This window comes from Malania oleifera, chromosome 5, assembly GCF_029873635.1.
Source record: "Malania oleifera isolate guangnan ecotype guangnan chromosome 5, ASM2987363v1, whole genome shotgun sequence".
Taxonomy (NCBI): domain Eukaryota; kingdom Viridiplantae; phylum Streptophyta; class Magnoliopsida; order Santalales; family Ximeniaceae; genus Malania; species Malania oleifera.
Window position 1 is genome coordinate 70,103,134 of NC_080421.1, and position 144,179 is coordinate 70,247,312.

The following is a 144,179-nucleotide window of genomic DNA, read 5'->3' on the forward strand; positions in this document are numbered from 1 at the left end:
CCTTAGTTGCTACATGATCCTAATTGTCATATTTTGATGATAACAACACCACTAGTGGTTCTAAGTAAACTAATCTTTGCATATCAAACTATGACAGGTACAAATTCAAATGCAAAGATCAAGAATAGGTTTAACATCATCAAAAAGGGGGAGATTGTTAGCCTTAGTGGCTACATAATCATATTTGATGTATTTTGATGATATCAACCTATTTTGTAGTTCCAAGTTAACCTATCTTTGCAGATAATTTGAGTACAGGTACAAGTGACAAAGACATGAAGATACTGAATCAAATGCAAAGATGGAGTAAACATTCAAGTAGGAAAGATCTTAGTGGATAATCACTTGGAAGAACTAAAAGCACATCCAACAAAATCATAATGTAATAGGAAGTGTTTGAGGTAGGAACTACTGTAACTTTTGCAGTATCGTTTCACGTAAGATCATTGAGCAAAAGTTGAGTAAATGCATTTCATATTAGGGTATGAAGTATTTAGGATATCACCAAAACATAAGTTCTACACTTACGAGTTTTCAAAGAACAAAACAAAGAGTTTTACGTAAATATCCTATACTTACTACGTTTTTATAAGGGACAAGTTTTAAACAATCTCAGTATTATTAACTTTCAATAGACTTGGTCCCGGTTGGGTAAAACCTCATTCATGCACCTTAAAATCAAGTTAATGAAGAAACAAGGCAAACCGTCAACGGTTTGGCCCAAGTGTATCGACGATTTCAGGTAGAGAGTTAATTGGCTTTTGGCCTAGACGATTTGAGCAAACTGTCAACTGTTTGGGGGAATACGTCGACGATTTGCGTTGGGATTCTACACCCAACGACTATAAACGACTAGTTTTCAAAATATTAAATCATTTTATTAAGCCAACGACCATAAAATAGTTAGTAGCTCAATTTGCCTATAAATACAAGTCCAAAGACTTGTTTAACAATTGATCTTAGTGATTAACATATTTTGAATATCATTCACAAACACTTTGCATATAGTTCATCATCTCAAGTGCTAAAAATCTCTTTTGCTCTCTAATCTTGTGGTGATTCATTACTTGAGAGATTTGTGTGAGGTTTTTGTTGTATCAAATGTCCACTCATTTAAGAAACTTTGTTTGTAAATCATTTTCATTTTGTAAGAGTTCTTTGTGAACCAAGTATTAAAAGGATTGGTTCTCTTGTTTGGGCTCTTTGAGAGCAATAGGGATTGGTTCTTGTGTGAAGGTTCTTGGTGAACCAAATTGCAAGGGTTATTGGAGAACCTTGTTGAAAGGCTCTGGGTGAGTGAGAGGGATTTGTTCCTGTTGAAAAGTAAGGTGAACTTCCTAAGGGGGGGGGGGGGGGGGGTGAATTGGGCGTTTAAAATTTCTTTACTTACTTTGTGTTTTAAAAACAATTGCTTAGTTGAATTTTAATCTCAGCAATATATTCTTTCAGTAATTTACCAATAATTACAATACTATTGATAATTAATTAAGTTTAACCAATATTCAATCTCAAGTTCAAATCTTTAATATTGATACTCAGCTGATTAAATTCCAAAAATCAGATTAGGATAGTTTAAAAAATAAAACTTAGATTTCAAATTTAAAAACTAAAATTTTAATCATTCAATATAATTGTAGAGACGGGAAAAAAAAAAGGAAAATTAAAAAAGAATAAAAGAAGGGTTCATCGACAAACCCCCTAGTTTCGTCGACGAACTCTCATATACGGTTCGTGGACGAGCTTTAGTGCCTCGTCAACGAAGAGATATCGAAAGGGGGACATGCAAACCCTTTGGTTCGTCGACAAACTCATTATCCTTGTCGACGAACTTCCTTCTGCGACTCATCAACGAAGCCACGTGGCAGCAGTCTATATATATATATATATATATATATATATATATATATATATATATATATATATATATACATATACCCAAAATCAGATTTTTGGTCAAAAATTCAGCTCTCTCTCTCTCTCTCTCTCTCTCTCTCTCTCTCTCTCTCTCTTTATTTCTCTCTCTCACACTAGATTTTCGGTTTCTCTCACTTCTCTCTAAGATTCCAACTCCGTTTCTCCCCGGTTTGATGATCAGAAGCTACCACGATGATCCTGGGGAGATTCTCTACAACTTAATCGGAGCAGAATTTCAATTTGAGAAGTTTGGGAACCATCCCAAAATCAAGGTAAGTAGGTTATTTAAAGGTTATATAGCTTGTAGGTTTTTCTGAACCCATATTTGGTTTTAGATGTTGTTATTCTGGTATTTGGAATGATTAAATTTGGGTGTTGTGAATTCAAGGTTTTAGGGCTTATATTGCTAGCAGGTTAAAGAACCTAGTGGGTGTTCTCAGGAATCGAGGTAAATGATGAATAGTTTATAAATTCAAGAAATGTAAGTATGGAAATTATTTTGAAAATTTAGTTGATTAACAGGTAAATATGTATGTGTATAATTTCAAGATTATGAAATTATGAACACCATGAGCGTAAGTTAGAAATCAATAAACAAGCCTAGTTTGTCAGGTGTGCATGTATGTGTGTGTGTGTGTGTGGGTAAATTCTACAGAGTATAAATTATCTTCATTATCATAAAATACAAATTTCAATACAGGGTTTTTTTTTTTTATTTAGTTGTGTGGCATGAGTTAATATCAGAACAATTTAGAATTTATACAGTTTTTTAAAATATCATGATTTATAGTATTTTTGCACATATATATGCTTTACCAGATTTTACAAAATTATGAATTACAGTGTATATACAGACAAATATTTTACAGTATTTGCAAAATACCATGATTTCTAAAATATCAAAACCATAACACTCAGATATTACAGTTTATTCAGTTCAAATATTATACATAAGATATTTCAGTTATTTCAATTAGATATTATAGTATTTTCAGATCAGATTTACAGTGTTACGGTTATTTTGGAATCATGATAAAACAGTAAGATAATTATATATATATATATATATATATATATTAGTATTATATAGTATCAAACTCTGATGAATTATTTCAGTCAGATTCAGTCAGCAAAGCATGGTACCGTTGCTATTTTAGATTAGAGTGCAACCATATATTTCAGATAGTATGTGGATTTCAGTTAACCATGTCTTGGAGGGATTGCAGGTTCCTTAGTATTTAGGGTTGAGGTGGCCGGTTTGACGGTGAGGAGATCAATTACCATGCTTGGAGGGATTGCAGGCTCCCCACTATTCTAGATTGACGAGGCCGGTCTAGTGATTGATAGAGTTTCAGTCAACTTATCCAAGTGGACTAACTAGAGTTAAGTCCCACCTACTAGCCACACAACCCTGTCATGAGGGGTTAAATCATGACATACAATTTTTCAGGGTAGTTTTCACAAAGATATATATATAAATATACATACACAGATTTACAGGATAACAATAGATATATTATAATACTAGAAGTATGATTAAATAGAAATCTCAGATATTACAGATATATTTTTAAGTCACATAGGTGTGAGTTATACTGTGTATTATTTTATAGGTTATTTCAGTTTCAGTTATTTATCAGTAGTTATTTATGTAAACTCAGTTGCCACACACTGGTAATAGCATATTTCTTCTTATTGAGAGTTGTCTCATCCCAGTAATTTAACATTTTTCAGGTAATCCAACTAGACGAGCAGATAAGGCTCGGAGATAGAGAGGTCATTTACACTGCCCTGTTTGTAGGGTAAGTGTTTTAAGGGGGGGGGGACATATTTTTGGAGTAGCATTCAAGGTTTTTTGTTGGTAGATGTTACTGGGAAGATGTGTAGTTATGTATATATGTTTTGAGGATAATACTAAATTCTGGTATTGTAATAATGGTTACACAGTTTTATGTTTTTCACTGCATAGGTATTTTCCAACAGTCGTTACAGGGGTATCAGAATAGAAGAATTATCGGTTTATATATATAATTAGAAAAAAAATGGTATAAATTTTCAGATCGTTACATTTTGGTATCAGAGCCTAAGTTGTTAGATTCTGTAGACTCTAGAGTACAGCGGAAAACAATACTAGAATATAGAAATGAAATTTTGGGAAGGATAGAATAGAATATCCGTGAGATAATGTTGGGAAATTAAGATGAAGTCTTATAAATCTATTTATCCGTGAGAAAATGTTGGGAAAACAATACCAGAATCACAAGTTTTCTTTTCCTCATGTGATTTTGCCAATAATTTGACCATGATCTTCATCTTTCTTTTTCAAGATAATATTTTCTTTTAAAATATTTCTAATTTGGTTTTTCAAGGTTCCTACTTATACTTGAAAGATTTCATGATCTTTTTTAGCATTTGAACCGAGCTCCTTAATTTTAATTTTAAGGGAGATATTTTCTTCTTTTAAGGAGGGACAAAGACAAGGTTCATTCCTTTTGACTAAAACTAATTGATCAAATAATTCAGTCATTTAGTTACTAATTTCTCATAAGTATAATCATCATCATCATCATCCGAACTTATCTCCTCTTGTTTGTCAGCTATGAAACAAGAATGTGCTTCTTTCTCAATTTTTTCATCGGTGGATAATCCATTGTTTTCTTCCCAAGTAGCAACATTCATGGCATTATGATCCCAATTTTGAAAATTCCCTTTGTTTTGATTTAGAGGGCAATTTATCATGTCGTGCCCAATGTAATTGCAATCACATCATTTAATGCTATTATTACTTAACTCTTCTCTCTTTATTTGCTTACCCAGCTGCCTTCTCTTACTTAAATGTTTCTTAAGTTTTCTTATGAAGAATGCTATATCATCTTCACTATCTTCATCTTCTTCAAATATGTCTTAGTGGCTAATGCAATACCTATTTATTTCTTAGGCTTCTCAAAATTTTTTGCTTCTTCAATGGTTATTGACGACTTGGGTAAAGTTTGGAGAACTTTTTGAATATAATCTTTTAATAAATAAGTTCTACCAAGTGCTTTTAAGTTGGTTATGAGGTGTGTGAACCGAGTGATCATGGGTGTAATTTCTTCACATTCATTTATTTTAAACATCTCATATTCTCTAACTAGCATGCATATTTTTTATTGTTTATCTTCAGATGTATTTTCATAGGTATTTTTAAGCATATCCCACATTTCTTTTGCAGTTTCACATCCGTAAATACAACTATATTTCATCATCACTTAAAGCACAATTAAGACAATGTCTCGCTCTAAAATTGAGTTCTGCTAACCTCTTTTCGCTTATTGATACCGTTCTCGTCTTCGAAATATCCTCATTCTTGTCATTTTTCTTCGTGAAAGAGAAGTCTCTGTTTGAGATGATATCCCACATATTCAGATCATATGATTGAATGAAGATGGTCATTCAATTATTCCACAAGAGGTAGTTGGTAGTGTTTAACTTTGGTGGTATCTTAATGGATTGTCCTAGCGAAGAAGAGGTGTTTACCATATATGCCATTTTGTCTTTCCGCTCTAAAAGTTACTATGATAATTTAAACGCCTTGCTCTAATACCAATTGTTGGCCCTAGAGTCATGTCTAGAGGGGGGTGAATAGATTCTTTTGCATATTTTCAATTTTCTCTACAAAATATAAAATCTTTACAAGATACAAATGATTATATCATGATATATAGAATATAAATCATGCACAAGATATAAATTAAAGAGAAAGGAAGAAAAGCTTAACACCGATGTTAATGTGGTTCGATCCCTTGCCTACGTCCATGCCTTGAGTCACACCCAAGATTTCCATAATCCACTAAATACCCTTCTTCACTGGTGGAGAAGCCTTTACACCAATGGAACAAATCTATTTTGCTCACCAAGAGCCTTTCAACAAGGTTCACCAAGAATCCTTGTAATTTCGGTTCACCAAGAACCCTTTTTAATACAAATGGAAGAAAATCATTACAAATACAATGATCCTTGATTGAGCTCATATTTGATACAATAAAATCCTCACATAACTCTCTAAAAATAATGTATCACACTAAGATTGATGAGCAAGAGAGAAGTTGAGCACAAAGACGATAAACTAATTGAACTGTGCTTACAAATGATATATGATTACTAAAATCAATGTTTAAATAAGCCTTTGGACTTGTGTTTATAGACATATTGAGCAACTAGTCGTTTTATGGCCGTTGGGCTAATAAATTGATTGTTTAATGTGAAAACTAGTCATTTATAGTCGTTGGGTGTAGAATCTCGACACAAACCATTGACAGATTCTCCTAAATCGTTGATGGTTTTCTTTAGGAAAAAGTTCAATTAACTCTCAGCCTAAAACTGTCGATGCACCTGGGTAAATTGTCGACGATTTTGCCTTGTTTCTTTAAAAACTTATTTTTCTTGTTTACTTAGGTGCATGGTTTTGGTTTTAACCCAACCGGGACAAAATATACCAAAGATTTACAATACTATGATGAGTTAAAACTTGTCCCTTATAAAAACGTATTAAGTATAGGATATATATATATATATATATATATATATATATATATATGAAACTCTTTGTTTTTATCTTTTGAAAACTCATTAAGTTTTGTTCTAAGAGCTTGGTGATGTCCTATATACTTATATCCTAATATGAAATGCATTTGCTTAACTTTTGCTCAATGATCTTGCTTGAAACAATACCGCAAGAGTTACAGTAGTTCCTATCTCAAACACTTCCTATTACACTAAGACTTTGTTGGATGTGCTTGAGTCCTTCCGAGTGATTGTCTACTTTGATCTTTCCTACTTGAATATCCACTCGATCCAATCTTTACTTTTGATCCAATACCCTTGTGTTTTTGTCACTTGTACCTGTACTAACTTGATCTACAAAGATAGGTTAAACTTAAAACTACAATTAGATTAATATCATCAAAATACATCAAATATGATTATGTAGCCACTAAAGCTAACATTATTAAGATCGAGATTCTAAATGGAAAGTTGAAGGGGTGTGTAGGATCGAATTGTAAAGTTGTATTAAAAATTGTAAGATTCTACTTTTGATGTAAAATAAATACTAAAAAAATTATATATATGGAACTTTATGACGAGTCTTAAGACTAAAAACTTGGTTGGTATTAGTACCTGTAAGAAGTTTAAAATACAATAAAAAGTTCAAACAATAAAAAGAAGAAAAATAAGAAGTGCAAGAAAAGAAGGAGAATAAAGAGGAAAATAGTGCTCACTATTGAATCTTTTCAAGAAGCAAATTTGTTTTGAAGCATACCTTTGTAGCTCTATTGGGCCTACTAGCTTAGCACTTTTCTTGGCTGCTACTGATCAAACAACAAGAACTTTGTGTTGAAGAGGATTAAGGTGTTCTTATCAAACCAAATAAGGAGTAGGATTGGGGATTGAGTTCTTGTCAAACCCCAAGAAATTTGGTTGTTGAACACTAAAGAACTACTAATCAAACAACAAGATTACTAGTTGTTGTTAATCAAACAACACTCACTAGATGGAGGGCTCTTTTGATTGTTGAATATGAGATAAAATTAGGTGTTGGGTTACTGAAATTTAATTAGTGGACAACTAAGGAGTAACACTCCAAGGAATCTAGGTGCAGATTTTGCTGAATTTGTTCGTCGATGGGAGGTTAGGAGCTATTTTGCTCCAGTTTTTGAAGACTTTGGGCCAAACATAATCCTTTAGGACCTTTGAGGCAATAAACAACATCTATTAGGCCATATTATCAAGGCACAAAAAAGAAAGAGAACCCTAATCTAGGTAATAAAGCAAGATCTATATGATTTTATCATTCTGATTCTACCATTCTGCCACGATTCTATATGATTTCCATTTTTGGTGTGACTTGGATCATTTGGGTGAATCTGGATCGTTGAATCGTATGATTGTACAATTAGGATTTGGTTTTAATAACCATGGTGACCAACACAAAGCCGCACTTGTGGCTTAAGGATTTTTTGTTGAAGGTGCTCACAACTTATTCTTACCCATAGATCTACGAATGTCACCTCTCTATGTGGGTTTGAATTTCCTAATTTCATGAAAGACACATTTGGCAAACTCCTCCAACAATCCACTTCCACCAGATTTAGAAGTATCACCCCTGCCTGTGGAACAAGGACACTATAAAGCCTTGATGGATAAATATTTGAGCTCCAATGCCAATCATAAAGACAACTTCCAAAATGTAGCTAAAATACCCCCTCAAGGGCACAAGATATTGTCATCTTTGTTCCCATCAATCAGCCCTCATCCCTTATTAAGGGTACAAGGCATAGTCAAGTCTCCTAAGGTTCACATGATAGTCAACTGAAGGCTAACTTTTGCCTTATTGATCACAACGGGCCACATGACAAAAGAGGAGGGCGAGACAACAACCTGCTAAGAGAGAGCTTGCTCCTTCCCCCACTTAATGTTACAAACTGAATTCCCATAATCGAGTTGATGCCAATATTATCAACCTTATTTTCATTCAAGATCAAGAGATCCACTCTGATACCAGCTATCATAGACATGGAAATATCAAAGGTCAAAAGAAATCACCCTTGCCCAAATATGCCAAAGTGTCCATGAGTCATTCCGTGCAGTGACAAGACTACACCAAGTGCAACCCAGTTGTAATCACCCTTAGCCAAGGAAACAATTAAATGTCTAACCCCATGGTCAAATCTTATAGCTTGACAACCTTTGATCCAACTGAGGTCATCATTGAGGAACCCGGACTCGAACAGTATGAACCCCATAATACATCAGGAATGTTGGATGACACCGCCCAACTGTATAGCTCATGACCAAGAAGGGTGAGCACTTAAACCTTTTAGCTAAGAATACCACACTATGAGTTTTGTTGCACACTTGAGGCAAGAGACGCATTTCTTGCTTCATTCTCTAAATCCTATGCTTCTTTTGATAGATAATGTGCCTCCTAGTTGGTTAAGGCAAGTTTGGAATTGCCTCTTTTAGGCAAGGATGACATATAATTCTTCCATTTACCAAGCTTTTCGCCTCCTTTGGGTGATCGTGGTTCGCTTGAATTCTATGTGATGCTAAAACCCCTCTCTTAGCAATAATAGTCCATTAAATTAGGCATCTTTATGTCCTCACCTACTTTGTGTTTTTTCGCTTGCTAACTAAGATGCTACTTGCATAGGCAAATGTGGTTTAGGTGAATAAGACGTATCCTTTCATATTTTTTGCCTTACAATTGGGAAATTGATGTGATGATTCACCTTTAGGCGAATGAGATTAATTTTTATTCGCTTTTCTCTATTCCAAAAGTCACTTGGATAATCGCTTCATTTTACAGGAGTGCACAAAAGTTGAACAAATAATTCTATGAGTGTCCATTAAAAATGTTGGCATTTCTTTCCTACCATATGTCCTTAACCACAATGAAAATATAATTAGTCTCTTTTAGCATCGTCGCCCCTTCAAAATCCTCTGAATGAAAATAGCAATAAACCCAACTTGGACATGCACATATCTAGCCAAATCTATTAATATACTAAAACATAATGAAAACGATGAAGGAGCTTCAATCTTCCAATTCTAAATTCATTTTTTTTTAATTTCTAAATAAAATCTCACTGGTTGGAGTTTTGATTTTATCATGTCATTGATAAGATTATTTTAAAATGTTGAGATTATAATTTGATAAACTTTGGTTTTTTATTTTTTATTTTTCGTGTATGTCCTTGTCCGCAATTGCTTGATTAAAACAGTGATTTAAGTTTCCAAAAATGCTAGCATTTTGTTCCTTTTATTTTTCTTTTCAATATGTTGCTTTGATTCCATTTTTTCACCTAAATTTTCTCTCCTCCTCTCTCTTAAGATACCGGCCACAAATTTGCAATTGATCTTCTTGTTTTCCTATTATTCCTTCCTTTCCTTTTGATTATGACCCCAAATTACACCATGTGTTTAGGCCTATGATTTTCTTTTGTATTTGTTATTGGTAGAAATGTGTTTCGATCTCTTTCTTATTCATATAATTGGTGCATTTGTGTTTATTTTGAAGTGCTTAAGTTATTTTCAAAATCTTTAAATTACCTTTAAAAAATTAAGTTTGTTGTGGAGTAGTCATATAGATGAATATAAGCCATCAAAACAATTGAATTCCTAATGGCTCAGATTCAACTTGACCTAATTGCATTGCTCGCAGTTAGAGAGTAGCAAACACATAAGAAATAACTTGAATATGAAATTAATTCAACATCAAGGTTTTCATTCTTTTGGTTTCTTGATGAAGAGGGGAAAATATGGGAGAGGCTAAGGGGCAATTCCTTTGTATGGCTGAGATAATAGGTTGTGAGCACCAGTCATGAGCGATAGTTTACTGGATAATCAATGCTATTGTCTATGGGTCCGTGACCATTACAGGCTTACATGATAGAAGCAAAGTGGATCGAGCAGGTTGGGCCTATTCTACTTCACCTTTTTCTCCTCCTAGCACGTGAACTTGTAATATCACAAGGATATGACACACAACATTTTCCTATTAGATAGGTATTGGTCTATTCAAATAAAAACATCAAATTAACATTATAATTTGTAATTTATATTATATTATTGATAGTAACAAGTAACATCCGTCATTGCAACTCCATATAATAAACAATAACAACAAAACCAAACCTTAGTCTCATTAAGTGGGGTCAGTTATATGAATCATTTTCCACCAATTTATGCAATTATGGATCATTTCTTTTATTGTAACTCCATATAATACTTAATATAAATATAAAACTTTTAAAAGTAATAAATCAACCAATGACAATTATGTTAAAGAATTTTTACTCATTAAAACATCATATATTACTTAGTATTGAATACTTTAAATCAACAAACAACAATTATGTCAATTAATAAACAATAAGTTGTCATTTTAATCAATAGTTCATTGTCATCCATATAAAAATTTTATATAAAACTGAACTTTTCGTTGCAAAATTAAATATGTCGATTAATGTATTAATTTATATACTAACTATCAAAATGTATAAATATCAAAATAAATAACACTAAAAAAAAAATACAATTTTAGAAATAAAATAGCATAGAAAGCATCTAAACAATTCAAAATATTTTACCAAGGCAATACTGAATTAAATTTTTCAATATATTTAAGAATACAATTTTTTATTTATTACCGTTGTCTTTTTTAAATTTTTAATTGAGTGCTTCAAAAGGTTCTCACCTCTTGGTTCAAGTGTCCAAGGACCACAACTGCCCAATATTTATATATGATAATATAATATCGGATTAATGAAAAAATAATAAAAAGAAAAGGACAAGAGAAGTATAGAGGATAAGGTTATTCCTTTTGTACAACCACAATGTAAAAAAGAAAAAAAAATGTTTTTTTTTCAAATTTTTTTTTTTTTCAAAGATCAACATAAAAAAGTTAGTTTTTTTGTTTGTTTTTATCTATTATATTTGAATAAAAAAAAATGAACAACAGAATATGTTGAAACTATTTGCTTGAGAAAATAGTTTTATTTTTTATTTTTTATTTTGTAAATAATTACATTACAACAAGCCACCTCGTTAGATAATTTTCTAAAATTTTATAGAAATGTTGGAAAATATTCCTTTAATTTTTTAGATTTCTCCATGTTTGGGAGTATGGAATTTGAATCTTAAAATTTGATTTGTGTGGATTATCACAAAATATAGTATAAAAATGCATTAATTTTTTAAAAAAAAATTCACAAAAATCCAAATTCAAACTCCAAAATCCATGATTCCTAATACCTCATATGATTTTTGAAAAATTAGAAAATGAGTCGTCTTTTCTATAATTATGAGTTGTTTTTTTACAATTATTTTGAAATTTATGAATAAAATATGATAAACTATTTGTAGGACTAAACAAATCCTTTATTTTTTTTATTTTTAATATTAGTTTATTTTTTTGCATTTTAAATATTAATCTTGGAAAACTTTGAAAAAAACTAATATATTTATAATTATTGTTTTAAAAAAATGAAAGATATTTTCCACAACGAAACATGCATGAGGTTTTCAATTTTATTAGTATCTTTTACCCTAATATGTTATTCACTTAATTTTTGTTGGGTATATGCACCTTTCTTCTAGTATTCAAAGCCCTTTATTTTGGGGGATGTATATGATGTAGGAGCTCTCGAGGGGGAGAATGTTAGAAATATTACCAACCTAACCCTTAGTCAAAGTCTTATATTTAGTTATTTACTAAAATATCCCTTTGGGAGAGAAGGATGGATTGTTGGTGTAGATGATTTGGAAGATATAATCGGAGAACATATATGATTAGGTTCCATTTGTATATTTGGTATTTGGTGGAATCTGTCATATCTTAACCAAATCCTTTGCATTGACTCATTGTGCACTTGTATGGTTTGGAGAGGCATACTTGCCTTATAGTTTAGGTACTTTATCTGTCTTTAATTTTACTACTCGTTGTTTTGTCTGGTTCAATAGTACCGCCTATCCTAGTGAGTTTTATAGGCTCACAATACCAGAAGTTTCTCAAGTTTGAGCATTTACTTTTCTAATTAGTGACCGGTGTCTTGGGACTAATGTAGGATCCGCTCAAGGACCTACTAGTTTAGACAAATATCTAACGTCGTCCCGACTAGAGACATCATTTTTCGGGGGAGAGGCCTCATGGTCAAAGATATGCACAAGGCCAATTTACGGCTTGATTTCTATTTCTTGTTTCTTTACGAAATGGCTCGCACCTATTTATGCCCCCTCTTTGTAATCACCCATATAACAATACTCCCAAATTGGCTTTCATACAAAATATAACAATTTCATCCTAACTCAAATAGGGTATTATTCATTTCAGCCTATTGACCATCACGACTTCACTTAGAAAAGTGCCTAAGAAGATTGCAGTTCAAGCTTGACAAAATGGCAGCTTGTGCCTACTAAGAAGAGTGGAGGATTATAAGGTACAGTTAGATGGGGAGAATTTCTTTCAATTGCTCTCTCAACTCTATTGTGCACATCCAACTTACAGTTGGATGGGGAGATTTTTTTTTCAATTGCTCTCTGCAAAATGACGTGATATTGGTGCAACTCTGTTGTGCACATCTGACTAAATATGAGACCAAACATATTACAAAATTGTATTAAATTTTATTTAAATTCACACAAGTCTAAATAGAAGGTACAAATTCATATTTTCAAACACTATTTAATCATATGTTTGGAGAGGTAATAAATTTGGAGTTATATTAAATTCAGATAAGATGTATAAAATTGTATTGGAAATTTTCCAAATCCATCCAAATTCAAATCCAAGATCTAAAATCCTTACTCCCAAATGTTGTAGGAATAAGATAGGAAAAATATTGTAGATTAGAAAATGTTTTAAGGCACGTTATAATGTCGTTTTCCTTAAAACGTTATTTGCCCCCGCCAGATCGGTGTGTATTGAGTCAGCAAATACGCTTCCAGGATACAATAAAACCTAGAATATAATATGATATTAGTTTGCCTTATACACAAATGAAACTGATCACAAACATTCTTAGAATAATCTAAACAAATTTTCTGGAGTTCTATCTCTACAGAAAATAGAATCCAGATTTGAAAAAAAAAAATGTAATTTGTGGAAGCTTTATGTAAGAAAGAGAAGAAGAGAATGATGAATTTTCTATATATTTCACGGGGTTAACTCTGTCTTTATATAAACAAAATTATGCCTTTTTCGAAAGGTTGCATCTGTTCAAATCGTGAAGCAGATTCAACCTAGTCGCACTCGACGTCGAGACTCTCGAGAATTCATGTTAAGTCGATGGTACTGTCGACCAGGTCACACTTGGTCTCCTGGTCACGCCACTTGATCTTAAAAAAATATAAGATTAAGTTTAAATCATCTGATCATGATTAATGGTGACAATCACGCATCGATACAAGTGTGCTAAGCACTTGTGCGCCAACTAAATGCGCCATTAGCACCCTACAGCCCACGCCACGTGCGCGTGCGCGCGCGTGCTTGTGTGTGTGCGGACGGTGCTTCGCACTATCCTAGGATGCACTAGAGTACACACTAGCACTATCTCTTAACAAACTTTAAGAGATTATTTCACCTTATCATTTATTAATGACCTTTCCTTTTCCACTTTTTCCAATATAGGACGAACCCACATAACAATAAATACTCCTCATGAATGCTTTAAAAAATTCATAAATGGAAGACTTTGAAAACCCATAAATCATATATTTTAGAAAATATTTCAGAAAATATTTCAACATCCCCCCACCATTTTCAAATTATAGATGAAAAACAATTTATTCAAATAAGAGATAATTTATGCATAAATGCAGTTGTTTTTAGAACTTGAACCTTTACTTAGTGAATACATATCAAAGTTAATCAGGATTACATAATAGACGAACTTTGACCTAGTAATCCTCTTTTGATTAACCGGATACATATCACACACAAATTACTAGATCTTTGGGTGTTACCAAAAGTCGACGCGTGTATTGGCCTTGCGTCTATATCCCAGTTTGATGAGTGCTCTAAAGATAAATCCATTTCTCATAGGAAGCGGCACCATTTCCAACACTCATATAGGTAGGTTTATCAAAAGTACCCCTGTAATTAAAGTACCTCACAGAACTTGTTATAATCCTATTAAGAGCTTAACCTTAACCTTCACCTTTTTCACATTACAGGTACAAAGCACTATTTTCCTTGGGATGGATTATGTGACACATATACATTTTAGTGCTTCCAATCACTACATATAATGTACTTTGCTCATTGAACTCAAGAGCTTGAAAATCTCAAGTGTTGAATCGAATTTCCATCATTGGTGACTATGGGTTATGGATTTAAGTTCCATCTCCTTTGATGTTTTCTAGATCATGTCTCTTGCAAGTCCTTTTGTTAATGGATCAGACAAATTTGGCTTGATCTTCTATGGTAATTACACCATCAGTAATTAATTGTCTCACATAACTATGTCTTAGGCCAATATGTCTGGATTTACCATTATATATATTACTATATGCCCGTGATAAAGTTGCATCACTGTCACAATGCAAAGATATTGGTGGCATAGGCTTTGGCCAAATTGGAATTTGCAATAGCGAATTCCTAAGCCATTCTGCCTCTTTGCTATAAGAAGCTAAAGCCACAAATTCTGATGTTATAGTGGAATATGTTATAAGGCTTTGCTTCTTTGAACCCCAGGAGATAGCTCCTCCACCAAGAGTGAATATCCACCCACTAGTTGATGTATGATCATTACAATCAGTGATCCAACTGACATGTGAATCCTTCTAAAACAATAGGATATCCTTCATAATATATGCCATAATCCATAGTATTTTTCAAATACTTTAACACTATATATAGCATGCCAATGAATATCACTAGGATTACTAGTATATCTACTAAGTTTACACGATTATGCCATAAAGAAAGTGAATCAATAGTACAAATAGAAATAAACATTCAATTTATTGATATTAAGCTTAAACATACCCTCATACATATAGTCTTTTCCCACAAAGACTCCACCCTTGGAGAGTACAAACTTGTCGGATTCAAACACTAACTTAAAGCCAAACTTATTAACTAGGCTTCCAGAAACTAAATTCTTCCTAATTTCTATTGCACGGTATACATCAGTGAGAGTTAATTTTTTTCCAGAAGTAAATTCAAAAGTAACATCTCCTTTGCCTTTGACTACAGCAATGGAAGAATTTTCCATTTAGAGAACATTGCCATCTTCCACCGGTTCATACTTTGAGAATGAACTCTTGCATTTACAAACATGTCTTGTTGCACATGAGTCAATCCACCATGCATAGTCATCTTCAATAGCATTGATTTCATAAATCATAGTCATAAACTTGTTAGAGTTTGTTTCATTTTTTTTTTCCTTGAGAAGACAACATTCACTTTTGTAGTGTCTAGGTTTTCCACAATGGAAGCATGAACCTTTCTTTTTCTTATTTGATTCTTAACAGAATTGTACTTCCTCTTCAAATTCCCTTTTCTGGGATGTTAGGGTTGTTTAGAACTGTCTCCTTCTTCCATCATATGCACTTTGGAAGTATGCTCTTCTACACCTTTTTTGGTTCTGCTTAAACACTTTTCAACTTGGAAATGTTGGCCCAATTGTTCAAGAGACATATCATCCTTCCTATACTTCAAAGATTTTCTAACATCTTTCTAGGATGGAGGAAACTTATCAATAATAGACGAAACTGAGATGCATTCATTTTCATATTATGTTGTTTAAATTGGTTAAGGATATGCATAATTTCATGAAATTACTCTACAACAAATTAGAAAATGCTTCAAGACACTTTACAACGTCGTTTTTCTTAAAACGTTATTTGCCCCCACCAAATCGGTGTGTATTGAGTCAGCAAATGCGTTTCCAGATACAATGAAACTCAGAATTTAATCTAATATCAGTTTGCGTTATACACAAACAAAAACTGATCACAAATATCCATAAAATAATCTGAACAAATTTTGTCGCTGAACTTTTCAAAGGAGCGATCTTCAGACCCCCAAAATGAAAAAAAGAGATTACTGGACTAAAATAAAAGACTGCACAATGTGCGAAATCTTGTAAGAAAATATGAGATTGAGTTAGTTTTAGACTATTTTGAAAACACTCAAACTCATGTTTAGGCATCCTCAGTTAAGTCTCATGCAAGTTTTTATGAACTCCAACATAATTTTATAATATATTTTGTTCAACTCACTAAAGTTAAAACGTGCAATTCCATGATCCTCAAGCCCAACACAAATTAATATTTTTAACAAATTGCTGAAAGACAATATCCCATTGTTTATCTGAAATATTATTTTTTTAGTAATTTCTTTTAAAAAAAAATCATTTTAAATCCTCGTATATTCGAACCAAACTTGGCTATATTTCTGTAGATGAAAAAAACCCAGCCCCAAGCACAATGATACACCTCAAAAAATGATAGCACGACAGGACAGAACCAGTCAAATGAAACCTCCTCAAGCCCCATCGTAATAGAACCTAACTCGACAAAATAGAGGTAGCAACAACAAAATATAGCAGAGCAAGATAAACGAGACACCACCCAGCGGCATAAGCAACAGCTTGAACCAAAACATAGCACTACACCCTGCAGCACAACAGCAACTGAAAATGTACCATGACAAGTCCTAAAACAAGTAAAGAGGAGAGGGATCCCAGCCCTCAAACAATGACAATCCAAACAAATTATCTAAATTAATTTTCCTGAACGTTTTGACACATAATACTTTCAACCTCATTGCTCCCGAAGCTTAAACCAATAAAATAGAGACCATCAACGTTGTCAATTCTACAATAGTTTTCCTCAACATTACCCTTCACTATCCAAACATCCCATTCAACACTTATTTTTGAATTGTTAATCCATTGGGACGCTTTGAAATCCAATGTCTTTTGCCTTATTTGCCAGTTTCTCTGGTCTTTTGAAGGGCTACATATTAATTTTCAAAACTACTCGTGCAAATGGATGCACTCACATTTTCAATTCTACTATTTTCTACCCATCCTGTTGTAGATGCTCACAAGAAAGAATGGAACAGAAGCACTGGCATTTTCAATTGTAAAACTTACAAAATGAACACCACGATAAGTGCAACATTGCCCACGGATCTCACCCGAGCTCACGCACATTTGTCGTACATGTACTAGTATCCTGGATTTGCATCCATGCTTCATACATGAGCCACCCTCTTTCAATAAATGTTTTAACAGGATAGATTTCCAAGCTGCATGTCATGACTTCTCCTAATCAACCCCACCCACCCCCCCCCCCCCCCCCCCTTCTCCCTCTTTCATGCTTGACCCTGTGAAAAAATGGGGGGAAAATGGAAGAAAGAAAATTACTCGTTTCCATAGGCCCCTTATTTTCAAAGCCTATCTCGATAGTAATTCACCTAGAGCTTTGTTCATAAAGAACATCCTTGAGTGAAGCAAGAAAAACAATTTTTGGCACAATATAAAATAGCGCATATTCGTCCTCTAACTAAGTCCACAGAAGAACCGTCGCCCTGCCCCCAAAAGAAAGCAATTTTCTAGCCTCTTGACAAAAAAAATAGCAATTTTCCAGACAAATCAATAATCTAAACGTTCTCCATAAATTTGGAAATATAAAATTTTTACAATAACGACTCACCTCAGGACCAGTCATATATACCAACAAATTTTAGCAAAGCTACAGATGGGTAATTTAGATATGTTACAAAATTTGTCTATAAATCAAAGAAATATCATTTACTTGGAAAAAAAAAATTTCTTTAGAAATTCCTAAGTCAATATCCTTTTTTAGCACATATTCTACAGGAAGAGTACTGCTTTGCACCTAAAGCTCATTCAAGATAGTAGTGCAAACCAACAGCAATTAGAGCCACCAATATGACTTTGAGTACCAGCCGAAAGCGGTTTTGTGATGATGAAGATGGAGGTGATTGTTGTGGTTCCCACCGTCTACCTCTCAGCTTGGCAGAAAACTTAGAAAGCAGCAGAGGAAGCATACCAGTCTTCTTGGCAGCTGCAAGCAGATCAATAGGAGCAAACATCAGGAACCAGGTACGGTTATTTGAATGCATATACAAACTATAAAAGGATGTAAAAGCATCTCCTTTCTTCAATCTTAAGAAAAGATTATGAAATAAGATACATCTTAATTTCAGCTCAATGTCTTTAAGCATCAACAATGACTTTCATGAGTAGCCCATATTTTTCGCAGATTGCCTAAAAAAGAGTGGGAGATAAAAAGCAAACAGCCAGAAAGCTTAATCTGAAAGGAAAGAGGAAGGTTTACATTAGACACTGGACTTTATTGCACAAGTACAACCTCCCACAATCCACAGCTAAGCTGCCAGAACAGTTCTATCTGGGTGGTTAAACTCCTTCAGACACCTCCTAGGACATTCTTTAGTTGATGAGAAATCAAAGGACACGCTTTGTAATCCAATAGTCTTGTTTGATAAAATCATGTTATTTGAATGAAACTAAATACTTTGCAGCAGCGATGCTTATAACATGAATTGATGATTTTTGGCATCAATTTCTCTAGAAAGAAGGGCTACTAATAAACAATAAGGAAAAATGAATGCCTCAACAAAAAAGAAAACCACAATAAGTAATGAAAAATCAAAATGGAGAAATTTGGAAATAATCAGCAAGCAACCTTTGATACTCTAAAAATAAAGAAACAACAATTAGCAATAGAATCTATAGATTCACCTAATCAACCAACATTTTTTTTTAGGTGCTGGTAATCTAACACTCTAAAAAGCAGCATGTTAGAGCATACTTGAAGTGATATAATGATGAAAAATGTGTGATGGCACTTGTACGCATAAGAAAGGATGTTGAGGGGTTTCTGAATCTAGACGAGAGTTTCTTTGGGGAAGTAGATTAACAATGACTGAAATTAAAACAATAATATGAAAATGATTCATTCAAATTTAAAAAAAAATAAAATTATTTATTGATTTTTAAGAAAGAAGAGAAATGTATGTTCAATCAGATAGGCTAGAGAAAATAACATCTAGCCTTAGAACAGAAAAGAAGCTAGTGTTACAACCGTCAGGATTAATGTTCTAAATACCTTAACTATACCAAACATCAAAGAAAATTCTATGGACAACGAAATATCTTCATGAAGTTTCAAGTTTCTGGTTCTCTAAATATGACAAAACTCCAGCAGATTAGACAAATCTGCAGGCCAGAGAAGAAAAAGCATTGCAGGAGTTCAAGGCAGTTAACCATTCGAGATCAGTATCCCAGGAGAAGGAATTCTTAGAAACCAGAAATGAAGCACCAAACTTGCCAAATATACCTATCGAAAATTTGAAACAAAAGAAAACATGATCTCTAGTTACATCTGATTTGGCAAAGGATAAAGGTAGGAGAAACATTCAAAACCCTACTTTACAAGTTTAACAAGAGTGTATCTCTGCTGAGACTAACCAACCAGCAAATAAAAACATGTTTAGGCACATGTTTCTTAAACCAGACAGCTTTAACACAAGAAACCAAAGGGATTTTCAGTCTCAAGTGATTCTAGACTGATTGGAGAGAAATTTCCTGTTAAATTCAGTTCTGTCATCTTAGAGACATTGGGAGAAGTTCAGGAGGAGTTTGAGAGCAAAATCCCCGATACTAGGAAATATTCCTAGTTTCGTACTATGTCAGCCATCTTAGCATCACAAACATGACCAAAAATCTTATAGGACTTGGGCACATACGACAGAAATAAAGAACTAGCAGGGAGATGGTCATCGAAGAGAAAAAAAAAAGCAGTAAAAATATTTAGTTCGCAACAGAAGAAAGACAATGCTCCACTTTTACTAATAAAAATGTCATATGAAAAGTGTGCGCATGCGCACAGTTCAAACTCCACATTTTACTTTTTGCAGTATATTAACTCATAAAAGGCAGTAAAGACTGAATTTGACTTAAAGGCCAATGCACAACGAAAAGTGCACAGTGAGAGGTGCACTACCCAAGGTCTTCAATTTCGATTTCCAAAGGAATGTAAATTTCGACGAAATTTTGATTTCGATGTCAATTTCGATTTCGATTTGAACAAATAACAGAATTAGTAGTAAAGCATGGAATTCTTTGTGAAACTTTAGAAATGGTTAACAAACATAAAAATATAAGTTTTAAGACTAATATATTACAAATTAAATACATTTATGTTCTATATGAGGTCAAAAAGTTGTAAAATAGTAGTATGTGTATCAAACGTATTTGTAAGATAATGTACATTAAAAATATTCAGTTAATACAAATGAAATTCATAAATCATTTAAATATTATTTATTATACAAATAATGATAATTTAGACATGAATGGTTGCATAAAATGTTACTATAAGTTTATTTTTTCAGATAATTTCAAAAGCACTTGTAATAATATTTTGTTTCAATAAAATAAATAAAGTAAATTAAGAAAGAAATTTCACTTCACTCCTAAATCTCTCATTTGAATTCCTACGAAATTTCATTGTATAGTTAAAATTTCGACAGTTTCACCAAAATTTCAAGATTTTGATAAATTTCGGATGATTCGTTGAGATTTTGATAGAAATTATAAAAGACGGAAATCAAATGTCATTTTGACTTCGAGGGTTACCGAAATCGGAAATTTCAACAATTTTGTGGGAATTTAAGACCATGGTACTAACTGGACAGGCTAAGATTTGAGATCTCCAGGATACTGGCAGTAGATAACCTGTTGGGGTAAGGTAATTTTATGGTCTTAAGAGTTATGATTGTTCACTATAAAGTACAGGCATGGATATGAGAGTTATCGTCAAGTACAATACCAAGAAATAATTGAATAAGGAAAACTCCAAAGAAAGTAGGCATGCAACTGGACATCAAATTTCTGGATATCAAATTCGATAAAAAATGAGGATCCTTGTACATGATATAATGGGGACACAACAATATATAGCCAGATTTTTCTAAGCATTATTTACATATTATATCATAACACAGCCAAACTTACTCATTTATATGAAATTGCATAGTAAAGAAAAAAAAAATCAATTTATGCATATTCTTCCTCTTTATCCCATAGATATTCTCATTATATAGCTGTTTTTTCTTGTCAATTGAAAAAAACAGATTCTAGTGATTTTTAGATAAATCATTACTACCGTTCTCTCTCTCTCTCTCTCTCTCTCTCTCTCTCTCTCTCTCTCTCTCTCTCTCTCTCTCTCTCTTTTTTCTCCTTTCATAATTATTTTTCTGAATAATAAAATTGTTAAGTCATATACCAGCATGTTGTCTGTGTGTTCAAATGAGTGCCAGAAAAGTATCTTAAATATGTGTGTGTGTGTGTGTGTGTGTGGCCCCCCAAGGGTTGGCTCAAGTGGACATTGGTGGGCTGCAAGGCCTTTTGACATTAGACGGTCTTGGATTTGATTCAACATGAAAACCAATCCTTGATTTATCTGGAGGGAGCTGTGGGGTTGGCTACCTCCTCTGGTTTGGTGCCGCTTCATCAAAATTGGAGTTCTGGGTTAGCCAATATATATATATATTAGTTGAATGTCAGATACAATTGAGGGCCTGAGGCCTGCTGGAGAAGTACCAGCATTTAACATAAATGTGACAGAACATGGGTAATGGGAACTGGGAACAAATTTTGTGCTACATTGTTTCTTTAACATTGCATAAAAATGGTGAACAGACTAATTGCCAGAGTGTAAATATAAAAGGATGCACCATTCAACATGAATGTGACAGATGATGGGTGTTGGGAAGAAGTTTTGTTCTACATTTTTTTATTTTATGTTGAGTACAAGTGGTGAACAGATTTAGCGGCCAGAGTGCTAGCATAAAAAGGAGGCACTTGGAGGCTTCTCATCCTTGAGCAAAGAGTGTTTGGAACCAGAGATGTTTTATACTTTTATCATCATGCAAATGGGTTTTCCCCAGACTTTTAAAGATGATATGAAGGTTTTCAAATTTGATTATAGTGGTAACGCTAAACTACTAGTACCAAGTTTGCCCGAGGGCAATTTTCCTTTGTGATTCTGGCCAAGAATGAATATAGATAGACTTTGGTACGACTGAAACAGTTCTGATAAGGGCAGTGGGAAGTGGAAGTTGGTGAAATCCTATAGGACAACTGGCTCTTTCTTTCTTCTGAAGCTGTTAGTGAATAAAGGGGCAGATTTCTGTGCTTGGTGAAATTCAGAAATTTCAGGAGGTTGCCACTGCATCTGTATATCAAAGGGGATGGGCAAGTCAAGTTGGTGAGCTACCTATCAGGCCACCAAGATTGGTGGCAGGTGGATTGTAGAGCAGAAGGAAACCTGTCTAGGCAGCATCAGGGTTGACAAACACAGTACAATGATGGATCATGGTTTTAAATCGCGGTAACGGGTAGAGTGACGTAATGGTAACGGATGTAACGGAAAGTGGGCGCAGTGGATGTTACATAATGGGAAGCAAGTGTAACATCTGTGATTCTTTTTCAAGCACGCACAACCTTGTGCATATTAGTTTATTTGCAATTTTTAAGCTTTTAACCCTTCTTAGAAAGTGTTGTGTATTTTAGATCCTTTAGTTCAACTAAGTTGTTTGGTAAAGGCAAGAAATTTACATTTGCTTTAAACCACCATTGATAGAAAAATTACGTGTGTGCATATTTATACTTTCCCATTGTTCTTATGTGTGATAAATTCTTATGTGTGCTAAAGTAATTAATAAAACAAAATACATCATACACTGCATTAATCTATTAGACAGTATACACATAAGACATGAAAATACAGATATGTAATAACTAGAAAAGAAAAGAAGGTTGAAAAATATAGAACATAAATATCAAATTGCTAATATCATCAAAATAAAATATTTTGCTAACAAGTTAGTATTTTCAAATTGTTAATTGATGCATCTCTTTTGAGTATTTAAAAAATAGTAAATTTTGTATCATTATCATCCTCATTATAATCTTTTCCCCCTCTCGCCACAGAGTATATGAGAATAATTTATGGGGTGGGGTGGGGGGGGGACAAAAGTGAGATGAAAAATTAAAAAATAAATAATTTTTTTTAGCAGAAGTCTTGTATTGGTTATGTAACAGCCGTACCAGCCTTTACATAACGGTCGCAGTTTGTTAGGGCCTCTACGGCTGTGACTTTTCTTCCCACTGATTTCGCAGTGTGCAATGGTATCAGCAGCCCAAAAAACCGTTACGTAAGACATAATAGTTGTGGCCGTTACTAAAAAAGTTAAAACCATGTGGTGGATATCTTCAAGAGCGGCTTGATATGCATTCACTGTGCGTCAATCAACATCACTAGGGTCTCAATTTTAATGGTCAACATGATTCTCAAAGGCCAAAATTTCAATTTTTTTCCAAATTAATAGAGCACCCACACAACCATGGAGGTTTTCTGGCCAACCAGTCCTGTAGAATCATGTGACATGGAAAATAGAAAGAGTATCTAGCAAGAAAACTTGAATTTGCATTGGTGAAATTTCTAGCCCAATTATCACAACAATATTAATTGCAATCCTATTCCAAATTCTAGACGCCATAGGCTACTAAACAATGGGCTTCAGATCCTTACTGTTTTTCAAGCCTAATAGTTTTTTCAGTTACCTTGTTAGATGAACAAAATGGAATTAAGAAGCCATGGTTTTAATTCGCGGTAGCAGGTAGCGTAACGTAATGGTAACAGGTGTAATAGGAAACGGGTGTAACAACCATGATTTTTTTTCAAGCACACACAACCTTGTGCATATTAGTGCATTTGCATAATTTAAACTTTTAACCCTTCTTAGAAAGAGTTTTAGTGTATTTTGAATCTTTTAGTTCAACTAAGTTGTTTGGTAAGGGCAAGAAGTTAATATTTGTTTTAAACCACCATTGACAGAAAAATTACGTGTGCGTGCATATTTATACTTCTCATCATTCTCATACATGATAAATTCTTATGTGTGCTAACTTAATTAATAAAAAAATATATATTATACACATAAGTCATATGAATTATACAAATATAAAATACCTAGAAAAGAAAGAATGTTAAAGTTGAAGAATAAAGAACATAAATATCAAATTGCTAATATTATTAAAAAATAAAATAAAATTTCCTAACAAGTTAGCATTTTCAAATTGTTAATTAATGCATCTATTGTGAGTGTTTTAAAAAAAAATAGTAAATTTTGTACATTATCATCCACATTATAATCTTTTCCCCCTCTTGCCACATATATATTGAGAATGATTTATGAAAGAGTGGGGGAAAACAAAAACGAGAAGAAAAATAAAAAAAATAAATAATTTTTTTGGCGCAACAGTCTTGTAGCGATTACGTAACGGTTGTAGTGCCCTTTATGTAATGCTCACGGACTGTAATGGCCGCTACGGCTGTGATTTTTCTTCCCACTAATTTGGCGGTGTGTAACGATATCAAGAACCCAAAAAACCATTATGTAACAATGTTACGCAATGGTTGCGGCCATTATATAAAACCATGTAAGAAGCTATGTGTCTGGGTCTAAGAGTTTTGCGAACCTAACACATGATTTTAGTGTATGATTCTAACTTGAAGGGAAGGTCAGTTACCTTGGATTCGACTATGCAGTTGCCATGGGGACGATTTCGATGTCACTGTGACGTTGTGGTTGGTTTGGATAGTACAGATGGTGGTGTTCTCAAACTTAAGACGTAAAATCATTAGATTCCTAGTGGTTAATCACATGTGAACGAGAATACTTTAGAGACATGACTTTTGGGTAAACACTACGTAAGCGGTCTACCTCCCCTCATATCTTATTGGGTACTAAGTGAGTACCCTGAGGAGCACTTAGGGGCACACTCTTGACATCCTTAAGGGGTGTCTTGAGCTTTCGCGTGGGATTGGAAGCCCCACAAACGATCCATCTGAGAATGGGATTGTGTAGTACTCTCAACTTGGAGGTTTGATGTCCATTCCTTCTTGGTCATTGGCTATACTATTAGGCGGTGTCATTCAAGATCTGGTTGAACTATCGAGGGGTGTTAATTCTTTGTGTGTCCAGCTTGAGTAGTGTATGGTATCACTTCCCCTAGTCCCAACTAGTGGGTGGTAAGTGATGGGTACATTGACACGAGGTTTGTGCTATAGGGATGAAAGTTACCCTTAGTGCTGGTGGAATGTGAGTTTAACTTCCCTACTATTTGAGCCTAGGTTCCTCAGCGAGGACCTTAGTTGAATCAAGGACTTTCGAGTTGTGAGACTTGACCCTTGGGTTAGACATTTGAGTGCTTCCTTGGATGAGGATGAGTATGGTTGGGTTGGACTTGATGTAGTCTTGCTGCCACACAGGTGTGACTCCTTGACACTTTAGGCAAATCTTGGCTAGGATGATTCCTTTTGATCTTTGAGATCTCCACATCCATGACAATTGGTATTAGAGCAGATCTCTCAATCGTGAACGAAAACAAGGTTAATACTGTGGGCATCAACTCGATTGTGGGAATTAGGTTTGTGAAATTGAGTGGGGAAAGGAGCAAGTTATAGGTTCTTGTCTCTTGCTCCCCTCTTGTCATGTGAATAGTTATGGATAAGAAGTGAAAGTTGGCCTTTAGTGAATATCTTGTGAACAATAGGATGCTTGATTGTGCCCTATACCCTTGACAATGGTCTTAAATTTCCACGAAATTGTCAAAATTTCCAATTTCCATCACCCTCAAAATCGAAACGGCAATCGATTTCCGTCTTGCATAATTTCTGTCCAAAATTCAACAAATCATCCGATATTTATCGAAATCTCGAAATTTTAGCGAAACTAGTCGAAATTTGAATTATGCAATGGAATTTTCATGGAATGCAAATGAAGGATTTAGGAGTGAAGAGAAATTTCTCTTAATTTATTTTATTTATTTTTTATTGAAACGAAAGATTATTACAAGTGCTTTTGAAATTTATGAAGAAGTAAACTTACAACAACATTTTATTTAACCATTCATGTTTTAATCATTATTTGTGTAATAAATAATATTTAAATGACTTATGAATTTCATTTGTATTAACTGATTCACTAAATATGTTTAATGGACATTATCTTACAAATATGTTTGATGCACATATTATATTACAACTTCTCCACCTCATACACAACATAGATGTATTTACTTGTAATATATTAGTCCTAAAACTTACATTGTTATGTCTATTAATCATTTCTAAAGCTTTGTAAAAGAATTCCAAGCTCTACTACTTATTTCCATTATGTACTTTTGGAGCTTCGAAATTTGATTCGAAATCGAAATCTAAGACCTTGCCCTTGACAATGGATGAGGGTTGATTAAGGGGAATTAAGATGAATACACCTTGTTCCCTTGAGGCAGGTATTGTGGCTACACTTTGGGAGTTGTCCTATTGTGGTAGGCATTGGAGCTCGGATGTTAATTCGTTGAGACTTTGTGGTGTCCTTGTTCTAGAGGCAGAGGCGATACTCTTGGATCTAGTGGAATTGGACAATTGTAGGAGTTTGCGCATGCGTGTCTTTCATGAAACTTGGGAAGCTCGAAACCATAAAGAGAGGGGAAGAATCACCCTGGATAGATAGTCCCTGAGCCACATAAGTGTGGCACTGTGTTGGTCACAATGGTGACGTTTACCTAGTGGGGTATGGACTCGAAGTGAACCACGAATGTTGCTCATTAGACTTTGTTGGAACCTTAAGATGTTCTTTTGGATGTGAGTTTCGTTGGGAACAAGATTGGAGACTACAATTTCGGAATGCAAGCGCGCTTGCACCATTAGCCTTTTGGCCCAATTGAGACTCATGGCAGTAGGCATTGGGATGATTTTCGCCAGAGGGCATTTGAGCCATGTTGTTAGCGGGCACATGAGCCATGATGGTTAGAGGGCCTTTTTGTTTGTTGTTGTTGTGTAGGTTTGTGCAGCACAATTGAGCTAGAGGGCCACCTTTTAGATGAAAGCTTGAGTCGAAGCTAAAGGGCAAAGATATCAAAATGTTAGCCATGACGGACTGTGGTTGAGATTGGTTTATTAGAGGACGATAGATTGGGAATCTTAAGCTTTGGTTTCGATTGAGCTTCGAACGTCTGAGGACATGGAAGATTGGTAATGGTATTGAATATTGTCACTTGAGGTGTGACTTAAACTTGAGCCTTGAGGACTCAAAGAAGTTTTTGTGATTATCATGTGGTGCCATTTGTGCTAGTTAATTAACTTCGGAATTGAGGTATTCCTGAGTATATTGGGTACACCGTGAGGAATTAGGTTGTGAATCCTGAATGTTGAGATTTTCTATGCTTTGGGAGATTCCTTGATGTGGACTCATCCTTACAATTTTGTCTAAGGAGACTCCTTGGGTGGGCACTCACATGTGGAACAATTTTATTGAATTTGCTTGAATTGAGCTTGGTTGGCCAGATGGACATGGTAACCCCATGGTTTTGAGATCGGTGGTACGTGAAAAGACTCTAGAGGGTGGAAATAGAATGTTGATATTGAGCTTGGATGGTTACTTGGTTGATTAACTATTGAGCTTTGCATTGAGCAGACTTGGAAGAACCTTCAAGTTGGGGACTATCTTTCAAGCGTTAGGTTGATGTGGAACCTTGATCTTGTATTCGGGTGTCGGAACCTTTATAGGTTTTTGAGTAACAGATAAATCTTCAGTTCAATCTATAGTTAGGGAAAGGTTTCAGAATAGGATCCTCCTACCTCTAGAAGGGAGTTGTTTCCTTTGTTAGAAGATAGTATCAATACAAAGTATCAGAACTAGGTTGTGGCTCCTTGGGCTGTATTAAGATGAGCCTCAGTTGGTTTGAGAATGAGTTTAGACTGAGGAAAAGGTTGGTCTTCATGAATCAGTGGGTGAATGTTCTTCACTCGAGCAAGAGTTAGAGTTCTGAGAGATAGGGATGGAATACAGATCCATATCAAGGACTTGTGAGTTTGAGTATTGGGAGAGTGTTGCTTTCTTCAAAAATGGTAATATATTGGTTCGTTTTCGGTTTTTGGTTAAGTTGTGACTTTGGACGTCAAAAGTCTAGGATAGAATCTGAGATCGAGATTGTGGTTCAGAGGAAGCAACATTTGGTTTTGTATCTTAGTTTGGGTTGAAGACCTTGTGTTCAGAGATATGTGCCACCAGCATCTTTAGAGTAGATGGGGATCAAGTCTATAGTGGGATTTGAGACAAGTTTGGCGGTTATGAAGAGTTTTGGATCATGGATGGTTTGGAAGCCTCCTACTTTGCGGTTATAGGAATATTCTGGAAGTTGGATTGTACTTGTTCATAAGTGAGGATGTTGATAAAATGGAGCCCGGGAAAATGTCAGTGTCTTAGAGTTTTGCGACCTTGACATATGACTTTGGTGTATGATTTTGAGTTAAAGGGAAGGTCGGTTAACCTGGATTTGACTATGCGGTTGTTATGAGGATGATTTTGGTATGTCACTATGACATTGTGGTTGGTCTTGATAATACAGATTGTGGTATTATCGAACTCAAGATATATGATCATTAGATCACTAGTGGTTACTCATATGTGGATGGGAATACTTTAGAGACATGACTTTAAGAGAACACTAGGTGAGCAGCCTACCTCCTCTAATATCCTATTGGGTACTAAATGAGCACCCTGACAAGCGCTCAAAGAGCGAGCTTTTGACATCCTCGAAGGGTGTCTTGGGCATCTATGTGGAATTGGGAACCCCATGGACGATCCACTTGAGAATGAGATCACATGTTACTCTTAACCCGAAAGTTTGATGTCCGTCCTTTCTTGGCTGCTGACTATACTATTGGGTAGTGTCATTCTAGATCCCGTTACTATCAAAGGGTGTCAATCCTTCATGTGTCTTGCTTGAGTAGTGTATAGTGTCACTTCCCCTAATCCCAACTAGTGGGTGGTAAGTGATAGGTTCATTGGCATGACGTTTGTGTTGTCAGAGCCTGATTAAGGCCTCCTAATTTGAAGCAAGTCATTTGTATCGACCTTGTTGAAAGCCAAAGACCATTTGAAAGCTCAAATCTAAGAGGGAGCAGCAGCCCTCCACACTATTTTATTCAGATAAAAATGACTGGAAATGATTGGTTTTGTTAGAAGAACAAAAAAAAAAGACGACTTTGAAAGAATGAATGCAACGAGTTCCCAATCCAAAGCCTCCTATCCCCCCAGGTTTTGGGAATGAATGAATTCAGAATGCTCAATGGGCAAGTGAGCTCTTCTATCTCTCTCTCATTGAGACCCCTAAATAAATGGAAGTCCCAAGACACAAGACCCCTCTCAAAATAATAGAATTTAGAAATAGTAGCATCATCCACGGATGAAAGCATATATAATTCGAGGCACTAGATATTCTAACCAAGTTTCACCCACACAAATATCTTCCCAAAAGCGAACCCCATCCCCAACACCAACAAAAAAATGACAGCGGAAAGAAAAAACCATTTACCTAAGATACAAATTTCCAAGGGCATGCATGAGAACCAATTCCACTCCCCTTAGTATCCATCCATTCTTATGAATACCATACTTGCACTTTTATTACTTTATGCCATAAGGAACCAAACTCTAAAGTGATTCTCCATAGCCATTGGCCTATTGAAGAAATGTCTTTAAAAACCAAGCTACCGATGCCCAAGCCCCACAGATCTTGGTCCTAACCACCTCCCAGCTAACAAGATGGTCCCTTTTATCCACCCCAATACCAGAGCGTAAAAAATCTCTCGTAAGCTTCTCTAAACTCCCAGCCACTTCCATAGGAATTTTAAAAAGAGAGAGGCAGTAAATAGGAATATTAAAGAGACAAATACTGATGAGAGTAATCCTACCACTCAAGGGAATATAAGCCTTCTTCCACCCTTCTAGTCTCTCCCTACCCTCTCAAGCACCAGATCCCAAAAAGCAGTGGACAAAGGATTACCCCCGAGAGGCAGGCAAAGACACAAAATGGGCTAAGACAAAAAAATTGCAACCACAAGAGATCTAAAAACCTCCAACTCCCTACTACTCAACTTAATACGAGCCAAATCACTCGGCCATATTAATTTTCAGCCCTAAAATCTTCTCAAAAACTTTTAGCAGAATGAGTACCTTGTGAAATTTCTTAGTATTGTTCTCTACAAAGAAAATAGTATCATCAGCAAATTATGAGGCACTTCCACCTTATCCCTACCTAACCCCAGACCCTAATCACACCATAATCCTAAGCACACAATGCCAGCCTAGTCAAACCATGCGCAACCAATGTGAACAAGAACAGAGATAACGGATCCACTTGTCTTAACCCCCTGGACATCTCAAACCACTCCCTAGGCATACCATTAATAACCACAGGCAAATTGGCATAACTAAGGCAAAACTTCGCCATAAGAACCCAGAGCCCTTCTTAACCATCACCTTATCTAGGAATCCCCAAAAACCATATCGTAAGCTTTCTCAAAATCTAATTGAAAAATGATGCCCTGATTACCTCTCCTTTTAACATCTGCTATGACTTCATTAGCTTGCCAGAACCGCATCCAAAATTTATCCCTCTTTAACAAAAGCAGACTGGGCTAATTAAATAGTATCCCCCAACACCTCCCTGAGTCTTCTCGACAAGAATTTAGTAAGAATCTTATAAATGCTAGTGACTAAACTAATTAGTCTAAAATCTCTAACCTTCCTTCAACTCTCTTTTTTGGGAATGAGTGCAATAAAATAGGAATTAATGCTCTTACACACAACACTATTTTTTTGAAATTTCCTGAAAAAACTCACTACATCATCCTTTAAAACAACTCAACTATCCTAGAAAAAAGCCAAATTAAAACCATTCAGACCTGGAGCTTTATTCCTATCCACCTCCATCACTGCCTTCATTTTCTTCTTGGGAGGACAGCTTGTTCCCCCCTCATTGTACTTTTTCGTTCATTATTAATCTAATTATTTTATCTTTTTTGACAAGTAATAAATTTATTGATATCAAAATGAACACCAAATACACAAGGAGTGTACACGGGGTAAACAAATCAAAAACAGAAATTACAAGAATCTAGTAACTCAAAAACAGAAGAAAATGATTGGTTTCGCAAAGCAGCCAACCAATCCATCAAAGTTGCAAAGAAAAATAGCTTCAGGTCTGAAATGGATCTTTCCTTATCTTCAAAACACCTACTATTTCTCACCCTCCAAAGACACCACAATAAACAATGAGGAACTATCAACCAAATAAACCCATTTCGATAACGACCAAATCTGCCTTGCCAACATGCTAGAAGTCCCACTACAGATTGCAGCATAACCCAACTCACTCCAAACAAATCCAACACCATAACCCACAAGTCCATTGCAACCGGACAATGAATAAAAAGATGATCAACCGTCTCATTATTACACTTGCACATGTAGCACCAATCCAATATCCAAACCTTTCTTTTTCGTAAATTGTCAATCGTTAAGCATTTCCCTAAAGCGGCAGTCCAAACGAAAAAAGCTACTCTAGATGGAATTTTCTGTTTCCAAATACTTTTCCAAGGAAAGCCACAATATTTGGAGCCCATTAAAATACCATAATAACCTTTAACCAAGAAACCCTTCTCTCTATCAGATTTCCAGCACATCTTATCCTCACCAAACCCCTTCACCGATGCACCACATATGGTATCCATAAAACCAGTCAAGGCTTCTAATTCCCGAAGATGCATACCCCTAAAGAAACTTACATCCCAAAACAAGACTCCATTATCAAACTTCATAAGCTCAGCCACGCTAGCTTCTTTATCTCGGAAAAATCTATACAAATCAGGATAGCTGACTGCAAGAGACGCCTCACCACACCAATGGTCTTACCAAAATTTCACCTTAGACCCATTTCCAATATCGTATAGAACGTGGCCAGAAAAAGAAGGCCATCCCCGACTAATACTTTTCCACAAGCCAACACCATGTGGACCATTAACAGGCCTAGTACACCAACCACCCCATTCACAGCCATATTTCACCTCTATCACTTGCCTCCAAAAAGCAGCCTTCTCCATCCCAAATCTCCATAACCACTTCCCAAGCAAAGCTTCATTAAACTGTCTTACCTTCCTTATCCCCAAACCACCCGAAGAAATGGGAGAGCAAACAGTATCCCATTTAACCAAATGGAATTTTGGTTCCTCACCAATGCCACCTCATAAAAAATTCCTTTGAAGTTTCTCAATACGGTTAACCACAGCAGCAGGAATAGGAAATAAAGATAGAAAGTAAGTGGGTAAATTTGATAGAGTGCTTTTAATTAACGTAACTCTACCTTCCTTAGATAAGTACAAACGTTTCCACCCTGCTAACCTTCGTTCTATCTTCTCCAAAATTGGATTCCATATTGTCTTATCCTTGAATTTGGCTCCCAAAGGAAGACCCAAATATTTCATAGGAAGATTACCTTGTTTACAGCCAAGGACGTGCAAGAATAAATCAAAATTAAACACCGTACCAGCAGGAACCAACTCTGACTTGCCCAAATTTATCTTTAAACCAGAGACCGCCTCAAACCACATAAGAATCACATGGAGAAACAAAATCTGATCCAGATCAGTATCACAAAAAATTAGAGTATCGTCCACAAAGAGAAGATGAGACACCACCAAAGCTCTTCCCTCTATACGCCCCACACCAATGCCGGACATGTGACTATCATAGACAGCTTTATCCAACATTCTCCCCAGGGCTTCCATAACCAAGGCAAACAACAGAGAAGACAATGGGTCACCTTGTCTTAAACCCCCTAGAGCTCTCAAAAAACCCACAAGGAGTGCCATTTACCAGAATGGAGAAACGAACTATAGATATACAAAAGAAAATCCACCGCCTCCATTTGGCAGAGAACCCACCCCGTTCTAGTAACTTCATAAGAAAACCCCAATTTACATGATCAAAAGCCTTCTCAACATCTAATTTGCAAAGTAGCCCTAGCACCCCAGTTTTCAATCTACTATCAAGGAAGGCATTCATTAGCAATAAGTACATGGTCAAGAATCTGCATGCTCCTCACAAAAGCATTCTGTGAAGTTGAAATTATATCTTCCATTGGGAAGAAAAGGCACAAAATGGGTTGTGAAAGTAATAATGAACAATAAGAGAGAGCTCAACCATTCTCTTACTAGTTTTAAATCTAATACGATAATATCTATAAATCTCAATAGGTTAATGTCTTATCGACCATTAATTATTTAAGGACAAAAGACACTCATCTCCCTTAAGATTTGGCAAAAAGACAGAGACCTCCCTAAGGTTTCAAAAATGCCACAAACCTCCCCTCCTAAAATTTGTCTTGTTGCAAAATACAAGGGGAGGTTTGTGTCTTTTTGACAAACCTTAGGGGAGGTCCCTGGAATTCTTGAAACATTAGGGGGAGATCCTTGGAATTTTTCAAACCTCAAGGGAGGTCTTTGTCTTTTTGTCAAATTTCAAGGGAGGTCAATGTCTTTTGCCCATTATTTAATTGACAAAGATTTTCTATTAGACTTAAAATTTAGAGATGCAAATAGAAGCATTGAAGAGGCAGCTAGGGTGGCCTTGGCAGCTCATATGTATTATTTTATAGAATATTTTTTACACTGCAAAATCCAATAGATGATTACAGTTTTGCATAGTATAGCCCACAACCTTTTTTCTTATAATACATTGCACAATTGATTACTGAGTGATGTATTTATTGAGTACTCCAACATTAAGGAAATAGGCATTGTGCATTTTGTCACACTGCATCCTAATTAGCTTGTGAACAAAATTGAAGCACACTTGTATGTCCATACAAAGTCAAAAAAAAAAAAAAGGGATAGAGGCTAACCTAGTAACCTACACAAGATGTCAACACTCAACAGTTCATTTCCGTTATTATTAAAGCTTGATATACATAGTTGGCCCACAACCTAATAGCTAAAGCTTTTAGGTAAAGTGGTATTCCTACATGGTATTAGAGCTTGTTACCAAGAAGTCCTTGGTTCTAGTCTTGTTGCCCGCATTTGCTTTATGGTGTTTAAAAAAAAAAAAAAAAAATTATCTGTTGTATTTCCTGCGATGGGTGTCATTTATTGTGTGTTTATTTCTCCATGTGTTGTTGGGCTAAGCTTTTAGGTAAAGTGGTTTTCAAGAAGTTATTAACATAAAGCTTTGGATAAGAGAAGTGAAACTGAAATGGACAAATTGGTTGAATTGAGCATGAGCATCCATTTCTCCAGTGGATTAGATCATCCCACCTTGAAGAACACGATGGGAGTCCCCACCCACAAATGGCAAAGTGTGCATAGGACTTCGGCATTTACGTCAATCAAGTAATAGCTGAAGAAGTGGAGTCAACTGAAGATGATTGACTAATGAATCTTGGGTCCATGTATGGAACTTCATCCACTTGCCCCTCCAGTCACAATTGTGAAAACAACAATGACGATGATGATTGGAGTGGTGATGGACCCAGTTGTGACATTAATGGTGGGCAAGTTAGTGATGAGTACAAAATAAAGGAAATGGGGGATGGCAACTACACAAAAGAAGTGGAATATTCAAGCTGAAGATGGGCTTATAGAGAGAGACATAAGCAGCCAACAGACAGTAAAACAAGGGAACATGCCCGAAGAAGAAAAGGAACAAAATAGAGGAAATTCGGGATGACAACTACACAGAAGAAGGGGAATATTCATGTCCTCCCCAAGCTGAATACAGGCTTACAGAGAGAGATATAAGCAGCCAACAGATAGTACAACAAGGGAACATGCTTGAAGAAGAAAAGAAGATACTTTTCCTTAGTTTGAAATCCACGACTATAAGAACTAGGGATACTCCGGCAGCTATAGTAGTTATCAGCTACCCAAGATAATTTTTCATAATCATCATATGACACTGTTTCCATATGCATATGAACAGGCACAGCTGTATGGAAATTGAAAATCACATGTTGCTGATTATTGACACAGGCAACCATATGGATATGAACAGAAAGTGTAATAATACAGATGTGCACACCCAACAAGACTTGCAACAAGATATAGTGATAGTAGAAATGCTCTTGGGTGACTAGAAACTCAAACTACCATGTAGTATGAGCAGTACATGTGCACCTATACTAAGTTTTTGAAAATCATAAAGCATGGAGTGATTATTATAAACAATATATCTCATCTCAAAATCCCTATCACAGAATGAAGGTTTTGAGCCACCTAGAAACTGTGGTATTAAATGTTTGATCATTATTAATTCCAATTTATTTCGATTCCAAATTATGCATAATCATCTATCAAAGTTCCATTGTAAAATTCCATCATTTACAGTTTATATCATTTCAAAATCAAAATTGCCATCACCATTTTAGAAACTGAAACCATCAAAATTTCAATATCAAAATTTTGAAGTCCTTGGTTGCAAAATAGGAGACCCTATAACGATTAATCCCCAGATATTTGTGTTATGCATTTTGATATTGTGAGACTCCCATCTTTTCATGCATTACTCTGCTGCATGGAATTTGTGGAACAGAATTTTCCAATTGCTAGGATAAAATTGGTTTGTCCAGACTCCAGACTCGATACAGGCATTCTTCTTCCCTGGGTAAGGATGTGAATAGATTGTTTAAGTGTGTTGTCTTCACAATTTTACGTGACAGGAATGCTTGCATTGTCAATGGGTGTTCTTTATCTTTACTGGCCTTGGAGTAGAGTTGCAATCTTTGCATCTCTATGGGCTGTAGTTTCATGGGGACTTGCTTTGCTCTATTCTCAGAGAGACTGACAAGAACTTTTGATGAATGTGTTTATCCTTTGTTTTTGTAGGAGGATTTCTTGCCCTCCACTCTGTAATTTTTTCTCCGGTAATGAAATATATATGTCCATGTGTGCTACACATATGAGGTGACCTGTTGGCGTTTGAAAATGACGCTGTAACAAATTGAAATAAATGGTTCAGAACTTTGATCCTATGAGCATTGGACTCTGGAAAATCCCTTGGCTGGAAACTGAATATCATATTTGTTGGTGTAGATACATGTCACTTTGGAGATACCATTCTCGGCAGGAAAAGCCTTGAGTTACTGTTCTCAGAAGGAAAAGGATCTGTCAAAAGTACTGGAAAAAAAATTTTTAAACACGACAGCCACACAATACCTGCCACAACTTGAAGGATGCCAAAATAGCAATTTATCTTACTTCCTCATGTTTAGGGGAAAATACTGAAAACATCATTTAAGTTGTGGTAAAGAAATTGAGAAGCTTCACATAAGTCTTAAGACGTTCAGATTTCAGTATTTAAAATCTTTCCCTCATGTGAACATATTTGGTTGGTCTCATTGGTAGCACACAGACCATGGTTGTTGATGTGATTGATACAATAATGTAAAATCATTAATAACATTGCAGGACCTGAACGAATTTGAAAAAATGTAGTTCAAGAAATATAGTGTTACCTTTGGCTTTTAAAAATCTTTCCTCCTCACCAACACGTCTTCTAAGTACATTGAGTAGAGATCCAAAATATAAAGCAAACACTGTGCACGTGATTGTGATAACATTGTATGGCATGCTAAAGTCAGGAGTTGTCAAGGGGACAAGTAATACTTCTGTATAAGACACAACAGGATTTCCTTCCTACAAACAAAGCCAGATAGCAAATAAGAAAAAGAAATCCAAAATGATGCAACAAGAAAAAACCCATAAAAAAAAATTCAGGAGTAGCTTTTACCTGCAATTTAGATAACATGGGCAATTGATTCAAAGAGTTGTCTTTGGGAAAATTCATGCTTCCTTGGAAGTCGGGAAAACTTATTACAGCGGATGGGATGTCAAATCCCTGATTAGCATCTGGAGGATACTCATCGATGTGCAGAAAACCCTATGGGGATAAATTATTAAACAAGGGAATCAATTTCAACAAGGAATGTACTGTACATTTAACTTCAGCTTAAAACATGCTCCGAATGAGAGATTAAATGGTAGATCACATCCTCCTATCCTGTCACCAACCACATCTGCCCACACTTAATGTTTCTGGCAGTTTGACCAAATGATAATTTAGTATATTCAAAATGTTGATGCACACATCAATGTCAAGGTTCAAAAATAAACACCCACCACAAGGTTCCTAGCCATTATCAGAGGGGTAGTTCCAGGAAGGGCATTATTACACAGGAACCGATTGGGATACTCATGTAGATGTCAAAGTTTGATATAAAATTTAAATTACACTATGTGAAATGCAACAATTTCTAGTTGAAATAATATAAATGTAGTGCTCAAGAAACAGATACATAATTTATAGGGACAAGATGTCTCCCAACAAGCACAAGCCTACTCATGCTTAGTAATCCCTTTTACTGGGAAAAATAAGAATCTACTTTATGCTTAGAAATTAGAATAATCTTTCAAACCTGCTAAATGAAAAAAATGGCTGAAAATACAATGTGTATGTTTTAAAACCAATTTAGTGAACTTCTATGTTGATACTTTGTACATTATTACAGTGATATATAAAATATATATATAAACAAAGAATTGTATTAGAAAAGGAAATAAGATACAACATAAAAGGAAAAATAAAACAAGGAGAACAGATGTCCTCCCATTACAAAAAGAAAACTGCTACAGGACCACAAAAGAACAAAAGCAAGACAACTTAATGAAGCACAGCCTACCAATCCTGCAGATGTCTTCCAGAGAAGCATGAAAAAACAAACTACTTGCCAAAGCCCAGAGTGGCACAAGATACAACACTCTACTCCAAAGCAAGTTATTAAGAGTAATCCCACCTACGAAAATTGTGCCATTTCTCTCCGAACACACTACATAATCGCCATAACAATGCACCACAACAAAGCTTCCCCATCCTCTCCTTTGCCAACCCATCTAAACATAATAGTACAAAATGCCTTCAACATGCCGACGCAAACCCAGTTTTCACAATTTCTTTTTAAAACAAAAGAAAGTATTTTAGATAGAAAGCAGAGAAGATACCACGTGCGGGGACAAGGGGTCCACCAAGTAAAAACAAAAAACAAGAAAAAACACACACACACACACACAAGATCACAAAATAAAACTAAATGAAATTAACCAAGAAACCCCCTTTTAAATGCTTTCCATCATAATTTCCCAAAGTCTTCAAATTTGCAAACTCCTATTGACCTTCACCTATCAACTTTTGCCACCATCCAAATGCACCTCATTTCCCCCAATATCACTCAGATTTAAATCCATTTTATCCAAAAAGAATTTGAGCTTCTAACTCCTCCTTTGGAATCTCCTCCACTGATGTAGGAAAAATTCCATCCCTACACTTTATCACCAACCCATCATTATCAAAAATAGAAACTCCCTCCAAACCTTCCACTGAGAGAGAATGAACATAAGATAAATACCCTATTTTATCACAGGAATCAAAAACATACCCAAATTGTCCTTGTATCTCATCCAACAATGACCCCCACTACAATCAAAATAGCTATTATCATCACTTTCTGAATCTGAAAAATCCCCTATTTCTTTACCTCCTTACTTTTTCTAGTCTCATTAGAACCTTCGACATTCTTCTCAAATTGAGGAACTTCCGCAAAACTAAACACTCCTTTAGAATCTCTCCTTAGTACCTTTGTCATAGACTCACAAGTGTTTTCTCTCTTATCTTCAAATATCTTTTTCATTTCAGCACCCAAACAAGCTGCCTTTCAAAGAGAATAAACCTTATTACCTTGAAATTTATCAGTATAAATACAACAATCATCCAATTTCTCCCCAGACCCGCTTCTTTTTCCCTCTTTTTCACAGCACCTTATAATACATCTACAGGACTAGACGCAAATTTATCACCAGTCTTGAACCAGATCTGGTCTTCTAACGTCCTGAACTTCATCCGACTCTTGATTTCATAATTGTCGGCTGAATAATATATCTATTAACTGGATGTTGAATAAGAATTCCATTACCAGAGGGTATATCTTCCTCCTTACCAGTACTCGTCTTCTGAGACGTAGGAACAATATTTTGGGTTTGTGTATTATCTAGATCCAACATGGTAGTACTAGAACCTTTATTTCTGATTTATATGTCTTCTTATCACCTCCTTTTGTGAGAAGCCCATATTAGGAGAACATCCCTTCAGATCCAAACTGAAGCCCGTATCAACATTTCCTAAACATTGGGCCTTTTCAAATAATTGGCCCAATTTAGTTAAAAAAGAAATAGCCCCTTTATTACTCGGGCCAGGTCCAAAATGAAAGGCATGCATCCCAGCCCAATTCTCTTCACTACTCTTACCCAAAAGCAGCCCTATCCGCCTCTCTGATCGTTTCTGCTCCGTCACAAACCCTAGCTTCCCTCTCTCTTGTCAATTGAAGCCAATTTGTGATTGCCTTAGGTTCATTAAGATGCAGCTCGTTCCACACTAACGACACAGCTCGTTTCCTAACCTTCAAACCCTACTTTATGAAATGGGCTTGACTACCGCAGCCATCACATCGCGATTTTTTCCTTCCAACACCACTTGACTCCACTATCTGCGTCATGAAGAGTTATCTGCACCCACACTCCCAGTTTCCTCACGAAAATCCTTCGCTATCTTGCAGAAAGAACTCGTAAATATTTGCCACCCTCTGCCTTTTTCACCCTAAGGAATTAAAACAGAAAACTACTTCCCTTTCCATCCCAATCCTAGCTCCACATACTTTCCCACCTTTGTCCATTTAATCAATATCCAGAGCTTCATGATACACAATCGAGCAGATGGAAACCCCCTTTCCGTGTGACTGAAAGTAGATATGCCATCAGTGAACCAAGGCATAGCCTCTCTAGAAAACCCAACCCACCTGTTACAAAAGACATTGTTCTCAACCACAAGCAAGGATGCGAACCCTCTGACCTTATCTAATCGCATATCGAAAGATTTACCTTCAATCCGAATTGATCGTTTCAGCATCGACCACCCCACAGGAACTTCGATGGCATCGAGCACACAAAGGGGAGAAAGAAGTAGTTTGCGAGAGAGAGAGAGAGAGAGAGTAGCTTATTTTCACCAAAAATACTAAATAACTTATTCCAAATGGCCAGAGTGAAAGGGCAGTTTAGAAACAATTGAGAGCAAGTCTCCCCACTCCTCAAGCAAAGGGCACAAGCTTCAGGTGAAAGGACCTTATCAAGTCTTCTCTTTTGAAGCAAATGGTATTGAAATTTCTCAAGGAATGCAGTCCAGATAAAAGCTTATATTTTTTGGTAATTTCATCTTTCCAAATTAGAGAGTACAAGGCAAAAGGAGCAAGGATCATGAATCAAATAAGGAAAAAATGTCTTGCAAGAAAATTTTCCAGAAGAATATAAGCTCCACACCCTTTTATCACTCCCAAGATGTACATGAAAAGAATCAAGCAAGTTAGTTAGGAGTACCAACTCATTAATATCTTGCACATTAAGATTTCTCCCAAAATGGAAATCCCAAGAATTCCTATCCTCTTGCAAATGGAGAAAAGCAGAAATAGGGGTTTCATGAAGATTCAATAACAAAACGATGAAGACACACAAGAGCCAAAGGTGCCTACCCCACCCAATGGCCGTCCAGAAAATGAGTTCTCTCCATTATCAACTTTGTACAAGACATTCGGGGAAAAAATGATAAATCTAAGACACCAATTTCCAAGAACCTGAATCACCAAAGCTAAAGAGAATTATGTTCTAGACGAATGCGCCATAACCACTTCACCCACCAAGGAGAAGTTATTGGAAACCAAATTACCAAGACCCAAGCCTCCCTACCTTTCAAAACTTATAGTCGCCCAATCTACGAGACGGTCTCTACCCCACTTACCAACTCCTGACCATAAAGATACCTCATCAATTTCTCTAGCCTCTGTGCCACTCACACAAGAATTCTAAAGAGAGGAAGATAATACAAAGGGATGGAGGACAGAGAAGCAAGAATAAGACTAATAATATCCCTAAGGTGAAGAACGCTTGTTTCCACCCATCCAATCTCCTCGACACTCTCTCAAAAACTAGGTCCGGGAAGGAATCAATAGGATTACCTTTTAAGGGGACACCCAAATAGGTAATATGCCACCTCAAAACGACACAACCTGCTTGCCTAGTAAAAGGATCCATATTAATACCTAGACCTCACCATACCACTTTTTTTAAAAGCTACTTCTCAACCTCGGCACTTTTTCAAACACCTAGTAGTCATCAAAAATTAAATAAGCAACACAAATCCTCTGAAATAAAAAGAATAGTATCTTGTGCGAACTAAAGATAAGATATGGTCAAATCCTCATGGTGTACCTTAAGCCTTCCACTAAACCTCTATCAATGAATCCTACTCATGGCATTAACCACAATAGTAAGAAGAGAGAAATGAGATCTCCCTATCTAAGGCCCTAGGACACACAGACTGGAACAACAGCAGAAGATCAACAGGCCCTGAACCCATCTCCCCCATCTCAAACCAAAACCCTTTAAACAACAACTTTGTCCAAGAAACTACAGCTCATCATATCATACGCTTTTTTCAAAGTCCAATTTCAAAACTAGACCCCTTTTTTTTCTTCGAACTATGCCTTCAACTACCTCATTTTCTGTCAAAGTTGTATCCAGAATCTGTCTACCACTTTTAAAAGCACTTTGAGTATGGGGAATAGTATACTCTAGGACTGCAGCCAATCTATTGGATAACACTTCAGTCAAAATCATATAAACACTAATCACCAATCAAATTGGCCTAAAGTCCTCGACTCTAACCACACAGTCTCTCTTTGTCACCAGCATAATAAAGTATAATTCATACTCCTTGCTACCTTCCTCTGTCAAAAAACTCAAAATTTTTTGAAAAGGTCTCTCTTCAAGAACTCCCAACAATCTTGAAAAATGCCATTGTAAGTCCATCCAGCTCAAAAGCCTTCTCTTTAACTACCTAGTGTGTGTGTGTGTGTGTGTGTGTGAGATGTATATATATTGGAAAAGCAAAGATATTATATTAGAAGAGAAAGATATTGCAGTACATCAAAGAAGGAATCTTCCAATGGAAAAGACAAAGAAAGAAAACGAAACAATGAACAATAAATAAAAACAAAAAAACTTAAACAGTGAGGCTCTTCCATTGCATTGCAAATCAATGAGCTGAACCCCAGAGAACACCTCAATTTCAGCACACCAAAAAGATATCAAGAAAAGAACCCTCTCCACACCATCTCATGATCCATCTTCCTCCCCCTAAAAGTCTAGAATTATGCTCCAACCAAATACTCCAAACGATGGAAAATCTCCACAATAATTTTGCATCCTCGCTAAAACCAAAACCCTTAAATCTTCGAAGAAAAAACTTTCCAAAGTCAGAGGGCAAACCCAAGACTCCCCTAGACACAAAAAAACCTACACTAAATGTCCCACAAGAAAGAACAAAAGTATAGATAGTTTAAATCATTTTATGGACAAAAATATCCTTATATTTTAAAACCCAAGACTTCCCATGCATATCAAAATGCCTATAACTAATGTCTTGCAAGAAAGAACAAAAGTATGGATGGCATAAATCATTTTCTTGACAAAATATCCTCATATTCTAGAAGTAAGACAAATATTTCTAAAAATAATTAAATTCAACCAAACATAGATAAAATTGCATTTAAATTAAGGCAAGAACTTTAAAAAAAGAAAAAAGTCCACTTGATTAATCTATGTCTGTATAATGTATGAAAGTACAGTGTAAATCATCTTGCAGGCAAAAACCTTTTGGCCTCCAAGTCATTTCCTCCTCCAACAATAACACCTCAAAGTCATATTCTGAAGGAAAACTCTCCTACAAACTTACTCCTGTCTCTCCTTTAATGTACTAGCCTTCTTTATCCTCATGTCACCAAAGACTTCCTTACCACCATTGCAAAGCTACTTTCAGCTCTTCCAACCTCTTCATAAATCTAAAATCCTCCCGACTTTCACCCAACCTATTGCCTCAAGATCCTCAACCACAGTTACTAGAAAATGCTAACACCCCGACAAGCCACAAATTGGTACAGATGTTCTAAAACAAGACACATTTTCACTCTGGAACGCTAAATCTACTAACCTGAAGTTTTAATTCAATATTTTTCACAAAATATTTTTTTTATTATTTTTTAATGTGGAGAATTAGCATATTGCAATTCTACTTTCTGTCATCAATCTATTTCACAAAAGAAAATGAATTCTTTTCACCAATATATCAATATAAGCATACTCCTAATGTTCCACACTTTAAAGCATGTTCTGTACTGTGACACTGTTCCCTTTTCATGAATTGGAATGTTCCATGTTCTAGGTAACATTGCTCTCAACTAAAGACAAAAGACAAAGATGGGAAAGCCACATCAAAATGGAAACGAGTGAGATACCACCTAACAATAGAAGAACACAAGATAAGGGAAAATGATAAAAGACTAGTCAGCTAAAAATGTCATGAGAAATGTTGGGAAAGACACTGTCCCACACAAAAGAACACAAAAATCTACTAAACCAATGTTTTAAAAGGCAAGGGCGTACGACTAGGCGCTCTAACCCTTAAGAGGTGAGGCGTAAGCCTTAAGGCATTGGGGCATAAGTCTTTTCAGATTTTTTATTTAAATAAATATATAAATAAATTACAAATTTTTAAAATAAAGAAAAATTAAGAAAATCCCAAATATATTGTTAAAAAAAATCAAATATAATTTGATAACTACTTGTTGGCCATTCAAAAAAATTGCTAACTTAAATTCCTTATGTACATCATGACAAGAGATGGCTATAACATTACAAAGTTCAAATTATATTTCAAGATCTAAAATACAACTAAGTTGTTTTGGAAAGGTTGAGATTCAAGGGTTTTACAAATCTACTCATAATATAACATACCTTTTATATAAACATGGAGTTAAAATTTTCTAGCCAAATCTTACTTGAGAACCACACACCCAAAATGCGTAAGCCTCAGTGTGTAATGCGTGAGCCTTTTTTGGGATTTGGTCTTTAAGATTAAGCCTCCAGGTGTTTTAGGCATGCCTTGCCTTGAGGCGAGCCTCAATTAAGCCTTTTAAAACATTGTATTAAATCAACTAGCCATGGAATGCTCACCTCTTGCTGACCACAGCAAGCAATGGAAATCCTGAAGACCCATCCCCAATAAAAATGTCGAAATGCTACATGCTAGAAGTAAACCAAGAACCTCTTAATTTCCCAACTAGAAACCTAACAACATTAAAATCCCTGCCCAGTACCCAATTAACACAGCATTAGTCAAAAACACAGTAAGCCCATCCCAAAACCAAGACCTAACACCATACCTAGAAAGGTCATACAATGAAGAAACCCACTAGTGGCCCTTTCCATGGACCTCTAAATAGACCAAGAGAATGAAGGATCCAGGGAGGCTGCCTGTTCTAGAAGCACACATAGTACCCCACACCAAGAGTTGGCCCCCAAAAGCCCTTGAAGAAGGAAGTTATTCCTGATCCTTAAAATTCTAAAAAAGAAATGCATATCAACCTCCTCAAGTTTATTTTCTTGTAGCAAAAGAACATCCAAGTAAACCAGCAAAATTATCTCCCAAACCACCCTATGCTTATTAACATCTCTGGGACCCCTCTATTTCCAACCAAGAATTTCCATCAAACAAATTACTACGTCACAGAGGACCGCCTGCATTATTTACAATACCCATTATTCTGAGAAGATTTAAGAAACCATGCATGTATTAGATTTTTCTTTTTGTTGTATAATTGTATGTTTTTCTTTTTATCAGTAAAGAAAGTATATAAGGGCATCAGGAGGATGCTGATCCGAAGTACAAGAAATCAACCACCCTGAAGGGCGTCACAAAAATCAAAAATTACATTAAACTCATTTGCTACAAGTCCACTATGCCAACTAGTAACTGCAGTATAATTTTCAGTTATGTTGAGTTTAATATGTAATTATGTGATTTTTAGTTAGATGTAGGGTATGAATGCTAGGGTAGTTATGCTCTTTTCTAGATAGAAAAAGAACTCTTTTGAGTGCCAGGACTTTAACTATATGATTCTGATCTATGATGGGGTATTCCAGTGGCATGTTAATTTCATTTTCCAGAATGCTTCACCCCAGATGTAGATTGCAGAAAAGAATGGATTAGAAGGGGTTTTATTTCCAGGCTGGGCGGGAGGTGAAGGCCATAAGAGTAGATTGCCCTCCCATAAGGAAAAGAGGAAAAAATCATTGACACAAAGGAGAAAATTTCAAAGAACAGAGGATAAGATATCCTCCTAAAAATAAAAAATAAGAAAAACAATTGCAGTAAAGCCTCCTTCCAATCCCTCTATCAGACAATAGAACTCCCTGAAAGAAACCCAAAGAATGAGACCAAAATGAAGGAAGGAAAACAAACCTATTGGATAACAAATGTTAGGAAGTTGAATTGACATTAAAAATCCTTGCATTGCTCCCAGTTCACAAAGTCTGGAAAAGAGTGAAGTAAGAGCATCCCCACAAACCATCCCTCTCTTGCTCCTCTCAAAACCTCTCAAATTTGAATTCGAAGTTTCAGACCTATTTCCACTTCTCTTGGTACAGCCCCCTCCCTCCTCTCCTTCTTCCTTCTTCTTATTCCCTTCTTCTTCTTTCTTCATCTCCTTTTCTCCCCTTTTCCTGCCCCACCCTTATTCCCTCTATTCTGTTTCTGTTTATGTTCTGTCCAGGCATCATTTTCCTCTCTTCCTTTCTTCTTCTTCTCTTCTTCTTCTTCTCTTCTTCTCTTTCTCCCTCTTCCTTAATTCTCTCACTCTATGTTTCTGATTTTCTGTCATTTTCCTTCATCAATCTGGTATCAGAACAAACCTGATCACCCACATTCTTCCTCTATGTAACTGATCCACCATCAATGTTCTAACTCCTACAACAATCTCCTTTCAAACCATATCCACAAAACCACTACAGTTTCCTTCCACTCCTACCAGCATCGCCTCAAACCAAAGAACAACAACAACTTTTTATGCACAGAAACCAAGAAATTGGAAACTCAAAGCACTATTCATCAACCTGCAATTTTCCACAAAATTACAGGCATGCCCCTGAGTTGCAAAAACCATTTTCCAGGCATCATTTCACAACACCACCATCAACATTAACAACAGAACCCAATGAAATGCTCTTCCCTAAACTTTCACCACCATCAAACCACCACAGAGCTGCCACACACCATCCAAACATTTTCAAGCTGACCCTCTTCAAAATCCTACTTTTGCTGGAGTTTTCTTGACATATTACCACAACCAATCAACTCATCACCCCTCAATCCACCAACAGCCGACACACCACTGCTGGAGGACACTCGCTGATGGTGAAGGCTATCCAAGTGTGAGCAATGCATATGTGTCTAAATTACTAAATATTTTGATCTGCAGCATGATATTTTGATTCCAAACATGATAGTTTGCAAGCATGCGCGATATTTTGATCGGAATTGCTAGAAATTGGATGGCAACTGTACCGTCAGCATTTTGTAGCATCAAGTGTCACTGCCAGTGACAATCAGACTCTGTTGCTACGTTATCCTGCTAGAGGTTCAGACATGCTGTTTGTGAAGACCTGAAAATTGAGAGGTCAGTTTAAGAAAATTGCTTGACTTAGCTGAGAATCATCGGAACTTAGTCTTTGAGGGGAGGTAAGGAAACTTCCCCATTTATATTGATTAATGTTTAAATGATCAGGAAAATTAGTAATTTGCATAATTCCAAGTTTCTTGCTTCCATCTAAGGGGGGAAAAAAGTGCCTTACTTGGGTTTGTTCATTGCTGGAATGCTTGTTCATACCCATAGTTCCTTGTTGCCATATGATGCATGACCCTGTCTAATCATGTGCATTGTGCTCAATAGTCTAATGTGTATGCATTGTAGTATTTTAGGATCCATATTGTAGTCAAGACAAGTCTTCCAAAGCATTAGGGTACCATATTTTGCAATAACCTATGGCCACTAACGAAACCACTGCCATCGAACCTGCACAAATTGATAGGCAATATTTGTCTGTCCAATTACACAAATTTTTTAGAACACTTTGTAGACCCATTGTGGTCCGCCCCTTCCCCAGACCCCGCAATACACGGGAGCTATGTGCACCAGGCTGCCCTTTTTTCTTTTCTTTTTTTCTGTAGACCAGAAATTTGAGCATCTCATTAAACAATTTGCCAAATTCTAAAGTTGGGTAAGAGCTCTTTGCCTAGATCAATCAATTAGACACCTAATGAGTCCTTACATTCAACAAGGTCAAGGCATTCTTCCCACCCTAGGAGTTTCTATAGCACCCAATAGGATAATTCAAGCCCCTAGACCACCTAACAAACCAGCTTAACCTCTCCACTCTCAAGTTAACCTCAATTCTAGGTTTGAGGAGGCTAGTTTTGATGAGATTGACAATGCAGAGGAGAAACCGAAGAAGATGTTATACATAGAGTTAGAGAAGTGCTTCAAGCGCGTTGTGTGATAGTAGAATACCCTTAAAATTTAAAGGGGAGTTTTATAGGACGGCTATAAGACCAGCTATGCTATATGGTTTTGAATGTTGGGCAACTAAGAAACAAATATCCAAAAAGTAAAAGTTTTTTAAATGAGAACGCTAAGGTGGATGAGCTATATAATGGTAAAAAATAAATTACAAAATGAACATACTTGTGGTAAGTTAGGTATAGCACCTGAAAACATAAGATAAGGGAGGGGCGTCTCGGATGGCTTAAGCATCTGCAGCATAGGCTAAATAGTGCACCAGAGAGGAGTGATCCAGTCACTACTTACTAGCAGTGCTAGTAGAAGGGGCAAGCGTAGACCTAAAATAGCTTGGAATGAGATAGTACGGACAGATTTTTCTACAAATTCCATCACCAAAACATCCCCAACGAACCAAAATGGGCTTCGGACAAAAACGTAGTTTTCACTACTAAATATTTCTACGAGAAGTTCTTGTCATTGGGAACAAAATGCAATAACTCCACTTGGATTCACATTTGGAGGATGGCGGCCCCTTCAAAGGTTGCCTTTTTTTGTTTGGGAGTCCGTACATGGAAATATTTTAACCCTTGACAATCTGCAGAAAAGAGGGCCTACAGTCATGAATAGGTGTTTTCTCTGCATGGCTGATGCAGAATCAGTCAACCATATTCTTATCCACTGCCCCTGGACAAGAATCTTGTGGAGTTTGGCTCTTTCCTTGGCTGTGAAGCAGTGGGTTGGAGGGGAGATTCGGGCTTAGAAAGGCATCAGAGCCACAAAGGAAAAGCGAAAGGCTTTGAACCTCATCCCTCTTGCCATTTTGGGTGTGCTTGGAAAGAAAGAAATAAGAGAGCCTTCAAAGATTCAACTACTTCGCTTCAGACTAGCAAAGACTAATTGATTGCTGCTGTCTCCAGCTGGCCTACTGGGAAAATTTTTAACGATCATTTTGTAATCCTTGAAGTTTGCCACACTTTTTAGAGTAGTTGATGTTTTATACCACAGGTTGGAATCCCCTTGATGCCTTGTTAATATATTTTCTCTTTGCTGATAGAAAAAAAAAATAGCCCTTAAAATTAATTTATCAGAGGAAATTGCCCAAAATCATGTAAATTGACAAAAAATTACTAATGTAGCCAACCCCACCTAGTAAGACTTAAGGTTTGGTTTGTTGTTTGCATCTAACACCCCCAAGAACTAGGTCAATCCCTAGCTTCCCTCTCACTCAAATTCTTCCTAAGCAAAAACTCCCTGAGACAGTGATACCCTCAACAATCAAAAGGTTAGAAATTGGAGTAATATAGCGATCAGATAGACGGTTAAAGCAAGGAAAAGCAGAACAAAAAGGAGCTGCCTCAATCCTCGGATTCTCCCAAAACTGCACTCTCTCCCATTTCCCACCCAGAATTTAACCCAGGAAAAAAAACAAATGTGCAATCTGGAAAATAATCTTCTTGGAACCGCCAAAAGATTAGTGTTAACTACGATGCTAGCATCCCGCCCGTTCTACTGGATTCCAAATTTACTGCAGATTACTTTTATGCCATAAAGACCCAGGTTCCAAAGGAAAACACCATAGGCATTACCCACCAAGGGAATGCTCTTAGAATTCAGGTTATTCCTGGACCACCCTCACTTTTAGCCTTAAGAACTCTATTTCGACTAAACAACACACCCCAACTATAAAAAAAAATCAATTCAAAATTTCTAATTTTCTAGCAACACTAACAAGGACTATAAACCAAGATAAAAAGTAAAGAGGTATAGAAGACAAAGAAACCCACCCAATGCCCCACCCCCCAAAAAAACCAAAAAAAAAAAAAAAGAAAAGAAAAATTAAAAAACAGCCCTTCCAAGCATCCAATCTCTTAGCTACGTTCTCCACTACAAGATTCAAAAGATACAATTCTCGTGTCACCACCGAATGGAATTCCCAAATAAAGGATAGGCCAACTGTGAATGACATGCCCAACCAAAGCTAAAAACCTATGAACCACACCTTGCTCTAAATTAATGCTCACAATATCACGCTTAGATAGATTAACCTTCCAACCCACAAAATTTAATAACTTGCAAAAGAGTAAAAAATTTGACAAAATAATCAAACTTGTAAGAAAGGAAACAAATAGTACCATCAGCAAGCAAACTATAGATGAGAAACTATCACTGTCCAAACCAACTCTAGAACCCTCCACCAATCCTCTCTCAGCTGCATGGCTAATGAACCTACTAAGAACATCTACTAAGGTAAACAAGAACAGCAATAAAAGATCACTCTAACGAACACCCCTCGAAGCACTAAACCACAATTTAGGCTGACCATGAATTATAATTGGAGGGGGGGGGGGGGGAATGAAGACAAACAGCCCCTCATCCTCTCTATCTCTCTCTTTATCGATGGGGATGACAACGCAAAGGAATGTCATCAATCTATTGTCAAGGGATGATAATTCATGTTGACTGAAAAATCCTCCATGGTAGCAAGTCCAGATCAAGGAAATCCATTGATCTGAGGCTAGAGAAACTTGGAGGAGAGACATTTGTGATTATTTGTGAGAAGAATCTAATTTGGAATTGATGGGTGAAAATGTTACTGTCAACTACTCAGTGGATTATTCAAAGTGGGTCCTTGATTTGGATTTGTTTGGGTACCTTTGTCCAGAGGGAAACGTTTGGTCGATCCAAGTATTTGGTGGTGATAAGACCAACTTGGGCACAAAAATTTCTGGAAATGGGTTTGATATCTGGAGGTAAGGGCTATTTGATTTCATCCCCGGGGGGTTTTGCAAGGTCATAGCTGGAGATTATTTTTGAGGAAATACAAGAATTTTAGGGTAGAAAAGGTTGAGATCCCAGACTAGAAGGACAATTGAATCAACCAAAATGTTGGAAGGATGCTTTGATCAGGTTAAATAATTTGAGAAAGGATAATAACCTGCTGGTTTGTGCTTAATGTGTTGAAAAATGGCTTCTTCCAGGGATCAGCTTCTCAAGTCAGCAACAAAGATTAGCACTGGTTCTCATGCCTCGTAGGGAAAAAAGGACAAGGCGGCAGCACTGGACATTTTAGAGTAGCAGGCTTGCAGGGTAGAAGCAAGGAGATGGTCTGTGTGGGTTCAGACATGGATGGACTATTTTTAACCAGTGGGCCATATAAGACTTCATCAGTCAGTGATGGTCCAGGTGTGTGGGTGATCTTGAATACGGATTCCATACAAAATTCAACAAAGGCTAAACCATGACATGCTGAGGCTTATGCATTTCTGAAAAAAGACACGTCTTTTGCGCCTTCTTAGTTGAGGCTTAAGCATTTTGGGTGTGTGATTCTCAAATTAGAGATGGCTAGAAAATTTTAACTACATGTTCGTATAAAAGGAATGTCATAATATGTGTTGACTTCTAAAAACTCTTGAACCTCAACCTTTCTAAAATAACTATGAGTTGTTTCTTAGATGATGAAAATAGTTTGAACTTTGTAATGGTACAGCCATCTCATGTCATGATTTATGACATGTATTTAAGTTAGCAATTTTTGAATGGCCAACAAGTATGAAAAGATCTAGTTTTTCTTTTTAACATTATATTCGTGATTTTCTTAATTTTTTCCTTATTTTAAATATATATAATTTATTTAACATATTTCTATCTTAAAAACAAATTCTCAAAAGGCTTGCACCCCAATGCCTTAAGGCTTATGCTTCACCTCTTCAGGGTTAAAACGCCTCACCTTACACCTTCGCCTTTTAGAACATTGCTTGTAAGTCAATTAATGATGCAATTGTGTGTGACAGAGATTAAAGAATTTATTTAACATATGCATCGGGAATGTTTTGGGGGCAGTTAAGGAATCAGCTCAGGCTGGATGTTCCTAGGTTTATATTCAGATGGTGCTTATGCAAGCAAGTGCTGAGATGTGAGAAAAGCTTGAGGAGAGACGAATTAATTCTGATCTGAGGGCAACTAATTTTCAGACAGGAACAACAATGGTAACTTTTCTATTGTGGAGAGTCTGGTGGAGGTAAAAGTAGTATCAGGCAAGAAGGCTGGGGGAGTAGGGACAGTTTGAGGTCAAAAGAATCGGCGTGATACTTCTGATGACTAGTAATTGTAAAAGAGAGTTTACATGTGATGATGGATTGTCACTGGATAAATTTTGGTAAGAATTTGGAGAAGACAAGCCCCATTTGGAATGTCTTAAAAAATAAGTACTTAATATGAAAAGTACTTAAATTAAGTACTTGTGTCAATAAGGAGTGTTTGGTTTACACTTAATGCATACTTATTTCAAAAAGTACTTTTCCAAACTACTTTTTGTTAAAGGAAACTAAGTATATTAAATATATATATATATATATATTTATTTATTATTTATTTATTTTTTAAAAATGTACTTAGCTGAAAAAGTACTTATAATAAGTAAACACAAACTACTTCTAGATAGTACTTTTTCAGATTGGTTCTTTCTTCAAAAAAGTACTTTCTATAAGTTATCATATGTTTTGGGCAACGATTGTATTTTGGAGAATGATGAAACAGGTGAGAAGAGAGACAAGTTCGAGCAAACTTAGGCTGGTATTTTGCCCATCCCTGGCTCTCTCTTTCAACAGTTGCTGGATAAAAAAGATTTGCAGTTAGCTAACCCACAGAGAAAGGAAGTCCATTTAAATTGCAGTAGAACTAAGGCTAAAAAGAGGCATGGTCACACAGGAATTAGCACCTTTGTACTTGGGTGGCATCGCCTTGATGCCTCTTTCTAATAAAATTTCTCTTTGCTGATAAAAAAAATAGTTTGCACAGGAGTATGACGGTAAGGGACTGAAAAGGAGTTTTCTTAGGAAGCATTCATAACATTTTTTGGATGGTGAGCAGTACCATTTGGTTTTGTTTTTTGTTGTTTTTTTTTCAACCTCATTTTTAGCTTTCTTTTTGGAGGATTTCTTTTCCTTTAACTTTTGTATTTTCTTTCACTTGTAATATATCTTCTTCATTTTTTTAAATAAAAAAACAGCTCCTCAACCTTCTTCTCCGTCCAGGACCAAACCCTTTCCTCCCAAATACCCAGTCCAGAAAACTCCAAGTCAATCTATCATAGATTCATATGCTTTCTCAAAATCCAATTTAAACATCACCCCACTTCCTTTGATTCCTCAATTTCCCCTTAACATCTTCTACAACTTCATTTGCTACCATTGCCGCATCCAAAATCTGACAACCCCCTTTCAAAGCACTTTGACAACTAGAGATGGTAACATCCAAAACATCACTCAGCCTATTTGCCAACATCTAAGCGAGGATCTAATACATACTAGTCACTGAACTAATAGGCCGAAAATACCTGACCTTAAAACATTTTATCTTTTCATGGTAATAAATGTAGAATTAAAACTCCTACCCACAATCCCATTATCAAAAAATTGTTCCAAAAAAAATGCAGGGGGTCCCCTTTAACAATCATCCAACATGTCTGGGAAAAACCTATAGTAAAGCCGTAGCCCCTATGCCTTCTCCTTGCTCATCTCAAAATTCATTCTACTATCTTCTCCTCAAAAGACCTCTAGGCCAATCTGCCAGCTCCATCAATATAGGAGACCAACCCAGACCATCCACTAAAGCTCTATCACGAGTACCCTCTGAATACAACTCTTTAGAAAAAAGAGGTGGTCTCCTATGCAACCAAATCCATGATCCTAATCACTCCCCCCCTCCTCATTCCCCAATTCCTTAATAAAACTTTTTCCTGCTTTCTACCGCTGGCTACTCTATGAAGAAGTGTAGTGTTACAATCACCTTCTTGTACCCACTCCACCTTAGACTTCTGCCTACTAGCCTCCTTCAAAAAAAAATTAAATTAAATTAAAAAAAAATAAAAAAGCAAGAAAGAAAGAAAAAAGAAGAAGAAGAAGAATTGAATTCATCCGATAGCTCCACCCTTCTCTCCTTCTACTCCACTGCCATTAGACCCTCCTCTCCCAGAATAGATTCCTCTTTATTCCACACCTTCAAATTATCCTTAAAACTTCAATTTCTTCACAAGACAAAGCCCTCCCAATCCTCTACGACACTCCACACACTCAACCACAACCCTCTAATCAAGTCTACAAAATCTTTATGCCCCAACCACATATTTTCAAACCTAAACGGGTAGGACCACACTTAACCAAAAGATCAATACAACCCTCGGTAAAATTTCCTGAGATAAATCAAGGAAAGAGTCTTCCACATAGTTACCATAAAATGCTAACACCCTAGCGAACCATGTATTGGTACAAACATTTCAAAATGTGGTACATTTTTGTTCCAAAATACTAAATCTAATGATCCAAAGTTGTAGTTCAATAATTTTCACACGACATACTTTTTATTAGGTAAAAGTGAGAAATCAACACATTTAATTCTACTTCTCTCATTATTAATCTATTCCACAATATAAAATCTCTTCTAGATTTAGAAATATCTCAACATCCTCTGCAAAGTATACTAGTGCCATTTCACTTTTTTCACCAATATATCTAATTCAATATACCCTTAACTTTCCACATTTTAGAGCATGTGTCGTAACATGATCCCATTCCCATTCCACAAACCAAAACATTCCATGTTTAGGTAACATTGGTCTTGTAGCTCATTTATAACCAGGTCCTTATCAATACTAGTAGCCACAAAACTCTCACTAGGAGCAAACCAAGTAAATTGACCACTGGCTAGCAAGTCACACCCTAATAAACTCATCACAACCCATATTCGAAAATGATAAAATTTGGAACAAACATAAGACTATGATTTTAAAACCCGGACCAATGACCAACCCAGTGAAGCCACTGACTCAGTCGAACTGGTTAGACCAATCGAACGACAATAAGAATAAGAATATAATAGTCATAAATCATAATCGCTTGATAGTCAATTAGACTAAAAAAATGGAAATATAATAATTATTGTTATCAGTGACAACAAATATGAAATATGTATAATTTTAGGTAGGGAGTGTAGAGTTTGGTTTAATAATAAAATTATTTAAGCTCTAAATATACCTCTTCGTGTGTATATATAAAATATAAATCACACTTATGTACTACAACAACAATCATTTAAGTCCCACTTGGTGGAATAAACTACATGAATTCTCTTTCTCCAATTCACCCGATTGAGAGCATTTTCCCCTACTAGATTAAGGGCTATTGAATCCTTCCTCACTAACTCATTCCAAGTTATTTTAGGTTTATCCCTACCCCTTTTCATGTCAAAAACAATAACTAACTCACTCCTCCTCACAGGTGCTCTACTAGGCCTGCATTTCAAATGCTCAAACCATCTAAGTCATCCCTCCGTTATATCTTCAACTGGTGTTATGCCTAAATTATTGCATATATGCTCGTTCCTTAGTTTATCTTTCAATGTTATACCACTTATCCACCTTAAAATTCGCATCTTGGCAACTTTTACTTTTTGTACATGTTTTTTAGTTGCCCAACATTTTGAACCATAAAGCACAACCCGCCTTATAGTTGTCTTATAAAACTTTCCTTTTAATTTTAAGGGTATTCTACAATCACACAACACGCCAGATGCACTCCTCCATCTTACCTAACTTGCTTTAATTCTATGTATTACATCTTCTTCAATTTTCCCTTCCACTTGCATAACAGATCCAAGATATTGAAATCTATTAGCACTAATAATTTCTTGATTATCAAGTTTAATCTTCTCTCCACTACTCCTTACATTACTGAAATTACATTTCATAAATTCTGTCTTATACCTACCTATCCTAAAATCTTTGGACTCTAATGCGGTTATCAAGAGTTCTAACTTAGATTCCACTCTGCTCCTACTTTCATCAATCAATACAATATCATCTACAAACAACATACACTAAGGGATCTCATTTTGTATATTTCTAGTAAGTTCATCAATCACTAAAGTAAAAAGATAAGGACTAAAAGTAGAACCTTGATATACACCTATTGTGATTGGAAAATCTCTAGATTCCCCTCCTACAGTCCGAACACTAGTCACTAATCTATCATACATATCCTTAATGACCTAAGTATATCTACTGCAAACCCCCTTCTTTTTCTAAGACTGACCAAAGAACTTCCCTAAGTACTCTATCATATGCTTTCTCTAGGTCAAGAAAAACCATATGCAAGTCCCTATTCTTTTTCCTAAACTTTTCCATTACTTGTTTTAAAAGATAAATAGCTTCCATTGTTTATCTCCCAAGCATAAACCAAATTGATTCTCTAAAATCCTCATTTCTAATCTTATTCTTTGTTCAATTACTCTTTTCCAAAATTTCATCATATGACTCATAATCTTAACTCCAAAGTAGTTATTACATTTTTTGAATATCGCCTTTATTTTTATATAAAGGTATTAACGCGTTTTTCCTCAATTCTTCCAGCATTTTCTTGGTCTTTATAATAATGTTGAAAAAATCAGTTAACCAAATCCTTTATCCCCTAAATATTTCTAAACTTCAATTGGTATGTTATATGGTCCTATAGATTTCCCACTTTTCATCTTTTTTAACGTCATCTTAACTTTAAGGACTCTAATTTTGCAAATAAAACTCCTATTTTTAGTCTTCTCCTCGGTTGTCACTTCCAAGTTCAATCCTTCATTTTGGTTTTCATTAAGCAACTTATCAAAGTATCTTTGCCACCTTTCCATTATATCTTCTTATCTAGTTAATACATTATCATTCTCGTCCTTTATACATTTAACATCACCTAAATCTTTAAATTTTCTTTCTCTAGCTTTAGCAAGTTCATAAATGTCTCTTTCTCCTTATTTTGTATCTTTTCTAGTATATAAAGTATCATAACCTCTATGTTTAGCTTCACCAATAGTTTTTTGGCATTTTTTTTCTTGCCTTTTTATACTTTTCAATATATTTCTACAACTTTACAATATTTTATACCAATTTATTTTTGCCTTAACAGCTTTTTGGACTTCCTAATCCCACCACCAACTTTTTTACTATCTGAGTATCTTCCTTTGGACTCACCTAAAATCTCATTGTTATCCTTACGATAGAGTCAACCATTTGATTCCAAATAGTATTTGCATCCACCTTACCCCCTAATGTCCAATCACACTTTTTGATAATTTTATCTTTGAATTTTACTATATTATCTTCCCTCAAGCTCCCCCATCTAGTCCTCTTGTGTTGATTTATGTTACTCTTTATCTTCCATTTTTTAGTATGTATATCTAATATTAAGACTTTATTTTGTGTAGCCAAACTTTCACCTAGGATAACTTTAGAATCTTTACAAGATAGATGATCCCAGTTCCTAATTAAGAAGAAATCTATTTGGCTTTTATTATGTCCACTCTTAAAAGTTATTAGTATTCAATATAACCAAATCATAAGACATAGAAAAATCTAAAATTGTATCACCAGCCTCATTTTCATCTTCATATCCATAGCCTCCATGTATCCTATCATAGCCTATATTATCCTTTCCAACGTGTTCATTCAAATCAGCTCTTACAAATGTCTTTTCAAACATTGGTATCCTTTGTAAATACTATCCAAATCTTCCCAAAAAATATTTTAAAGATTTTTTACTAAGCCTATTTCAAAAGCATACGCACTAATGACATTCACTATCTTCAAGCCTAGAGCTATCCTGATTTTAATAATCTTATCCCCTATTCTTTTAACATCAACTACGTTATCTTTTAGGTCTTTATCTACAATAATTCCCACCCCGTTTTTATGTTTCTCTTTCCCAGTGTACCAAAGTTTAAATCCTGATTTTTCAATTTCTCTAGCTTTCTTCCCTACCCATTTCGTCTCTTGACTTAATTTTCCTTCTAAACATTATTTCCACTATTTCCATACTATTGCCTGTAAGAGTCCCAATATTCCATGTTTCTTGAGCTAACTACTTAACCCTCTCGCTTTTATATTGACCTGGTCTATTCCCTCGACCAAGGTGGATTTGGTAAGAATTCGCGATATAAAGATCTCAGAAAATCTTAGGCTAGCTGTCAACTACCTAACACAACCCTGCTCTTTTATCCAAGCTTGGGACCGACTATCTGTACAAAGATTATTTGTGTTACACAGGCGAAGTACATGTTTATTTTTTTATTTTTTTTGGAAAACTTATCTCACATAGAAAATTTTCTAAAACACACCATACAACAAGTAGAAACCACACAAACAACACAATGCATTTAAAAATCTAAAGCATACAATTTTGGTGTGTGAATCCAAGCTAGGCTAAAATTCAAAAAACTCATGCCATAAATCACATTTATGTATATATTTTTTGCCCCCAAATAAAACAAGAATAACACATGGCACACTGTCAAGCCTGTTTTTCTCATCGGCTGAGGTCCATTATCAAGCCTCAGTCGGTGTGTTTGTACCATGAAAAAAAATTTTTTTTTTTTTTTCAGGAGAGACCGTGCAAGGGCGGGGCTGACCCAGCGTGGACCCTGATTTGAACCAGTTTGCTCCAAGTCAGCCCATTTCCAGGGCTTGGCTCTCACCAGAACTGGGCAGGTGACTGGTTCTGGTCAGACCAACCAGGCCAAGGTTTCAAAACCATGCATAAGACTACCTACAATTAACAACCAAAAAATAAAACTAAAGTCAAGGAGGGAAAATGAGTTTGACCTATGAATCTAACCTAAATGAAATGTTTCAAACAAATGAGTGGTAAAATGAGATAAGGTCATATATGAAATGACTATATTAAGGGAGAAATTGAGGTAGCCTCATATTAGATAGGGAATGTTTTAAAACGTCTCAGGCATGCACAATGGAGACATGTAAATGCAACACAAGTTGATCATAAAAGTTATTTAATTCAATTTACCAAATTCTAGATGCAGTTCTGAGCTAACGAGGTGACAGATGATGTTAAAAGGAGAGATAAACAGGGCAGTATTTTTTAATTAACTTTGGAGAAAGCTTACGATACAGTTTATTAGGGATCCTAGATGAGATGATGGTTAAGAAGGGCTTTGGGTTCGTATGGTGCAAATGGATCAAAGGTTGCCTTAGTTCGGCCAATTTCTTTGTGATTATCAATGGTAAACCTAGGGATTGGCTTGCGATGTCTAGGGGTTAAGACAAGAGGATCCGTTACCTCCTTTCTTGTTCACGTTGGTTGTGGACAGTTTGAGTAGGCTAGTGTTGCGTGCTCTGAACTATGATCTGATTAGGGGTTTGGAGGTGAGTAACAATAAGGTGGAGGTCTCACTTACAATTTGCTGATGAGACTATTTTCTTTCTAGATAATAGTGCTGAGAAATTTCACAAGGGACTCGCTACTAAAAATTTTTTTAGGAGATTTCAGGACTGAAAATATTTTTGTTAAAAGCACTTTGGCTGGCATTAGTTTGAGCAGTAAGGAGTTGGAGGGTTTTAGATCTCTTGCGGGCTGCAATTTGTTGTCTTGGCCCATTTTGCATCTTGGCCTTCTCTTGGGGATATCCGTCGTCCACCACTTTTTGGGAGCTGGTGCTTAAGAGGGTAGAGAAGAGACAAGAAGGATGAAAAAGGCTTATATTCTCTTGGGTGGTAGGATTACTATCATCAGTGCTTGTCTCTCTAATATTCCTATTTACTACCTCTCTCTTTTTAAATTCCTATGAAAGTAGCCAGGAATTTAGAGAAGCTTATGAGAGATACTTCATGGTCTGGTATTGGGGAGGATAAGAGGGATCATCTTGTTAGTTGGGAGGCGGTTAGGAGAACAAAATCTAAAGGAGATCTAGGCATTGGTAGTTTGGTTTCTAAAACCATTTCTTCAACAGGCAAATGGTTATGGAGATTCCCCTTAGACTGGTTCCTTATGGCACAAAGTAATAAAGAGTAAGTACAGTATTCACAGGAATGGGCGGGATACGAAGGGGAGTGGAATTGGTTCTGATGCATGCCTTAGAATTTTGTCTCAGTTGTCTGGCTATTTCTTTCCTCTCGCTCATTTTTCTATTGGTGCTTGGGATAGGGTTTCCTTTTGGTAAAACATTTGGGTGGGTGAGACTTCGTTGGAATACCTTGATTGTATAGACTTCCAATCTTTGCATGATGCTCCTATTTCTGAATTCTATCCTTCTGAGAGGGATCTTGTGCCTCAGGACTTCCATTTTTTCAGGAATCTCAACGAGAGAGAGATAGAACAGCTCACTTGTTTGTTTAGTCTTCTGAATTCATCATTCCTGAAACTAGAGGCATAGTAGCTTTGGATTGGGGACCCTTCGGGTTCATTCTCTTCAATGTTTTTTTTGTTTATCTAACCAAACCAATTATTCCCGGTCCTTTTCTAGATAAATTAGTGTCAAAGGCTGTTGTTCCTTTTAAGATTCGAGCTTTCATAGAGACTTTGGCTCTCAACAAGGTTAATAATACAAATGACTTGCTTAAGATTACGAGGCCTTATAAGGCTCTCAGTCCTGACGTTCATTTGATGTGTGGCAATGAAAGTGAGACTAATAGTCATTTATTCCAACATTGTGAGGTGGCAAGCGCACAGTAGACTAATTTGTTTTCCTGCAGTGATGAAGATTGGATGGCTCCAAAGACTTTATGATTTCATATTGGTACAGTTTTGGGGCTTTGGAGGAAGAGAAAAAAGAAAAGGTTTTGGTTTTGTTGTTGCTTTTGCTATATTATGGACTCTCCAGGATATCCACATATTAGAAGACTCCAACATGATTTGGGAGAAAGCATCGCTTTTTGATGCATTTTGGGCTTACTCTTTTGGGGTTTTAAAGGATATTTTGCTGAGCAATATCCAGAGGGATTGGAAGGCAGCATTGATGTAAATACTTTGTTTTGCTTTTCCTTCTGTTTTTGACGCGAAGGGGGATGTTTTGTCCTCTTTTTCCTGTAATTTTTTTCTTCTTTCTTGCATTAATGAAGTTTTTGTTATCTGAAAAAAACAGAGATAACCTTAAGTTGCTGGGTTTGAAGTTTGGTTAAGAACTTAGAACCAACTCGCCATGTCTTTCATCATGGAAATCACAGATGTGCGCTTGTCCTCTTCATTGTTTTTTTTTTTTTTTTTTCTTTCAATGTTCTAACTTCAAAGAGAGCTTTTTTTTCAATCCAAATAAAAAGGAAAGAAAAGAAAAGAAGAGAAGAGAAGAAAAAAATCATGGCTATGTGGATACATACAACACAAGCAATTAAACCTTCTCATGAACATGGAGACGTGAGTTTTTTCTTAGATAACAAAACATGGAGAATTAATTAATCCCATTATTCTCACACCAAATTATGTTTCCAAAGTTGTTCTAACACTAGATAATGCAAAAGACAAAGATCTTATGATCTCTTTCATCTTCACCAACCATCAAGTTAGTTCCCTATATCATAAGAAAAAGCAACAACAAAACATTTACAAAAGCTTCCATGAAAGGTCAAATTTATTAACCCCAGCTTTCATTCGGATGGAAGATTAGGGAAGCAGCCCCCACCTGAGTTTTCTTACTTTATTGCAAGATACTGTTTGTGCTATTGTAGCAGTATGGCTCAGAACACTGTCTGTAACATCAAATTATAAGAGTTCTGTTTTAGTTTATTTATGTTTTGTTTGGAAAATAAAGCATGTTCACGGATAGTTTATATTAAGGACCAAGACTCATTGGCACTGTTATGAGAAAACCTGCCTAGGCTGTGTAATGACTTCTTTTACTAATCCTTTGGAGATCAGTATCAAATTTCTAAAGTTCCAATTTGGTTTGAAATTTTCCCAGAAACTCCAACAAAGCTTTTTCTTTGTGCAGGGCGAGGGACCCATCAGTGTAATGCTACTATCCAACTTGCCTATTATCTTCAAACTTCTCCAGATGTTTCCACTATTTTCTGCAATTTTAGTGAGTACAACCAGATCAAATTGGAAACTCTAATATCTCAGCCCTACAATTATCTTCGATCTTTTTAAAACTCGATACTTCAAATATTTCCTTCAATACATGCAACAATATGCTTTCTCAAAGTAAAGCAAAGCCAAATCGTCACTGGTTTCCTTCTCTGAGTAAAAATATCAAGATTACTTCCTCACATTTAATTTGTGGTGGGGAGGGGTTCTCAGATTTGATTTTGGAAAGATCTGTGGTTGCAGAATGATGTTCTAGCCACATCTTTTCCTCATCTCTTCCGTTTGAGCTTAGAGAAAAACAGTATGATTTCCTTCTTTGTGGTTGACTCGGATAGCCTCTGGTTCCCTGGAACTTTCACTTCAGAAGATCTCGAAATGATATATACATGGTTTTAAATTGAGGTAACGGGTATCGTAACGTAACGGTAATGGGTGTAACAAGAAACGGGAGTAGCAGATGTTGCATAATGGGAAGCGGGTGTAACAATTGTGAATTTTTTTCAAGCACGCACAACCTTGTGCATATTAGTGTACTAGCATTTTTGAACTTTTAACCCTTATTAGAAAGAGTTCTAGTGTACTTTGGATCCTTTAGTTCAACTAAGTTGTTTGGTAAGGGCAAGAAGTTTACATTTGTTTTAAACCGCCATTGATAGAAAAAATACGTGTGTGCATATTTATACTTATCATTATTCTTGTGTGCTAAATTAATTAATAAAAAAAAATACATTATACACTCCATTAATCTATTAGACACATAAGACATGAATAATACAAATATAAAATAACTAGAAAAGAAACAAGATTGAAGTTAAAAAATATAGAACACAAATATCAAATTACTATCCTCATTATAATCTTTTCCCCCTCTCGCCACATAGTATATTGAGAATGATTTATGAAAGGGCGGAAAAAGTAAAAAGAATAAGTAAAAAACAAAATAATTTTTTGGCTTGACAATCCTGTAGCGATTATGTAACGGCCGTAGCAGCCTTTACATAACAGTTGGGGTCCGTACCTGCCACTATGGCCGTGGTTTTTCTCCTCACCAATTTCGCGGTGTGTAACGGTATCAGTAACCCAAAAAACCGTTACTTAATGGTGTTACATAACGGTTGCGGCCGTTATTTAAAACCATAAATATAGAGCTGACGGAACTTTCATCCTTGTTGACATTATTGAACAACTGTCATCTTTCTTCAACTGAGATACTTGGTCTTGAGCTTCTGGATCATTCATGGGTGTATTCTTGCAAATCATTTTTTGAGTTTTTGACCCATTCCAATTTTTGTTTTCCGCTATATTAATTTATTTGGAAGGCCAAAATTCCCCCAAAAATTAAGGCTTTCATTTGGCTGATTGTGCTTAATAAAATCAATACTAATAACCTGTTGCAGATCAGGAGACCTTTGAAGGCCTTATCTCCATATGTTTGTGTGCTCTGTTATTTGAATTCTGAAACAATACCTCATTTGTTTCTACACTGTGATTATGCTTGGAGAATCTGGAATAAATTTTTGAGTGATGGGAGAAACTTGGGTTTGCCTGGCGTCAATGAAAGGAATTTTGTCTATTTCTTTTGAGGGGTTTGGAAGAAAGAAGGAGGGGGCAGCACTTCAGAAATGCAGCATTTTTTTGGGGATTATGGTTGGAGCATAATGCTCAGAATTTTTTCAGGGAGAAAATTGAATTGGCAGCTGCTCTCGGAGAAGATTCAATGCCTGGCCACTTTATGGTTTTTTGGCTTGGGTTGCCTTAAGGGAGTTAGCTTTTCAGAGGTTCAGCAAGAATAGAAGAATCTTTGGCTCTAATTTTTTCCAGTTTTTTGTATTATTAGTTTATTTTTTCTGGATAATTCCAGAATTTTGACGAGAGAAGTCTTTTTACCTTTCTTGTAATTTCTTCTCTTTCAATGAATACTCTTCTTTTGTTATCCAAAAATATATATATCAAGATTATCTTTCTTCAGTTCCTCCTTTAGTTCCTCTCAATTAAAACATTCAGACAACCAAGCCATGGAAATTTCTTTCATACAATCTACGTTATTACTTTACAGCCTAATTCTGTAATAGATAAGTATGCACTTTAACTTTCCTTCCATTATTTCACTATCCAATTCAGCCATATGAGTCATCATTACCAAGTTTCCTCACCTGTCTTTTTTCGTTCTTTCAGAAATTTTTCTTTTTAGGGGAGGAGGGGTGGGGGATGTCAATTTTTGCATCCGCATGTGAGGGTGTGTATTTATGTCATATTCAAGTTATAATATTTGAAACACCACACAATAAGTAGGTAACTATACCTAGGATAAAATGCCCTTTTAATGAAATCACTACTCAGTACAGGATATTTCAATAACAACATTACGAATATGAAGAAAAAGAAGGCTTCTCAATTTCACAATTTAATATAATTTAACAATACCAGACCCATGTCACAACAATAAAAATGCTAGAGCATACCTTGTCAAACTCTATAGTCAATGCAGCTGACTGCACAGCACAAGGAAGTTTCAACACCATCTCCATCACCCCCGGTGACACCTTGTCTTTAGATGGTGAAACACGCATTTTCTCAATGACATCAGAGGCAGACTGAGAACGTTCATCAACATACACTTTTAGGGTGTGAAAATAAACCTTAACATACCAAGGCACAACCTGAAACACATTAACCTGCAGTCTACACCCACGGTCTGTCATATCAACACCCAGGAAACCCTCACTCAGTCCACTAGATTTTAAAGAGATGGCAATAGAACCCCTTTCATTTCCACTTCCCATTAAAAACCTACTAGCGTGTAGCGGTGCTTGAGGACATGACCATACTAAAGGATACTTCCATGTAAACCCCACATCAAATGGTTTAGAGCTATTGTAGTTACCAATCAAGAACTCATAAAATATAGATAAGCTCTTGGTCTGCAAATTATTCACTTCTTTAATCACCCTATTTGGGACAGCAGACAATTCAAAGCCTGGGTTAGTCCAAGAACCATCAAAGGCTACATTGTCAGCTCCAGACCTCTGATCCTTTTGCAAATTTATCAGTTCAGAGACCAGCCCGCTCTCAAGTTGAATATACAAATTACTAGACTTGGCCAGAACACATCTTCCACCAACTTTCCTCCCAAAAATTGAGCTCAATGACCAACTTGGTTGCAATGATTGGTCACTGGAATAAGACATACTAGCCATCTGCTTATTAGGTTGAAGAACAACTGAAAGGGTCTGCTCAAGAATAATCCCCGAGTGCTCCACTGCAGAACCAAATTCAGTAGAGGTCAAATGCAGCCTCTGCGAATGATAAAATCCTCTGTAGATGGATGGCCTGTCCATTAATGCAGAGAGCCCAGCTTTGTCTCGACAAGGAAGCAGCTTCAACCAAGGGGTTAGGTTTTCAGTGCAAACAGCCTCACGGGGCAATGTACCATACCTCAAACTGCCTGAAAATGGGCGAAAGCTCCAATCAGGAGCAGAATAAGTAGTAGAAGACTCTAGAAAGTTGATTGAAGCACAAAAGAGACCAGAAAGTGTGTGGGTTAAATTTTTCCAGGAAGCATCAACCTCATGTTGCGGAACATCAAAAACAGCCCACAACTCAACTCCGGGAGGCTTTGCATTGTTGCTTGATATGGGGTCAAGCCCACCCCAGCGTTCATAATTCCAGCGACCTTGCGTGAAAGACAACTCCATTTCCCGAACCCGAAATTTCTGGACCTGCTCAAGCAATAAAAGTCCTTGATTCATCAACTCAAAATAGCCAACCAACTACAATGCTTGCCATAAGACCTAGACTTCTGTCAACAAAGTTTGCAGCCAGAGAGAGGGGAAGAGAGAGAGATGGATGTTAATGAAAGGACCCAAATGGCAAAAAGAGGGGAGAGGGGAGAGCACGGAACACTGAAAACACGGCACAACTTAATGCAAGCAACATAATTATTGTTCCTGCAAATGGAAAAAGGTCAAATAGGCCATATACCGTAAACTACCGACATCCTTGATAAATTGTCAATGTAAAAGTTTTGTATAAATGTTTGAACAAATTAGAATGATCTACAATCTTCATCTAGAATACTAAAGAATCTAGCCTTATAATGTTTAGAAGTTTAAAAACTCACATTTCACTGTCAATATTATAATCACATCCACGCTTCCACAAAGTGAAATTCCACCCATCTTCAAAGTGAACAATCAGTCTAAAATCCTAGCTCAAAAACTCAAGAAACTAACATATATTTTAGTTCAAAATCATAAAGGAATTTTAAAAGGGAAGGAGACAACAAATCTGAAACATAATATAATAAAATCAATTTTTTTTAAATAAAGAACTTCGTCAAAAAGGGAATACATACACATATATATATGTATATATATATATATATATGTATATATATATATATATGTATATATATATATATATATATATATAAGAGAACAAGATACCCTCCTTAAAAAAAAATTGAAAAGCAACCAAGAGAAAACAGAACTAATGAGGCCAAGCCTTCCAATCTCTCTCAAATCAGTCAAAAGGCACTCCTGTAAAAGCCCCAAATGTCAAACATCAAAAAGATGCAAGAAAACCAATTTTACATCAAAGTAGATCCATTGACAAGGCATGTTTAATGCACCAAAAAATAGAAAAAACCAGCACAAGAGCACAATGTCTTACCCTCCCTACTCCCTCCAAAAAGCCCTGCACACCTAAAAAATAAGCCCCTCCAAAGAATATGCCAACACCCACTCCTCAAACATATTAAATAAATGACTCCAGATATACCAAGTAACAGAGCAATGTAAAAACAAATGGGAACTCCCTGCTTTACTACAATAGAAAATATACACATCTAAAATGCCTTTTGAGGTTTCCTCTGCAACAAATCACTAATGACAACTTTGATAAAGACAACACCAAGGTAAAAGCCTTAAATTTGGAAAGAACCCTAGTTTAATAAAACCATTCAATGGACAATGATGAAATAGAGTTATGAAACTAGTGTGCACAGAAAAAATTACAAGAGTAAATACTGGGACTATTTAAAGCCCTAACCCACACATCTCTCTTGGGAGAAAACAATACAAGTCAAGCATATTCAAAAGCAGACTAAGATAATCAACCTCCGTTCATTTAGTTTCCTCCCATCACCAACCAAAAAGCTATAAATAGAAGCATTATGGAGACTATACAGACAATTAAGAAGAGAAAACTCCTAGCAAGGGACATCTCTCATACCACAAATGCTCCAGAAATGAAGTTTCTCGCCATTTCTAGCCTAATATATAGCCCAAAGCAGAGAAAAACTGAGAAGCTGTGAAATAGGTTACCAAGGACTCTCATGAGTGACATTAAACTCATCTTAGCATTCCATTGATTCTGCTAAAGGACATGAATACATCTAATGAGGTAAGACAACAAAAGAAACAACCAAAGCCATTTACCCATCAAAGGAGTGTTTATAGACATCAATTTACAAGACAAAGTCTACCCACTCTCATAAAAATACAAAGTCTATCATGAGTCTAGTGTGCGCAGAAAGAATTACAAGAGAAAATAGCAGAATTATTTAAAGCTGTAACCAGCACATCTGTGGGAGAAAACAATACAAATCAAGCATATTCAAAAGCAGACAAAGATAATCAGTCTCCTTTCATTACGTGTTCCTCCCATCATCAACAAAAAAAGCTAAAAATAGAAGCATTATGGAGACTAGACAAACAATTAAGAAGAGGGAAAGCCCTAGAAAGGGGAATCTCACATACCATAAATCCTTCCAAAAATGAATGAAGTTTATCACCATTTCTAGCCTAATATATTGCTTAAAGGATAGAAAAACTTAGAAAGCTGTAAAATAGGCATACAAGGACTATCATGAGTGGCATTAAACTCGTCATAGCATTCCAATGATTCAGCTAAATGCCATAAATACTGTATGGTTTAAGACACACCAAAACAAAGAAACAAAGCCACCCATCAAATGAGTGTTTTTAGACATCAATTTACATGACTACTCACTCTCTTAGAATTAGAAAGTCTATCCCAATTAATAAGATGGCCTTTTTATCCCTCTCCTACCCCCCAACCCAGGTGCAGAAACCGCCATTAATGTTTTTGATTCTATCCGCCACATGCACTGGATCCTAAACAAAGACAAAAAATACAAAGGAACAAAAGACGAGCATGACTGAATCAATGTAATATGGGGCAAGAAAGGGGCCCACCACCCATCTAGTTTTCTAGAAACCTTTACAACCTCAAGATTCCAAAAAGAAAATGAGCCCAAGATTACCACCTCTATAGGAGCAATCAGATCTGTTAAAGGCCATGAACTGCACACTGTCAAGGAAGCAAGCTTCAAAAGAAGTAGCATCAAGTCACCAATTAAATCCCCATGATTAGGAAGACATATAGGAATATGCAACAGATGCAATCTAAGGAATAATTTAGCGGGCATGAGAAGCGGCGATTAGATGAGTTTCTTGCTCCACACATAGAAAGGATCAGCTGAATAAAGCCAGCTCTGCTGGCTCCAGCGGTAGCATAGGACTCCTTAAAAGTTAACATTTACCTCCCTCTTTTGACTTCTACAAGAGAAAAACATTTTACTGGGCTTTTTACTCCAAAATACAGTGTAATCAATTCTAAATGACTATCCCAGCCTTCAAGGTAATAAGCTGCTTACATTATGAAAGCTGCGACTAAGTCGATATATATTCAGATCCTCAAGCATTATAGCGCCTCGTTTCTAGTCTTTACAAGTTTTAAAGAAGAAAAATAAATATTTAAAAGTGCCTAACCTAATGGATCTAACAACACTAAATACAACAAAGTCCAATGGAATCGAGCAAACTCCATTGTTGAAGTCTAGTGTCGTGCTTTGGAATTGGTTGAAGAAGAGCTGTTGGCATGAAGGGGCATCCTCTGCTGTACAGATAGGAAACAGGTATTATTTTGATCCCAAATTCCCATCACCATTTTTGAACGATGTGGAGCTAGAGAAGCAAAAGAATTTTAGAGGGATAGGGAACTTCAATAATAGCCGCTAAAAGCAAATGGTCGCAGGCACTATGGTTTTAAAATTCGAATGCAACTAAAATTTGGAAGTTTCAGAAGTATGGAAATTTTGATGCCAAAATTTTACAAAAATGATGGATATTTTATGGAAAAGCTTGGAAGATTTTTTAGGATACTTTAGAAATCGTTAATAAACAAAACAATGCATGACCTAGAAAAAAAATTATAAATAAAATATAATAGTGATAGGCATATGGTGCATAAGGAGCCACAACTGTAATATAATGACCATATTAAACATATTCATATTCAATTAATATAAATGAAATTCACAAATCATTTACTTAGTAGTTATCATGCAAATACAATTTAGACGCAAAAGTGTCAAATAAAATATTGTAGCTAATATCTAAGTTCAGTTTTGCATAAATTCCAAAAGCCTAAAGGCTATCATTCATATCCTTCTTGTAATAATCTTTTCAATTAAAAAAAAAAAAAAGACTCATTAAGATAAAATTTTCAATTTGAGTTTGGAATCTCAATTCACAATTTCAAGGAAATATTGTTCTACAGTAAAATTCAACAAAATTTCACTGAAATTTCAAGATTTTGATAATTTTTTTAGATGATTTGTGGTAATTCTGTAATATCAAAACTGACAACCATTTCATAGACATTAAGATAAAGAACGCCACCCGTGAACTAATTATAACTGTTAATGGTTATTTTAGTCTTTTAGTATTCTTATTATTAAGTGTGTTAGTATGTTAATTAGTAAGAATAAGCAAGGGTATTATGCTGATTAGAATGTATTTGATTTGTATTATAAATAGAGTGAGAGACCTGTCTTCAAGTTAGGTCATTCATTTAATCAAAGTCTCAACATGGTATTAGAGTGTGACCCAACCTAAACCCTATCACACTCAGTCATCACCTAAAAACACCCTCCCATCTCTGCCCTTCTCAGAACCACCATAATCCTTCATTATTTCACAAAACCAACCATATAGCCAAAAACAGAACCCTCTGAAAACTAATCCTACAAAATCCCATCATCGGAAACCTCCCCACGTGCCGCCATGCACTGCCACGTGCTGGCCAACTTCCAGCAGTCCCGACCTCATGCGCCAGCGTGTGAGAGAGATTCTAACCACAGTTTTCTGATTTTTTCCTCCATCATGTTCTGATTCCTTCCCTAGACCATATTATCAAGCTGTTGGGCATGTTTTTTGCTCAAAGATCCAACCTTTTCGACCATGCACTCGTGGTAACCCATTAGTTGTTGTTTGGTGTTCGTAAAGGATTTTTGTGCATTTCTTGGACCAGTGGCAGCATTCATAAGTTGATTTGTGAGGCTGTGGCAGTGTTATATCATTTTGTAGGTGGTTCACCTCGTCTGTGGTTGTTTCGGTGCTTCACCTCATTTTGTAGTTGTCCCAATTAGTTTTGATTTTTCTTCTTGTTTTTCAATGGTTTGGCTTGGGATGGAGTCTATGAATCCCAAAAACATGTTTCCTTCATTGCTACCACAGATAACAACTGAAAAGTTGGATGGAAAGAATTATGTTTAGTGGTCTAAGGTTGTTCGGGTTTATTTAGCAGGATTAGGAAAATCTATTTACTTGCTCCAATCTGATCCTTTTGATGAGAAGAGAAAATAAGTGTGGATTCAGGAGATGCATTGATTGTTTCCCTTATGTGGAATTCTATGGAGCCCCAAATTGCGCAGAAGTGCATGCATCTAAATACATGCAAGGAGATTTGAGATTATGCCAAGCTCTTGTAATCTAGTAACATTACATGTATTTATGATTTATCCCAGGAGTACTTTCAATTGCAACGAGGAGATAAGAGTATTGCATATTATTTTGGGGAGAAAAAACAAATTCATGAGGTTAACATTGTGTAACCTATAACCGCAAACATTCATGAGATGTAGAAGCAAAGGGAGCAGATGACAATTCTTCAGGTTCTAGTGGACTTGAAACTCAAGTTTGAGATAGTCCGGTCCTAGATACTTAGTCGAGCAGAATTGCAATCATTTTCCAATGTTTATTCTCGTGTCCTTCATGCTTCCTTTAGCACATATTCTCCTGCTCTTGCATTTGCCTTTGAGAGGACAGCCTTTGCCACACATGGTGATTCTAGTTCTCTACCAAACAACTGCAAAATTTATCGAGGCGGTTCGATTGGTCATGGTGGAGATGGATGAGGTAGAGGCACTCCTTGCAAGTGCACTCATTGTAGACAAGGTAATCATACTATTGAGTAGTGTTGGGATCTCCATGGTAGACCTTCACATGTTGCCAATGCAGCCAGAATCGACTCCACACCTTTGGGGGTAGCCAATGCAGCCACCATCGACTCCACACCTTTTGGGTCAAGTAGGGGGCAATGTATTGTATCTATGTCAAAGGAAGAGTATTCCAAGTTCCAATAGTATCAAGCGTCACAACAAGCTTCTCTTCCCATTGCATCTCTTGCCCAAACAGGTAATCCCATGACATGCCTGTCATCCAGTACTTCTCGTCCTAGTCCTTGGGTTATAAACTCCACCGGTACTAATCATATCACAGGTATACCTAATTTCTTCTCTACTCTTCAATACCCTGAAAATTTACCTTGTGTTACTCTTCAGTATCCTAAAAATATTTACCTAGTGTTACTCTTGTTGATGGATCCACCATTGCTATTAAGGGAATTGGGATAGTGAATCCCACTTCTTCTATTTCACTTCCTTCGATTTTGTATATTCCCAAGTTTCCTTTCAATCTAATGTCCATTAGCAAGGTTACCAAATTCATGAATTTTTCAGTAACATTCTTCCCTGATTTTGTGGTTATTCAGGATTTGAAGACGAGGAAGACGATTGGCGAAGGGTGTGAAGCTAGTGAACTTTAACACTTTGAGCCTCTAACTCCTTATACCACCTGCACTGTTGCTACCACACCTCCAAATTCATTGTCACCTTGGTCATCCTTCGTTGGAAAAGTTGAAACGTGTCAATAAACTAGTCTTGATTGTGAGTCTTGTCAGTTGGGAAAGCATCATCATGTCCCTTTTGCTTCCCGAGTCAATAAACGAGCTGCAAGCCCTTTCATGTTAATCCATTTTAAGGTTTGGGGTCCTGGAAAAGTTGTGTCCAAGTTGGGTTCCCGGTACTTTGTAATCTTTGTGGATGATTATTCAAGGATGACTTGGCTATATTTAATAAAAGATCGCTCTAAGTTATTTCATATATTTTGTGCCTTTTGATCTAAAATAAAGACTCAATTTGGTTTGCTAGTTTGAATATTTTGGAGTGATAATGCTAAAGAGTATTTCAATACCATGGTTTTAAATAAAGGTAGCGACCGTTACGTAACGTTTTTTTGGGTTACCAATGCCATAACACACTGCGAAATCGGTGGGAAGAAAAATCACGATCGTATCGGCGGTTATGGACCACGACCATTACGTAAAGGTTGCTATGGCCGTTACGTAACCACTACAGGACTGTTACACCAAAAAATTATTTTATTTTTTACTTTTTCTTCTCACTTTTTCCCTCTCTTTCATATATCACTCTCAATATACCTAGTGGCAAGAGGGAAAAAAGATTATAATGAGGATGACAATGATACAAAATTTACTATTTCTTTAAACACTCACAATAGATGCATTAATTAACAATGAGAAGTATAAATACGCACACATACATAATTTTTCTATCAATGGTGGTTTAAAACAAATGTAAACTTGTTGCCCTTACCAAATAACTTAGTTACTCAACTAAAGGATTCAAAATACACTAAAATTCTTTTTAAAAAGGGCTAAAAGCTTAAAACATGAAAGTATACTAATATGCACAAGGTTGTGCGTGCTTCAAAAAAAATCTTGGCCATTACACCAACTTCCCGTTATGTAACATCCGCTACGCCCGCTTCCCGTTACACCCGTTACCATTACGTTATGCTACCCGCTACAGCGATTTAAAACCATGTTCAGTATTCAATTCACTACTTTTATGACTTAATTTGGAATTGTTCATCAATCATCTTGTGCCCACACTCCTCAACATGGGATTGTAAAGAGGAAAAATAGACATATCCTTTGAATCACTTGCACCTTACTTTATCAAATGCATGTACCTAAAGTGTTCTGAAATGATGTAAAACCATGTTCAGTATTCAATTCACTACTTTTATGACTTAATTTGGAATTGCTCATCAATCATCTTGTGCCCACACTCCTCAACATGGGATTGTAAAGAGGAAAAATAGACATATCCTTTGAATCACTTGCACCTTACTTTATCAAATGCATGTACCTAAAGTGTTCTAAAATGATGTTGTACTTACTGTTCGCTATCTCATCAACAAGATGCCATCCTCTATTCTTAGTGGTAAAATTCCCAACTCCATTCTCGTTCTTAATTCACCTATGCTCTCTCTACCTCCTCGTATATTCGGGTGTGTGTCCTTTGTTCATCAACTAAATCCTAGGGTGGATAAGTTGGATCCTCGTGCTATAAAATGTGTCTTTCTAGGGTACTTATAATACTCAAAAATGATATCGTTGTTATAGTCCTATCTTGCATCACTTCTTTGTTTCTACAGATGTTACCTTCTTTGAGTTTACACCTTGCTACGCTCAGTCCCTAAGTGCTTCTAATCTCAATGATTCTCTTTCACTGCCTAATCTTCGAAATTCTAGTTTGTTGTCCTTACCCAATCAACCACCTATGTCTCCATGTCGTTTGTGTCCTTCTCATCATCTCAATTGTCCTAATTTGCAAGTGTATTCACAACACGGCTCAAGGAAGAGAGTCCCTTCTAGCAGAACTTCTAGTTTGTTGAAGAAATGAATGCTTTACAGGACAATGATACTTGGGACTAGGAATCTTTGCCTCTTGACAACTCTATGGTTGGTTGTCGCTTTGTATACATTGATAAAGTTAACCCTCATGATTATGTGGCTCGTTTGAAGGCATGTTTTGTTGCTAAGGGGTATACTTAGGTGTATGGTTTGGATTATTCCAACTTTTTTTTCTCTGGTTGCCAAACTTACATCAGTATGTTTGTTCATCTACTTGGCTATAACTTGTCACTGGCCTTTACATCAATTAGATGTGAAGAATGTCTTCTTGCATGGTGATCTTGAGGAGAAGGTCTATATAGAGTAACCACCAGGGTTTGTTGCTCAGAGGGAGTTAGGCTTAGTTTGTCAGCTCAAGAAGGCACTATATGTTTGGTCGACTTAGTGCTGTAGTACTTGAGTTTGGCATTCAACTATGTGCAGTGGATCACTTTGTGTTCTATCGTCATACTTCATCAGGTAGGATCCTTGTTATTGTGTCTGTGGATGATATTGTGATTACAAGTGATGATGATCAAGGTGTTTAGAGCCTTAAACATTTTCTCCAAACTAAGTATCAAATCAAAGATTTGGTTCTTTGGGACCATTGAAATACTTTTTGGGTATACAAGTATCTAGATCTTGTATGGGAACTATTTTGTCACAAAGGAAGTATGTTCTTGATTTGTTGGATGAGATTGGACTGTTGGGATTCAAACTAGTTGATACATCTGTAAACACCTAATTTTATTCGGATTGAAATTACCTTGGAAAATAGGAGATTCTAATTGAAGTTTCTCTCCCCTTTCTCTAATCCTTTCTTTATAAATTTCAAAATTGAACCCTTAATTGCACTTTTAATGCTTAATTGAGCCTTAATTGAATTAATTTAGGAGTTATCCCAAATAAGGACAAGCTCCTACTAGGGAAAACTTTCTATTGTTGCCAAAAGCCCCATTTAGGACAAGGAAGGGGTTTCTTGATTCAAAAAAGGCATTTTTTGAATTAGAAGATTAGGGTAAGCTCCCTTACTTCCCTATAAATAAGAGGTTATAGCTCTTACACATACACACAAGGAGATTGGACTGTGCATTCACTCCAAGGAAGAGAGCAAAAGGGAGAAAGCAAGAGCAAGAGAAGAAAGGAGAAGAAAGGAAGCGAAAGGAAAAAAGAAGAAGAAAAGCTTCGAGCTTAGAGCTTGACGATTCAAGTTAGGAGAAAGGAGGGATCATTCAAAGGTTGGAGAGACCAAAACCTCAAGGAGATCAAGATAAGTCTCTCATTCTCCAACTCCTTTTTGCATGATTTCATGAAATTAAGAATGCATGAATGTGTTAAGTATCAAAATCCTCCTACTTTCATGCCAAAGGTAAGATCTTTGTGTGTTCTTTAATGTATAAGTTAATGTTGTGATTTTTCTGGCAAATACTGCGTGAAAGTTATGATCTTTTTGGTTTAAATGCATATGAGGGTCCATTAAAGCATGCTTAAGGTATTTTTCATTAATGGGTAGATAATCTAGGGTCTACATGAGAGTTAGGTCAAAAGCCTGAGTTTTAAGGCTACCTGTGGGTCTAGGGTTGGAATAGATCAGGAATAAGTAGAGAAGACAAAGAAAAATGCAAAGAAAAGATCACTAGAGGCCTTCCCCAACCAGAAAAAGAGAGGGGAGAGAAGAGTTTGAAATATTAGAGTTTTTACGTGCATGGCGTGTCCAAAGGATAGAAAACAGGTTAAAAACAAGTCCTATGGTCTAAATAGGTCAAGAAACAGGTAAAAAAACTCTCAAAAAACAAAGAATCCGGTTTTTGCCAATGACGGCAAGCGATGCTTAAAACAAGTTGATTTTTGTGGGTTTTTGGGTGATTTTTTGCTAGGAAAAGATTCCTAAGGGTCAAAAGGAGTCAAATGAAAAAAGCAGCACTCAATTTGGAGTTCAAACGAAGGAGATATGGCAATTTTAAGCTTTCACGTTTCTAGCATTTTGCCGAAGAAGACAACTAGAGAAAACCTCCGACCGGCACTTACCCCGCCTACCCCCCGAGCATGCGTTACGCATGCCACATCCCTCTTACCCATGGGGACCGCTTGGCTGGTCCAATCATTTTTTTATTTCTTATTTTTATTTATTTATAGATTTAATTTAATTATCTGTTTAGATTTTGGAAAATTCATGAAAAATATTTTTTAATCACAACAAATTAAGAACAAATAGGGAGCAACCTAAAAAAATTCTAGTATATTTAAAAAAAAAATTAAAAATTTATTTGTATGTTTGTTTTTTATTTTTATTTTTCTTTTAAAAGGTTGTCCCTAATTTCTAAAATATTTGCTTTCAGTTTTTTTTTTAATTTTTCTATTTGATAATTTTATGGAATTTCTTTTAAAACCTTCAAGATTTTTTTAGTAGGATTTTTGCTTAACTTGCATATTTTTTATAACTTTTCTTGTATTTTTTTGAGTTCTAACTTTTATAAATTGATTAAAAATTCATAAAAATTTCAAAAAATTCCTAAAAAATACCAAAAAAATTTCAAAGGGGTTTTCATTATACTTTTTGAGAATTTAAAAGTGTTTTGAGTCCCTTTGCATCCTAATTTAAGTGTGGAAATCAAAGAATGTATGAAAACCGAGCCTCCACGACCCCCAGTACCTTATTTTTGTGCGCGTTTATCTATTTACAAATGTTTGGATGAGTGAATTGTGCTAAAATGCACTAGCATGACATTCTAATGAAGTTTTTTTAGGCTTATGATAGTGTGAATTGCATGTGATGCCTCAATAACATGTGATGTCATTTTGCCATAAGGTGAGACCATGCTTGAATCTCTATTTAAATGTTGAATGGTTTGAATGAATGGAAATTATGAAAAACCTTAAAATACTTTAATGAATCTGATGATAGACCTCAAAGTGGTGTCTTATGCATACCTTTGAAAATCTCGAGGTGAGGATAATCACTATCTTGTGCGGGATTAACCCAATATATAATGGAAGGTAAATATACATAAAAGCATATTCACACAATAAAATTCATCCTACAACAAACCTCAAGGTGGTGCCTTGTGCATACCTTCGAGGATCTCGAGATGAGGATAATCGTTGTCTTGTTCGGGTTAATCCAATATATTAAAGGTCGGTAAATGCCAAAATGAAAGAATTAGAGTCTTGATGGGTTGAGTTCAAAGGTAACCATAAGCTAATTAAATATCGTTCGTAGAACGGGTGCATAGGTGTATTAGTATCCTTCCTCACATAACTGCACTCCCAGACTTGGCTTTAGTAGATGGATCATTGACTATCGATTCCTTGGACCCTAGGTTAACTAGTTGACCAATCAATCGGGGTAGTAAATCATTAGGTATTCTAACCTCACTTAGAATAAAGTACGTCAATGATAACTCCGTTGACATGTTATTAACTCATATCTCCTTCCCTAAAAACCAATTTCCAAATTCGAATTCACCTCTTATGTCTAGGCAGTTCAAAGATTCACCCAGGTAGAGGTGAGCCTTTGGAACGTGCTGACAATACCATAGATCCTAACAGCAAGTTAGTGCTGGATATGGGTGAGTTGTTGCCTAATCCTAAACAATACCAGACTTGTTGAAAAGTTGAATTGTCTCACAGTCACTCAGTCGAACATATCTTTTGCAGCAAGTGTTGTGAGTCAATTTATGGATTCTTCAAAGAAAAGTCACTAGGATGCATTAATTCACATCTTGAGATATCTCAATGGTGCACCAAAAGAGGTTTTTATATCGAGATCAAGGTCAAATTTATATTTAGGGATATATAGATGATAATTGGGTCGAGTCGCCTTCCCACAGAAGATCCACAATTGGGCACCGTATATTGGTTGGTATTAATCAGGTTTCTTGGAAGAGTAAGAAACAAATTGTGGTAGCCAGGTCAAGTGCTAAATCAAAGTATAGAGCTATGGCTCAAACTACTTTTGAACTTGTCTAGTTAAGGAACATGTTGGAAGAATTGGATTTTCCACATTCTCAGTCTATGGAGTTGATGTGTAATAATCAAGTTGCTCTTTATTTTGTCTCCAACCTGGTCTTCCATAAGCGAACAAAAAACATTGAAGTTGATTGCCATTTTGTTCAAAAGAAACTTGTGCAAAAGCTCATTACTACAACTTAAGTGAAGTTCGATATGCAGTTTGCTGATTTGTTTATCAAAGCTTTGGGGGGTGCTTATGTTAAATTTATGTGACACAAGCTAGGAGCATATGACATCTATGCTCTAGCTTGGGGGGAAGTGTAAATGATTTTTTCAATCTTTTAGTATTATTATTAAGTGTTTTAGTATATTAATTAGTGAGAATTAGTAAGGGTATTATGGTCATTATAATTTATTTGATTTGCACATAAATAGAGGGAGAGACCCATCTTCAAGTTAGGTCACTCACTGAATCAAAATATCAACAATAACAAAGAAAATGAGATTGACAAAAAAGCAAAAATTTTGACAAAAATTTAATAATTTTGCAAAAATATAAAAGGGACGCTAAGGATTTGATTTAGTCTACAACATAAGGTAGAAGTGCATAATGCAACTGATGTTGTTGATATTTTGCTCTTAAGGTTTCTAGTACACTTGAATATGCTTGAGCGAATGTTTTTCCATCTTGGTGGAACTTACCAAAAAAAAAAACAAAGGATCATTTATGATAAAACTAAAAATTTGGCATCTTAGACTTTCTATATGGGTTTCAACTTCCAATGCATAGAGAATGATTTACAAATTGGCATTGACACTTCCTTAATTAACTAGAAAAGGAAAATATTAGCATTACAAATTGGCACTTAGAAATATTTACTCAAAACCTGTTTGGACAACATTTATGATTATGAGCATAAGAGGAACTAAAATTAACTTATCACATGAAATCATCAGGATAAAAGTCAAAAGAAGCACAAAACTTGGGACATTATCACTACTATTTTGACAAGAAACACTGGCATTAGTCATATAAATATCAATCAATACCCCCCCCTCCCACCCAACCCAATAAAAAAGTAAACTACTAAATGGATGGAAGGGTATTTGGAGATAAATTCTTGGATTTGCAAGACAAGGAATTTATGGTATTGTGGTGAATTTGTAAATTAGTACACATTCTTGAAACACTAAGCTGGTTATTATTTTGTACTCTTATTTACAAAAAAAAAAAAGGGGGGGAGGGGCAGCCCGGTGCACAAAGCTCCCGCATATGCAAGGTCCCAAAGCTTTAAAAACTTCTAAAACGGGGGGAAATTTTTTAACTGCAAGATTGAGGGTGGGCCTTGGAACAATGGTAAGGTTGCTCCTTTGTGACAGCTTGGTCACGGTTTGAGTCCAAGGAAACAGCCTATGCATAAAAAGCAGGGGTAAGGCTGCATACACTGTGACCACCCTCCCCCTACCTTGCAAAGCAGGGAGCCTTGTGGCTCGGAGACACCCTCTTTTTTTATTTTAACTTTAGGATTAATGTTGATTAGATTAGACTACTAGTAGGGCAAAAATTTTAGATTTATGTAGGGGAATATCACTATATTAACAAAGTACCCAATGTATGTAGGGAGGGGGAAACAAGAGCATTCTTGAGCATTGCTTTTCAATCTTAGAATGCATTTACAAATATTGAAGTTCTTAACCTCATAGCATATTCTTCTAAAAAAGGAAAGGCAAAAGTGTGAAACAATAGCTTTTGGATTTCAATGTTGAAAGAAATCAGAGAAATCCAACTCCGTGATGGGCAATTTTTTTCCCTTAGCAAGGGCTTCTCAAAAGGAAAACTAACGGAAATACTGGCCCTTAATTCCTATTGCTAGTTTTTGTTTCCTTGGAAACAAAGAAATAGTATATCTTTGAAGGGTGGAGCTTCCTATCCATAAAAGATGGGAAGCTTCAAACACTTCATTTCTGGGAAAGGAAGGGTTTTAGTTCTAATTGCAGTGGCATTTTCAATTTTTTATAGCGCATGCCCTAAATTTGCCTAGCCTTACTAATGTATAGTCCTTTTTGCACTTTTGTTTGGCTTTCACTGACTTTAGCCTTCCGATGAACCTGCACTTAGCAATTTAGAACCATGGGTCCCTAAAAGTAGAGGGAAATATGAGTTTATCATTATTTGACAAAGGAGAAGTTTTGCTTACACAGTAAAGTTACTAGTAAATGCTCTAATTCGATCAAGCCTCAATGATGTACTTAGCTGGACAAACCCTTTTTTGCAATCTATTTTATTCCTTAAGATCTCATGAAAGTGTGGCAGGTGCATAACTCAGCCAGGAGGGATGTCTCGATGCTTTAGGCAATATGGTTAATTTTGTACTAGGGATTCTAAAGGGTTGAAATGGTGAGGGAGACAAAGATTCAAATATTATAGGCATTTATTGGAAATTCTTGTAATGAGTTCTGCACTAATATTGTACCAAAGGCTGGGGCAAAAAAAAAACTGCTATCACCATAAATTACAGTTAAAAATGAACCAGTACTGAATTAAACCATTCCACACTAGCAGATGTAATAATGGCTTAGACTTTCTTGAACATGTGGATGAAAAAATTGCACCTACTAAAAGCTAAATAAAATATGGTGGAGCTATTTAGTTTCTCTAGTATGTTTGAACTCTGAACACACCCATTGGAACTAAAAGTTAAATGTGTAAAAGATTTTAATCATGTCAGCATGTTGTAGAGAACTAGATATATAATTATTTGTTCATGGTTCTCTTATGCCTCAGAGTCTAAACCATAAACCTTCTTTTCAAAACAAAAGAACAATCATTTATAAAATTCCTGATTCTTCACTTGATTGCAGACAAATGATAAATTAAAAAGAAAGGAATAATAAAAATTGTAACATTAAAAGCTCCCGAAACTGGGGACCCAAGAAAACAAAAACAACCCTGGCTGAGCGCAATATGATGATTTAGCTTAGGCACAATTTGGATAGGCATTTTAAAAGCAGATTCCTTCCTTCTGTAAAAGCAAAATGCACTGGCTGGTTAGCATTTTTGAAGAATTATACTTGACTTTAGGCACCAAGACTGCATTGATTAGCCCTAAAAGCACTTCAACAAAACATTTTCAAAATAACCTTAGGCAATGTTCTGTGAGGCATTTTAAATCTTTTAAAAGCTCAAATGACTCCATTTTTTATTTCCAAAGGCATCAAAAGCAATTTGAAAATACCAACTAAATAATGCTCGTGATCAAACAACACTTCAATAGTTAGATTTCAGCTCACAAATCAAAACAGTAACTAACCAACGCCTTAGCTAACGTCACTAAGTTCTCTTTCCTTTTCTCAGCTCCCAAACAAATACAAATAAACCACATTCTGAAACACAAACTCTAGAATACAAATAAAGTAGACGAAGACAAGAACGCAAGACAAACCAGCTGATAGATGGCTTTGGGAAAGAGGTGGTGATGGCGGCCATAGGTGCTGGTAGGAGGAGCTCTGCTATCGAAATGGAAGTGTGCGAGGACCTTCCGATCAGGCAACGGCTTCAACAACAGCTCCTCCGAGAACTCTTCTGCTCCGCCGTCTGATCTGGCTGCGATTGGAGTACAGGTGCAGAGAGTTGAGAGTAGCAGGAGAAGAGGGAGAGCGCCTCGCGGAAGGAGCATTGTGATTGGCCCCATGTAGGGTTACGCTACGAGATGGGATGCGGATGATCCGCCATGGGAGTGCCCTCCCAAGCTCCAGAAAATGCTACGGAATGAAGGAGAGCTGGGGATTGTGCTCGCAGTGATTTTTTTTTTTTTTTTAAACCATCAATCTTTTTAATCTCTTTCTTCGCTTTCCAATGTCATGAAACCAAGATTTGCTTTTCTTTTTCTTTTTTATAATTTTCCCAACTACCACTTGTTGTAAATAAAAAAAGGAATACAAAATAATTTAAAGTTATAGTAATTCAGCACTCTAAATCTACACTGTTACTAATTATTATATCATTTTATTATAAATCATACATTGTTATCTTAAAGGTTAATCACATAATAAATCATTATGTGGGCATACCAAACGTTATAAGTCATCCACATAAATATACATGTTCCCCTTGAATGACTATACACTATTAATATGTCTCGTTAAAACCTTCATTAAGCAAAATCTTGTGGGACAAAACCTTAAAAATGGAAAAAAAAAAAAAAGGTACAATATTCATACTTACCCTAAAAAATATAATCAAGTAAGAAATATCCTTAAGTTGCAGTATTCTAATGTTATGTACATGTTTCTTGAAAATTGAAGTTGACAATATTTTTGTGAATAGATCTGTTGAATTGTCACTTGAACGAATTTTGCAAATGTTAATAGGTCTGACAAAACGGGTCATGACCCATCGGATCACCCGGACTCACCCGTTTAAAACGAGTTCATGTTTAAAGAAGTTGACCCATTTAATAATTGGGCGAGTCACGAGTTGACCCGTTTATAAACAGGTTCAACTAGGTTCGAGTAGGTCATTTGAACATGATAAAGGTTATAAAGTCTCATTTGAACATGAAAAATCCACTGTAGAAAACAAATCTGAAAACAAAATATTGTTTACTGTTGATCGTCATGAAAATGTTTACACCACTAACCTTGACAATCTTGTTTCTCAACATGTTACTTGTTTTTCTGTTATAAATGAGATTAGTTAGATTTGGCATAGGAGACTAGGATACGCAAACATGGACTTAATATCTAAACTTGTTAAGGTAGAATTAGTTAAGGGATTACCTAAGACTAAATTCGTGAAAAATAAAATTTGTGATGCATGCCAACTAGGAAAACAAGCAAGATCTAACTTTAAGAAGAAGAAAGTAATATCTACTACTAGGCCACTTCAAATGCTACACTTAGATTTATTTGGTCCAAACCCAATTCAGAGTTAGGAGGAAAATCATACGCATTCGTCATAGTTGATGATTATTCAAGATATACATGGGTACTATTTTTAGGTCACAATGATGAAGCATGTGAACAATTCATTAAATCGTGTAAGAAAATTCAAAATAAAAAGGGTTATACTGTCACTAAAATCTGAAGTGATAGGGGTAAAGAATTTAAAAATCAAGGCATGAAAGATTACTGCAATTCATTAGGAATAGCTCATAATTTTTCAGCTCTTAGAACACCACAACAGAATGGTGTAGTTAAAAGAAAGAATAGATCTATACAAGAAATGACCAAAACTATGCTCAACGAACATAAACTACCTAAGGACTTCTGGGCTGAGGCAGTAAATACCGCTTGCTATGTTCTAAATAGAGTTTTGATTAGACCATCTCTAAATAAGACTCCTTATGAATTATGGAATGGCCATAAACCAAACATATCATATTTTCATGTCTTTGGCTGTAAATGTTTTGTGCTTAGAGACAATGAACATTTAGGAAAGTTTGATGTGAAATCAGATGAAGGTATCTTTCTAGGATATGCCTTAGATAGTAAAGCCTACAGAGTATATAATAAACGAACATTAACCGTCATAGAATCCATTCATGTTGTATTTGATGAGTCAAATCCCTTCTCTAAAAGGACTGATGAAGATGAAATTGAGATAAATAAGGAATTTGAAAAACTATCTATTGAAAATGATTCAGAAAAAGGAAATGAAATTAAGGAACCATCTGCTGAAACTAATCAAATTGAAAATGAGGTTAATGAATTACCTAAAGAATGGAAGTACATAAAGAGTCATCCCATTGATCAAATAATAGGAGAACAATTACGTGGAGTAGCCACACGATCCTCACTTAGGAATATGATTAGTCATTTTGTCTTTCTATCTCAAGAATAACCTAGGAATGTGAGTGAAGCAATTGAGGATGAATCTTGGGTGATGTCTATGCAAGAAGAGTTAAACCAGTTTGAGAGAAATAAAGTATGGAAATTAGTTCCTAGACTTGAGGATAAGACAATTATTGCAATAAAATGGATATATAAGAACAAGAAAGATGAACATGGGATAGTTGTTAGAAATAAGGCAAGACTAGTAGCTCAGGAATATAACCAAGAAGAAGGAATAGATTTTGAAGAAACCTTGGCATCTATAGTTCGAATGGAAGTCATTCAAATGCTTTTAGCCTATGCTGCTTTTAAGGATTTCAAGTTGTATCAAATGGATGACAAAAGTGCATTTTTAAATGGCTACATAAGTGAAGAAGTTTATGTAGAACAACCCCCGGGTTTTGAAAACCTTAAGAAACCAGATCACATTTATAAACTAACAAAAGTCTTGTATGGTTTAAAATAAGCTCTTATAGCTTGGTATGAAAGGCTAAGCGGTTTTCTACTGGATAATGGTTTTATCAGAGGAAGGATAGACACAACTCTTGTCATAAAGTCTAAGAAAGATGACATGCTCCTAGTTCAAGTATACGTAGATGATATCATATTTGGAGCAACTAATAAAGACTTGTGTAATGAGTTTGCAAGCACTATGCAAAATGAATTTGAGATTAGCAAGATGGATGAACTAAATTTCTTTCTAGGACTTCAGATCAAATAAGCAAAACATGGAATTTTTATAAATCAATAGAAGTACATTAGAGATCTACTCAAAAAGTTTACTATGGAAGATGGAAAAATACTAGGAACACCTATGAGCTCTTCTTCGAAATTAGACAAAGATGAACAAGGTATACCAGTAGATGTCAAGCTCTATCGTGGAATGATCGGTAGCTTTCTATATCTGACTGCTAGCAGACCTGACATAATGTTCAGCGTATGTTTGAGCACAAGATTTCAGGCTGCACCAAAAGAGTCACATTTGTTAGTTGTCAAACGAATACTTAGATACCTGATAGGAACTATTGAACTGCGGTTATGGTATCCTAAGTATACATCCTTTGTTAGCTTTACCGTGAACCCAAGAGGAGGTGAATTGGTATTTTTAAAATTTAAGCCTTAGGTCAATCTCCTAAGACCAGTATATTCACAACCCTATGGTCAATCTAGTGCAAGTAATGTAAATGTATATTAGAAAGCAAATAAAGCAATTTAATCAGCCACACATGCACCAAAAGTAGTAAGGTAAGAGTGACACGAAGAAATGTTATCGAGGTTCGGCCAATTGCCTACGTCCTTGCCTTGGCTAACAAGCACAAGGATTACAACTATAACTTGCTCACTTAAATGGATGGAGCGACACCTATACAAATTAGGTCAATTCGAGGGGCTGACCTCAACCGTTACATACAATCCTTACCGAGCTGGATTACCGCTCCCTCAAGCCACGCCTGGAAATATTCAGATTTTACAATCAAATGGTATAGAAGTAGTGCTTTCACGTAAAGCAGATTTGTACCCAAATACGCACAATCACATACACATCAAAAGCATTGATATAGTGTAAGCTCAGTGATGCAAGATTTGTTCAATCAATACTCAACACAGTATTATCAATATGAAGCTCAAAAGTATTCAACATAGTATAATCAGTGATTAAGAGTATTCAACACAAGCAAAGTCTTGGAATCTAGATAATGTGTTTCACTAGCACATCAATATTCCAAGTATACTAAACAAATAATCAAACTAGTTCCAAAATGGTTTTCCTCAATGAAAGATGCATACACTAGTTTGAAAAAATACTTGCTTGTTTGAAAAAAATCTTTCAACACCAAAAGCAAAGCTATTGGACACTTGCAATGGAATGCAAATATCCTAAGCTTCCTTGGTTTAATCTCACACAAGATTTATAAAGGAGAAATCCGTGGGATAAACCTAAGCTAAGCTCCCAAAGAAATAATCTCAAGCACACACACAAGTGGGAGTATTAACAAGGAACAACAATCACATTAACACAAGAGAGACTCTTATAATCTCAGATTTTATCAAATGGATGCAAGTTTGAGAGTATTTTGGGCAAAGGGTGATTTTTCAGGAGAGAGAATTTTTGGCTTAATCACTTTGCTAATCTTGCCCTAATTATCCAAATGAAGGCATATTTATAACCAGATGAAAAATTATAACCGTTTCGGATAAAATGGGCATTATTAATAAAAGTCCTAAATGATTAAAATTTAATTGGCCCAAGTTAACCCTGTTTTACCACGGTTAAAATTATTTTAATCGAAAAAGGGTTCGGATGGCTGAACCTAGGTTCGGTCGCCCGAAAAGACTCATCTTAAAAAGTTTTTCAAATAAGTTTGGTCCCCTGTATTACCCTTCGGTAGCCTGAATCAAAGTCAGTAGCAAAGCTACATAACTTCGGGTGCTCGGTCAAATGTTTGGTGGTCTGAATCCATGTGTACGGTCACCCGGGAGTCTTTTTGAACTAAAAGCATTGGTCGCTTGAGTTGGTGAATAGTCCCTTTTGAGGGGTTCGGGCACCCAGAGAAGATATGTACATTTAAGGTTCGGTCACCCGAGGGTTGGTCAACATTTTGACTTTGCAAAGTTCAGGCGCCCGAGGAGTTTTATACTCTAAGGGTTCGGTTGTCCGAGCCTTCTTAACTTGCTTAGATTTGTTCAATTTTGAGCACAATTTTAACACACTCATATATTTTATACTCTGTGTGTGAGTGTTGGAGCCTAGGGTCTTGCTATGGTCTAATTGAGCTTACGCTATATCCTGTATGCAAGATGTGCAGGTAAGAGACATACAAACCATACCCTAGGTTACTATTACAGACCCATATTACAAACATTAGGTTTACAATTTCAAATTACAAGTCTTCGGGGTCTTCATGTTTCTTTAAGTGTCCTTCCTTGGGATATTCATTTGAGCTTGCACAAGCATTTGACAATCATCAAATATCAGTATTTGTTATTATCAAAAATGGGTACGACCTGTAAGGTCAACATCCTTTGAGATTATCAGCTATTGAGATGCTGATTTTTCTTGTAGCAAAGTGGATAGAAAGAGCACGAGGGGCACATGTCATTTCTTAGGACACTCTTTAGTCTCTTGGTTTTCCAAGAAGCAGAATTCGGTTGCTCTTTCCACAGCTGAGGCAGAATATGTAGCAGCAGGAAGTTGTTGTGCTTAAATGTTATACATGAAGCAACAATTGACAGATTTTGGATAAAGTTATGACACAATTCTTATAGGATGCGACAATACGAGTGCAATAAACATCTCAAAGAATCCTATATTACATTCACGAACTAAACATATAGAAATTAGACATCATTTTCTTTGTGATCATGTGCAAAAAGGAGATGTGACACTTGAATTTGTGTGCACAGATGAACAATGGGCAGACATATTCATGAAACCACTTGTGGAGGATAGGTTTATCCAAATTAGGAGTGAATTAGGCTTGATGCATAGTCAAGAAGTTGCCTAGAATTATATTAGATGACATAATTCAGGCGGAGCAACATTACTTAATATTCACAATTGGTTAAAAATTTCAAATTTGGCTCATTTGTTCCCATTTGGTATTCTATTTGTTCGCATTTGGTATTAAACTCATATCATGATGAGTGCATGTTAACTAACACATGTTATCCTTACATAATCTTTGAAATTTAGTGACTGTTTTGCTTATCCATATCTATGAAATTTGACACACTGTGTATGTTCACATTGCAATTTAATTCAACAACACAACTTTTTGCATTAGCAATGGGGAGAAGTAAATTGAATTAACACAGGGAGACATATTTCATAGTACAATTTTTGAAATCTGATAGTTGAATACTTAAAAAAATTTGAGATTTAAAGGGGGAGAAGAATATAAGGTTATGTTCGATCATTTTTGTTATATACCTTTTTGTTGATGTCAAAAGTGGGAGAAAAATATCAGTTATAGCAAAAATAGTTGGCAAAACTAATTGTGTATGTACATATTTCATATTGCTGAATATTTGATTCTATATTATTTGAGGGGGAGCCTCGTTAGGCGTTACCCATTTTATATTTTTGCTCATGCATTTGTCATCATCAAAAAGGGGGAGATTGTTGACTCTATGAGTCTAATCCTATTTTGATAATAACAAATCACTTGGTATTTGATTTGTGCATTGAGATTGTGAACAAGAACAATATTTAGCATGCACGGAAGGTTAGAAAGTCATGGAAGCCATGAGGATTAAAGTATAGACATCTTGGCCAATCCATGGAACTAAAAGAGTAGAAGAATGAAGATGCAAGCATCAAGTTCAAGATCGTTATGGCAATGGGTATTTAGAACTGAATGTATTCACATATTTCATATGATTTAATTCGAAGCTCAAAATATACCCTAGACTGACCTTATGACTCATGCATCTCATGAAAATCTTTTAGGGGTTATTCATTGACATAGAGATTTATTTCAACACCCTGAAAAATGTTTTATAAAAGAGCAAAGAAAAAGAGCAAAAGTGATTTTGGAAACTAAAAATGAAAAACCAAAAATTGAACTGTTTAGAAGATCTAAGAATGCTGCCCAGACTTTTGAAGAGTCAACTTTAGAAGACTGAAGTTTAAGCCCAGTCGTCTGAAGAATTACTTCAGAAGACCGAAGATTAAGTTCAGTTGTCTGAAAATTTATTGGTGAAACTCAGAAACAAGCAGAAGCATACTAGAAGACTGGACCCTATCTTCAGTCATCTGAACCCGCAACTTCAAAAGTCTGAACCCTAATTTTAGACATCTGACCCTATGTCCAATTCAATTTTTCAAAGCTTTAAGGAAGTTCAGTCGTCAGAACCTGCGGGAAGTTTAAAAAATTGATCTTTAGCAAGAGAACATGCAGGCTTTACACTTGATCAATTTGATCCAATGGTCAAGACTTATCTTAAAGCCAAGTTTACCTATATAATCAACCTCTAAACCCCAGTGCCCGAAAAAAAAAAAACTCTTTGGATAATATTGAGAAACTTGAACATATTACAATACGATTGCCTACACTCCAACTATATTCATCAAGTTTAGGCAAATCATCTCAACTTTTCGAAGGGATTTCATCTACATATCTTAAAAGCAAGCTTTGGTGATTGAGCTTTGGTTAACAAAGGATTGGTTTGTGTTTTCAATATTTAGATATCTTGAAGATTGTTCATGTCTCATACTCATATATCTATTACTCTTATTGAAAAAGAAAAATCCTAGTGTTGTTACATAAAAAATTTTTTGTGAAAGGATTTTTTAAACATTGAATATTTGGTCATCTTCAAGTTCTTATTTTTATTCAAAGACTCAATACTTTGTTATTGCGAAATCTACTTGATTGAAAAGTCTAAAGGTTCTCAATATACATTTGTGAGAAATATTGTTGTGACAAGTAGTGTTTAAATCTTTGCAATTTTCAAAGCCTTTTATTTATTCAAAGATTCAACCTTAAAAATTATTTGATAGCAAGAACTTAGATCTTCATTATATTCAAGACCAATTTTTGGATAAGATCATATTATGTATTCTTGCTTCTAGTAAGTTGAACTAAAACCCTTAGTTCTCCAAAGCATTTACTTATATAATTATTTTGGGAGATTTGATCAAAGAGAGATTTTGTGAAGCATATCATTCATATAACGATTACATCGTTACATACATACTGAGCTTCAAGTTTTATCATATGAATATGTGTTAGGAATTTCCATCGTACTCACTAGCTTTGTTAGAAGCAATATTGAGTTTTTGCAGATTTGAAATTCTATATTGTAATCACGGTTCAGGTTGTGAACCGGATTAGGAGGAAGTTGTGCCTCTTGTAAGCAGCAGATGTAAAGGAAGCTCCGTCCCGATTAAAGGAGCAGAGATTTAGTGGAATCCTTGAGTGGGTTGCTCAAGGCGAGGACGTAGGCCGAGTTGGCTGAACCTCGTAAAAACTGTGTTTGCCTTCTCTCTTCCTTTACTCTTTTTAACATTCGCAACGCATTTCATTACATTTCTAGCATGTGTGTATGCTGAATAACCTCACATGCACTTGATAATTAATTAGGTAAAATAGAATTTATTGAGATAATAATTTGAATAAATTTCAAACCCCTTCAATTAATTTGTTAAATATAAAAATAGGAATTAAGTGTTAAAATAAACTTAAAGATTTTTAAAATACCCAATTCACCCCCACTCTTGGGATTACACCTGAATTAACATCTTTCGTCAAAAGTTGTACTATTTGTTCCAAGATTATGCAAATAAATCAAAATCTTTTGTGGAATCTTCTGCTCCATCTACTGGGGGTACTGGTGGTAGTGACAATCTCATTAGAGATGAGCTTTTGTTAACTTCATTTATATTTTTAAAATTTTCATTTCTTATTTTATATATTATTTTTAGCTGTTATATTTATGTTGTTTATTTTTCTATTCTAATATATGATAGGAATTTGAATTTTATGAAAACCAATATTGTGCTACTACAGAAAAATCTCAATTAGATTTTTATTTGGAAGAGCCTAGGCTAAATCATATGGAACATGCTAAAATGGATATATTACGGTATTGGAAAGATAATCGATTTCGATATCGTGATTTATCTCTTATGACGCGTGATGTACTTACTATTCCTATCACAAGTGTTGCATGAGAATTTGTATTCAGCATTGGAGCCTAGGTTCTTAACAAATATCGAAGATCACTTTTGCCGGAAAATGCAGGAGCATTGATAACAACTCGAAATTGGTTGTCTGGTTACACAAGTATGCATTTTTCTTTTGAGCTTTCCAATATTATTTCAATAATTACATTTTATTTACTTTCATATCCTTTGTCAATTGTTATTGTGTCTTATTTGTTATCTATTTATTTTGTCATTGCAGTGGATCCAAGTGAAGAGAGAGAAGAAGCTAAACAATTAGAAATCAAATTTGAAAATCTTTTGATTAATGATTTGGGAGAAGCTTCTACAAACAATCATAGCTAATTAAGTTTTTTTGTTGTCTTTTGAAATTTATTGAAAATTGTAATCAAGTGGATTTTTATGTAACTCATTTAAATTGACTTTTGTTTGTAAATATTTAACTGTTATATTTTTTAAGATTATGTTTTGATTGTGGGACTTGAATATTTGATTCATGGGTTATGCATAATGTATGAATTAAAAAAATGAGTGATGAATAAACTTATTAAATATTTTACATTTTGCTTTGTATGTAAATATTGTGGGACTCATTTAAATTTAGATTTATATGTAAATATTTTATGCATGTATTATGCGTATTTAATATTTTTATAGGTGTGTGTGTTTTTTTTAATTATATAAATTTTTTTTAAAAATGTATTCATAATTCATTAAAGGGATGTATTATTTTTTACATTTTATGTTGTTTTTATTTAGATATTAATAAATATAATGCAGTATTTTTTTTTTAAAAAAAATGTCATTTTATATGAATTTTTTTTAAATTTAAAATAATAAATTATATTTTTTAAACGGGTGACTCGTTACCCGCCCGTTTATTAAATGGGCAGGTTAGGGTTGGCATGTGTGTGAACCGTTTAATATCGACCCGTTTATGACCCGGCCCGTTGGTGACCCGCTCGGACCCGGCCCGCCCGCCCGTTTTGCCAACCCTAAGTGTCAACATCTTTTTTCTTTAGAAGTTCATGAGTGTAAAAAAACTTTGAGGAAGTATGTTTAGTTCTATCACCCTTTGTGTACCCACCTTTGATTTATGCAATACATGCTAGTATGTTTAGTTCTATCACCCTTTGTGTACCCACCTTTGATTTATGCAATACATGCTGCATTGTCCTCATACAATATTGTTGTTGTGTAATTCTTTAGTGATAATCCACTTGTCCCTTTAATGTGTTGGATTATAGTTCTAAAACATACACAATCATTACTTGCTTTGTGAACTTCCAATATTTCTGAATGATTTGAAGAGGTAGTGGTGATCATTTGCTTTACAAATCGCCATCGTATAGCAGTATCACCACATGTAAAGATATAGTCTATTTGTGATCAAGTTTTATGAGGATCAGAAAGATATCCGGTAAAGTCCCGAAGAATTATAGAAATTAAATAATAAAAGAAAGGAGAAAAAAAGAAGAAGGGGGGGTTTCAACAGGGTCTCGTCGACGAATACAGAGTGCTTATTGACGAGCAGGCCTCGTGGGCTCGTCGATGGAGACGCATGTCTCGTCGACGAGACATTACCGAGAGTGCCAATTTCAAGGCCTGAAACTCATCAATGAGGAATAAGTGTTCGTCGACGAATTCCCTTCACGGACTCGTCGATGAGGCGATGTGTCTCGTCAACGAATTTGCCTTTTATAAACAATCCAATCTCGAGATTTCAACAAAATTTTCATGCAAGAAATTTCTATCTCTCTTTAAAAATCGTATTCTCCTCCTTCTCTCTTCATTTTCGACTTTAATTCTCGTTGGTTCGACAATCAGAAGTCGTCACGCTACTCCTAGAAAGATTCTCTTCAAATCTATTGGAGTGGTTTGTTGGTTATGCCAACTTGGGCACCGTTCCAAAATTTGGGTAAGTTGGTTATTTTAAGCTTTATAAGTTAGTTGACGTTTCTGGACTGAGGAGAATACTTTAGGTAGAATAATACTGAAATTTTGTTAAGAAAAATGCAATTTCAGGGTGTCGAGGTGGGGAACACACGGGTGTACATTTGGAATATTTTGTGGGCTTCTCAGTAGGCCATGTAAGGGGATAAATTAAGTAAACATTTTTCATGAAATTATTATGAATTAAACAGTATTTATTTTCGGGAAAATATGTATGATATAACATTATGTTTGGGAATATTGCTGTTGAACATGGAAATATTTTTAACACATTTTATATGGAAATATGATTTTGGAATAAATTATGAGTTTATAAGGCTATTTACATTTATGTGGCATGAGTATAACATTTCCATGGAAATTATGCTATATTGAAGTATTATGATTTTTCCAAGATAAGCATGTTATAGCAGTTTTTAGGAAAACCCTAAAAATAGTACAAGAACTATGTTTTTAAGATTATGATAATTAGTGCAAGAATGTATATTTATTACGTTATGAATTATACCGGCGTTGACGTTGTGATTATGTATGATATGTAAGAAATTATGAAATATGTTTATGTTATGTTTACCCTAAAGTATGAAACTGCTATGTTCAATATCATGAAATGTATTATATGTTATCATTACACGGATAGCTTAGTTTAGTTTTATGAAGCACGATACCGTAGCTGTATGTTTACATTTATGTTAGTGCTACCACACATATTATGTAGAATGTGGGAGATGGCAGTCGATGTGGCTTTATGGGAGTGTCGTAGTTCCCCTGATAGTCTTACATAGGTGGAACAGGCCCATCATACTTACACTATAACCGATATTGACTTAGCATGATCGGCCAGCCATTGCTAGGTCTAGCCTTTGGGCCGCACAACCCTGTCATGTGGGGGGTAAGACATGATGATAACTAACTATCTATTTATCCTGGGTAATAATTTAAGTATGATATGTCTATATATGATGATTTTCTAGTACAGGAATTTAGTATATTAAACTATGTTATGTTAAATCATGTTTTATTTAATTATGATACAACTGTTTATCCCTGATATGAAATATGTACTGTTTATATTTATATCATGAAAAATACTCATATTGCCACACACTGATGTTAATTTGTCTCCCTTACTGAGAGGTGTCTCACCCCAAGATTACAACATTTTAGGAAATCCAGGTAGAAGGGCGGATATAATCTCGCAGCAGTAGAAGTGGACTGAACTACCTTATCTGTAGGGTAAGTGGGAGAGCTAGGGTCAGATGGATTTTTGGATTAAGACCCTAGGAATACTTTTTGGTCTCTTTGTGGATGACTATATATATATATAAAAGATTTAGTATAACTTTAGTATTGTTTTTGGTGTTTTATGTCATGTATGTGATTTTATGTTTTCCGCTGCTTAGGTGTCAGAATTGTATGACAAGTATATCCTTGGTACCCATGGGTCCAGGTTGATCATGATTATGACAATTTAGTTGAATGTTAGAATTATTAATATTATATTTATGGGAAAAAATATAGGGAAAAATAGGCAAGTCGTTATAGTTTGGTATCAGAGCCTAGGTTGCTAGGTTCTGTAGACTCTAGAGTGCAGCGGAGACAATGCCAAAGTATGAGAAAAAAGATTTGAGATTTTGTTCTGCAGTTTAGAGGCATAACTTTTGTGGTGGTTTCTTTGTTTTTCCTGGAGTGAAGACTTCAAGAAAGTCATAGTAAACTATTGTCGGGTTGTGTTTCTAAAGTGTAAGACTAAATCTTGAATTAAGATAGGGATGTCAGGGTAGAGGGATAATATGAGTTTTGATACGTAAATTATAGGGATAGGGTCCCGAAGTCATGTTTATTGTCTTTTCAGGATTGACCCTGGTAGCAGCAACATGAATGCTGGAGGTAGTGGCAACGTAGGGGTTTTTAGCATTGGTAGTGGCTACTCTAAATAGATGCTGCGTAGTACAGGTCAACAGGATGTGATTGAAATTGTGTGGAATCCTGGGGTACAATATTGGTCACCAATTGATTTGGGCTGCTCTATCGAGCAGTTTACTAGTATGAATCCCCCGACTTTTATGGGAAGGGCTAATGCAATTACTGCAAAGGAGTGGATCCAAGAGATGGATGGTATATTGACAAGTCTTCGCTGTATAGACAAATAGAAGGTGGTTTATGCTGTTTTTAAGATGACTGGGGAGGCCAAACGTTGGTGGATGTCGGCAAAGATACTTGAGGAGCAAAAGCTGGTATCAGTGACCTTGACATGAAATCGTTTTAAAGAAATTTTATATGAGCAATACATTTTCCCTTCTATTCTGGATGCTCGGGTAGAGGAGTTTGTGGAATTGAATCAAAAGAAGAGGCCTACGCCTCTTGGGTTTCAGGCGGGACCCAGCCGAGGTCCATGGAGGAGAGGTGGACCTAGCGGTGGTCAGAGCCAAGAGACATGGAGCTGTGATCTAATAACCCCAAATTTGGGGTACGGGGATTATTAAGGGGCTTATTTTTTATTAATTAGGATTAATTTGGAAATGTTAAAATGTTGAGCAGCTAGAGTTGAAGTAGAATTTTTAAAATTTAGGGACCGAGTGAGCGCCACGGGTGTAATTTTAGGACCCGCAGGCAAAATTCAAAAAATTAAGTGGGGGTGTCAAATATTGGTTTAAATGTTAATTTGAGGTATATGGATCCTAGGGATGGTTAGATGGCTATTATTTTGGGGAAATAGGTTAATTAATCTGAGGAAAATGCAAATTGCAGGATTTGAATTTCAAGCGCCAAGGGCGTAGCATTTAGGTTCTAACGAAACTCTCAGTAAGTCAGGTAAGGGGAATAAATTATAATAGTATTTTTAGAATTACTGTGTGAATTAATATGTGAAATTGAGCATATGGTATTTTGCCTAAAAGTTATTATGATATAAATATTAGATAAATTGTGTGGCATGTGAGTAATATTAAATTGTGAATATTAAATGAAAACTGTGTGGTATGTGACTTATATTGAAAAATGTGGAATATAACGATGTGTATTTTCTGAGAAAATATTGAAACGAGAATGATTGACGTGATTAGTGAAAAATAATGAAATGTGATATTTATGCGTGAGTGGAGATTATTTGCATGAAAAATGAGTTTGTACAAATTACTGATATAAGTATTTTGGGAAATGTAGAAATACGTGAAATATGATATATATTATTATGAGATGATGAAAGTGCATAGAAAATGATGAGAATATTTATAATGAACTAAATTGAGATATACTGAAATATGATTGATGATATGCCAATACCGCACAATAATTACGGGTGGGTGGTATTCCTTTCCTACTGATGCTGTTGGGGAGGTATGCTTAGTAGGGAGATTGTGTGTATGAAGTTCCTACTGATGCCATTGGGGAGGTATGCTCAGTATGGAAATTGTGTTGTGAAGTTCCTACTGATGCCGTTAGGGAGGTATGCTCAGTATGGAAATTATGTTGTGAAGTTCCTACTGATGTCGTTGGGGAGGTATGCTTAGTATGGAAATTGTGTGTGAAGTTCCTACTGATGTCATTGGGGAGGTATGCTCAGTATGGAGACTGTGTGTGTGTGTGTGTGTGTGAAGTCTCTACTGATGTTGTTGGGGAGGTATGTTCAGTGTGGAGACTGTGTGTGTATGTGAAGTTCCTACTGATACAGTTGGGGAGGTATGCTCAATATGGAGACTGTGTATGTATATGAAGTCCCTACTGATGCCGTTGGGGAGGTATGCTCAGTATGGAGACTATGTGTGTATGTGAAGTTTCTACTGATGCCGTTGGGGAGGTATGCTCAGTATGGAGACTGTGTGTGTATGTGAAGTTCCTACTGATGTCATTGGGGAGGTATGCTCAGTATGGAGACTGTGTGTGTGTGTGAAGTTCCTACTGATGTCGTTGGGGAGGTATGCTCAGTATGGAAATCGTGAATGTGTTGAGAATTGGAATTATGTGATCTAATGTATAGTGTAAAGTACATAAATGTGAATTTATGTATACATAGATATGTAATGAATTCAAATGGGAAATGATTATGAAAAATGAAAGAGTGTGTGTTTTATAAAATAAATAATTGAGGCGAAGTAAAACACTCTGCCTAAGGGCTTACTGAGTAAGGTGAGTGCCCTAATAGATATCAGATGTGGCCATTCCTGGCTACATAACGTGTTAGAGTAGAGGGAAGCTACCTGTATGGGCGGACAATCTTTCCTATTCTTAGAAACTTCGCGGGTAATTATGTGTGTTGGAAATGAATAAACTTGAGAAATGGTTTTAAAGCTTATAAAATCTTGTGTTGTATATCTATATGATTATGTGAATGTGAATATCAGTGTATTTTCTCAGATGAAATGTTGTTTTGAAAAATAAAACATGTTATAACTGAACTCATATGGCCATATACTGTAAATAATTTATTCCTTCTTACTGAGATGTGTCTCACCCAAATTATCTAAATTTTTCAGTGAACAGGGATAGACCAAGTGATAGAGCTCCATGATAGTAGGGAGCTGGAACCCTGATATACAAGGTGAGTTGGGACTAGGGGGTGTGATTCCCTAGGGTTGTATCATTTTTGGGTATGAGATAGTATTGTGTAAATATGTATGTTAGTACTCTGAAAATTGTATTCTGACTGATATGTACATACTGTCTTCCGCTCTTAGGTTGTATAATGAAATAATTTTTAGCCCAGTACCCAATGCGGGTCGGGTCATATGAATGGTAATATGGTGGTTGACGTGGCCGATTTGTGAATGTTATGGATGACAAGTGAATATTCATTTATTATTGAAAAAAAATTGTACGAAAATCAGGGAGTCACATGTGAGGTTTAGGGCGGGCAAACCTATCCTGTTTGTCTAACATGTTGGAAAAGACATACAGGAGAATGCTGAGCAGGGAAGAACGTATGCTACCGATGTGGTAGACAGGGTTATGTAGCACAAGTGTGTCGTGCGCAGCATATTAGAGCATCTGCTCCCAGACAGTTTCGGGGTAATACCCAGGCGCCCCATGGAGGTCAGCAGTGAAATACTGAGCAGGTGTGGGTTTACCCATCGGCACCGGGAGGTGCTGAGGTTGTCGGAGACATTGTGGCAGGTACTCTTATTGTTTTATCATATAAGCTATGGTTTTTAATTTGGCTCAGGTACCACTCATTCATTTGTATTATTGGTATATGTTTAATTACTTGGGATTGAGGCACAGTTGTAAGATGTAGAATAGTTAGTAATTACGTCGACTAGATTAGCAATGGGTTGTATTATTATTATTACCCAGTGAGCATTTAGGAGAAAGTGTTATTAGCCAACCTTGTGGTGTTAGGTTTATGGGGAGGTTCGACGTAATATTGGGCATGGATTGCCTGACAGCTAATTATGCCAGCATTGTTGCTATTAAAGAGAAGTAATCTTTAGACCCCTAAGTGAGTAAGAATTCAGATTCGTAGGATCACATGTGTGCGCCTCGCCACAGTTAGTGTAGGTTATTCCAGTGGTTAAGAAATTTTCAGATGTTTTTCCAAGGGAACTACCTGGGTTGCCTCCTGACCGTGAGATAGATTTTACTATCGACTTATTTCCAGGGACGGCACCGATCTCTAGTATAGAGACCTAGAGAATTATTGTAGTTAAATAATAAAATAAAAGAGAGAAAAAGATTTTTCAAAAAGGATTTTCAGTAGGTTCTCATCGACGAGTGAAGAAGTGCTTGTTGACGAGCAGGGCGTTTTGGCTTGTCGATAGGAACTCGGGCCTTGTCAACGAGAAATTAAAGAGAAAGCTTCTTCTAGAGCCTGAAACTCGTCGACGAGAAGAAGGTGTTCATCAATGAGACTATCAATTGGACTCATTGAGGAGGAAAGACAAGCTTTCTATATAAACTCAAGAACTCATTTTTCTATGGAAAAATTTTACAGAAACTCTCTCTCTCCTACGACTCCCTCTCCTTCTCTCTTCGATTCCGGCTTCGTCTTTCGCCAGATGGACGATCCGAAACCCCCACGTTACTCCTAGGAAGATTCTCTATAAATCTGCTGGAGTGATTTGTTGGTTAGGCTAACTTGGGAACCATCCCAAAATTTGGATAAGTTAGTTATTTTAATATTTATTAAGGTATTTGGTATTTCTGGGTTGAGGAAAGGTATTAGATAAGTTTATACTGAAGTTTTGTTGAGGGAAATGCAATTCCAGGGTATTGAGCTAGGGAACACATAGGTATAATTTTGGAGTAATTTATAGGCTTTCCCATAAGTCAGGTAAGGGGATAAACTAAGTTAGTATTTCCATGAAATTATTTATTAATATTCAACTTTTATTTTCAAGAAAATTATGTATGTTATAGAACTGAATTTGGAAATATTGCTAATAACAGGAAAACAATTTTAATACAATTCAACAGGGAATATGATTTTGTGCAAATTTTAAAAATGAAATAATATTCACTTTTGTGTGGCATGAGTGTGAAATTCTATGATTTTATGTAATATCATAATATTATGTTTTCAAAATAAGCATGTTATTACTATTTTCAGGAAGACATTAAAAACGGTAGAGAGATTTCAAACTATGTATGTTAAAATATATGTCGACGTAAGGGCCATGATTTTACATGATATGATATGTCGGTGTAAGGGCCGTGGTTTTCATGTGATAGGCTATGCCGACGTAAGGGTCGTATTTACCAAATAAAAATGCTGGCGTAAAGGTCCTAGTTTATACATTATGGTATGCAAGAATTCATGAAAATATTATTTTGATAAATGTTATTGTGAAATAGTTATGCTTCATTATTTAAGATTTACTATATGCTATCAGAACCCGAATGACTTGGTTTAGGCTTTCATGAAGCACAGTACCGTAGCTATATGATCACGATCATGTATATGTTAGTGCTACCACATGTTGTAAGGGACTGTGGGAGATTGGCAGTCAATGTGGTTTTATGATAGTGTAGGCGTCCCTTTGGCATTCGGACCAGGAGGGGCAGGCCCATCGTACTTACAAACTTATGTTGATCTAGCGTTGTCGACCAACCATTGCTAGGTCCCTCCTTCGGGCTGCACAACCTAGTCATGTGGGGGTAAGACATGACACCAGCCAACTATCCATCCCGGATGTTATTTTATGTACAATTATATAAGATGATTTTACGTTTATAAACTCAAAATGTTATACCATATTATAATAAATTATGTTTTATCCAGTTATGATACAAATAGTTTTGCTAAATATGATTTATGTATTGATATATGTATAACATGAAAACACTCATGTTGCCACACACTGATGTTAGTTTATTTCCTTTACTGAGAAGTGTCTCACCTCCGCTAAATAAACATTTCAGGTGCCCCAAATAGAAGAGCAGATAGAGCTCCGCAACGTTAGAGGTTAACTGTTCTACTCTGTTAGAAGGGTAAGTCATTATGTTAGGATCTGATGGATTTTTGGGGTTGTGACCCTAGGGCACTTTTTGGTCTTTTTGGGATGTATATATTTATATAACAATTTTAGTAAAACTCTGGTATTATGTTGGTTGGATGATTTGATATGTATATGATTCTACGTTTCCCGCTGCTTAGGTATCAGTGTTGTATTTCAGGTATCTCCCTGGTACCCATGGGTCCAGGTTGACTATGTTTTGTAAGTATTATTATATTAAATATTATTATGAAAGAGAAAAAAAATATATGGTAAAATAGGCAGGTCGTTACATCTAAAGCTCCTTACCGAATGACTCTAGCAAAATTGGGAGAATTAAAGGAACAGTTGCTGGATTTATTGAATAAAGGGTTTATCAGACCTAGTGTAACGACCTAGAAATTAAAATTATAAATAATTGGGAAATATAATAAATGAAAAGGATAATAAATGAAAAAGGAAAGGAATTGGAGAAGGAATAGCAGGCCTCGTTGACGAATGTTCTGTTTCCATTGACGAGTGTCCTTCTAGAGATCGTCGACGAATTCTGTTCCTTGTCGACGAAGGAATCCTGAGAGAGTAAATTTTAAACTATGAATTTCGTCGACGAAAGTATCTTCTCGTCGACGAAGTATCTTCAGTGGTTCGTCGACGAACTCACGTCGCAGCAGCATCTATAAAAAGGACCAAGGTTGCTTCCACATGAAAAAAAATGATTTTTCTTCGTTTCTCTTTCTAGAAATTTAGTTTCTTTCCTTTCTCTTTTCGATTTTGGGCTGGATTTGACCCAATTTGACGATCCAAAACCACCATGAGGTTCGTAGGATCATTCTCTGCAAGGCTGTAGGAGTTGATCGTTGGTTTGAGAGGTTTGGGAAACATCCCAAAATTGGGGTAAGTGAGTTATTTTGGAAATTTCTTAACAAATATTGTTATTAAGAGCCTAGGGAGTATTAAATAAGTATTTTTCTTAAGATTTGAGTCAGTTGGGGTTTATTTAATTAAACTAAGATTTTTGGATTCAGGGTCCAAATGAACGCCATGGGTATCGGTTCGGGGATCTTACAAGCGTAGTTCAGAAGTCAGGTAAGGGAAAATTATATATTAAATCAGGTTTTCATGAATTAAAATGAGTTTATGTTTTATTTAAGTATATATATGTTTCCATGTGGGCATAAAATGTCAACCATGCAAATTATGTTTTTTGACCCTTGGATTGCTTATATAGCTATATATATGTGAAAATAAATTGGTGAAAGTGAAAGGTATTTTCTAGGAAATTATGTAACAAATGAAAAGTATGTTCAGCATATAAACGTTAAATGTGGGTTGCCTTATTTTACAAGAAATATGTATGAATTTTACTACTAAATTGTGTGTGGCATGAGTATATGTAAGTTCTGTGCAAACATATGTTAAATGTATGAGATGCAGACTAAGTAAGTAAAGCATTAAGAATAAAATATGATATGGACTATGTTGTTTGTGTATGTTAATGCAACCATGTAAATGTAAGGCAGCTGAAAAGAGCCATGTTAGCAGATTCTAGCACATTTCTATGTAGACTAACTGATAATGGTTAAAGATCGGCTGTAGTATGAATGAAAGAAAGGAAAATGCAATGAAATGGTAATGGAATGAAATGTGAAATGTGAACGATATAAATGGAAAGAGTCACTTAAAGTGAAATGCAATGTTATGTATAATCTACGAACATGAATAGATGTGAATGGTTGAATAATGGTAGGAAGAATAATGTATTATGTTATTAGAAGTATTTATGTTAATAGAACATGTAACAAATAGGTGCGGCGTACTCTTTGCCTGAGGGCTTGCTGAGAAAGGCGAGTGCGCTAGTAACTTCAGATGTGGTTGTAGCTGCATAACGTATTAGGGCAGAGAGAACCTATTTGTATGGGTGGGTAGATTTCCCTATCCTTGGGGCCTTCACTGGTAAACCTTTATTTGAATTGTGTGAGTACAAGATCAATCTAATACTTGAGGACTTAACTGAGTAAGATAAGAGCCCTGGTATGCTTTAGTAGTGACGTTCGGGTTGCCTAGGTATCAGAGAAGAGGGATGCTACTTGTATGGGCGGGTAATCACCCCTATCCTTAGGTAATCTCGTGGGTTAAATCTTTTGCATGTGATTTATTAAGTTCAGAGAATGGTTTTAGTGTTATGATAACGTTTTGCAAATGTTATTAAAATGATATTTGTAAAACTCATGTTAGCCACACGCTGTTTTAATATATATTGTTTCTTCCCTTACTGAGATGTGTCTCACCCGAATATGACTATTTCTTTTTTAGGATATCCTCGAGGTTGGGCCTACAGAGCTCGAGGGTTTGTAGCATTTCGAGGATTGTAAAGAAAAGGGTATATTTTGATAATACTGTTGGGTTGTATAAAGTTTATGTTTATGTTTTTATGTTTTATGTTTTAAGTCTATTGAGGAAGGAAGGATTGTGAATATTGAAATGTTTTGGGAGATATGTGTATATATGGAAATGCAGGTGATGAATGGATAATATGGATTATAGATAGGAAATATTAGACTCTGGTATTATATTTATGGAGATTATGTTTATGTTTTCCGCTGTGTATATATTGACTTATGGATTATCAGGATTTTATTAGGTATAACGCACCGGACCCAAATTTAAGGGTTTAGGGAATTACACCCAGTGTATCACCCTAGGGAGCTCCAGCGTTATTTGTGAAGAAAAATGATGGGTCTAAGAGGATGTGCATAGATTATAGGGAAATAAACAAAGTAACAATTAAGAACAGGTATCCTCTACCCCGTATAGATGACTTATTTGATTAGCTTTAGGGTATACAAGTCTATTTCAAGATCGACCTTAGGTCAGGTTATCACCAGGTGAAAGTTAACACTGAAAATATTTCAAAGATAGCTTTTAGGACCAGGTATGAGCATTATGAATTTCTAGTTATGCCATTTGGTCTGACAAATGCTCTTGTTGTATTCATGGATTTGATGAATAGAATCTTTGACCAGTATTTAGACCAGTTCGTTGTGGTTTTAATTAATGACATATTGGTCTACTCAAGGAGTTTTGAGGAGCATTAGACGCACCTGAGGCTAGTACTTCAGATGCTTAGGGAAAAGAAATTGTATGCCAAGTTTAGCAAATGTGAATTCTAGTTGGAAAAAGTTGCATTTCTAGGGCATGAAATATCAAGGGATGGAATTTTAGTATATCCTAGCAAGATTGAGGCAGTGGTGAATTAGGTTAGGTCGAGGAATGTACAGGAAGTCAGGAGTTTCTTAGGACTAGTAGGTTATTACCGACGGTTTGTAGAAGGATTCTCAGCATTATCAGGGCTTCTAACACGACTAACTAGAAAAAATGCCAAGTTTGAATGGGACGACAGTTGTGAGTAGAGTTTCCTAGAATTGAAACAGAGGCTCGTCATTGCACCAGTATTGTAACGACTTGCTTATTTACCATATATTTTTTTCCCCATAATAATATCCAATATAATAATCTTGTCAAATCATAGTCCACATGGACCCAAGGGTACCGGGGAAAACCTGAAACATATCACAAATTCCTATCATCAGGGAACGTAAAATCATACACATACCTAAATGTTCAACCAACATTTACTACAACCGTTATAAGAATATACACATCCCAAAAATATCCAAAGCCACCCAAAAATCCATTTAACCCTAGCAAAAGACTTACCCTTCAAAACAGGGTAGCATAGTTACTATCGCTACGAAGCTTTATCCACTCTCCTATCTGGGGCTCCTGAAATATTCATATAATTTGAGTTGAGACACCTCTCAGTAAGGGAAAATAAACTAATACCAGTGTGTGACAACATGAGTATTTTCATGTTATACATATAACAGTACATAAACATACTTGATAAAACTGTTTGTATCATATCTGGGAAAAACATATATTATCATATCATGGTAGAACATACTGGATTTCTACACACGTAATCATATCATATAACAATACATAGAAAACATCCTAGATGGTTAGCTAGCTGGTGTCATGTCTTACCCCCACATGACTGGGTTGTGCGGCCCAAAGGCGGGACCCGACAATGTCTAGCTGACCACTGCCGAGTCAAAAGTAAAATTATGTAAGTACGATGGGTCTGCCTCTCCTGGTCCGTACACCAGAGGGCATCAACACTACAATAAACCACATCGACTGCCATTCTTCGACTACCCTGTATTGCAAGCGGTAGCACTAACATAATCATGATCGTAATCATATAGCTACAATACTGTGCTTCGTGTAAGCCTAAACCAAACCAACCAGGTTTTGATAACATATAACATATTTCCAAATAGTGATACATGGCTATTTCATAATAATAACTATTGAGTTAATATCATCATATGATTTTGCATTACATATCATAAAAATCTTTGGCCCTTACACTGACATTTCATATTTTATAAATCACGGCCCGTACGTCAGTATTGCATATCATAAAAAAATCCTCGGCCCATATGCTGACATATCATATAAAAAAAACTTCAGCTCGTATGCCAATATATCATACAAAATCCTCAGCCCGTACGCCGACATATATGTTATATAAAATTCTGTATCATTATAACATTTTCCTGAAAGCAATAAAAACATAATATTCCATGGTAAATTTTACTCATGCCACACAAATTAGGTATTAAACATATCTCTGATCAACAACATTATTCCCAACATAATTTTACAATATACATATTTATCTAAAATTAAATGCTATAAAATAATATATATATATATATATATATATATATACATTTCCATAAAAATCCTGACTTAGTTTATTCCCTCACCTGATTTTTGGAAAAGTCCCTATAAAGTTTAGTCTTACACCCACAGGGTTCCCCGTTCAACACCCTGAAAACAATATCCCCCTGAACAAAATTTCGGTATTTCTTCAAGTACTACATTCCTTACAACTATAGGAAAGCCAGCCAAATATTGAATAAAAAGTCTTACCTTGAATTTGGGATGAAGTTCAAAATAGCTCGACCAACGATCCATTCCAGTAAACATGAAGAGAACTTTCCCAGGAGTGTCATGGTGGCCTCAGATCATCAAACCGGTAAGAATCCGGCCTGAAATCTTAGAGAGAAGGGGGAAGGAATGATTAGGTGAGAGAGAAAGAGGAAGAATTTTCGCGAGATTCTACAGAAAAAATTCGAGTTTAGGCTATTTATATACTAGCCTTTATCAACAAAACACGTCACTTCGTCGACGAGGCCACGTAGGAAGTTCATCGACGAATGCTTATTCCTCGTCAATGAAATTCAGAACTAAAATATAGTCTCTCGGTATCTTCTCATTGACAAGACACATGTCCCCGTCAACAATCCCCTCAAGCGTGTTCGTCAACGAACGTGTTGTGTTCATCGACGAGACCCCTGTTTAAAATTCCAAATACAATTTCCTTTTCCTCCTTCTTTTATTATTTAAATATGATAATTCTTTCGGTCACTACAAGTATTGACTATTCCCTTAGGAGGTGATGGTTTTGTGATCTACTGGGACGCATCGTTGATGGGGCTCAGATGTGTACTAATGCAGTAGGGCAGAGTAGTAGCATATGCCTCTAGAAAATTGAAAGAGTATAAAAAGAATTATCCCACTCATGATCTAGAATTAGTTGTAGTGGTTCATGTACTGAAGATTTGGAGGCATTATCTATACGGAAAGAGATGTGAAATATTTTCAAATGGCTAGCCTTACCACCATTTTTATCCAAAATACATGATGTGTTTCATGTTTTTATGCTGAAGAAATACATCCTAGATTCCTCCCACGTGGTCAGTTATGCAGGGATAGAACTCAGAGAATCACTAACTTATGAGGAGATACCAGTGCAGATCTTAGACGGGAAGGAACAAGAATTGTGTAATAAGAGAATTTCATTAGTAAAAGTCTTGTGGAGGAATCATGTGGTGGAAGAAGTTTTATGGGAACTTGAGGAAGAAATACATCAAAAGTACTCACATTTGTTCAGTGGGTACCAACAGTAGACAGAGGGAGAATTTTTATGCTAAGTAGATAGGGTTTGATTTATTTTATGTTAAGCAGGATAATGTATGTATAAGTGATATTGTAGGTTATAGGATAGTTAGTGTTTTGGTTTTGGGAGAACTTTTCGTCTAGGTATATGTAATCTCCCAGAACCCCTAATATAACCACGACATTCCTTCACCACAAGTGAGGGTAAGTAATAAAATAAGTAGCCCATTTTTTTTAGAGGATGGTGTTCAATACAAATAGTAAATTTCAAGGATGAAATTTTATAAGGAGTGGAGAATGTAGAGACTCGAAGAATTATAGAAATTAAATAATAAAAAAAAAGAAAAAAAAAAGGGGGGTTTCACCATGGTCTCGTTGATGGGGACGCGTGTCTCGTCGACGAGACATTACCGAGAGGGCTGATTTCAGGGCCTGAAACTTGTCGACCAGGAATAAGTGTTCGTTGACAAACTCCCTTTATGGACTCGTCGACGAGGTGATGTGTCTAGTCGACGACTTTGCCTTTTATAAATAAGCCAACCTCGAGATTTCAACGACATTTTCATGCAAAAAATTTCTATCTCTCTCTAAAAACCATCTTCCCCTCCTTCTCTTTTCATTTTTGGCTTCAATTCTTACTGGTTCAATGACCGGAAGCTGCCACACTACTCTTGGGAAGATTCTCTTCAAATCTGATGGAGTAGTTCGTTGGTTAGGCCAGCTTGGGCACCATCCCAAAATTTGGGTAAGTTGGTTATTTTAGGCTTTATAAGTTATTTGGTGTTTCTGGATTGAGGAGAATGCTTTAGGTAGAATAATACTGAAGTTTTGTTGGAGGAAATGTAATTTTAAGGTGTTGAGCTGGGGAACACACAGGTGTAGGTTTGGAATATTTTGTGGGCTTCTCAGTAAGTCAGGAAAGTGGATAAATTAAGTCAGTATTTTTCATGAAATTACTATGAATTAAACAATATTTATTTTCAGGAAAATATGTATGATATAGCATTATGTTTGGGAATACTATTGTAGAATAAGGAAATATTTTTAACACATTTTATATGGAAATATGATTTTGGAATAAATTATGAGTTTATAAGGCTATGTACATTTGTGTGGCATGAGTATAACATTTCCATAAAATTATGTTATATTGAAGTATTATGATTTTTCCAAGATAAGCATGTTATAGCAGTTTACAGGAAAACCCTTAAAACATAACAAGAACTATGTTTTTAAGATTATGATAATTAGTGCAAGAATGTATGTTTATTACGTTATGAATTATACCGGCGTAAATGCCGTGATTTTTACGTTATGAATTATGCCGGTGTTGACACTATGATTATGTATGATATGTAAGAAATTATGAAATATGTTTATGTTATGTTTACCCTGAAGTATGAAACTGTCATGTTCAATATCATGAAATGTATTATATGTTATCACAACCCGGATAGCTTAGTTTAGTTTTATGAAGCGCGGTACCATAGTTGTATGTTTACGTTTACGTTTATGTTAGTGCTACCACACATTTTATGTAAAGTGTGGGAGATGACAGTCGATGTGGCTTTATAGGAGTGTCATAGTTCCCATGGTAGTTCGGCATGGGTGGAACAGGCCCATCGTACTTACACTATAATCGATATTGACTTAGCATGGGTGGCCAACCATTGCTAGGTCCAGCCTTCGGGTCACACAACCCTGTCATGTGGGGGGTAAGACATGATGATAGCTAACTATCTATCTATCCTGGGTAATAATTTAAGTATGATATGTTTATATATGATAATTTTCTAGTACAGGAATTTAGTATATTAAACTATGTTATGTTAAATCATGTTTTATTCAATTATGATACAACTGTTTATCCCTGATATGAAATATGTACTGTTTATATTTATATCACGAAATATTGTCGCACACTGATGTTAATTTGTCTCCCTTACTGAGAGGTGTCTCACCCTAGGATTACAATATTTTAAGAAATCCAGGTAGGAGGGCGGATGGAGCCCCGTAGCAGTAGAAGTGGACTAAACTACCCTATCTGTAGGGTAAGTGGGAGAGTTAGGGTCAGATGGATTTTTGGATTAAGACCCTAGGAATACTTTTTGGTCTCTTTGTGGATGACTGTATATACATAACATATTTAGTACAACTCTAGTATTGTTTCTGGTGTTTTATGGCATGTATGTGATTTTATGTTTTCCGCTGCTTAAGTGTCAAAATTGTATGACAGGTATATCCCTGGTACCCATGGGTCCAGGTTGATCATGATTATGATAGTTTAGTTGAACGTTAGAATTATTAATATTATCTTTACAGGAAAAAAAATATTAGGAAAAATAGGGAGGTCATTACATTTCCAGCATCTGCATATCCTTTCAACTCTGAGTTTACTCCCTTTGGGTAAAACAAACCCATATCAGACGTGTCGCAGAGATAATGAAGGACATGTTTTACTCCATTCCAATGTCTCTGAGTTAGTGTAGAACTAAACCTTACCAGCAAATTTACCGCAAAAGTTATGTCTGGTCTAGTGCCATTTGCAAGATACAAGAATGTTCCTATTGCACTAAGATAGGGTACTTTTGGACCAAGGATTTCTTCATTATCTTCTCGAGGAAGAAAAGGATCCTTTTTCACATCAAGTGAACGAACAACCATCGGGGAGCTTAATGGATAAGATTTTTCCATATAAAATTGTTTTAAATTTTTTTCTACATAAGATGATTGATGAATAAGAATTCCACTTGTTAAATGTTTAACTTGAAAACCAAGACAAAATTTTGTCTTCCTAAGATCCTTCATTTCAAATTCTTTTATTAAGTAGTCAACAGTCGTTGAGATCTCTTCTGAAGTTCCTACTATGTTTATGTCATCAACATAAATTTCTATTATAACAAATCCAGAATTTATTTTCCTAATGAAAACACAAGGATAGATAAATTTATTTTCATATCCAATTTTCAACAAATATTCACTTAAAAAATTGTACTACATTCATCCAGATTGCTTCAATCCATACAAGGATCTTTATAATTTAACAGAATACATTTATCGTTGTTTTAGATTATATGCTTCGGGCATTTTAAATTCTTCAGGGATTTTCATATATATGTCATTATCCAATGATCCATACGAGTAAACTGTTACTAGGTCCATAAGGCGAATGTCAAGTCCTTCAGAAATTGTTAAACTAATCAGAAATATGAAATTAACTGCATCCATAATAGTCAAATAGGTCTCATTATAATCTATACTAGGCCTTTGTGAGAGACCTTGTGCTACAAAATTTGCCTTGTATCTCACAATTTCATTCATTTCATTTCTTTTACGTACAAAAACCCATTTATACCCAACATGTTTGACATTCTCAGGTGTTTGGACTATTGGCCCAAATACCTTACGTTTGGCTACTAAGTCTAGCTTAGCTTGTATTACTTATTTCCATTTTGGCCAATCATTTCGATATTGACATTCTTGCACAGTTTGAGGTTCAAGCTCATTATCATTAATAATTTCAAGCAATCGCATATGCAAATACATTTTCAACAATAACTTCATTTCTTCTCCGCATATTTCCAAATTTTAATGAGATCTCATAATTTTTCGGTATCGGAAACACTTCTGGTGTTGCTTCTATGGAAATATGGGATTGTTGATCTATATTTCTTTTAACCTCTTCTTGAGTGTTAATGACCTCTTTTGGAGTGTCACTTTTATTAAGTTCCTTTTTCTTTCAAGGAATAGTATCCTTTGCACAAATTGGTCTATCACACTTCTGGCGCATTTTAGTTTCTTTAGATGCTATTCCCATTGGGTGTTCTTTTGGAATAATCAATCTAGCAGGAATATTTGTGGTCGGAACATGTGATTGAGTGACCCTTTTGGTGTCTGTAAAAACATCTGGCAATTGATTTGCAGCATTCTACAAATGAATTATTCTTTGAACTTCGAGTTCACATTGATTTGTGCGTGTATCAAGATTAGACAAAGTTGGTGTGTTCCAACAAATTTCTTGTGTTTTTAATCCTTTACCTTTTCCTTCTTCTAATAACGAGAAAACTAATTCATCAAATTGACAATCTAGAATTCTTGCTCTAAAAAAATCACCTATTAGTGGTTCAAGATATCTAATGATAGAAGGAGAATCAAAACCAACATAAATGCTAAGATGACGTTGTGGTCTCATCTTACTTTGTTGTGCATGTGCAATAGGAGCATATACAGTGCAACCAAAAATTCTAAGATGATATATATTAGGTTGGTGGTTAAACAGAAGTTGTGAAGGTGAAAAATTGTGATATGCAGTTGGTCTAATTCTAATCAAAGACGCAGCATGCACTATAGCATGACCCCAAGTAAACGCAGGAAGCTTTGATCGCATAAGCACAGGTCTAGCAATAAATTGTAAACTCTTAATGAAGGATTCTGTTAAATCATTTTGTGTATGAACATGTACAATAGAATGTTCAACACTTATTCCTATTGACATGCAATAGTCATAAAATGCTTTTGAAGAAAATTCACCCGCATTATCAAAATGGATAGTCTGAATGGGATGATCAGGAAAACTTGATCTTAACTTTATTATTTGGGCAAGAAAATTAGGAAAAGCAACATTACGAGTTGAAAGTAGACAAACATGTGATCATCGAATGGAAGCATTAATTAAAACCATGAAATATAGAAATGGTCCGCAAGATGGATGGATTGGGCCACAAATATCTCCTTGTATTCATTGTAGAAAAGATGGTGACTCTAAAGGTAATTTATATAGAGAAGGTCTAACAAGTAGTTTTTTTTTAGTACAAGAAATACAAAAATAATCATCAGGTAAAAGAACTTTCTAGTCCTTTAATGGATGTCCAAGTGTATTTTCAATGATTCGTCGCATCATAGTTGAACCAGGATAGCCAAGACGATCATGCCAAAATAAAAAACTTCTAGGCTCGAAGCACTTCCAGTGCATAAACTTTGATTCAACCATCCTTATTTTTGTGAAATATAGGTCTAATGAAAAACTTGAAAATATTTCCTATATAATCTTCTAGTTTGAAATTGTAGATGTAATTAAAAGATATTCCATATCTCCTTCATTTTTGGTTTCAATATGATATCCATTGCGACGTATATCTTTAAAACTTAGTAGATTTCTTCGGGATCTACTAGAATACAATGCATCATCAATATACAATTTTGTCCATTTGGAAACATTCTTTCAGAGCCCTCTATAACATTTGCAGAGCTAGATATTGTATTAACATTAATTTCAACTAATGTTCATTGCAAGAAATATTTTTTAATGCGAAGAATTGTGTGAGTCGTGCCACTGTCCACCAAATACATGTCATCCTTCATTTTATCAAGTTTATTTTGTATGATCTAGTAAATGAACAGTAAAATTTAAGAATTAAGAAAGATAACAAAATATTACCAGGCATATTATGTGTAAAACTTTTAATAAAAAAAATTACACAAGTTAATTTTTTTCAAAATAACATAAACATGAAGATAATTTAATAGTAGACATTTCCATCCCCAATCAAATGATCAATTTTGCCACTAGGATCCTAAAAAAAAATCAGAAACATCAAGATCAATATCCAAAGAAGACTCATACTTAGTATCAATGGGTTCAGACAAATTCACTTTAGCATTTTTTCCTTTTTCCTTTTAACGATGCCTTGTAAAGATCAACAAGGTGTTTAGGAGTGCGACATATTTGAGACCAATGACCTTTTGTTCCACACCTATAGAAAATATTGTCATTATTTTGCACTTTGTTATTTTGTTCAAAGCTTTCTTTATTCTTTGCTCATTTCCTTTGAGTCTTTTCAGTACCTTTGCTTTCAAACTTTGAAGGATGATCATCATGGGTCCAACAATTTTTCCTACCACAACCGCTTTACCACCACGACCTTGAGAAAAACCCACATTCACTTTAGGAAATGGTGTTGAGTCAGTAGGACGAGATTGATGATTTTTCAACAAAAAAACTCATTATTTTGTTCAGCCATAAGTAAACAAGAAATTAGCTCAGAATATTTTTTAAATCTACGCTCTTGATATTGCTGCTATAGGAGCACATTCGAGGCATGGAAAGTCGAATATTTTTTTTTTCTAACATATCATCATCAGTAATTTTTTCTCCACATAACTTCAATTGAGAGCAAATTTTAAATAATGCTGAATTATATTCACTTACAGTTTTAAAATATTGCAGTCGTAAGCATATCCAATCATATCGAGCTTTTGGAAGAATTACCATTTTTTTGTGTTCATATCTCTCCTTCAAGGTGTTCCAAAGGACTAATGGGTCCTTAATAGTAAGGTACTCAATTTTCAAATCTTTGTGTAATGGTGTCGAAGGAAAATCATTGCCTTTGCGCGATCCAACAGGGATGCTTAATTTCCTTCTTCAATTGTACTTCCAAGATTCATAGCATTAAGGTGAATTTTAGCATCAAGTGCTCTTGACAAATAATTTCTTCTAGAAATATCAAGGGCAACGAATTTAAGCTTTGTGAGGTTTGACATTATAAAGTCACTTTGAAAATAAATAAAAATTCAAAGTTAGGTAAATATTAAATGGAAATGTTATTCTTACATATATCCCAGTATAAAAATATTTAAGGACGCGTACTCAAGATAAGAGATAACATATAAATATAGTTTAATGAAAAATTAAAGTTATATTAATAACAAATGCTAAAGGAAACAAGATTCTTACCTTAGAATAATATCAACAAAACTTACTATACCATTATAGACTTGATCGTGCTGATAACGTGTTGTAAATAAAAAGAGGAATACAAAAAAAATTGGAGTTATAGAAATTCAAAAGTCTAATTCTTTAGGAACTAAATGTTGATAATCATCTTATTATATCATTTTGTTGTAAAACATGTCCTTCTATGGGCAAATACATTGGCATCTCAAAGGCTAACCACATAATGAACCATTATGTGGGCATATCAAAGGTTGTAACCTATTATCTAGATAGTCATCCACATGAATATACATGTTTTACAATACCACTAGTGTTTTTAAGGAGTGAGGACAATTTAACTATGAATGATTAGAGACTAATTGAGGAAAATTAATATATATTATATTCAAGATTTATTTTATGGACAAAAATATTCCAGAACTTTAGTAAACTTCGATAAAAAATTCAGATTATGGAGAACACTTTTACATGCCTCTCATTTAACTTCTACACTTTTACATCCTATATTCATCAACATTTTTTTCAGAAATATATTTTGTATAAAGGAGGCTTCATACTTACATCTTAATTACGCAGTAGAAAACATAACTATGATCATCAATGATAAAAATAATATCAGAGTTTACTATTTCTATCCATATTCCCTAATAACCATTCATCACCTGTATTCTTATATATACACATAACTCCAAAGACAATCAGTATTCACAATGCCAGTATGTTCCACAACCATCCATAAAATCCAGAAAACTTGAAACATAAACATAAAATATACACATCCAGAAATATCATCAAAACGTTTATCTATAACCCAAAAATGCTATCAACCTTGAGCTCTCTAAGCTCAATCTCGTGGAGGTCTTGAAAAGATAAATTCATATTCGGGTGAGACACATTTCAGTAAGGGAAGAAATAATATATATTAAAACAGTGTGGCCAACATGAGATTCATAAATAACAAATCAATATCATTTGCAAACTATTAACATAAATTCTAAAATCATTTTTTGAACCTGATCATACACATGCACAATATTTACCCACGAGACTACCCAAGGATAGGGGTGATTACCCGCCCATACAAGTAGCACCTCTTTGCTCTGATACATTAGGCAACCCAAAGGTCAACACTGAAACATACTATGGCACTCACTTTACTTAGTAAGCCCTCAAGTGACAGATTAATCTCAAACTCACACAGTTCATACAAAGTTTACCAACGAAGGGCCCCGAGAATAGGGAAATCTACCCGCCCATACAAATAGTTTCCCTCTACCCTAGTGCGTTATGTAGCCTACTGCTACATTTGATACTACTAGTGCACTGACCTTTCTCAGCAAGCCCTCATGCGAAGACTTTGCCTCACCCCAACGTAACATGTTATACTAGCTTAAATACTGATAATTCCATAATACATTATTTTGTCTGTCGTTATTCAACCATCCATAACTGTTTATATTCATAACTTTAGCATTTCATAACATTTCACTTTACGTAACCTTTCACATTTTACATCGTTCACATTTCATATTTCATATCCATTTCATTCACATTTCCATTTCATTTCATTTTTATTTCATTTATTCGTACTACAACTCCTTTTAACTGTACATCAGTTAGTCCACATAGATATGTGCTAAAATCTGCTAACACAGCTCTTTTTAGCTGCATAAATTAGTCTACAGCTCCTTTTAGCTGTCATTGTATACACGGTTGCATTATCAAACACAAGCAATAGAGTCCTTATAACATTTCATTAACAATGCATTTCTTACTTAGCCTGCATCTCATACATATAACATATGTTTACATCGCATTACCATCCACCCATGCTACACAATTTTATAGTAAAATTCATACATTGCCTATAAAATAAGCCAACCAATATTTAACGTTTATATACTGGAAATACACCTTCATTTCTTACATAATTATCCTAAAAATATTTTCCACTTTCATTAGTTCATTTTCACTTATACGTAGCTAAATAAGCAGTCCTAAACTCAGAAAACATAATTTACATGGTTGACATTTTATACTCATATGAAAACACATATACATATATATAACATAGTCCACCTGATTTAATATATAATTTCCCCTTACCTGAATCCTCAAATTACACCAATAGGTATCCCAAACTGATGCCTGTGATGCTCACCCGAACCTTGGTTCAAAATCCTTAGTTTAATTAAATAAACCCCAAATAAACTACTATTTCTGCATTTTCTCAACTTATAAACCTTAAATAAAATTTTAAAAACCCAAAACTAAGAATTATAACCCTTACCTCAACTTAGGAGCATTTCCCAAAAAGCCCAGTTTAGAAAACTAATCCGCTAGATGTGTAGAGAATCCTCCCTCGAACACCATAACGACCTCCGATCGTCGATTCGGGCTGAATCCGAGATGGATTCTTAGAGAGAAGGGAGAGAGATGAGTTTAGAGAGATAAAAATGAAGGAAAAATAATGTCCTTCGCAAATATGCTACCTTAGATCCTTATATACTCGTTTGCCATATGGACTTGTCGACAAGAAGATAGGACTCGTCGACGATCCACTAAAGAACACTCGTCGACAAGGCCGTGAGCTCGTCGATGAGTTTCAGAACATCTCAAACCCTCTCGGTTAATCCTCAAAGACGAGACATGTATACTCAGTGATGAGGCTCATAAGATCTCTCGTCGACGAGAAAAACTTATTCGTCGACGGGCACCTACATGTTACCCTTTTACAATTTCTTTTCCCTTTCTTCTATTTCCCCTTTTTCCTTTTTATTATCTTTCTTATTATTTTAAATAGTTAAAATTCTCTGGGTTGTTACATTAACTCCTAGAAGCTCGGCTCACAATCATCGCTCCATTCAAACCTCACATTTTTCGTTGTGAGTCATGTGAGTGGACCGGATAATCTAGAGAAACCATCTACAAAGCATCAGTAGTAACCTGCCAGACCTAGAAAACTTCTGACTTCTTGGACATTTCCTAGTCTCACCCAATTCACCACTACCTCTATTTTACTCAAATCAACTAATATTCCATCTCCAGAGATCACATGCCCGAGGAAAATAACTTGCCTCAACTAGAATTCACATTTCTTGAATTTAGCGTATAACTGCTTCTCCCTTAACACCCGTAAAACCAACCCCAGATGATGCTCATGTTCCTCAAAAGTCTTTGAATAGACCAGCATATCATCAATAAATACAACAAAAAACTAGTCCAAATACTGATGGAACACCCAATTCATTAAATCCATAAACACTGCTGGTGCATTAGTCATCCCGAACGGCATCACTAAAAACTCGTAATGCCCATATCTGGTTCAAAAAGCTATCTTCAAAATATCCTTTGCTCTAAATCTCACCTGGTGATATCCCAACCGAAGGTCAATCTTGGAGTAGACCTGGGTCCCCTGGTGCTGATCAAATAAATTGTCAATTCTTGGAAGAGGATATTTATTCTTGATTGTAAATTTGTTTATTTCTCTATAATCTATGCACATCCTCATGGTCCCGTCTTTCTTTTTCATGAACAAGACTGGGGCTCCCCAAGGCGACACACTAGGCCTGATGAATCCTTTATCTAGCAACTCCTGTCACTGATCTTTCAATTCTTTCAATTTGGCTGGAGCCATACGGTATGATGCTTTAGATATCAGTGTTGACCCATGTAGTAGATCCACAGTGAACTCAATCTCTCAGTCTGGTGGTAAGATGGGTAATTCTTTTGGAAAAACATATAGAAATTCTATGACAACTAGAATATCAATTTGTTTTAATTCTTCTTTTGGCAGCTCATTTATATAAGCAACGTACCCCTGACAGCCACCCTGAAGTAGTCTCCTCGCCTGAATGGCTGACACTAACCGTGGTGAGGTGTGCGCCTGTGAACCCACAAATCTAAATTCCGGTTCATTTGGGGGTCTAAAGATTACTCCTTTTTTATAGCAATCTATGTTGGTGCAATTAGCTGCCAGCTAATCCATACCCAATATCAGTTCAAATCCCTACATATCTAGTACCACAAGATCAGTTGGTAGTACTTTCTACTAAATGCCCACTAGAAAATTTCTAAGTACCTTCCTACATCTCATAGTAGATCCAGTTGGCGTGGCTACAACCAACTTGACATCTATCAACCGTGCCTCTACTCTAGATAGTTTAACATATCCCGATGACACAAAGGAATGGGTGACACATGAATCAAACAAAAAAAAAACTTTATATGGTAAAGCAATAAGTGTACCTGTAACAACGTCTCTAGTAGCCTCAGCGTCTCTCGGTGTCAATGCATAAACCCTCGCCGGTGCTGTGTTCCTCTGCTGGCCTCCACGGGGTGCCTGGTATCCACCCCAGAATGGTCTATGAGCTAGTGCGTGAGTCAGCCGTCCCTGACATGCCCAAGCTCTATAATCAAGTCCCCACAATGATAGCAGACACTCTCTCATATTCTACACTCTACCAAATGCCTTCGACCACATCTAAGATAGATAGGGTAAGTCTGCTCATCCTGAAACTCCTGGTGCCCTGTCATTTGCCTCTGACCTCCACCGACTGGTCTCATCTCCATGGGCCCCAGCTAGAACCAGCCTAGAAACCTAGAGGCGTAGGCCTCTTCCTCTAGCTCGATACTCCTACATCTGTCTGTTTATTCTCTTCTACTACTGTGGCTCTGTCAACAAGTTTAGTAAAGTCCTGCATATTTAGAACCGCCATCTGCTTGTATATGTCTTGTCTAAAGCCCCTCTCGAACATCCTGGCCTTCTTAGCTTCATCTCATACTACATATGGAGCAAAACGTGATAGCTCAATAAATTTTGCTACATACTGCTGAACTGTCATCGGTCCCTGGGTCAAACTCAGAAACTCCTGTACTTTAGCCTCTCTAACTGTGGCAGGAAAGTATCTATCGAAGAATATGTTTCTGAATCGAGCCTAGGTCATAGGCACTGGTATGGGTCTCTACTTCTTTAGTAACCTAGTAGTCATCTACCATCTCTCGGCCTCCCCTGCCAACTTATACGTGGCATAAAGAACCCTTTACTCTTCAGTGTAGTGGAGCACCATCAGTACTTTCTATATCTTCTACATCTAGTTCTCAGCAACTGCAGGATTAGCTGCTCTTGAAAATGCTAGAGAGTTCATCTTCGTCAACTTCTCTATCGTACACCCTTGCGCTGTAGATGGACCTCCCTGCTCCCTAGAGTTCCATGCAATCTCAGTTATGACCTGCTGAGCTACGCTGCGTAAAATAGTATCTGAATCTCCACTGCCCATGCTAGAAGGCCTCATTCCACCATCACCGCTAGCGTGAGCACTACTACCTCCGGGGTCCATCCTGCAATATTAATAAATTATTCTAAGAACCCGAACTTCATAGTGCTATTCTAACCAAAATATCCTCATACCATCTGTTACTAATTTAAGGTCTAGTCCTGCTATATGGAAATAGAAATCGACAATAGTTTACTATGATTTTCTTGAAATCGTCACTCCAAGAAAAACACAGAAACCGCCCTGCAGTTCCTACGTCCAGAATGCATAACAGAACTGTAGACACCCGAAGAATTAGGGTATTTAAATAATAAAAGAGGGAGAAAAAGGAAGTTGTAAAGGGGGTCACAGCAGGTCCTTGTCAACGAATGTGAAGCATTCATCGACGAAGTGGCTTATTGGGATCATCGATGGGGACACATGTCTCGTCGATGAGAAGTTACTGAGAGGGCTAATTTAGGACCTGAAATTCGTTGACGAAGGTTATGAGTTCGTCGACTAAATCCTTTTTTGACCTCGTTGACAAAATGACGTGTCTCGTTGACGAAGGCCAGTGTATAAGTATGCAAAATTTGGATTTCAACAAGAAAAATGGCCTGCAAAGCCTCCTCTTTCTCTCTCTTTGTCCCCCCACTCCTTCTCTCTAAGAATTTGGGTCCGTTCTTCATCGGATCGACGATCTGAAGCCGCCATGCTACTCTTGGGGAAGTTCTCTTCAAGTCTGCTGGAGTAGATCGTTTGTGGGGCTAACTTAGACTCCATCCCAAGTTTAGGGTAAGACTTTATGTTGAGTATTTGACTCTCCTACAATTGTAGGAAAGTTAGTATTTGAAGAAATACTGAAGTTTTGTTTGGGGCAATGTTGTTTCTAGGGCGTTGAACGAAGAACCCTACGGGTGCAAGGCTAGTTATTTTGTGGGCATTTTCATAAGTCAGGTAAAAGGATAAACTAAGTTTGGATTTCATGAAAATGTATTTATTATTTTACAGCATTTAATTTTAGATAAATATGTATATTGTAGAATTATATTGGAAATAATACTATTGATCAGAAATATGGATTTCATGTATAATATCAGAAATAAGATTATTATCTCTTTTGTGTGGCATAAGTAATATTTACCATGGAAATTATGATGATGAAATATTATGTTTACAAAATGAGTATGTTAACACTGCTTTCAGGAAAATATTAAAATAATACAGATATTTTTCAAACTAAGGAATTTATATGATATGTCAGCGTAAGGTCCAAGGATTTTATACGATATACCGGCGTAAGGGCCGAGGTTTTATATGAAATACTGGCATAAGGGCTGAAGGTTTTATGATATGCTATACCGGCATAAGGGCCATGATTTAGGGTCGTAAATCTTATATGATATGTTATGCAAAGTTTTATGAAGATATTAACATGATAGATATTATTATGAAATAGCCATGTATCATTATTTGGAAATATATTTTACGTCATCAGAACTTGGTTGGCTTGGTTTAGGCTTTCACGAAGCACGGTACCATAGCTATATGATCACGATCATGTTTATGTTAGTATTACCGCTTGCCGTAAAAGGAAGTGAGAGATCGGCAGTTGATGTGGTTTATTGTAGCGCAGGCATCCCTCTAGTGTCCGGACTAGGAGGGGCAGACCCATCGTATTTATAGACTTATGTTGATCTAGCGTGGTCAGCCAGCCATTGCTAGGTCCCGCCTTCAGGCCGCACAACCCAGTCATGTGGTGGTAAGACATGACACTACCTATGTAACGACCCAGCCCTTTACATGAACCCAGGTGTCACTCGCATACATCGAATACCTATACCTATTCAAGATATGGAGAAAACCCGCCCTAAACATGGATATACGAGTGTAAAACATACATAATCATGATGTAAATGTCGCGGAAAAACATAAACATCCATTGGGATTACTACTAGCCTTATACCAGAGTTCACTAATACATCCACAATTTACATAAATTCGGACTTAGAATAATCGTCATATTACAACCCTCCAAAAAGGACTTTCATCAAGTTTAATACAAGATTTAGATGCTTACGTAAGCTAACCAAAATAACCTCCCCAGTCCCTTTATCTACTAGGACCGACGCACGGAAGAACCTGAAAACAAAGGTTGTAAGATAGGGTGAGACACCTCTCAATAAGGAAGAAGGAGTTACAACAGTGTGTGATTGCATACATGCATATTTTCATTCAACATCTGGAATATAAATCAAATATTTTCAATACAGTTATGCATCAGGTATATCATTATTCATATTAAAAAATTTCCATATCTGTCTTTCGACCATTTCATGATTTATCAGATGACCAACAGCAAAATATCCCTATAACTAGTTTTACCCCATGGCTCGGGTTGTGCACTGATACTCATCCAATGTCCTGTTCGTGTAGACACTATCGAGTACCTACATACGATCCGACTGCCTCCATTGGCCCAATATTAGCCAATGGTTTCACCCTGCTAGCCGATCATCTTGGTACCCACATCGTTTACTATGTGTGGTTGCACGTGTACATCTAGCTACAATATCGTGCCGTATAATATAAAAGTGGTTTCATTTCACCTTGCAAAGAAAGTATTTTTCAACCCTCCCGGGACTCTCAAGCTGTGGTTCCGTGTACCATAAATTCAATTTATACAAATATGATAACCTACGCAATTCCAATATTTTTCACAAATTCACATAATAACATTGGGTTCAAACCGATGTCTTACCACTCAGTTTACCCCTCTTTGTTTACTGATGCGGCGCGGTGTATCACAAGCCTCTGTTTAATCACATTCTCAGTATAATAAATTTGGAACTTCGTTCCCATATTCTATATCAATAGTATAGAAAATTCCATTCATTTCCACTTCAACATATATCACACAAGTTTACTTTAAAAAAACCCGCTAAATGATAGAAATTCAATATACAAAGTTTAACTGAATAAATAAAGGATTCAAACCTCTCCTACTATAGTATAAACACAAATAAACAATGTTTGTAAAATTTGGAGATCACACGTCGAAATCCTTGTTTTTACCAAAAATCGTAAAAATCGTCAAATTGGCATTTCTACTCGGTAGAATTTCATAAATAAGCAGTTAAATCATACATAATAACATAAACTAGCTTTTTAGCGGTTTAGTTTTCCAAATATGCTGTTGTAATAAAATTCCCCTTACCTTATACTTGAAATGAAACTTCGTACAAAAACGGTCCAAATCGACAACCCAAGATCCTAAAACCACAAAACATAATCTTACTACAACTTCGACTACTATCCCAATATCTAATCAAAACTAGGATTAGATTCCTACCTCGATTTTTGGGAAAACCCGAAACTTTCCGAAACGACGATCCGATCCACTAAAAGTGTAGATTTTTCTCTTCAGATCCACGCAGCACCCTCCGTTTTTGGAAACAGACAATGAACGGCGAAGAATCCTAGAGAGAGAGAGAGAGAGATTCGAACCTTAGAGAGAGAGAGAGAGAGAGCTTTTGGATGAAATCTTAGCTCCTAAGCAACCAAATGGGATATTTATAGGACCTTTGACCCGGTCTAATTCGTCGACGAGGCGGCGTCTTTGTCAACGAATACACCACAAAATTCATCGACGAGGATTTCTCGAGAACCCCCAAATCCTCTCGGCATTTTCTCGTCGATGAGGCTCTGAATTTCATTGATGAGGCTTTCAAGGAATTCATCGATGAATGTGATCCTTCATCGATGAATCCTGCTGGTGTAGGTTTGGGTCTCTACAATCTCCCCTCCTTATAAGAATTTCGTCCTCAAAATTTACTACTAAGTGCTAACACAATCTCTTCTTATAATTTTGCTTATAAAAGAGTCAACCGTCACCTACAAAGTGACCTTGGCCTAAATTCATTACATAGCCTCACATATGGCGGAGGAATACCATGGTTACTCAAAAGATACATCGAAAGATTACATTCATAGACAAAACTCTCACAAGTACTTTACCACCTAATCTATACTGTTTAATACACACTCACGTACTATGAAATAATTGTGGGTGTTTCTAGCGTATCTCATATTCTAATTCCCATGAAGCTTCTTCCACTGTATGGATACGCCATAATACCTTCACAAGAGGTATTTCCTTAGTCTATAACTGTTGTACTTTCCGATCTAATATCTGCATTGGTACTTCCTCATACAATAAGGTGTCACTGATCTCCAGAGGTTCATAACTCAGTACGTGCGATGGATCTGGTACGTACTTCCTCAGTACAGACACGTGAAATACATCATGAACTCGGGATAATGCTGGAGGTAAAGCCACTCGATAAGCAATTGAACCTATCCTTTCAAGGATTTCAAAAGGCCCGACATACCGAGGACTTAGTTTCCCCTTCTTCCCGAATCTCATCACCCCTTTCATCGGAGTGATTCTCAAAAATACCATGTCTCCTACTATAAATTCCAACTCTCGCCGACGAGTATCAGCATAACTCTTCTGTCGACTCTAAGCTACTTTAATCCTTTCCCTGATCAATGCGACCTTTGTAGAGGTTTGTTGAATTAGTTCTAGACCTAGCATCTTCCGCTCACCTACCTGATCCCAGTACAATGGAGATCGACACCGACGACCGTACAAAGCCTCATAAGGTGCCATCTCTATGCTTGCCTGGTAACTGTTGTTATATGAAAATTCAACAAGCGGTAGATATCGTATCCAACTATTACCAAAATCTAGTACACAAGCCTGCAACATATCCTCTAACGTTTGAATAGTCCTCTCCGACTGTCCATCCATCTGCGGGTGAAAAGACGTACTAAACGTCAATCGCGATCCCAAGGCATCCTGTAGACTCTTCCAGAATCGAGATGTAAAATGCAGATCCCGATCTGAAACAATAGATATAGGGACACCATGGAGTCGTATCACCTCCTGCACATAAAGTTCTACCAGCCTATTCAGAGAGTAGCTGACTCTGATTGGAATGAAGTGTGCAGTCTTCGTCAACCGATCTACAATAACCCATATGGTATTCTGCCCATGCATCGCCGCAGGTAAACCCATCACAAAATCCATTGAGACATGTTCCCACTTCCACTCAGGGACGTCGAGTGGTTCAAGTGGTCTTGCTAGCTTCTGATGCTCTACTTTGATCTGTTGACATGTCAGACATTATTCTACAAATCGGGTGATCTCTCTTTTCATGTTAGACCACCAGAAATATTCCCTCAAATCTCGGTACATTTCGTACTACCAGGATGTATAGTGTAAAGTGAATGATATGCCTCCTCTAGAATGACCCATCTAATCCTGGCATCATTCGGTACACAAACCTTGCCGCGAAATCTCAATATCCCATCGCCAAAGTTACTGAAATCCGGCTTTAGCCCTTCCTGGATTCCTTCCATAATATCAACCAACTCGGGATCCTCCTTCTACGCTACACGGATCTTCTCCTACAAAGTCGGTTGTACCACCAAGCTAGTAAGGACAACCCGATGGTTTCCTTCTACTACCTCCAAACTCAATCTCTCCAGGTCCATGCAGATCTGATGCTGAACCTGCACTACTGAGATCGTCGCATCAACTGACTTCCGACTCAGAGCATTAGCTACCGTATTAGCTTTTCCTCGGTGATAGCTAATAACACAGTCGTAGTCTTTAATCAATTCAAGCCACCTATGCTGTCTCATATTGAGCTCCTTTTGGGTGAAAAAGTATTTAAGACTTTTATGGTCGGTAAAAATCTCACATCTTTCACCGTACAAGTAGTACCTTCAAATTTTTAGTGCAAACACTACCGCTGCTAATTCTAAATCATGCGTCGAGTAGTTCTTCTCGTATTCTTTGAGTTGATGAGATGCATAAGCCACTACTTTGCCCTGCTGCATTAGAACACATCCAAGACCCTTTTTTGAAGCATCACTGTATATAACAAAACCACCATCACTGGATGGAAGAGTCAAAACTAGAGCAGTGACCAGTCGTCGTTTCAGCTCCTGGAAACTCAGCTCGCACTCATCTGTCCAATCATATCTCTCGCTTTTCTGCACGAGTTTCATCAAAGGATCTGCCAAATTAGAAAACCCTTCAACAAACCGATGGTAGTAACCTGCAAGACCCAGAAAAATTTTCACCTCCTGTACATTCTTCGGTCTCGCCTAGTCCACTACTGCTTCTATCTTACTCTGGTCTACTGTTGCACCTTCTTTAGACACTACGTGCCCCAGAAATGCAATTTGTTCCGGCCAAAACTCGCACTTCTTCAGTTTAGAATATAACCTCTTATCTCTAAGCATGTGCAATACTAGCCTCAAATGAACTTCATGTTTTGCAACACTCCTAGAATACACTAGGATATTATCAATAAATACCACAATGAACCGGTCTAAATATTCGTGGAAGTCCCTGTTCATCAAATCTATAAATGCTGTAGGTGCATTAGTCAAACCAAAAGGCATAACCATAAATTCAAAATGGTCGTACCGGGTTCGAAATGCAGTTTTCGAGATATCCTCCGCTTTCACCGTCAGCTGGTGATACCCAAACTGTAGATCAATTTTAGAGAAGACCTACGTGCCCTGAAGTTGATCAAACAAATCATCGATCCTGGGTAGCGGATACTTGTTCTTTATCGTTACCTTATTCAGTTCTCGATAGTCGATGCACATCCTCATCGACCCATCTTTCTTCTTCACAAATAATACTGGTGCTCCCCAAGGAGAAACACTAGGTCGAATGTACCCCTTGTCAAGCAACTCTTGAAGTTGTTCCTTTAACTCTCTCAGCTCAGCTCAACCGGAGCCATACGATACGGAGCTTTCAATATTGGCGCCGTATCTGGAGCTAATTCTATGGCAAATTCCAACTCACGATCTGGAGGTAATCTTGGTAAGTCCTCTGGAAACACGTCAGGGAATTCACGTACCATAGGAATCATTTCCAATTCTCGTTCTCCTGCTGGTGTGTCTTGCACAATTGCTAGATATCCCTGGCACCCCCCATGAAGTAGCCTCCTTGCTTGCATAGCAGAAAGGATATGTGGTGTAGAACGCACACACGATCCAAGGAACTGAAATTCCTGTTTTCCTGACGGTCTAAACAACACCTCCCTCTTGCAGCAATCAATACTGGCATAACTGGCAAACAACCAGTCCATCCCCAATATGACATCAAAGCCATACATGTCGTACACCACAAAATTAACTGGTAGTATCCTCCCCTAGATTTCAATCGGAAAGTCCCGAACTACCTTACTACACCCGACCATGGATCCAGATGATGTAGTCACCACTAGTTCACCATCTAACAATTGCACTTCTAATCCACACAATTTAATAAAATCTCTGGAAATAAAAGAATGTGTTGCTCCGGAATCAAATAATACAACAACGTTATGAAGAAACATGTAAATGATACCTGTGACTACGTCACTAGGGTTCTCAGCTTCACCAGGAGTTAGAGAATATACCCTAGCCTGGGCACTTCCCCCCTGTTGACCGCCACGCTGTGTCGGAGCATTCCCTCTATATTGCTGCTGTGTGATTCCATCATTTTCCTGCCTCGGACAGTCTCTCATCTAATTTCCTTGTCTACCACACCACATATAGGTTCTCGTAAACAACCAACACTGCCTCTGATGTTTCTTACCACATAAAGAGCAACGTGGAATATTTGCGGCATTCTAGGACGTACCACCACTGTTCTTCTTCCACTTACCCTATCCTGTCCCAGATGAATAATTAGGAGGCGTTGGCCTCTTCTTCGTAACCTGAACCTCTGCATCCTCTAGTAAACACTCCTCCGCTATCGTGGCTTTATCAACTAGCGTAGCAAAGTCCTGCAACTGCAGAATTGTCGTCTGCTTACGAATTTCACTCCTAAGTCCCCTTTGAATCTTCCAAGCCTTCTTCGCTTCATCAGGAATCACGAATGGAGCAAATCGAGATAGCTCCTGGAATTTGGCAGCGTACTGTTGCACTATCAATGATCCCTGTGTCTGATTCATAAATTCCTCCATTTTTGCATTTCTAATTGTGGCTGGAAAATAACGTTCTAAGAAGAGCTCTTTGAATCGAGCCCATGTTAATGCCATCGGTATTGATCGGTGTTCTTCCATCTGCTTTACCAAACCCCACCATCTCTCAGCCTCCTCTGCCAACTTAAACGTGGCAAAGGTGACTTTCTGCTTTTCAGTGCAGTTTAGCACACCTAAGATCTTCTCGATCTCTTAGATCCAATTCTCAGCATGAACTGGATTGGTACTGCCCACAAAAGTAGAGGGCTTTAATATGGTGAAATGCTCTATAGAGCAACCCAACTCAGTCATAGGATAGTCCTGTCCCTTGTTCAAACATACCACTTCAGCCATAAGCTGCTGAGCGAAGTCACATAGTACACTAGTAAAGTCGTTACTAGCCTCGGGGCTGGAACCCTCACTACTACTGCCACCCACATTGGCAGTGATACCATTAGACAGGTAATAACCTACCCATCAAATACTACTATCACAATATAAAGTCAACTCTCTCCAAGTTCACATTCTTAGCATTGACATACTCCATAGATTTAACATCCTCATTCTAACTCGAATTTCACCCTTCTACTAGGAAACAAAATCGTCAATGGATTGCCATGATTTCTGAACCTTTCGACTAATCCAGAAAAATACAGAAGTCTATCAATGAATTTTCGTCTCCAGATATACAAAGAAAAATCCAAGGTCTTACCCTTGTCCTATACTCTGGTATATTCTAGACTATCACAACAAGCAACTTCTTAGTTTAGCACATATCCCTAACCAAGCAACATAAATCAAATCATACTTCCGAGTGGCTACGGGCTCTGATACCAACTATAACGACCCAGCCCTTTACATGGACCCAGGTGTCACTCATATACATCGAATACCTATACCTATTCAAGATATGGAGACAACCCGCCCTAAACAGGGATATATGAGTGTAAAACATATGTAATCATGATGTAAATGTTGTGGAAAAACATAAACATCCATTGGGATTACTACTAGCCTTATACCAGAGTTCACTAATACATCCACAATTTACATAAATTCGGACTTAGAATAATCGTCATATTACAACCCTCCAAAAAGGACTTTCATCAAGTTTAATACAAGATTTAGATGCTTATGTAAGCTAACCAAAATAACCTCCTCAGTCCCTTTATCTACTAGGACAGACGCACGGACAGACCTGAAAACAAAGGTTGTAAGATAGGGTGAGACACCTCTCAGTAAGGAAGAAGAAGTTACAATAGTATGTGACTGCATACATGCATATTTTCATTCAACATCTTGAATATAAATAAAATATTTTCAGTACAGTTATGCATCAGGTATATCATTATTCGTATTACAAAATTCCCACATCTATCTTTCGACCATTTCATAATTTATCAGATGACCAACAGCAAAATATCCCTATAACTAGTTTTACCCCGTGGCTCGGGTTGTGCACTGATACTCATCCAATGTCCTGTTCATGCAGACATTGTCGAGTACCTACATACGATCCGACTGCCTCCATTGGCCCAATGTCAGCCAATGGTTTCACCCTGCTAGACGACCATCTTGGTACCCACATCGTTTACTATGTGTGGTTGCACGTGTACGTCTACCTACAATATCGTGCCATATCATATAACAGTGGTTTCATTTTACCCTGCAAAGAAAGTATTTTTCAACCCTCCTGGGACTCTCAAGCTGTGGTTTTGTGTATCATAAATTCAATTTATAAAAATATGATAACCTGCGCAATTCTAGTATTTTTCACAAATTCACACAATAGCATTGGGTTCAAACTAGCGTCTTACCACTCAGTTTACCCCTCTTTGTTTATTGATGCGGCTCAGTGTATCACCAGGCTCCGTTTAATCACATTCTCAGTATAACAAATTTGGAACTTCGTTCCCATATTCTATATCAATAGTATAGAAAATTCCATTCATTTCCACTTCAACATATATCACACAAGTTTACTTTAAAAAAACCCGCTAAATGATAGAAATTCAATATACAAAGTTTAACTGAATAAATAAAGGATTCAAACCTCTCCTACTATAGTATAAATACAAATAAACAATGTTTGTAAAATTTGGAGATCACACGTCGAAATCCTTGTTTTTACCAAAAATCGTAAAAATCGTCAAATCGGCATTTCTACTCGGTAGAATTTCATAAATAAGCAGTTAAATCATGCATAATAACATAAACTAGCTTTTTAGCGGTTTAGTTTTCGAAATATGTTGTTGTAATCAAATGCCCCTTACCTTATACTCGAAATGAAACTTCGTACAGAAACGGTCCAAATAGACAACCCAAGATCCTAAAACCACAAAACATAATCTTACTACAACTTCGACTACTATCCAAATATGTAATCAAAGCTAGGATTAGATTTCTACCTCGATTTTTGGGAAAACCCGAAACTTTCTGAAACGACGATCCGATCCACTAAAAGTGTAGATTTTTCTCTTCTGATCCACGCAGCACCCTCCGTTTTTGGAAACAGACGACGAACGACGAAGAATCCTAGAGCGAGAGAGAGAGATTCGAAGCTTAGAGAGAAAGAGAGAGAGAGCTTTTGGATGAAATATTAGCTCCTAAGCAACCAAATGGGATATTTATAGGACCTTTGACCCGGTGCAATTCGTCGACGAGGCGGCGTCTTCGTCGACGAATACCCCACAAAATTCATTGACGAGACCCTAAATTTCGTCGACGAGGATTTCTCAAGAACCCCCAAATCCTCTCGGCATTTTCTCGTTGACGAGGCTCTGAATTTTGTCGACGAGGCTTTCAAGAAATTCATCGACGAATGTGATCCTTCGTCAACGAATCCTACTTGTGCAGGTTTGGATCTCTACAAGCTAGCTATCCGTCTAGGGTGTTTTCCATGTATAGTTATAAGAGATGATTTCTATGTATAGAAATCCAGTATGTTATACCATGCTATGATTAATTATGTTTTTTCCCAGATATGTTGCAGATAGTTTTATCAAGTAAGATTTATGTACTATTATATGTATAACACAAAAATACTTATGTCGCCACACACTAATATTAGTTTATTTCCCTTACTGAGAGGTGTCCCACCCCAGCTATATAAATATTTTAGGAGCCCTAGATAGAAGAGCGGATAGAGCTCCACAGCGATAGAGTTCAGCTGTTTTACCCTATTTAAAGGGTAAATCATTTTGCTAGGGTGTGACAGATTTTTGGGTGATGACCTTAGGCCACTTTTGAATATTTTGGGGCACGTGTATGTATATGACAATTGTAGTAAAACTCTGGTATTGTGTTGACTGGTAATTTGGTATTTATATGATTTTACGTTTCCTGTTGCTTAGGTATTCGTGTTGTATTTCAGATATATCCCTGGTACCCATGGGTCCAGGTTGATTATGATTTTCCAGGATTATTATATTTGATATTGTTATGAAAAAAATATTTATGGTAAAATAAGCAGGTCGTTACAGTTTGGTATTAGAGCCTAGGTTGTTAGGTTTTGTAGACTTTAGAGTGCAGCGGAAACGATACCAGAGTATAGGGAAAGGATTTAAGGTTGTGTTCTAAAGTCTAGAGGTAGGACTTTCGTGGTGGTTTCTATGTCTTTACTAGGTAATGATTTTAGGAAATCATAGCAAACTATTGTCGGGTTGTGTTTTTATAGTGTAGGACTGGATCTTCAAATAAGATAAAGATGTCAAGATAGGAGATTTTGGTTAGATGTGTAAGTTATAAGGATAGGGTCCCTAAGTCATGTTTATTGTCTTTTTAGGATGGACTCGGGAGGAGGTAGCGCCCATGCGAGTGGTAGTGACGGTGCAGGGCCCTCGAGTGCAGATGGGCCTAATTCTGATGCGGTACTACGCAGCGTGGCTCAGCAGGTTATGGCTGAGATTACTAGGAGCTCTAGAGAGTAGGGAGGCCCATCTACAGGCCATGGGTGCACAATAAAGAAATTTATCAAAATGAATCCTTAGACATTTTCAGGAGGAGTTGATCCTGCAGCAGTCGAGAATTGGATGCAGGCGATTGAGAAAGTTTTTGAGGTATTACAAAGTACAGGGGAGTAAAGGATGTAACACCCCGAATCCTTAAACTCGAGTTCAGCGCATTATACTTGATAAAATCCATAATCTATGATATATGCAGCAAAAAACATAAACATAATCTCCATATAATATAAAAACCATAATCGATAATACCAGAGTTTACTACCCCTATATAACATCCTTACTATCCATCCGACACCTACATTACCATAAATACATACCTCTCCAAATATTCTAGTATTTTCACAATCATTCCTTTCATAACTGACTTAAAACATAACGACGTAAAACAAAATATACTTTCATAACTGACTTAAAACATAACGACGTAAAACAAAATATATACATCCACAAGTATTATCAAACATATACCCTTTCTCTTTATGTTCCTAAAAAATGCTAAATACCCTCGAGCTCCCTAAGCTCGACCTCGAGAATGTCCTAAAAAAAAATAATCATATTCGGGTGAGACACATCTCAGTAAGGGAAGAAACAATATATTAAACACAGCATGTGGCTAACATGAGGTATATAAATATCATTTAATAACATTTGTAAAGCATTTTCATAAACATTGAAATCATTCTCTGAATCTAAATAATCACACACAAAGATTTACCCAAGGATAGGGGTGATTACCCACCCATACAAGTAGCACTCCTCTGATCTGATACTCAGGCAACCCTAGGAATACAACTAAAGCATACCAAAGCACTCACCTTACTCAGTAAGCCCTCAAGTGTTAGATTGATCTCGCAGTCACACAGTTCAACAATAGCTTATCGGCAAAGGCCCTAAGGATAAGGAAATCTACTCGCCCATACAAGTAGGTTCTCTCTGCCCTAGTACATTATGCAACTATTGCCACTTCTAAAGCCACTAGTGCACTCGCCTTTCTCAACAAGCCCTCAGGCGAAGATTTTGTCTCACCCAATCGTAACATGTTCTATATACATAGATACTTCTAATTTCATAATACATTATTCATTTTTGTCATTATTCATTCATACACATATGTTCATGTTCATAGCTTAAACATTGCATTGCATTTCCCTTTACATAATTCTTCATCATTACATCATTTACATTTGTCATTTCATACCATGTCATTTCATAGCATTTTCCTTTCTTTCCTTCATACTACAGCTGGTCTTTAACCATCATCAGTTAGTCTACAGTTCCTTTTAGCTATCATCAGTTAGTCTACACAGAAGTGTGCTAGATCTGCTAACATGGTTGTCTTTCAGCTTTCTTACGTTTACATGGTTGCATTTAACATACACAAGTAACATAGTCCATTTCATATTTTATTCTCAATGCTTTACTTACTTAGTCTGCATCTCATACATTTAACATTAGCCTACATCTCATACATTTAACATATATTTGTACATAATCTCATGCCAGACAATTTAACAGTAAAATTCATACATATTCCTATAAAATAGGTCAACCCATATTTAACATTTATATGTTGAAAATACAATTTCCATTTCTTACATAATTATCTGGAAAATTCTTTTCACTTTCTTCAATTCATTTCCACTAATACATAACTAATTATGTGGTCCTAGGCGCAGAAATCATAGTTTTACATGGTTGGCATTTTAATAATTCACACCAAAACATACATATAATATTACATAAATTATTAGCTTTAATTTCATAGATTCTAATTTAATATATAATTTCCCCTTACCTGAATCCTTGAACTACACCAATAGGAATCCCATACAGATGCCCGCGGCACTCACCCAGACCCTGGTTCAAAAACCCTAGTTCCATTAAATTATTCCTAAATAAAATAAAATTTAAATACTTCCTAGGGCCATAATTTTCAAATTAATAATTATACCCGCAAATATAACCAATTTGCCAAATTTCTCAAATCTCACTCTCACTTTGAAGTGGGGCTTAGAAAACCTTAATTGAAAATTTACCTACGTCAAAATGACGACAATCGCGACTAGGACCACGTAGTGGTGCCCAATCGTCGATTTAATGCCAGATTTAAAGCGAAATTGAGAAATTAGGAAAAAATTGCCTTACCCCAAGAATAATGCTTAAGTCACTCCCACGACAAATCCGCTCAAGTAGAAATGTCGGCAATGGAGTTAGGAATCCAATGACACCTTTTGTTTCCCGATCGGTCGAGTATCCGCCGAGAAATTGAGAAGAGAGGGACGGAGACGGAGAAGAGTGACGAGAGCTGCACAGGAGAATTCAGGGGGCGTGAATCTCCTTTCTGGAATTGCGTTGAATCTTTACATATATATATATATATTATAATAATATATTATATTATATTAACATATATTAATATGTTATATTGTATATTTTAATTAATGATTGTTATTATTTAATTAAGTATTCAATTTAGTTAATTATTTAATTTAATTTTATTTTTTTTTTGGATCACTACAAAGGGTCCTTATCGCCACCTATAAACTAATAGGAGAGGCCGAGAGATGGTGGACTACTGTGAGATTTCTGGAGCAGTAGAGGATGACATCGATAGTTATGACATGGGGCCAATTTAAAGAATTTTTCTTTGACACATATTTCTTAGCCATTATTAGGGAAGCTAAAGTGGAAGATTTCCTAAATTTGAAGCAAGGACAATAGTCGGTCCAGCAGTATGCGACGCGATTTATAGAGCTTTCCTGCTTTGCTCCATACATTGTCCCTAATAAGGTGAAGAAGGCGAGATAGTTTGAAAGAGGATTGAGGTGAGGCATATATAAGCAGGTGGTAGTACTGAAGATACAGGACTTTGTTGAGTTAGTCGATAGAGCAGCCTTGGCCGAGGCTAGTGAGCGCATGGATGCAAAGGAGCAGGGACAGAAGAAGAGATCTACGCCTTTAGGATTCTAGTAGGGATCTAGGCAGGGATAGTGGAGGAGAGGAAACTATGGTAGAGGACAGAGGCAAGAGACTGCAGGTCGTGAGGTTTAGGTGGAGCAAAATTTTCCTGTCTGTCAGACTTGTGAAAAGAGACACTTGGGATAGCGTCGAGCGGGGAGAGTTGTTTGCTATCGCTATGGTAGGCAGGGACATCTAGTGCGAGATTGCCCTACACCACCAGATACTGCTCTTGCTCCCAGACCGTACCAAGGAGGCTATCAGGAACCCCGTGGTGGCCAGTAGAGGAATATAGCTCCAACAAAGGTCTATGCTTTGATGCCTGGGGATGCTGAGATAGCCGGAGATGTGGTGACAAGTATGATTAACATGTTTTCATTTAAAGTTATTGTATTATTTGATTTAGGAGCCACACACTCGTTTGTGTCTGTGGAGTGTATTCGATTATGTGGGGCAGAAACACAGTTGTTAGACACTGAACTATTAGTCACTACACCGATAGGGTCAATAGTGAGGTGTAGTAGAGTGCTCCTAGGCTGTCCAGTTGATATTCAGGGGAAAATTTTTCCAACTGATTTGATAGTATTAGACATGCACGAGTTCGATGTAATTTTTGGTATGGACTGGTTGGCAATCAACTACGCCAGCATAGAATATCATTTGAAAGAAGTAATATTTAGACCTTTGGGAAGACCAGAATTCAAGTTTATAGGGTCGCGAGTGCAATCCTCGCCTCATTTAGTTTCAGCTATTCAGGCGAGGAGATTGCTCCTAAGTGGTTGTCAAGGATTCGTGACCTTTGTGAAGGAAATGTCATTGAATGAATTGAAGCTCACTAGTATGCTAGTAGTAAAGGATTTTATAGATGTCCAGATGAGTTACTAGGCTTGCCACTTAATCGTGAGGTAGACTTTCCTATCAATCTGCTTCCAGGTACAACATCGATCTCTAAAGCACCCTATCGAATGGCACCAGCAGAGTTGGCAGAATTAAAGAATCAGTTGCAAGATTTGCTTGATAAGGGATTTATACGACCCAGTGTATCTCTATGGGGAGCTTCAGTGTTATTTGTGAAAAAGAAAGATGGGTCTATGAGGATGTGTATAGATTATAGGGAAATTAATAAGTTGACAATCAAGAACAAGTATCCTCTACCCTGTATAGATGATTTATTTGACCAGCTCCAGGGTACACAGGTGTATTCTAAGATTGATATCAGATTAGGTTATCATCAAGTAAAGGTAAAGGCAGAAGATGTATCGAAGACGGACTTCAGGACTTGGCATGGCATTATGAATTCCTCGTTATGTCGTCCAGTCTGATGAATGCTCCTGCAATATTCATGGATTTGATGAATAAAATCCTCCACCTATATTTAGACCATTTTGTTGTGGTTTTCATTGATGATATACTGGTCTATTCGAGGAGTTTTGAAGAGCATGAGGCACATTTACGACTGGTACTTCAGACGCTTAGGGAAAAGAGATTGTATGCCAAGTTTAGTAAATGTGAATTTTGGCTAGAGAAGGTGTCGTTTCTGGGGCATGTCATTTCAGATGATGGTATTTCAGTGGATCCTAGCAAAGATTGAGACAGTGTTGAATTGGGAAAAGCTGAAGAGTGTTCAGGAAATAAGGAGTTTCATGGGACTGGCGAGTTATTACCGTCGGTTTGTTAAAGGGTTTTTAGCTTTATCAAGACCCCTCACATGGTTGACTAGAAAGAATATTAGGTTTGAATGGGATGAGGATTGCGAGTAGAGCTTCCAGGAACTAAAACAGAGGCTTTTCATGACACTAGTGTTGATCATCCTGTCAGGGGGTGAGGGTTATGTTATCTACAGTGATGCGTCCTTGAAGGGACTTGGTTGTGTATTGATGCAATATGGTAGGGTGGTAGCGTATGCTTCCAGACAGTTGAAAGAGTGTGAAAAGAACTACCCTACCCATGATCTAGAATTGGTTGCAGTAGTACATGCACTGAATATTTGGAGGCATTACCTATATGGCGAGCGATGCGAAATCTTCTTCGACCATAAGAGTTTAAAGTACTTTTTCACTCAAAAAGAACTAAACATGAGGCAAAGAAGGTGGTTGGAGCTTATTCAATATTTGATTATACTATCAGTTACAACCTAGGAAAAGAAAATGTGGTAGGTGACGCGTTGAGCAGAAAGTATGTGGCACCAGCGCTGGCAGTTATGGAGATTTGGTATCCGATCGTGATGGATCTAGAAATACTCGGCATAGAGTTGGTTAAGAGTAATCCTCAGGCATGTATTTCTAGTTTAGTGGTGCAGCCTACTCTGTAGGAAAGGATTAAAGCTGCTCAGAAGGAGGATCTAGAATTAGCAGAGGTAATGGTCAGAGTATAGGATGGTTAGGGAGACGAGTTTAGTATTACAAATGATGGGGCTTTACAGTTCCGTTCTAGATTATGTGTTCCTACTGATGCTGATACCAGAAAGACCATCTTAGAAGAGGCTTATAGATCTTTATACATAGTTCATCCTGGCAGCACGAAAATGTATAGGGATCTGTGGGAGTCTTATTGGTGGAGTGGTGTGAAGAAAAAGATTGTTGAGTATGTAGCACAATGTTTGACGTGCTAGAAGGTAAAGGCTAAGCACCAGAGGCTGGCAGGTCAGTTGCAGCCACTATTTATCCTAGAGTGGAAATGGAATCACATATCTATGGATTTTGTTTCAGGGATGCTGTCGGCATTGCATGACCAGAATGCAATCTGGGTGATTGTAGATCGTTTGACTAAAACCGCCCATTTCTTTCCCATAAAGATCAGCTACTCCATTAACAGACTGGTAGAAATTTATATTCGGGAGATAGTCCATTCTCACGGTGTGCTTGTGTCTATAGTGTCAGATTGGGACCCGCGTTTCACATTATGATTTTGGAGGAGCTTGTAGGAAGCTCTAGGGTCTCAGTTATCTTTTAGCACGACAATCCATCCTCTGTCAAATGGGCAGACTGAGAGGACGATTCAGATATTAGAAGATATGCTTCGAACATGTGCGTTGGACTTTAGGGGTAGTTGGACCCAATTCATGCAGCTAGTGGAGTTTGCGTACAATAACAGTTATCAGGCCAGCATTGACATGACACCATTTAGGGCACTTTATGGTAGGAGATATCATTCTCCTTTATATTGGGATGAGATGGGTGAGCGGTGAGTTGTGAGGTCAGAGCTACTGCAGCATGCATATGATAAAATCCAACTCATCAGAGACAGAATTAGTGCAACTCAAAGCCGATAGAAGAGTTACGCCGATACTTGCCGTAGGAAATTGGAGTTTGATATCGGCACTCCCGTGTTTTTGAAAATAGCTCTGTTAAAAGGGGTTATGAGATTTGGGAAGAAAGGTAAACTTAGCCCTAGGTTCATTGGCCCATTCGAGATTCTAGAGAAAGTGGGGTCGGTTGCCTACAGGCTAATTTTGCCACCTGTGTTGTCCAGAATACATGACATATTTCATGTCTCCATGTTGAGAAAATACGTCCCAGACCCTTCTCACATAATCAGTTATGGTAAATTAGAGCTCGGTGATTCACTAGTTTATGAGAAGGTACCAGTACAAATTCTGGACAGGAAAGAACATGAATTACATAATAAGAAGATTCCTCTAGCAAAAGTCTTGTGGAGAAATCATGAAATAGAAGAAGCTTCTTGGGAGCTCGAGGAACAAATAAGGTAGAAATATTCGCATTTATTCAGTGGGGTTCAGTTATAATCAGAAAAGTGTAAATGGTCATGAAATGTTTCTTTTGTAGGTTAGTCAGTATATGTAGTAGTTTAGTTAGTAAGTAGTATTTTAATTTTGGGAGAATTTTATTTTATGTATGTAATCTCCCAGAACTCTGAATGCAACCACGGTATTCCTCCACCATAAGCGAGGATAAGTAATAAAATAAGTAGACTGTTTGTCTTTAGGGGGTGGTGAATCATATGGATAGTAAATTTCGAGGACGAAATTTTTATAAAGAGGGGAAAATGTAGAGACCCGAAGAATTATGGTATTTAAATAATAAAAGAGGGAGAAAAAGGAAGTTGTAAAGGGGATCACAGTAGGTCCTCATCGACAAGGAGTTACTGAGAGGGCTAATTCGAAACTTGAAATTCATCAACGAAGGTTATGAGTTCGTTGACGAAATCCCTTCTTGACCTCGTCGACGAAGTGACGTGTCTCGTTGATGAAGGTCAGTGTATAAGTATGCCAAATTCGGATTTCAGTGAGAAAAATGGCATGCAAACCCTCCTCTTTCTCTCTCTTCATCCCCCACTCCTTCTCTCTAAGATTTTGGGTCCGTTCTTCATCGGATCGACGATCTGAAACTGCCATGCTACTCTTGGAGAAGTTCTATTCAAGTCTACTGGAGTAGATCGTTGGTGGGGCTAACTTGGACTCCATCCCAAGTTCAGGGTAAGGCTTTATGTTGAGTATTTGACTTTCCTGCAATTGTAGAAAAGGTAGTATTTGAAGAAATACTGAAGTTTTCTTCGGGGCAATGTTGTTTCAAGAGTGTTGAACGGGGAACCCTGCAGGTGCAGGACTAGTTATTTTGTGGGATTTTTTCATAAGTCGGGTAAGCAGATAAACTAAGTCAGGATTTCATGAAAATGTATTTATTATTTTACAGCATTTAATTTCAGATAAATATGTATATTGTAGAATTATGTTGGAAATAATGCTGTTGATCAGAAATATAGATTTCATGTATAATATCATAAATAAGATTATTGTCTCTTTTGTGTGGCATGAGTAATATTTACCATGGAAATTATGATGATGAAATATTATGTTTACAAAATGAGTATGTTATTACTACTTTTAGGAAAATATTAAAATGATACAGAGATTTTTCAAACTAAGGAATTTATATGATATGTCGGTGTAAGGGCCGAGGTTTTATACGATATGCTGGCGTAAGGGCCAATGTTTCATATGAAATACCGACGTAAGTGCCGAAGGTTTTATGATATGCTATACCAGCATAAGCGTCGTGATTTACAAGATACAAAATGCTGGCGTAAGGGCCATAAATCTTATATGATATGTTATGCAATGTTTTATGAAGATATTAAGATGACATATATTATTATGAAATAGCCATGCATCATTATTTGGAAATATATTATACGTTATTAGAACCTGGTTGACTTGGTTTAGGCTTTCACCAAGCACGGTATCGTAGCTATATGATCACGATCTTATTTATGTTAGTGCTACAACTTGCCGTAAAGGGAAGTGGGAGATTGGTAGTCAATGTGGTTTATTGTAGCACAAGCGTCCCTCTGGTGTCCGGACCAGGAAGGGCAGACCCATCATAGTTACAGACTTATGTTGATTTAGCATGGTCGGCCAGCCATTGCTAGGTCCCGCCTTCGGGCAGCACAACCCAGTCATGTGGGGGTAAGACATGACACCAGCCATCCATCCAATTGGGGTGTTTTCCATGTACAATTTTATGAGATGATTTATATGTATAGAAATCTAGCATGTTATACCATGCTATGATCAATTACGTTTTTTCCTAGATATGTTACAGATAGTTTTATCAAGTAAGATTTATGTACTGTTATATGTATAACACAAAAATACTCATGTTGCTTGTAACGACCCAAAAATTTCATCCTTTTTTTTTTTTAAATACCAATAAATTAAAATTACTCTGATACCCCTGCTATAGCGTCTCAGGCCTCAGACGACACTGAGGTATTCTTGTACGTAATGGGCACACCTATGTAACGGAAAACGTAAAATTATACAACCATATATATATATATATATATATATATATATATACATACAATACCAAAATTCCGTATTTTCCCATATCATAATTACATATACTAGTACCATCTCCCCAAAAACTCAGTTTCCTTATACAACTCACCCTATACACAGGGCAATCAAAGGGGTCTTTCTATCTATGAGCTTGATCTGCTCGCATAGCTGGTTCACCTGAAAAATGTTAGAATAATGTGACGAGTCAACGCTCAGTAAGTGGAAATATGCTATTACTAGTGTGTGGCAGCCAAGTTGCATAATTATAATAATAACATTTGAAATTGTATAAACTGGCAAATCAGTAAAGATATATCTCACATTTATCGTAGCTTTAAATAAAACTATATCATCTGAATTTTCTATTTTTCATACTGCTAATGTCATACTATATTTATGAAATGCTGTAAAACTGTATACGTATACATAACTATGATTTTTCCCTGAAAATATGTATGTCATGATTTGACCCCTAATGACAGGGTTGTGCGGCCCATAAGAGAGACTTAACGCTAGTTGGCCCACCAGGTAAGTCACTGTACTCTACACTACCTCAGTCTGGCCAAACTGCATCCTCTCCTAGGCATGGAATTGGACTACTACCTTGTCAAACTAGCCCCCTCAACCTAGCAAACTAGGGAGCTGCATCCACTTTGAGCGCAGTTTGACGGTACCCACACACTATCTGAGATATGTGGTTGCACTCTATTTGTGTCTGCAAAGGTATCGTGCCCTATAATCTGTATCTGTCTGTAATATTTTCGTAGAGATTTGATACCATATAAACATATATATGCTATAATTATCTTTACTGTTTTCACTATGTTTCCAAAATAACCATAACACTATAATTTTGTACTGTAAATACTATAATATCTGATTAACATAACTGTAGCATCTTGATGCTATATCTGTATATCTGATTGTATAATCTGTCTGTATACTTTGTCTGTACTATCTATCTGTATAATTTGAGTGTTATGGAATTAGGGAACATGACATTCTGTAAATACTGTAATATAATGAACTGAATAAAATCTATTTATATCTGTCTGATAAATAACTGTGAATATCTATCTATATCTGTATATATTGTATGACATGTTATGCTGGAAAAACTGTATAAATTCTATATCAGTTAAATATCTGCTCATGCTACACATACATTAAAAACTCTTAGTTTGTAAAAACTAAATAATAAACTGGTATACATGTATATACATAAAATCTCTAATAGCATGGTTAAAACTCCTAACATAGCATATTTCCTTTACTTTATTTCTACAAAAGCCCCCTATTGTGCCTAGTCCTATACCCGTAGGGTTTTCCACTCAACACCCTAAAAACAACATCTCCCAGAACAAAACATCAGTATTTCTTCGTATACTACCTTTCTTATAACTGTGGGAAAGACAAATACTAAATAAAATACCTTACCCTAAGATTGGGACGAAATTCAAACTAGTTCCACCAACGATCCGCTTCGGCAGACTTGCAGAGAACTTCTCCAGGAGCATCGTGGTGGCTTCAGATCGTCGAACCGGCAAGAAACGGGACCGGGGTGGAAGAGAGAAGGCGAGAGGGGCACTTTTGAGAGAGAGAGAGAGAGTTTCTTAAGCCAAATTCTGTAGAAAAATTCTAGTTTTAGCTATTTATAACCCCAGATTCGTCGATGAGACACGTCATCTCATCAATGAGTACCTGAAGAAGTTCATTGATGAACCTACACCCCTCATCGACGAATTTCAGTCTATCACAAACCCCCTCTCGGTATCTTCTCGTCGATGAGACGTGTCCTTGTTGATGAGATCCTTATGTACCTTCGTCGACGAATCCTCTGTGTTTATCGGTGAAGCTCTGACTAATTTCTTTGGTTATTACATTCTCCCCTCCTTATAAAATTTTGTCCTCGAAATTTACTATCTGTGTTAAACGCCATCCATACAATCTACCATCCCCTAGAGGCAAACGGTCTACTTATTTTATTACTGACCCTTACTTACGATTGAGGAATACCATGGTTACATTCAAGGTCCTAGCAGATTACAACTATAAAATAAAATTACCCTAAAACTGAAATACTACCTATCCTAAAGTCTAAAGAAAATTTAACTATACATTCATTATCTTACATTAAACAATATAAAACTATAATCTTGAACTTACAAACTATTGTTATATCCCACTAAACAAATGTGCGTATTTATGTCTAATTTTGTCTTGAAGCTCCCATGAAGCTTCTTCTATAGCATGGTTCCTCCACAAAACTTTCACTAGCTGAATTTCTTTAATGTGCAATTCATGTGTTTTCTGATCTAAAATCTGTATTGGTGCTTCCTCATAAGCTAATGAATCTTGAAGCACTATTTGTACATAGTTGATTATGTAGGATGAGTTTGGGATGTATTTCCTTAACATAGCAACATGAAACACGTCGTGTATTCTAGACAGAGCTGGTAACAAAGCTAGCCTATAGGCAATTGACTCCACTATCTCTAGTATCTACGTGGATTTTTTGCCGACTCTAAGTGGTACTAATTCTTTCTTTAATCAGTCAGACCTTATCATAAGCCTATTGCACTATCTCTAAACTCAAAACTCACCTTTCACCTACTTCATCCCAAAAAAGAGGAGAACGACATCTCCTACCATACAATGTCTCGTAAGGTGTCATTCTGATGCTAGACTTATAGCTTTTATTGAAAGCAAACTCAACTAATGGCATAAATTGGATCCAACTAGCCCCAAAGTCTAGCACGCACGCACGAAGCATATCTTCTAATGTCTGAATAGTCCTCTCTGTCTGTCCATCTATCTGGGGGTGGAAAGCAGTGCTGAATGCTAACTGCGTACCCATAGTCTCCTGAAAACTTTTCCAAAATCGTAAAGTAAATTGAGGATCTTGGTTTGAGACTATGGATACCGGTACACCATGGATGCGAACTATCTCCTGAACATATATTTCTGCTAACCTGTCCATGGAATAACAGACTTTAATAGGGATCAAATGGGCGGTCTTCATCATACGATCAAAAATCACCCAAATTGCATTCAATCCCTATCACACGGGTGGTAACCCAGTAACAAAATCCATGGAGACGTGATCCCATTTTCACTCTGGGATAAATAGTGGCTGCAACTGCCCTGCTTGTCTTTGGTGCTCAGCCTTAACCTATTGGCACGTCAAACACTATTGTACAAATTCAACAATTTTCCTCTTCATTCCACTCCACTAGAAATACTCTCATAGATCCCTGTACATTTACTGCTACAGGGATGAACTTTGTATAGTGATCTGTGAGCTTCTTCTAAAATCGTTCTTTTAATATCATCATTCGCAGGCACACACAGTTTGGTGTGAAACCTCAAAGCTTTATCATCAGAGATACTGAACTCCTTTCCTTAACCTTCCCGCACTCTATCTATAACCTCTGCTAATTCTGCGTTATCACCTTAAGCGGCCTTAATCCTTTCATATAGCATCGGCTGCACAACCAGGCTGGTGATAAATGCCTGTGGATCAACCTCTACCAACTCCACACCAAGTCTCTCTAGATCCATTGGGATTGGATGCTAAACCTTCATAGCTACCAGTGTTGGTCCCACTGATTTCCTGCTTAGAGCATCTGCTACCACATTCGCTTTCCCTGGGTGGTAACTAATAATGCAGTCATAGTCTTTAATGAGTTCGAGCCACCTTCTTTGCCTCATGTTCAATTCTTTCTAGGTGAAGAAATATTTCAAGCTCTTGTGATCCGTGAAAATTTCACACTTCCCACCATACAAATAATGCCTCTAGATCTTTAAAGCATAAACCACTGTAGCCAATTCTAAGTCATGCACATGATAGTTCTTTTCATATTTTTTAAGCTGTCTAGACACATAAGCAATGACTCTTCCCTAATGCATTAATACACATCCTAGACCCTTCAAAGAGGCATCACTGTATATCACGAATTCATCCCCTCCTGATGGAATAGCCAGAAGCGGTGCCGAAACCAACCGCCGCTTTAGCTCTTGAAAACTCTGCTCACAATCACTAGTCCAATCAAACTTCACATTTTTCCTCGTAAGTCATGTTAATGGACTCGATAACCTGGAGAAGCCATTTACGAAACACCAATAATAGCCTGCTAATCCCAGAAAACTCCTGACCTCCTGAACACTTCCTGACCTTTCCCAATTCACCACTGCCTCTATTTTACTCAGATCAATCGATATACTTTCCTCAGAGATCAAAAGGTCGAGAAAGGTAACCTGCCTTAACCAAAACTCACATTTCTTGAATTTTGCATACAATTTTATTTCTCTCAATATCTACAACACTAGGCTTAAATGATGCTCATGCTCTTCAAAACTTCTTGAGTAGACCAGTAGATCATCAATGAATACAACCACACACTGTTCCAAATATTGGTGGAACACCCGATTCATTAAATTCTTAAATATTGCTGGTGCATTAGTCAATCCAAATGGCATCACTAAGAATTCGTAATGCCCATATCTGGTTTGGAATGCAGTCTTCGAAATGTTCTCTACTATAACTTTTACCTAATGATACCCCGAATGCATGTCAATTTTAGAATAAACATAGGTCCCCTGGAGCTGATCGAACAAATCATCGATCCTAGGGAGAGGGTATTTATTCTTGATTGTTAGTTTATTTATCTCCCCATAATCAATACATAACCTCATGGTCTTATCTTTATTTTTCATGAATAGAACTGGCGCTCTCTAGGACGACACACTGGGCCTGATAAACCCCTTGTCTAACAATTCTTGTTATTGGTCTTTCAATTCTTGCAACTCAATTGGAGCCATACGGTATGGTGCTTTAGATACCGGTGTTGACCCCAACAATAGATCTACAGTAAACTTAATCTCTCGGTCTGGTGGTAAGCTAGACAATTCATTTGGAAAAACTTTTGGAAATTCTCTCACCACTAGTATATAAACTTGTTTTAATTCTTATTTTGGCAATTCTTTTATGTACACAACATACCCCTGGCAACCACCCTGTAACAGTCTCCTCACCTGGATAGTCGACACCAGTTATGGCAAGGCACACACACGTGAACCCACAAATCTATACTCTTGCTCACCCGGGGGGTCTGAAAATCACTTTTTTTTTTTTATGACAATCTAAGCTGGTGTGATGAGTAGCTAGCCAATCCATACCCAATATCACATCAAACCCATGCATATCTAGGACCACGAAATCAGCTGGTAGTACTCTCTCTTGAATACTTACTGGAAAATTCCGAAGCACCTTCCTGCATCTTACCATAGATCCCGTCAGCGTACCCAGAGACAGTTCTACATCTAATAACTGTGTCTCTACCCTAGTTATTCTTACATATCCCGTTGATATAAAGGAATTAGTGGCACCTGTATCAAACAAAACAACAATTTTATATGGTAAAGCAATAAGAGTACTTGTGACCACGTCTCCGACCGTCACAGCGTCACCCGGCGTCAACTCATAGATTCTCACCGGCGCAGTGTTCCTCTATTGACCTCCACGGCCGCCTGGTATCCACCTTGAAATGGTTTGGGAGCTGGTACATAATCCATGGCATCTGGCACGATCAATCCGTATAGCCGGGTCTCCCACAGGGATAACAGACATTCTCCCCCAGCCGACACTCACCTGGGTGTCTCCGTCCACATTTGGGACAAGTGGTAAGAGGTTGTCCACCCTGACATCCACCATACTCTACCATCTGTATTTGACCCCCACCAGATTTACCTCCTCTCCATAGACCTCGACTGGACCCCACTTGAAAACTCGAGGGTGCGGTCCTCTTCTTCTCGCCCTGTATCTCAGTCTCTCTCGGCAAACTCTCTTATGCTATAATAGCCCAATCAACCAGCTCTGAAAAATCCTGTATTCTCAATACTGCCACCTATTTGTGAATATCACGTCTCAGGTTTCTCTTGAACATTCTAGCTTTCTTAACTTC

General features: G+C 36.3%; 1 protein-coding gene across 1 annotated transcript; it reads right to left on the bottom strand.

Annotated features, from left to right (window-relative positions):
* Positions 1–18,060: 18,060 nt before the first annotated feature.
* Positions 18,061–81,429, bottom strand: LOC131155660 (uncharacterized). The gene is made up of 5 exons (XM_058108934.1): positions 81,004–81,429; positions 64,225–65,481; positions 37,151–37,300; positions 36,876–37,056; positions 18,061–18,492 (listed from the first exon to the last, which is right to left on the bottom strand). Exons 1-5 carry the CDS (start codon positions 81,250–81,252, stop codon positions 18,311–18,313), a joined length of 2,019 nt encoding a protein of 672 aa, XP_057964917.1. The 5' UTR covers positions 81,253–81,429; the 3' UTR covers positions 18,061–18,310.
* Positions 81,430–144,179: the final 62,750 nt, after the last annotated feature.

What these genes read in the sequence shown, in the direction of transcription:
- LOC131155660 (XM_058108934.1), bottom strand. Translation starts at nt 81,252, where the DNA reads ATGGGGCCAATCACAATGCTCCTTCCGCGAGGCGCTCTCCCTCTTCTC. An exon ending in CCAAAGCCATCTATCAGCTG is followed by an intron (nt 65,482 to 81,003) that starts GTTTGTCTTGCG and finishes TTGCTTGAGCAG; the next exon opens with GTCCAGAAATTTCGGGTTCG. An exon ending in AAGATTTTTAAAAGCCAAAG is followed by an intron (nt 18,493 to 36,875) that starts GTAACACTATAT and finishes ATCTGCTTGCAG; the next exon opens with CTGCCAAGAAGACTGGTATG.